Consider the following 144179-nt stretch of genomic DNA (forward strand, 5'->3'; position numbering starts at 1 on the left):
ACATACTCCAGAAAATTCTTTAAATATATTACTAGTTAAAAGGTCAGATCTACGCATGTAAGCCCTTTACAAGATAATTTTGAGATGGTGACTGTGTATACTAAGGAAAATGAGGGAGCTCAAGTCCATAATGGGGATAGTATTAACATGGCCCCAAAAGAACATCAATGGCTTAAAAAATATATGGTCCAAAAACATTGAGACAGAATAAAGGTATTAATAAAGATGAAAAAAGCACCTGCACCAGATGGCTTACACCCATGGGTGCTCAAATGTTGTTTCAAAGACATTTGTTTCTAATTATTAGACTCTTTAATGACTGTCTCGGTACCACTAGATTAGTGCAAGGTCAATTGGTGCCCATACAGTATAAAAAAAGGACCTAACTGATGAACCAGTTGAAATTTGACCCTGTTGTCACTCTGCTGCCAAACATCTTTCGATTTGAAAATCAATGGAGTCAGCTAGCTAATATTCTCCTCCGAATATTGACTACAGCAAATGCAGTCATTGTTTGGCAGCGCCCAATATATTCTGACAGCCATCCCACCCAGGAGCAGATGAACTGTTTGGCCACAGCCCTCAGGAATCATGCAATGAATGCGCACGCATGCTGCTGGTTTCTGGTACTGGAGCTTGTACAGACTCGCAACATGTGTGTGCATACGTGTACATAATTCGCACATGTGCAGATATGCCACTTATTAAAACACTTATCATATCACACAACCCAGGAGGCAGCAAGGTCCAACCCATGATTCTTGCCTAAACAAGGAAGGAGTAAGTGCGGTGATGCAGCACAAAGAAAGGTAATAAGCCTTTCTAAAAATGTATAAACATATCCAATTGTGTAGGGGGGAGGGGGGTTTGGAACAAGGAAATACATTTTTTTTTTCATAGGTGAAGGTTTGCTTTAAGAATATAGAAATGGGATATAATTTCTCAGAGGTCGCCTTCGCAGATAACTCTGGTCATAGGCCACCATAACATCCTCCCGGTATCACAAACCAGACCAGGAACGTATCTACACATGTTCTGGAGCTGTCCAGGTCTGAGGCTTTTTTGGTCACAGGTTTGTGACCTCGTGCTTAAACTTATAGATGTCCAGCTCCACTGTCATCCAAGCGCTAAAAGTGATTGCTGACAATCAGTTTACTGAATGCAGATTTATACCGGCAGCAGTCTATAGTACCCCTTTGAGTGTTTGGCTAGGCAGAATTGAATAAATATATACAGTGAAAGACATACTTGCCTCCTCCAACCATAAAGAGAAACATTTTTGTAAAAACTAGTTTTACTGGACTGACTACACCTTTTCTTCCAGCTACCCAGCAGATCTCAATACATGATATGAGCATGCGTCTTTTACCTAGCCTGTAAATAGACCTGTGCTGTGGCTCGCACCCTTCCAGTGGACAATTACAGCTCTTGCCCTTAGGGGGCTTGTGCAGTTCACAGCTGCCTTTTGGAGGCTTTGTGTAGTAGACCTCAGATTGCACTCCCTCTCTGTTTTTTCCTCCTCACTTTCCCCTTCCCCTTTTATTTTTTTTTGAAGGACCTACCCTAGTCAGTGGCTTCCTAAATCACCCAGGCATTAAAATGTGTTAGACAAACCCTTCCCATCCCATCTTTATAAGTGAGGTTATACCTGATTGAAGATGACATTACTGTTTTGTTCTGACTCCATCTAAGCCAGGGGTGCTCAACCTGTGGCCTTCGGAGCCCTCTGATGTGGCCCTCAACCTCAGAACAGCACATGCCCATGCTCTCCGATGATTGGTAGGAAAGTCCAGATCGCAATCAATGTGTTACCAATCCGCCATCCCAGAGCATCAAAGTGCATGGAGCTGGCATTGGCAGAGGAGGAAGCAGGACTCACATAAGCTGATAGTGCCGCCTCCTGTCCCAGGCAGAGTGATACTGAGTGCACTTCTTTTGTGACCTTTCTAGCAGCCTGGAGAGGGATGCTAGCAAAAGCTAGAAGAGGAAAAGATCAGTGTATTCAATATTGCATATGCTGCACTTTCGCAATTGGTGTATTTTCATTTATAAAAAAAAAGGGTTATTCGGCTGCTTTCACATTGATCCTCAGGTGCAGCGCAGTGCATCTGTGGCATTCCTGCGGGTTAGCTGCACTGAGCCCTTTCCTGCAGGTTAGCTGCACTGAGCCCTTTCCTGCAGGTTAGCTGCACTAAGCCATAGACTTCTCTTATATCCTGCAGGTTTGGTGCACTTTCTGAAGGTGCACCAAAACTCCTGAATGCAGGAGTTTTTGTGCGCTTTCAGAAAGTGCACCATACCAGCAAGATATAATGAAAAACAGGTGTGATCATGTGAAAAGCAGCCTTATAGGGGACTGAATGCAGGAGTTTTTGTGCGCTTTCAGAAAGTGCACCATACCAGCAAGATATAATGAAAAACAGGTGTGATCATGTGAAAAGCAGCCTTATAGGGGACTCAGGTGAGTAAGGGCTCATTTACATTTGCAGTTTTTGAGGGTGGTAAAACCTATAGTTCATTGTGGCCCGTGACCAGTTACCAAATCACTTAAGTGGCCCTTGTTCTTCAAAAGGTTGAGCACTCCTGATCTAAACCTACCTCCATAACATTGTATGGGTACCGTCATGTCTCTGAACACCTTTTTCTTGGTTTACCACACATCTCCCAGTTTTCTACACGTTGTGCTTATTTTTGTCTTACTCTGTATTTTAATATAATTTTAAATAAAGAAGTACAAAAAAAAAAGAATCTAAAAATACTTTAATGTACATTTTCTAGTCACTTTAAAGGATAAATTCACTTTTTAAAAAAAGCATTATAATTTTTTTGCACGTAACTTGTGCTTCTATTTTTTTGTGTTGCAGGATCCTGGAAAGCAGATCGCTGATGCCATGCAGGTCTCCTACACACTGTCAGTGTATCAGCTTACCTATACATCCCATACGAGTAAGCCGATAATCCCTGACAGGAAGACTCAATGAACTACCACAGCGATCCACAGCGAAGTGGTAGTTCATTAAGAGTTACAAGCCGACAGCTGCTAAGGATGTTGGGACTCATTCATTCAGACACACAGAGCTAAAATCAGGTGGAACATGTATCATGCGTGCTCAAAAGAGTGTAACCGGAAACCACACACAGAAAAGATCGATTGAATCGGACAAACAGAAAGGACCGCCCAAGAAAACAAACCAAAAACCCCACATGACCAAAACAAACTACCCACATTGCAGACACATCCAGCAAGGGGCCAAAATACCAAATACATCAAACTGCCAAAGCTGGACATAACTCTGAGATATAAAACTAGCCACACATATAGAGTAAACTGCCTATCATATATATATATATATATATATATATATATATAGCAAATAATAAAATAAACAGGTTAACAGTCCCGGATAACAAAAGAGAGGACAATGGCCGGGTCCAGCAGATGCCCCACACCCCCCCCCCCAAAAAAAAAAACGAGGGGGAAGTTACCAAACAAAATTAAATATTTTCCTAAACTATATCTACTATAACTACTTGGGGCATCTGCTGGACCCGGCCATTGTCACTAGTGCGAATTGGATGCGGGTTTCCCTGCATCCAATTTGCATGACAGGAGAGTGTGCCCGGCTTTCAATTGAGCCGGTTCACACATCTCTGTGGCGGCTGTGGAGCAGATTGCGCAGGGGTCCTGTGCGTCTTTGGCTCCATTTCAGGTACGAATTCAGGCTTGAGTCATCCCTGAAACAGAGAACAGGGAAGCACTGGACCCCTGTTGTGAGCTTCACCTGATGTAAGTGTCAACCCAGCCGAAATGTGAAAGTGGATGTAGGGGAGAGATCTGTGAATTTGTGAATGAATAAGCTACAAATCCTGTCTGCCACCACAGCAGACGGACTTATACTTTAATTCTCAATGAACCATGAGTGCTTTAATCAGAACTTGTGTCCTTTGACACTTCCTCTAGCTCAGTAACTGAAAGCCTGCACCCTGGTATGGCAGAGAGCTGGAAGAAGTATCTTCAGGAGCCTGACATTGCACCCATGATCCACTGATCACAGGTGCAATGCTTTGCAGACTACTGTGAAAAAAATAATACATTCACATTTTCCCCTGCAAAAATGTGTATTCATTATTTTTGTTCCTAAGGCTCGCTTCACACTGGGGCAGCGCGACTCCTTACTACTTCGGGGGCGACTTGTGCATTCCCATGCACCACGACTTCGGAGCGACTTGCATGGACTTCACATAATGGAAATCTACGCAAGTCGCTCCGAGGTCGCCCCAAAGTAGTACAGGACCCTTTTTCTAAGTCGGAGCGACTTGTGTCGCTCCTATTAGAACGGGTCCTGTAGCAGTTAATGGACTGCGAGGGACTGAGACTTGTCAGGCTGACAAGTTGCCTGACAAGTCGCGCTATGTGAATTTAGTCTTTATGAATTTGTAAATATTTGAGTGTAGACAGCCTGCCCACTGTTGTACTTCGAAGTTCAACATGAATAAAAATTGATATTTCAGATTTGAGTGGTTGCTGGCAAGCTGAGTTTTATGTTGGCTTCTTACATTCCCCAGGGGGATACAAGGAGAGAGACATTTCCCTTCTGATCTGATAGATTCTCCAGATGTTGAATATGTAAATAGCTGGGAAGCATGACACCTTTGTCCTGCCACTGTGGGAGAAAGCATACATCCAAGGCATTCTCTGGAGAAATCTCATTACTGGTGTCCCCAGCCAATATAAGAAGCATGCAGGCACTCAACTGCCAAAATTAAAATATCACTGGATTGGTTGAATTCGGCCTATAACATAAACTGGGGCACATAAAATATGGCTGTAAATAGTAACCTATCAACTTTTAGGTTGTATTGTCAAAGCCTAATTTAACTGAGCTGATGTTAGAAGCTGATTGGTTGCTATGCACAGCTGCACCAGATTCTGTGTGCACTACTAGTTTTAGTAAATCCCCCCCATATGGGTCGTAATGATGACAATGCCAGTGTCCTGAAGAACCATTACATCTATAGTGTAAAGCTACTGGTTTCCAGTGCAGCAGGAGTGCTGAAACTTCTGCTTGATCCACAGTGTCTAATGTAACTTGCTCTGGAAATGCATCCCAAATTCTTCAGCATGATCAAAATGTCTTTTCTGAATTTAGTTCCCACGAATGCAAAGAGAATTGGATTCATGCAGCATCGAGTGAATGCCAAGTTGCTGGTGATGAGGATGGCAATATCTTTATGCTTTCTTACTTCACAGCTCATCTGCTTGCTTCCTATGAAGTCAGTGGTCTCCATGAAAGTGACTAATGTATAAGGGAGTTGGAAGACCCAAAAGACTAGCACAATGGAGATAATGACCTTTATGGCTTTGTGCTTCTCAAAAATTCTACAAGAAAATAGGGTCCTGATAATGGAACTGTAGCATACAATCATCACACAGAAAGGTAAAATGAAGCCAAGGACAATTTGAAAAAAGTTACTCGTATTCTTCACTGTACTGGTGACCTTTTCTGGGAAGATCATTTTACAGATTTCATAACCATCCAGATTTTTTGACTTACTGTAGATGAATTCTGGAAGACTAAGGCAAATGGATACTATCCAGACAAATACAGAGGCGACTTTGCTGTAAAAAAAGGATTTTCGGCGCTTTGCGCGATCCTCAACAGCTCGGACAATTTCAAAATAACGGTCCAGACTGATGCAAGTTAGGAACAGGCTTCCACTAAAGAAGTTCATGGCAAACACACCTTGTACAACCCTACACATCTTATCACCAAACCACCAGCCTATAATAGTGCTGGTAGTCCAAAATGGAAGTGTCATCAGCTGAAGGAGGTCAGCCATCGCCAGGTTTATAAGATAGATGTCAGTCTTAGATTTAATCTTACGGGAGAATCCATATGTAAGGAGGACCAAGGTATTGCCAGATAGGCCAATCAAAAATACAAGCATCTGAATAAATGGTTGAAAGATTCTGCCAAATTCCATAATGCCACTGACTTCACAGATCTCCGGAATTTCATAGTCGGATGAAACATAATAATCTGTTGTAAACCGGGGGCTGTCAGAAAACTGTAAGAGAAAAAAGAAATTATACTTTATTTCAATCATATCCTGTTTTTCTATTATTGAGATTTTAATCACTCCAACCAATGTAACCCAGTTATACCTATCTTTGTCTTAGATTAATTTAAAGCAGACCCAAACCTTTAGGAGCACTTTTAATTAAAGAGGAAGTATGGACTTGCAAAAACCCCACACAGTAAGTCTGATGCTGCATCTGTACCCAGCCAGCTCTAAGCACAGGTTCGCACTGATGTGATTTCTAACACAAGTTGGAAGGCTTTGAATCACATCACAAGGGAGATAACATCAGTTTCTATAGAGCCCATTCACATACATGCAGTGCAAGTGTGGTGCAACGCAGTGCGATTTTGTGGTCCATAGACTTCAATGGATTTGAATCAAAATTGCATCTGCATTCCTTTTTGATCCATTTTACACTGCGATTTGTGATAGTTGTTAGGCGTTGGCACCTCTGACCGCAAAATGTAAAAAAAAGAGCCGGCATAAAGAAAAAACATATGGGGTCCCCCGTCAATCTAAACTAGGTCCTTCAGGTCTGGGATGGATTTTAAGGGGGACTCCACATGGTGTACCCCCAAAAATCCATACCACCCTCAACATGGGGGGTCGGCACGTTGCTAGGGGGGAAACCTCCCTTGGCAAAGCACCTTGTCCTCCTGGCCCAGTGGTTGTGGGGGTGCGGGGGTAGCTTATAAATATCTGGAAGCCCCTATGTGAATAAGTTTGGGGAACTCCTACTAATTTTCCAAAAGTAAATAAAAACAAAAACACACAAATATTAAAAACACAAACACAGCTTTTGTCTTCTATTAAAAAAAAAAAATTAAAACGTCAAATTTAAGATGAACGCCAGCCGCCGACCTGCCCAAAAAAAAAAAAGTTGCTTGCCGAATACGACTGCTATCCTATTTTATTAGGTAACTTTTTGGGGACCTTGCAACACTTTTATTGTTCACTGGCTATTATTTTTCTTTTTTTCGATATATCACTGCCTTTTTCTATTTTCACCACACTTACTACATTGATTCTAATTGTGGTTTTGGGTTCACAGGTGCATTTCCACACACACTCTTAACACTTTTTTCGTTTTCACCATCTCCACGGACTTTGGTTTTCATACTATCATTAATACTTGGGGAACTTTAATCCTACAATATGTAGGTGTTTCTACAGCAATATTCTTGACACCTGGCGGTGTTGTTTTTATTTATTTATCCAGTTCCCCATGGAGATTGCACCTCTATTTATTTCGGTAGGCGCTGGGGTTTGTGCGGATCCTTCCACCACAGTTCCCGGTACAGACTATACCATTGGCCCTGGTTTGGCATGATCGCATGATATGGCAAATTTGTGTAAGTAGATAGAATGGATCATTATTGTCCTTTCTATTTTAGTTTAATCCTCTTTTGATGCAGTAATGACTGTTTACACTGGTACCTCCATCTATTTTTAGATACAACGCTGCCTCTGCTCCTGAGGAAGTGGTCTTGGACCATGAAACGCGTAGAGATTTTTTGGACGCATCTGTTTCTTATCTTACAATGTTTTATAATTTCTGTCATCATCAATTACTACATTATATGTATCATGATTATGTATGGTTATTGTTAATAATTTTTTTGTACATACGTGAAATATCCTTATCCATGCACATATATGAATTATTATATTTATGCAGGTGTATGTAATTGCTACCATTTATGTTAATATTTAACAAATATTTCATAATAAAAATAAAAATGTATTATCTTAATTTTTATCTTTTCTATTATCGATCGCCTCATATAAAGTACCAACATCCTGCTTTACAGGAATTTAAATATTTTTATATGCATGTATTTTACTGCTGCCATTACCATGGCAATTATGTAATTAATTACCCCCTTTTTTACTTATTTATTTAGTTGCTATTACCATGGCAACTTTATATATTTAGTTGCTATTACCATGGCAACTTTGCATGAATATGTTATTTTTCCTTTTTATTATTTCCATAACCATTTTATCCCCCCCTTATATTTCATTTCACTCATTATATTTTTCCCCTTCCCCCTCCCCCATTTTTCTTGGACCTCAATAGGGATGGAGGTGTCCTTTTTATAAGCACCTCATTTAAAGTCCCAATATTTTTCTTTTTTTCTTCTATATATGAATAGGGATTGAGGCGGTTGATTTGTTCATGGCATGGTTATTGGTCATTCATGTGCTGTGTGTTTGCCAGACAGGTTTGATGGACCATTTCCCTTCCTTCCTTCCCCCCCCTGTGGTTTCCCCCCCACCTTCCCCTTCCTTTCCCCATCCTTTACCCATCCCTGTCCCCTCCCCCCCCTTTTTCTCCCCTTTTTTTCCCCCTACCCTGTTCTGTACTTGCAGGACATTCATCACAATATTTTTTCATTGGAATCTTTATCCGGGAGCTGCGAATCATTCTGGGCCCCCTCCCCCTTCCCTATATGCCAAGCGGGTAGGTTGGGTGGGCAAATCCCACGATGCATCGATGCCACGCTCGGCGTCACACACGTGGCGTCCAATGACGCCAAGACCCGTGCATGCCTATATCAACTCGACTGTTGTGAGGGTTCCTGACGCCATCGTGGGAGACGGCTACCTCCTTGACGGATGGGTCCCCCTTGTTACACCAGACCAGCGTGACATTGGAGGGGGGTGATCATGCACAGACTTGGTTGCCTTTACACATACCACCTTGGGCTAATTCTCTGGAATATATCTTGAATACCTTGCACTTCATATCACCTTGACTTATCCTATTTTATTAGGTAACTTTTTGGGCACCTTGCAACACCTTTATTGTTCACTGGCTATTATTTTTCTTTTTTCGATATATCACTGCCTTTTTCTATTTTCACCACACTTACTAATTGATTCTAATTGTGGTTTTGGGTTCACAGGTGCATTTCCTTGCACACACTCTTAACACTTTTTTCGTTTTCACCATCTCTGTCATGCCTTCAGCTTGGAAGTAATTAATTCCATTGGAACTTGTAATACCAATCTTGTCCACAAGATGCCACTGTGACATAGACTGTTATACAGCACTTTATGGTACTTCCTGTACTCTATTGCTGGATTAGTTCAACCTTTCTCTGAGGAGAATTTCCATTCTAGATTTACCTCATAGAGACATCCAGACAGCATATGAGGTTCCTGTGGGAAGATTCCTGAACCCCCTTTGTAGCATCGCTGGTATGCTCAGAACTGTCAGTTATATACTCAATGCATATGTTTGTTAATGTTTGTATACTGACTGTATGCTTTGTTATGTTTATTTACAGTTTCACCTATTCACAATCCTATTCGCATTTCCATCTGACTTGTAACCTGTTCATGTGACTACTATTCGTTCACTGGAATAAAGATTTAAGTTACAAAAGGACTGGTTATTGCAGGATTAAGGTTTAGCTGTATGTTAAGCTGCACACGTCTGGGGCATACGTGTAGTGAGAACAGAACAATCTCCATGGACTTTGGTTTTCATACTATCATTAATACTTGGGGAACTTTAATCCTAGAATCCTGAATCCTTTCTACAGCAATATTCTTGACACCTGGCAGTGTTTTTTTTATTTATTTATCCAGTTCCCCATGGAGATTGCACCTCTATTTATTTCGGTAGGCGCTGGGGTTTGTGCAGATCCTTCCACCACAGTTCCCGGTACAGACTATACCATTGGCCCTGGTTTGGCATGATCGCATGATATGGCAATTCTGTGTAAGTAGATAGAATGGATCATTATTGTCCTTTCTATTTTAGTTTAATCCTCTTTTGATGCAGTGGTCTTGGACCATGAAACGCGTAGAGATTTTTTAGACGCATCTGTTTCTTATCTTACAATGTTTTATAATTGCTGTCATCATCAATTACTACATTATATGTATCATGATTATGTATGGTTATTGTTAATAATTTTTTTGTACATACATGAAATGTCCTTATCCATGCACATATATGAATTATTATATTTATGCAGGTGTATGTAATTGCTACCATTTATGTTAATATTTAACAAATATTTCATAATAAAAATAAAAATAAAAATGTATCTTCATTTTTATCTTTTCTATTATCGATCGCCTCATATAAAGTACCAACATTGTGCTTTACAGGAATTTAACTATTTTTATATGCATGTATTTTACTGCTGCCATTACCATGGCAATTATGTAATTAATTACCCCCTTTTTTACTTATTTATTTAGTTGCTATTACCATGGCAACTTTATATATTTAGTTACTATTACCATGGCAACTTTGCATGAATATGTTATTTTTCCTTTTTATTATTTCCATACCCATTTTATCCCCCCCTTATATTTCATTTCACACATTATATTTTTTCCCCTTCCCCCTCCCCCATTTTTCTTGCACATCACAAGTGAGATAACATCAGTTTCTACAGAGCCCATTCACATACATGCAGTGCAAGTGTGGTGCAATGCAGTGCGATTTTGTGGTCCATAGACTTCAATGGATTTGAATCAAAATTGCATCTGCATTCCTTTTTAATACATTTTACACTGCGATTTGGGATAGTTGTTAGGAGTTGGCACCTCTAACCGCAAAATGTAAAAAAAAGAGCCGGCATAAAGAGAAAACATATGGGGATCCCCCGTCAATCTAGACTAGGCCCTTCAGGTCTGGGATGGATTTTAAGGGGGACTCCACATGGTGTCCCCCCAAAAATCCATACCACCCTCAACATGGGGGGTCAGCACTTTGCTAGGGGGGAAACCTCCCTTGGCAAAGCACCTTGTCCCCCTGGCCCAGTGGTTGTGGCGGTGCGGGGGTAGCTTATAAAAATCTGGAAGCTCCCTTTAAGAAGAGCGCCCCCATGTGGATGAGTTTGGGGCACCCCTTCTCATTTTCCAAAAGTAAATAAAAACACAAATACACAAATATTAAAAACACAAAAACAGCTTTTGTCTTTTATTAAAAAAAAATATTAAAACGTCAAATTTAAGATGAACGCCAGCCGCCAACCTGCTCCAAAAAAAAAAAGTTGCCTGCCGAATACGACTGCTTCTGTTCGCCGTCATTCAACGAGTATCTAGCAACTGGAGTGGGCGTGTTCGAGGGGCAGCGGATTTTTTTTTATGCGGGTTGGTGGCCAGCGTTCATCATAATTGACAATAGATTTATATAAGGGACATGCTTATTTTTTGTAACGACTTCCTGCCTGCCAACAGGCAATCTATTTGATTGCGATCTGAGGGATTAAATTGATAGTTGTTATTTGGCTTAATAGGGGTTAACTGCACAGGCAGACAAGTATGCTGTAACTGGGAACTGCCTGTGTTTGCGGATTGGTTACCCCCTTGTGGGAAGCTATGAGTTAATGCTGAAGAGAAGGAGGGTAGATAAGATCAGTTGCTGTGCTGTGTAGCCACCCCACGATGGAATAAAGAAACACATTAGGACGTGGGTATGCGGTGACCGGTGAGTAAGAACGGGTAATCATTCAGGTGGGGGGCCCTTCTTCAAGGACGCTTCCAGGATCCGGTAAGCTATTCCCTGCGGAGTATTCTGAAGCTGGTGAGGCTGCTGAGAGATCGCTGCTTATGTTTACCTTACACCATTTTAGCATCTGGATGAACGGGATTCATATTTTATTTTATGAGTGTCTTTTTCTCTCTTTAACCACCTCAATACTGGGCACTTTCACCCCCTTCCTTCCCAGACCAATTTTCAGCTTTCAGTGCTCTCGCACTTTGAATGACAATTACTCAGTCATGCTACACTGTACCCAAACAAAATCTTTATCATTTTGTTCACACAAATAGAGCTTTCCTGATAGACTCCATGGCAGCACACGTATGGGTAGGCTCCACCTCCTCTCCTACCCTATAGGACCCCACTCCCATAAATCTTTGCTCCATACCAGGAGCCGTGTTCCTTTTTTGTCCTCCTCCTGCAAGAAGGAAGTCTTACCTTATAGGATATCTATCGGTTTCAGGCGACCTGGTGGCGTGTGGACCTTCCTGTTGTCGTATCACATTTAGTGTAAATAACAATATAACACGGCAAGTGGGGAACATAAGAACCATAAACTTCAGAAGGGCAAACTTTCCAAAATTATACTCCTTGATGGAAAGGGTAAACTGGGACCAAACCCTGGGATCCCTGACCACACAGGAAAAATGGGAATGCTTTAGGAACATATTAGGCAAATGCATCTTGCAGTGCATTCCTATGGGAAATAAATTTAGGAGAGATAAAGCCAAACCTGGCTGGCTAAACCGTAGCGTTAAAAAACTTATTAGGGGAAAAAATTGGCCTTCAGGAAATATAAATCAGAGGGCACAGTATCGGCTTTCGACCAATACAAGGAGTCAAATAAGAAATGTAAACACGAAATCAAGATGGCTAAAATAAACTTTGAAAGAAAAATAGCGGAGGATAGTAAAAAAACCCCAAAGAAATTCTTTAAATATATCAACAGCAAAAAAAGTAGGGCAGAGCATATCGCACACATAATCAATGATGATGGTTACAGAGGACACTGAAAAAGCAACCGTGCTGAATGCTTTTTTCTTGTCAGTATTTACACAGAAACGGAGGGGTACACTGACCATGACTGTATGGTTAGTAGTAATACACAGGACTTGCCACTATGGCTTACAGAGGGTGAAATCAGGGAGATAAACTTAACACAAACAAATCACCAGGCCCGGATGGGGTACATCCGAGAGTACTTAAGGAACTCAGTAAGGTTATATCTAAACCCTTGTTCCTGATCTTTGCTGACAGTATTAGGACAGGAGATGTACCAGGGGAGTGGAGGAAAGCAAACGTGATTCCGATATTCAAAAAGGGTCAGAGGCATATACCGGGAAATTATAGGCCTGTCAGTTTGACATCAATAATATGTAAACTTCTGGAGGGGATGATAAGGGACTATATCGTAGAGTTTGCTAAAGACAACAACATCATCAGCAGTAACCAGCACGGGTTTACAAATGGGCGTTCTTGTCAAACCAATCTCCTAACATTCTATGAGGAGATGAGCTGTGAGCTAGATAGGGGCAGACCAGTAGATGTGGTGTACTTAGATTTCGCTAAGGCGTTTGATACAGCTCCCCATAAGTGCTTAATTTATAAAATAAGATCTGCAGGTATCGACAGCAGGGTTTGCTCTTGGATACGGAACTGGCTAAAAGGGCGTGTCCAAAGGGTGGTAATAAACAGCGCATACTCAGACTGGTCTGAGGTGGCAAGCGGGGTGCCCCAAGGCTCAGTCCTGGGACCAACCTTGTTCAATTTATTCATAAACAGCATTGAGGACGGGATCAGTAGTTCGATATCAGTTTTTGCAGATGACACAAAATTAGGCCGGGCAATAACTGGACAGCATGAAGCAGATATCCTACAGGATGACCTGGACAAAATAACGGAATGGGCAATGACTTGGCAAATGAGGTTTAATGTGGAGAAGTGTAAGGTTTTGCACTTGGGGACTGGAAACATAAAAGCACAATACACGTTAGGAGGGGAACCCTTGGGGGAATCAAAAATGGAGAAAGATCTGGGAGTCTTGGTTGATGATAGACTAGGCAACAGCATGCAATGTCAAGCGGCAGCTGCCAAAGCCGGCAGAATATTAGCATGCATAAAGAAAGGTATGAATTCCAGAGATAAGTCTATAATCCTTCCACTTTATAAAACTCTGGTCCGACCGCATCTGGAGTATTCTGTCCAGTTCTGCCTCCTGTTTTATGTCCAGCAATCTCGATATTTATTGGGTGGACCCGGGGAATAGTGTCTTGATACTGAAGATGCCGTAAATCCTGCATGAGAGGTGGGCTGCATTGTTGGCCAATACGTCCTTGCTATTAAGCGGATAGGCCCTGTATTTCCTGTTTGTAGCAGCTGGAGCGCTCCTGCGTTCCAGATCGCCACTTAGGCTCCTCCCTCTGCTTCTTCGGACCTCCGATTGGTCGTCCAGGATGAGGCTTGGCTCTGGCTTCGTTTGCGCATGCGCTCGCACCGTTCCCGATCTCCTATGACGCTATTGCGTTGATGGGGGCGTGGCTTCGCAGCTCCCGGGAGATTTAAGCAGCTGTCAAAGCTGTGTTCAGTGGGATGTCTGCGGGCATTGCGGTGGCTTCCCCGTGCTGTCTTTCTGCTCCTCAGCGGTGAGTCATGCTTTGAACCAGTGGCTATTGGGGGTTGGGGGGGATGGTGTGGAGACGAAAGTTAGTACATGTATGCTTACTTTCTTTCTGTTGCAGGCTGTGCTTCTATCTGCAATGGATGCTTCACCACCCCCGGTGGCCAGTCCCTGCGCAACAGGTAAGCTACTTACCTTAACCCTTACCTGCTTGCGTTGGCTGGTTGTGTGTGGAGCCTAAGTGTGTTTTCCCTGTTTTTTTCCTCTATTCAGCCCTTTTAGGTCTGACCAACGTCCCATTTCTGGATCAAAGGATCGATCTCCTTCAGTCCACCGACACTCTTCATCAAAATCTGGTCATAGGTCTAGCTCCAGGTCTAAACGTCATGAAGACACTACCAGTTCAGTCGCACCGCGACAATCCCGCCATTCTGACCGCGGTTCAGGGAAGTCATGCTGGGGCTGCCGAGCCCGTGTCCCTGAGGATAGATCCTTATGTGATGCCTGTTATTCCAAAGTACTAAAGGAGAAGCAAGACACTGTACAACCAGTGGAGTCTATGGTCAGGCGGATCGTACAGGAATCCCTCAGAAACTGGGATCCTGTAGGCTGTCTGGTCACTCTTCAGAGGCTCCTGGGCCCCCTCCAAGGGATGAATTGGAGCCAGGTACTTCTCAACCGAGTCGCTTTTCAGAAGATTCTACAGACAGCGAGGATGATTTGGAAGACCAGAATGTAGGTTTTGAACTTGCTATGGTCCCACCGCTAGTTACAGCGGTTAAGGAGGCACTAAAGTGGGAAGATCCAGCAGCTAAGCAAAAGAAATATATCAAACATCTTAAGAAAGAGTGTTCCCATTTTCTGCTTCTGGGGGAATTGGGAGAAATTATTACAGATGATTGGCAGGGAGTTGAAAAAAGAAACTCTTTGTCATCCAAGATCTCCAGGATGTATCCCTTTAAGAATGATAAACTGAAACATCTAGATTCTGCTCCCACGGTGGATGCGGCCTTGATGAGGTTGGTGAAAACTCAGTTTCCTTCAAAGACGCTCTTGACAGGCGGATCGACACAGATCTTGAAAAGATTTATCTCTCCGCAGGTATGGCTTGTAAGCCGGCCCTAGCATTGGCAGCCACATCCAAGGCGATGGAAGCCTGGGTGGACAACGTGGAGGCTACACTTCAGAGTGTCTCCGAAGAGGTGGCCAGGAGCTCGGCCATTCAAGAGTTGAGGCTGGCAATGGCTTTCTTGGGGGAGGCATCCATTGATATCATCCGCGGCACGGGTCATGTTGTCCTCTGTCATGGCCAAGCACGCCTTGTGGTTGCGTCCCTGGTTGGCTGACCCTGCCTCTAAACAGGCTTGGTGTAGAATCCCCTTTGAGGGTTCTTCTCTCTTTGGTAATAAACTGGACAGTGCTATTACCCGTGCCACTGGTGGTAAATCGGGGTTCCTTCCCCAGGATCGCCGGTTGATAGACCAGAGAAGACCTCAAAACAGGCAAAAACCCCATCGTGCAAGAGAGGCTGGTTTATACAGGCCTGGCCGTGAGTTTAGGAAGAACTGGAAGCGCCCTCAGTCTACGGGGCAAAAGTTCTCCAAAGGGAAATCTTCTGGAGGCCGAGAGGCAACTAAGTCCTTTTGATATCGAGCCAGTCCAGACAGTGCGGGTAGGCGCACGCTTACTTCAATTTGCGCACGTCTGGGCAGCCTCAGTCGAAGATCAGTGGACTGTCAGAACCGTATCAAACGGGCATGTGTGGATCTTCGACAAAAGTCCTATTCTTCGTTTCATTCCTACGGCCCTATCCCGTTCAGAAGAAAAAAAGTTGACTCTTCTATCATTTGTAGAATCCCTGGTTGCCCAGGCTGCGGCAGTGCCTGTCCCAACCGAGGAAAGGTTCCAAGGCATCTACCCTCCGCTCTTCATGGTCTTGAAGAAAAACGGCTCTTGGAGGCCGGTTATAGATCTAACACACCTAAACACCTTCATCAAGAAAGAGAGGTTCAGGATGGAGACACTTCACAATTCGTCAAGTGGTGCAGCCAGAGGCTTGGATGATATCCATAGATCTGAAAGATGCTTACTTTCACATCCCATTCGCAACAGAAATGCAGAAATGTCTTCGATTCGCAGTGGGTCAGGTGCATCTTCAGTTTACCTGTCTCCCTTTTGGGCTTACCACATCACCTTGAATCTTTTCAAAGATCTTACTGGCTGTGGTAGCCCTGATCAGAGCAAAAGGGATTCGTCTTTACCATTACTTGGACGATTTGCTTCTTCTGTCAAGACACCAAGATCAAATTCTGCATCACAAGGCTCAAGTAATTTCCACCCTTCAAGAGTTGGGGTGGCTCCTGAATTTGGAAAAAAAGCCATCTGGAACCCACAAAGTCGTTGGTCTTCCTAGGGGCCCTCTTCGACACTTCCAGAGGCACTATCTCCCTTCCATTGGAGAAGATTCCGATAATTCGCAGCAGGATTCGTCCGGCATTATCAGCCTCTCATCTCCGTGCGTCCCAGTGCATGAAGATAATTGGGACCATGCTCTCCACGGCTCCCAAGGTGAAGTGGGTACAGGGGAGGATGAGGCCCTTTCAGATGGGATTCCTCCAACAGTGGAGTTTCGAGAGTCCGGAAGTCCTCATTCGGATAACAGCGTCCATGAGGGGAAGCTTAACCTGGTGGCTTCAGCGGGAAAATCTCTTAAATTGCCATTCGATCATTTCAGCATCCTGGTTGGTCGTGACTTCAGATGCCAGCAGGACGGGATGGGGAGCGCACTGCCTGTCGGAGGTGGCCCAGGGCAGTTGGGATTTCCCTGCCCGCGGGGTGGTCTTGAATGTACTGGAGCTTCGGGCAGCGTTCTGTGCTCTCCAGACCTTTCAGCATCTGGCGACCGATGCCTCGGTCCTCCTAAGACTGGACAATACGACAGCTGTCGCCTACATCAAGAGACAAGGAGGCACCCGCAGTTCTTCTCTTCTGAAAGAAGTGAAACCAATTATGGATTGGGCTCAAAGACATCTGTCCAACCTGTCGGCCGCCTACCTTCCAGGTGTCCAGAACGTCCAGGCAGACTTCCTTTCGAGGTCTGTTCTGGACAACAACGAGTGGTCTCTTCATCCAGAGACCTTCAGGTGGGTCATGTCTCTAGGATCCCGTCCGGAGGTAGATCTATTCGCATCTCCAAGCAATGCCAAACTAGAGAAATTCTATACGAGGTGGCGTTATCCCCAGTCCTACGGGGTAGATGCCCTGACGGATCATTGGAGCTTTCACAGAGCTTACGCGTTTCCCCCAGTGCCAGTCATAATTACGTTTCTTCAGAGACTCAGGACGGAGAGAGTGGAGATCGTAGCGATTCTCCCCTTCTGGCCAAAGAGACCGTGGTTCCCTCTGTTGCTCCAGCTGGAGCTGTCTGGACCCGGTACCTCTGCCAGCCAGGCCGGACCTTCTGTCCCAAGGGCCTATTCTTCATCCCTGCCCAGCACAGCTTCATCTCATGGTATGGCTTTTGAGAGGGAAAGACAGAAAGCTCTTGGTTGTCCAAACGAGGGGATCTCTACAATGATGAGTGCCAGAAGACCCAGCACCAACAAAGTTTACGAAATAATCTGCTCCAAATTTAAGGATTATGTGGATAGCAGATCTGGTTCTGTTACTGACCCAGGAATCCAGGATATTTTAGGCTTCCTCCAGTCCGGGCTGGATCTGTCATTGGCAGTAAGTTCTCTTCGAGTCCAAATTTCAGCCATTTCGGCTTTTACTGAGACTGCATGGGCGAAACACTCTCTGGTTAGCCAGTTCTTCAGAGGTGCTACCAGGCTAAGACCTCCTAGAAAACCCAGGTTTCCTAAGTGGGATCTTCCTACGGTTCTTTCCTCAGTCACCTTGAATCAGGAGGTTCCATTCTTCCTTAAAAATATCTCAATGAAGACTGCCTTTCTAGTGGCTATTACATCAGCCAAACGGGTTTCCGAACTCAGTGCCTTGGGCTACAAGGAACTATTCCTTACGTTTTTTCCTGATCGGGTAGTATTGGTTCCGATGCTTGGCTCCAATCCAAAGGTAACGTCGGTCTTCCATGTCAACCAGGAGATTGTCCTGCCTACGTTCAAATCTCAGAATGAAAATTCTTTCCATCCTTTGGATGCCGGGGAAACTCTACGGCTATATCTGGAGACCACGGCTCCTTTTCGCCAGTCAGACCATCTTTTTGTCCTCGGGAAAAACAAAGGCAAACAAGCTTCCTCAAGATCTATAGCGAGTTGGATAGTTCAGACCAACCAGTGGGCATATAGAGCCAAGGAGAATATGGTTAAAAGCCTTGTAAGATCTGAGAACGATCAGCTACAGAGGAACTTCACATCACCAAATCCTTATCTATCCAGGGATCCTCCTTGTCAAACCAATGCAAGACACCAAACTCCTCCTCCAGCCCGGTGGAATACCACCCGTGAAAAAGAGAGGATAACAGATAGTGCAGATGGTTTTGGATGATTTATTAAATAACACAAGAAAATGTACTCACATAGTAGATGATAAAAAGCGCTTGTCAATAAAAAGATATGAATACAGGAAACACCGCCGCCGCCCGACTTCCGGATGCAGGATGATGCATCATCCGGATGTGTGCTGACGTCATCATCCTGCATCCGGAAGTCGGGCGGCGGCGGTGTTTCCTGTATTCATATCTTTTTATTGACAAGCACTTTTTATCATCTACTATGTGAGTACATTTTCTTGTGTTATTTAATAAATCATCCAAAACCATCTGCACTATCTGTTATCCTCTCTTTTTCACGGGTGGTATTCCACCGGGCTGGAGGAGGAGTTTGGTGTCTTGCATTGGTTTTACGAGGAGGATCCCTGGATAGATAAGGATTTGGTGATGTGAAGTTCCTCTGTAGCTGATCGTTCTCAGATCTTACAAGGCTTTTAACCATATTCTTTCTGGTAAGCTTACACCTAGCTTGCTTCACCGTGGTTTGTTTGGAGTGACCTATTGGTGGTGGATTCATCATCCCTATACCTGCACCTTGGAATCCTCTTTCTGTGGACTGTTCTAATACCATCATACATAATTTGTGTTGTTTTTGGACTGCAGTCTATGTTTTTTCTGTGTTATTGCCAAATCCACAGTGTATCATTTGTTTAGCGCAGCTTTCCCAATTTATTTTACATCTATAGTGATTCCCACTACAGCTGCTGCTTTTTTGTTTATTTAGCTTAGCGCAGTTATTTACATTTAATATAGAGCCAAGGGACTGGCTCCTCCAGAGGTGGTGACGGCTCATTCCACTAGAGGGATCTCTACGTCGTGGACAGCTTCTCTTCATGTAGCTCCTGAAGTGATTTGCAGAGCGGCTTCTTGGTCATCAATCAATACCTTCATGTCGCATTACTGTGTTGAACCGGCTTCTTTGTCTTCGGTTAATTTTGGTTTAAAAGTTTTGTCTGCTGACGGTGCAAATTAAACCTATTTTCTGTTAAGCCAGCAGTTACTCGCCCGGTGTGTATGGCTAGTTATTTCCCATACGTGTGCTGCCATGGAGTCTGTCAGGAAAACGGAAAATTTATATCAATACTTACCGTAGTTTTCCTTTCCTGATGGACTCCATGGCAGCAGGAGTCCCCTCCCATCTGCTGGAGTAGTCTATTTATGGAACACGGCTCCTGGTATGGAGCAAAGATTTATGGGAGTGGGGTCCTATAGGGTAGGAGAGGAGGCGGAGCCTACCCATACGTGTGCTGCCATGGAGTCCATCAGGAAAGGAACATTACTGTAAGTATTGATATAAATTTTCCGTTTTCTTTTGGTGGTATTTATTCACCAGTTGGTTTTTAATTTTTTTTGCGATATAAGCGAAAAAAAGAGCGAAAATTTTGAAAAAAAAACAACAATATTTTTTACTCGGTTTTATAAGAAATCCAATGAAATCAAATTTCGTCATAAATTTAGGCCAGAATGTATTCTGCTACATGTCTTTGGTAAAAAAAATCCTGATAAGTGTATGATAATAGGTTTGTGTGAAAGTCCAAGGTATTTAGTAAGAGGCATAGTGAGTTTTTTGAAGTTGCAATTTTGTGCCCTCAATAGTTTGGGTAATGAAGATTTTTGAAAAATTTTATTTTTATTGATACATGTCCCCCCCGGGGAGTACCCGGACCTCCATAACCATTGTATGCCCAATGACTTGCCTTGAAAATGGTCACTATAGAATGGGTTTAATTATTCAGTTCCGAATGTTTGTGGTGTTCGAAAGTTCTCACCCAAACCGAACAGGGGGTCGTTCAGCCAATCTCATAATCTAAAAGTCAGAAGTATATACCGCAGCGCTCACAGGTCAGGAGTCCATAGTGCAGCATTCACAGGTCAGGAGTATAGAGCGCAGTGTTCACAGGTCAGGAGTATACAGCTCAGTGTTCACAGGTCAGAAGTATATAGTTCAACACCCCACCAGGGCCTATATCTCTTTAAAATGAATGGTCCACAATCGCACCCTATTGGTCTTCCCGCAACCAGGGTACATATATATATATATAAGGAACACAACCAGCGTGCATTCCAAAAGAGCCGAATGTGACGTCGGCGGATGTGCCGTCGCCGGATAAACCAGAAAATGTCAGAAAGCATACAGACCACAATGCATTTCACAGATTTGCGTCTTCAGGAGGTCTCAGAATGCCACAGCAACGTTCACTGCAGGGTGACGAGTCAAGTGAGAAACAAAAAGGGAGACGGTTTATCTTTGTGACGGTTCTTACCAGTGCCGTGACTGGCACTTATTATTGTAAGCTGAACTATTTATTATCTTATGGGAAAATAGAAAAACTGAGTTAAACTATTATCCATTTCTGTGTTCCTCATATATATGTACCCTGGTTGCGGGAAGACAAATAGTGCGATTGTGGATGGAGCATCCATTCATATTTAAAGCGATATAGGTCCTGATGGCCTGAATCCTTTTGGTGAGAATTAATTGTTATCCATCTACCCACAGGGTGAATAAGGTTTCCATTTCTTTCCACGTGGTGTAGGTGCTTTGGCAGTCACTTATCTTCATCATACCATTGGATTTTAGACACTTTATTTGCTATGTTTTCTGAATTGGACTGATCCTCTATGCACATAGCACTTTCTTGTATTTATTTGGTAGCTATTTTTATCATGCACATGAATTGTGTTTATTGTATTTGTAATATATTTGCTACACGTATTTATTTATAATCAATTTGTTGGATGTATTTATAGATTGTTAGTGATGCTCAACACATATAGAGTTTACAGCATCTATCACGCATATGTAAATGTAGGTTATTCATTGATAAGATTTATTTTGATTATATTATTTACACTCATTTATTATTTACTTATTTGAGAACAATTGATAGAGATTGCCGGCACATATAAAGTTTCATACACAGCTCCACCTTTCACTATTCAGTTTTTCATTTCTGCATGTGTTCACTCACATTTAAAGGGGCAGCAGTTTATTTTGGGGATTTAGAATCTTTGGGGCTTGGCGCCCTCACAACATTTTGTAGTTTTACGTTTAATTTATTGAATAAAAACATGGTAAGTAGTATACAGTACTCACAAAGTTGCAGTTGATAAAAGCGTATCACAGATCTCAGCAATATCCATCCAATTGTATCAAGATATACAACAGAAACTAAAGACCCCATGGGCTGACATGTTTTAAGGGATTTCTCTTCTTCAGAGTGGCTGAGATCTGTGATACGCTTTTATCAACTGCAACTTTGTGAGTATAATACTTACCATGTTTTTATTCAATAAATTAATTGTCTCAGGATAATGAACTAGGTCAGTGCGCCCTCTGTGTGTTTTTATGGTTGCAGTGGTGTCGACTTCCCCAAGTCTTTGAGAGGGCAGCAAGACTGTGGTTATCCACTTCGAGGAATAATGGAGATCTAACTTCTTCCATCTGGAGGGGCCATTTTCCAAGCGCAGGAGACATTGTGTTTGTGACTGTAAATAGCGCAGTGTTCACAGGTCAGGAATGTGCAGCACAGTGTTCACAATAGACATGTGCAGAACAGAACAATTTGTTTTGTTTCGTTTCGGATTGAACAGAACAATTTGTTTTGTTTCGTTTTGGATTGATTCGTTATGTAACTAATTTAGTTTCATTTCATAATTCCTTTAGTTTGGTTTTGGAATTTGTTTAGTTTGGTTTTCATAAAATTTAGTTTTGTTTATTAATTTTCAACAACATTTTCGGAACAATTTCGAATTCGGATCAGTCGAAAAATGATTGACAACTTCAAAATCTGTATGAAGAATAGCTGATTGTTTTTTGATTATAAACTTTTATTGAAAAATATATTCAAGTACAAATAGAATAGTAAATGTAAAATTTACATAAAGGTGTTTCATCAATAAAGCATTTCAAGTAATAAGTATGTGAAAAAGCATACAAGCGATAAAAAAAAACAAAAATTAAACAAAATAGAGGATGTATATCCGTCCTTGATAGAAATATAACATTGTATGAATAATGAAATATCTAAGAGTTTGAGTGAGCAAGTTAACAGAATACGTGAGATATAATCAATAAGAAGGTTACCTCTTTCGCCTCAGTAAGAGGCGCCCAACTAGCTTAAAACCATGAATATGGTGTGATGGAAAACCGAGATATTATGTAATTGTAGAGACAACATACGTTGGTTGGTTAAGTTAATGCAATATTCATGAAGTTAAGGAACATTTGTATGTGTACCAAGGAGTCCATTTTTGGTCAAATTTGGTCTTAGTGTCTGTGATGGTATGATGGTATTGTTCCATTAGTCTTATATCTTCTATTCTACTGATGATCTGATCAAAGGGTATAAAAGCTTCTTTCCAGTGTTTGGAGATAACCCATAACATAGCAATGCAGATGGTGTGTGTTAGGCGTGTGAGATCTGTGGTGATTTCTGGAATATTTTTGAAAAGTAGACATTGCAGGTGCAAGAGTGGGAATTTACATCTTGTAACTCTCTCTATTAGATTGAATACTTCCTGCCAGACATCTTTAACTTTGGGGCATTCCCAGAAAATATGCAATATAGAGCCCACTTCATCACACCCTCTGAAACAATTTGGGGAGATCTCAGGGTAGAATTTATTCAATTTTTTGGGGGTATAATACCATCTTGTGAATATTTTAATAGCCGTTTCCCTCACACCTAGGGATTTGGTTGACTTACACATATTTATCCACATGTCTCGCCAGTCTGCTATCGATATAGCAGTTTGTAGTTCTGACTCCCATTTAACCATGTAACTAAGTTTTGTATCCGGATCCCAGTTGTTAAGTAAGGAATATATTGTAGATATATGTCCCGTACTTGAGAGATCTTTAAAACAAATACGTTCATATGTGCTGAGAGGAGATCCTGAAGGCTCAGGGTAGTGTGATTTAAAGAAGTTTTTAATAAGGTCATAGTTGGGCTTTTCTGATTGTGGGATCTTTTTGGTGTGTAGTAATACTTCAAAAGAGAGGAAAGTCCCACCATCATATAGGTCTAGTAATGAAGTCAAATTATTTTCGGACCACCACGCGAATCTCTCGGGGGTAATAAATGCTTCAGGAAATCTGGGGTCTCCTAAGAAGGAGGCACCGAGAGGGGGAAGAGATGCGAAGGGCCATTATTTGGTGACAAGTCTCCACATCCTGAGAGCATCAGAAATTATTTTATTACGGGAGGAAATTTTGCGTATAGGGACTGTGTGGTCCCATAGTAGCCCTGCTAAGTGATATGGGGCAATCGAGTTTTTCTCGAAGGTGATCCAAGGCAGATCTGAGGAACGATCATGCCAACGAGCTAATTGGGCCAGTCTACTGCTGATATAGTAAAACCATATATTAGGAAGGCCCAGACCTCCAGTATGTTGGTGATGATATAGTATGCTTGCTGCATATCTGGGTTTTTTGTTGCCCCAAACGAATTTATTGATTATAGATTGTAATTTGGTGATGTATGCTTTTGTAAGGTAAATGGGAAGCGCACGGAACAGGTATATAAATTTCGGAAGAATGGTCATTTTGATCGCTGTGATCTTACCTAAAAAAGATAGTTGATAAGAGGACCACATTTGGAGCATTCCTCGTATCTTGTCAAGCAACGGGGGATAGTTCGATTTAAAAATAGAGTTGTAGTTTTTATTAAGTTGAATTCCAAGATATGAAATCTTCTCAGAGGCCCAGACAAAGGGGAAAAGGGTCTTCAGATGTAGGGTGTCAGACTCTGAGAAGTTAATTGGTAAGGCTACCGATTTAGATAAATTAATAAGAATAGCTGATTGTTAAACAGCAGGACGGGAAGCTGGCCACTGCATCCTTAACATCCGCAGGCTCATCAGCTGTCAGCGGGCTTCTCCACTGACAGCTGAAATGTAAACAAAACAATTCCGGCAATAGGAAATTCCGTAAAAAAACTGTGTGGCCCCCTCCCCCCAAAATCCATACAAGACCCTTAGCCAGGAAAGAGGGGAGATGATTAAGAGCCCCCCCCCCCCCCCATGAACCATACCAGGCTAAATTTGTATTTGGACCAAAAAATATTGCATATTTATGTAGCACCCTCTAAGGTTCTAGAGAGAAAGTATAGTTTTGGTTCCTGTCTGCTTGCCAGAAACACTGTAGGTAAATCTATATTGTTCTCTGCTTAACAGAGAGCAGGATCTGATAGTGAGGTCTGCTGATTGTGCTCAGGTGCAACTGGGAGAGGAGACAGGCAGAAACTTCCCAGGTTCTCCCACTTTCAGTGCCTGGTACAGAAGAAGGTAACCCTGGAATATGGATATGACTATCCATACGCTCCTTGGGAGATAATGGAGGAGATCGAGAAAAAGAGAGGGGCTTGGTGTGATGAAGCTGTTTGGGACTTTCTTTATGTCCCTAAACCATACAGAAACCAGTCCAAGCCTCAACTATGGGAAACCTTCAAATCTGTTAAGGCAGGGAGGGCGTGGCGACCGCGACCGAGGATGGCCACACGTTAGAGGGCTCCGCCAGGCCCGAGCAAATCCACAGCCATCCGACCCGACGGACACTCCATCCACCCCACAAAACTCACCATCCACCACGGGAATGTCCGGGAAATGCCAAAATCCAAATTGGGGCAGCCAGCACCAGGAAACCTCAAGGATTTCTTCAGACAAGTAGGCCGCGATTCTGTCCAAAATGGTGGTGGCAGGGAGCCGCGGCCTATAAGCCCAGCACTGCATCTCTGGGCCTCTCACCCCTCCCTCTGCCCTCCCTCAACACCCCGGATCCCGCCAGAGCAGCAAAGAGTCCTCGGGCTCTCTCTCCTTTCTCCAGGAGCCCCGCCAAGTCCAAGCAGTGCATTACATCCCCAGAAAGGTCAACTGCCATTATTGAGGTGAGTGCTGTGGGGGGCATTTATTCATCTATCCCACCGCCCCAGCAGGACCCGTTCCTTTCATTCCCCACACAGGGACAGCCGGTGTCAGACACCACATTAAAGGAGATGCTGCTCTCCCTTAAGACCTCCCTGCAGCATGATATCCTTGCATGTGTGAATCAATGTAAAGCTGATATCCAGCAAGTAGGAGACAGGGTGGATAACATGGAAGATCTATTAGATAAACAAGCCTCCTCCATTAATGCTTTAGCTGGCACACAAACGTCTCAAGCTGAGGAGATAACCTGGCTGCAGGATAAAGTGGCGGATTTGGAGGACAGGTCAAGAAGAAACAACATTAAGATCAGAGGGATACCTGAATCTGTTGCACCTCTCAACTCCTACACTATGCTCAGGAACTGTTCTCTTCTATACTTCCTGACCTGTCTCCCCTGGATTTGTCCATCGACAGAATACACAGACTCCCAAAACCAGCATTTATTGCCCCCAGAGATGTTTTGCTAAGAATGCATTTTTATCAAGCCAAAGACAGGCTCATGATTGCTTTCTGCCAAGCCGCCAATATTCCTGAACGCTATGCTGCCCTCCAACTGCTGCCTGACCTATCTCGTCCTACCCTTCAGAGACGCAGAAATCTGGCAACCATCACCAAAGCCTTACGTAACCATAATGTACCCCATAAATGGAGGCACCCTGCGACTCTGCTTATAACACATAATGGCATGTCAAACTCTATCACCAAGCTGGAAGAAGGACTGCCGCTACTGCATCAGTGGGGTATTATCCCCGAATCTACACCACCACCCTCATCTGGCCACCCACCTGGCCCCTTGACCCAGGAGTGCCACCTTGTGTCTCGCAAGCGATTCCTCTAAAAAATCCTCTCATCCGCTGTCTGAAACCCATATCACAGCATTAAGCTCGGGGCCAGGGCAAGACCTTTACCCTGTGGTCCCCCCCAGAGAATGTCATCACAGCGCAGCTGTGGTCGTCTGGGTCACGTCTGGGTCTTTTTACTCTCTGTTTTTGTTTTTCTGATTTTGTTGGTTGTTTCATTTCTGAATTTTCCAAACTTTCAGTGCAGAAGCAAAGGGAACTTGAACTCTATTTCTGGCAGTCAAACACTAACCAGACCTCCATGTCCACATCACATGCCTTCTGGAGGGCACTTATAACCACCGCCCGCCACCTGGTGTGCGGGAAACTGTTACTTCATTCTCCCACATTCAGACTAGTTCACCATAACCGCAATGCCGATGAAGTGCATATCCCTTAATGTAAAGGGTCTCGACCATCCGGCAAAACGCTTCTCTCTCTGGAGGGAGGTGCAAACCACGAAGGCTGATATTGTCTGTGCCCAAGAGACACGCTTTCAGAGATCCGCTACCCCGCTGTGCAAAGACTTTCCTCATATATTTCTGGCTAGCGCCAACGTAAAGAAGATGGGAGTTCTGCTGGCCATCAGGAACTCCGTCAACTTTGTACTTAAGGAATCCCACTTGGACGAAGATGGCCGCTACGCCATTGTGACTGGAGACCTAAATGACCCCCCATACACTCTAGTCACGTTGTATGCTCCAAATTCTCATCAGATCCGGTTCCTGAAAAAACTTCTCAAAACTGTTCAACAGGTCAAGTATAGGCAAGTATTAATGTGTGGGGACTTTAATTTGACCGTAGATCCTACCATGGACATAAAATCTACGACTCGCAGACACCACCAGTTGCTGCAGGCCTTACTGCATGCGGATTACCTGTATGATGTCTGGAGGTGTCACCACGCCATGGAGAGAGACTATACTTTTTTCTCCCCTAGACATCGTACATATTCCCGAATCGATCTGTTCCTGGTGGACAAGTGGTTACCGCAGCGAACCTCCTCCTCCTCTATCAAGGATATTACGTGGCATGACCACACACCCATATCAGTGACAATAGAGGAGAAGGACAACACTACTAAATCCAGAATTTGGAGATGTAATGTCAGTATGTTACAGGAGCAGGGCTCTTTAGAGGTTATCCACCGCCACCTGACTGAATTCTTTACCATCAACCAGGGCACTGTGAGAGATGCCTCTATGCTCTGGAATGCCCATAAGGCATTCATACGGGGTATATGCATTCAGCAGATGGCCAGACTCAACAAAAGCTATCACTCCAAACTTGACTCCCTACTGTCCGAAATCCATACCTTGGAAACCCGAAACAAAACTGACCCTTCCCCCTCGTGCTGAGAACCCTTTTAATTGACAAATACGACCGACATGTAAGAAGGCTTAAAGTCACCCACTACTCAGGAGCCAACAGAACGGGAAAATATCTAGCATCTAAACCGAAAACATTCCAAGCAAATCTGTTAAGGCAAATTGGAATCTGGAGTGGTCCCTCTACATTGACCAAGTAGAAGTCAACCGCCCAGATGGAAAAGGAAAAGTCTGGGCTATCAGCATCCAAAATCCGGAGGGAAAGATCATCAGCATACCACATCCTGATCATTACTACTGAGGTGTGCAGAGTTCTTGTCCCTGTCAGGAAAATTAACTTACTAAAGGGGCTACCTAGCCCGAAGAGTGTAAAATGTTGATTGGCGAGAGAGAGTTACAAAGGGGCCAGTGTGCCAGAAGAGTTCTGTTGACATCAAAGTTGCTGTTAGGGTGGAGGCCCTGTTCCCGAATCCCATTCTCTTCTATCCTTGCAAAAGAAGATGGGATTCAGCAAAACTGCTAGTTTCTCCACCTGGAAGAAGGACTTCTGCCACAAAGAACTTCTGTTAAAGCCAGGGGCTGATACCTGGAGGGGGCAAACCCCCTACTTCACAGAGACTTCCTGTTTAAAGGACTTTGTGAAGATCTTCTTGGTCTTTGGACCAATGTTGTCGCAAGAAGAACTGTTGAAAGCGGACACTTTGCGAAGATCTTTTGGGCCAATGGGCCAGGATAACTAAGTGTTGAGAAAGGACACTTTGCGAAGATGCTTTGTTTAAAGCACACTTTGCGAAGATTCCTTGGGCCAGTGGGCCGGAGAAATGCTGAAGGAAACTTTGTGCGAGTTGCCAACTTGTGAGAAAAGGGTGGCGGCTCATTGCCTCTTCAGAGAAGGGGATGCCAGAGTGAAGGATCCCTTGAAGAGTTCTTTTAGGGACTCAAAAGTAAGGCAAGCTTTGCTCAGGCTCCAGCAAGAATAGCTTGCTGCCAGAAGACGTGTTGCCTCGGTATTACAAAAGGAAAGGACATTGTGAACAACAGTCGGGGGGGTTCTGCATTTCTTCATCCTAACTTGTGGGCCTGGGGTCTGACTAGAATACAAAAGAGTCAGTGCCTTGGTGTCTGAGAGAGACTGTACCTATTACTAGAAGCAATAATAAAAGTATACTGCACTGGACTTGGAATAATTAAATATAGGATGCAGCTGACACAAAATATTTGAATGTATACAAAGGATAAAAAGCAAATAAATAAAAAGTGCAGCGCTAAGTAGTCTCTCCAAACTCCTCATCAAAGGAAGGGAAAGCTCCTTGGGTCATGTGTAGAGGAAACCACCACCAACACCCGACTTTACAGCCTCTTACCAAATAGCATTGACCCCCATTACAAAGGTCAATGTAGAACGATCAACAGATGATTTATTCAATGTCAGCAGTGTCAGATCCCAACAGCCTCCAGTAAGAGTCTTTCCTCAATAACTCAGGCAGGTACCATCATGTGGGAATAAATCGGAGATTCCTCATAGTGGATACCATCAAAATCAACTTCAAAACACATAAGCATTTACAAGCAAGTAAAGAATGGACTGCGTCCTATTCTCAGCGTGGTGTAATGTTGTCAAACCATCAAGATGGCCACAGTTTCCTGGACTGCAAAGGCGCTGTGCGTCATTAGCTCCTCCCTACGCGTATCATCATTAGTTGCCGTAGTCAGGGGGCGTGGCCAAGGACGCTAATCGGAGAACTTATATACTGGCAGTCATTACGGACAGGCGGATTTTCCCGGTTGCGTTCCAGCAACTGGAAGGGGACGACATCTAAATGTAAGATCTAAATAGATCAATACACTTCCTATAAGAAATATTAATTTACCTAAAAAGGTTACACACATAAAAAATGTGTTAATTAACCATCTATCAACAATATTGGACTTAATCCTATTCAAAGGGGTATTAAAATATAAAAGTCCATTAAAATAACGTAGACCGAGAAACGGTGCCATCTTGTGGTCAGAGTTTAAAATGACATCCTATTAAAACACATATCAAAACATCACACCCACTTATGAAAAATAAATTAACAAACTAATAAATTAATAAGAGACAACAAGGAATATATTTAGTCACAAGGAAAATATTGTCATATACATAGTTAAACATCTCAAGCATTATTAATGAGCTTTTATCCTTCCTCTTCCCTCTCCCCCTCCTGTTATTGTTTTTCCCTATTTCCTTTCCTCATTTGAACCCCCCTTATACGTCAACTCTGGTCTAGGTCTCGCAGTGACGACATCCTCTTCCCATTTGGCCATAAAAAGATTGGCCATACTGGGCGAATTTCGCGCAGTATGGCCAATCTTTGATACTGTGGAGGAGGTACATCGACGACATCCTCCTCCTGTGGGATGGCCAAAAAGATTAGAATTGTGTCGATGCCCCAATATTTATGGACCTGACTGTATATTTTATGTTTGTAACCTTTTTAGGTAAATTCATTTTTCTATTAGTATTAATGAATCCATTCCTGTCAGTCTCTTTAAAGTGAGTGGTGGTGATTGTATCACCCTCACTCACCCTAATGTTCAAATCCAAAAAATGTAACTCTGTATTACTAAATACATACTGTATTGGATGCCTCTATTGTTCCTAGTTAGAGTAGCCATAAATTCTGCTAGGGAATCAGAGTCCCCATCCCACAGGAGAAGGATGTCGTCGATGTACCTCCTCCACAGTATCAACTCTGGTCTAGGTCTCGCAGCAACGACATTCTCCTCCCATTTGGCCATAAAAATATTGGCCATACTGGGCGCAAATTTCGCACAGTATGGCCAATCTTTGATACTGTGGAGGAGGTACATCGATGACATCCTCCTCCTGTGGGATGGGGACTCTGATTCCCTCGCAGAATTTATGGCTACTCTAACTAGGAACAATAGAGGCATCCAATACAGTATGTATTTAGTAATACAGAGTTACATTTTTTGGATTTGAACATTAGGGTGAGTGAGGGTGATATTATCACCACCACTCACTTTAAAGAGACTGACAGAAATGGATTCATTAATACTAATAGAAAAATGAATTTACCTAAAAAGGTTACAAACATAAAATATGCAGTCAGGTCCTTAAATATTGGGGCATCGACACAATTCTAATCTTTTTGGCCATCCCACAGGAGGAGAATGTTGTCGATGTACCTCCTTCACAGTATCAAAGATTGGCCATACTGTGCGAAATTTGCGCCCAGTATGGCCAATCTTTTTATGGCCAAATGGGAAGAGGATGTCGTCACTGCGAGACCTAGACCAGAGTTGACCTATAAGGGGGGTTCAAATGAGGAAAGGAAATAGGGAAAAACAATAACAGGAGGGGGGAGAGGGAAGAGGAAGGATAAGAGCTCAGAAGAAGAAAAAGAAGGAACAAACAAAATGGGGGAGTACTAAATTAATGGTCTTTCTCCGGGTACTGAGTGTTGGGGGTGCAGGAGACTTCCATCTTAGTAATTGCATTGAACAAGGCATAGGTAAGGAATAGTTTATTGTATCGATCTGCCTCTACATCCTCCATGTGGCCCAATAGGAGAAAAAGTGGTTCAGGGCACAAAGGGATATCACATAGTTGGCTGAGGGTCGGGGTCACCGATTCCCAGTAGGGGCTGAGTGCAGGACAGGACCATACTATATGCATAAACATTCCAGTGGATGTAGCACACCTCATACACATTGGTTCAGCTTTGAATAAATACTGGCTAGGCGCTGAGGAGTATAATAGACGCTATGTAGAAATTTAAGCTGAATGAATTGGTCCTTAGCTGAGATCATAGAAGTGATATAACACAGTCTTCCCAGTCCTCCTCCGAGAGCTCAGCGGTAGCTGAGTGCCAGTGCTGGAATGTACTGGTGGGATTGGTAAGTAACCTAGGGAGAGGTGGAGATAAGAAGAAGACAAGGGCTTCCCCATTGCCCGGGAGCAAGAAGGCATTCTATCTGGTCATAATCCAGGAGTATAGGCTTAGGAAATTGTGCCCTAAGTGCATGCTTTAATTATCCATAGACCGTGGAAAATTATATTCCTGTCTCAGAGTGGCAAAGGGTACCACCTGCCTGGCAGTTATAACGTGCATTAGTGTCATCACCCCTCGAAGTGCCCACAGTTGCGGATCCAAGATCGAATAAATATGAGGGAGCAAGGGATTACCCCACGGGGTAAATGCAGGGAGAATTTAGAAGGGTCTCTGTATATACTATGGACCTGACTCCACACACAGAGGCACCTGTATGGGCCCTGTAATGGAGGAGTGGGCTCGTGGGCTTCTAAAAACTAGATTACTCAAGGCTGCCTAAGAACCTAATATACACTCCTCAAACGTCACTGCTGGGTTGTGTCTAGGCTGGGAGAACCACCATCGAACTGTAACCAACACGGCAGCCTAATAGTATAATTGAAAGTTGGGAAATGCCAGGCGGCCCTACATTGAGGGTAACTGCGGGGTTTATCTTGCCAACCGTGGGGTTTGCCCTGCTCAGACAAGGTTACTACCAACCCATCCAACTTTAGAAATAGTGACTTAGGGACAGAGGGGTGCAACAGAAAACTACTGATTTATCTCAAATAATACGAATCACAGAGAAATGGCCAAAACGATCGATGACAGAGAGGGCCGCAAAAAGAGACAAAGATGCATCCGCCAGATACTACAGAGCATTGTCGGCATACAGAGAAAGCTTCTCCACTATGGAACCCACCTGGATACACCGCACCACAGTATTCGCGTGAAGTACGATAGCCAAGGATTCCTTCGCTAGGGCGAACAGTCCGGCGACAGAGGGCAACCCTGATGTGTTCCCCTACCCCACCGGGAAAAATTCAGAAAAGGTGCCATTTGTTCTAACTTTGGTTCTAGAATGGGCATGCAGTAATCTCAACCAGGACAGAAAACGGGGGCCAAACCGGTCAGAACTGCCCAGAGGAAATCCCACCTAACGGAGTCAAATTCTTTCTCAGCATCCAAGATGTCAAAACCCCCAGTCAGTCCAAATCAGCCGAAGCCATGTGCGTATGAAAGCTCCTAATATTAATATAGGCACCCCTACCGGGCATAAATCCCAACTGATTTAGGTGCACTAGTTCTGTATTCACTGTACTAAGACAATTGGCCAGGAAATTTGCGAGCAGCTTCGCATTCGCATTCAGCAGAGAGATGGGATGGTAGGATGAACATAGGTCTGGATTTTATCCCGACTTCAGGATCACCACAATCACCGCATCACTCATAGTATCTGGAAGCAAAGCCAACCCCTCCATTCCTGTGAATAACGAGTGTAGACGAAGAAGAAGTTCCTTAGTATAGTTCTTGTAGAATTCTACAGGAAGCCCATCAGGGCCAGGAGTCTTGCCTGACTGAAAAGTTCCCAGTGCCTTTTGCACCTCCTTCAAAGTGATAGGAGAGTCTAGTTTGTCTTGGTAGTTAGAGGTGAGGACAGGGAAGTCTATCTCAGCCAGATATGATTTAAGCATCGTAAGTCACCCGAGAATAATAGAGAGACTGAAAGAAATTCATAAAACATGCATTGATTTCTAAAGGATCAGTAAGCACAGTACCCGATGGGTCCCGGATTTGTGGAACACTGGCAATAGCTATATGTTCCTTGGCCAACCAGGCTAGAAGCTTCCCATCTCTCTCACCCCGCTCAAATATTCTTTGTGAAAGATTTAAGAATCCCTTTTTAGTCAGTGATGTGCGAAGTAAAAGCGCTTCCCTATTAAGGGTCTGTAGTTCCTGATAGTCTTGAGGGTCTCTAGTCAGTTCATGCCTCTGTTCCTGCTTAGTAGCAGCAGCTTCCACATGAACCAAGTCCACCTTCCTAGATTTTAGGGTTTTGCTAAGGGAACTGTCCCCTAGCAGAAGCCACACAATGGGGTCAGAAGCAGATTCTGGATTGCTGGTCCAAAAAACAGAAAGGTGCTCCCTAAACTCAGAGTCAACGATGGTGTCAGTAATCCAGAATCTTGAGAGCCTCCATAGGCCAACCGGGGAATGCTCCGCCACTTGCAGTTGTAGTAATAGGGGAGGGAATCAGAATCAGAGATTCCCTTGGCAGTATGGAGACCTCCCTAACCCTAGGCAGGACAGCCCCCCCCCCCCCACAAAGGCCAAATCTATACGAGAGAATGTCTAGTGGGAGGCTAAGTGACAGGTGTAGGCCCGGACATTGGGGTGTTTCCTGCTCTAAACGTCAGTCAACTCATGTGCCTCCGCCCACAATGATAAATCATCAGAGGGATGGCCTCCGGTGGACTGCCTATCCAAACCTGGGTCAGGGACCAAATTGAAGTCGTCCATAATGATATTAGTTATCTGTCGTGATATATTAGATAATATAAAGTTATCTGTCGTGAACTCAGCCTCAAATGCCAACATCTTATATACAGTGCCTTTGCGAAAGTATTCGGCCCCCTTTGAACTTTGCGACCTTTTGCCACATTTCAGGCTTCAAACATAAAGATGTAAAACTGTAATTTTTTGTGAAGAATCAACAAGTGGGACACAATCATGAAGTGGAACGAAATTTATTGGATATTTTGAACTTTGTTAACAAATAAAAAACTGAAAATTGGGCGTGCAAAATTATTCAGCCCCCTTACTTTCAGTGCAGTAAACTCTCTCCAGAAGTTCAGTGAGGATCTCTGAATGATCCAATGTTGACCTAAATGACTAATGATGATAAATAGAATCCACCTGTGTGTAATCAAGTTTCCGTATAAATGCACCTGCACTGTGATAGTCTCAGAGGTCCGTTTAAAGCGCAGAGAGCATAATGAAGAACAAGGAACACACCAGGCAGGTCCGAGATACTGTTGTGGAGAAGTTTAAAGCCGGATTTGGATACAAAATATTTCCCAAGCTTTAAACATCCCAAGGAGCACTGTGCAAGCGATAATATTGAAATGGAAGGAGTATCAGACCACTGTAAATCTACAAAGACCTGGCCGTCCCTCTAAACTTTCAGCTCATACAAGGAGAAGACTGATTAGAGATGCAGCCAAGAGGCCCATGATCACTCTGGATGAACTGCAGAGATCTACAGCTGATGTGGGAGACTCTGTTCATAGGACAACAATCAGTCGTATACTGCACAAATCTGGCCTTTATGGAAGAGTGGCAAGAAGAAAGCCATTTTTTAAGGATATCCATAAAAAGTGTTGTTTAAAGTTTGCCACAAGCCACCTGGGAGACACACCAAACATGTGGAAGAAGGTGCTCTGGTCAGATGAAACCAAAATCGAACTTTTTGGCAACAATGCAAAACTTTATGTTTGGCGTAAAAACAACACAGCTCATCACCCTGAACACACCATCCCCACTGTCAAACATGGTGGTGGCAGCATCATGGTTTGGGCCTGCTTTTCTTCAGCAGGGACAGGGAAGATGGTTAAAATTGATGGGAAGAGGGATGGAGCCAAATACAGGACCATTCTGGAAGAAAACCTGATGGAGTCTGCAAAAGACCTGAGACTGGGACAGAGATTTGTCTTCCAACAAGACAATGATCCAAAACATAAAGCAAAATCTACAATGGAATGGTTCACAAATAAACATATCCAGGTGTTAGAATGGCCAAGTCAAAGTCCAGACCTGAATCCAATCGAGAATCTGTGGAAAGAACTGAAAACTGCTGTTTGTAAAACGCTCTCCATCCAACCTCACTGAGCTCGAGCTGTTTTGCAAGGAGGAATGGGCAAAAATTTCAGTCTCTCGATGAGCAAAACTGATAGAGACATACCCCAAGCAACTTACAGCTGTAATTGCAGCAAAAGGTGGCGCTACAAAGTATTAACTTAAGGGGGCTGAATAATTTTGCACGCCCAATTCTTTAGTTTTTTATTTGTTAAAAAAGTTTGAAATATCCAATAAATTTCGTTCCACTTCATGATTGTGTCCCACTTGTTGTTGATTCTTCACAAAAAATTACAGTTTTATATCTTTATGTTTGAAGCCTGAAATGTGGCAAAAGGTCGCAAAGTTCAAGGGGGCCGAATACTTTCGCAAGGCACTGTAGCTTTCGAACCAAAGCCAGAGGAGGCAGATAGAGGCCCGCTATGGTGGTCTCAAAACACTAAATTTGTGCATGCATAATGACATATCGTCCATCCGGGTACAAGACAAGGTGCAATAATTTCAATGGTAGAAATTTCCTAACCAAGATTCTCACCCCCCTAGCAAAGTTGGAATACATGGAATGGTAATGATAGCCAACCCTTGGCCTTTTAAGGCTCAGAGTTTTTCTTCCAAGAAGATGTGTTTCTTGAAGTATGCATATATGTGGAGCATGAGCTTTTAAAAAGAGACACCAGGGATCATTTAACCAGAGACAATATTAAAATGGGACACGATAAACAGTGGGAGAATCAGTATATAAGGCCTTCACCCAGGAAAGGTAGCTAAGTGGACCCGGATAGACCAATGACAAGTTGCAAAAAACAGTAAATCAGTAAATACAAAAACAGCAATGTGCGTAAAGCAATATGATCCATACAGTAGATACACCATGAGACATACATGAGCAAACTTGTACCAAACATACCATTCCCGCCCAATCCCCCACCACGCCAATCCCCTAAAACTGAGGAAGGCTTCCATCCCAAACCAAATAGGCTCTCAAGCCACAAATAGGGGGTTCAGTGAGCAAGATGAGCAAGCAATAGGACACTGAAGACTATGAGTCATTACAGTCCTTCCTGGATATAAATGAGGTGCAGCTTATCTAGGAAAACCAGGGGTACATAACTCAAACTTTGCAGTTAAACATTATCCAAAACACAGAAAAATTCCAAACCAGGTAGAAAAAGAGTTGCAGGCAGACCCGACCAGTGACCTGCAAATATCCCACCACTGAGAAAGGGCATGACGCGTCTGGCCCTAAAAACAGATGGGAGGCCCACAACAAGAACTTTCCCAGAACTCCAAAAGGATCAGTTGGAAAGACCTCAGCGTAGGCACAGGATAACAGAAACAATCCAGCAGAGGGCAGGTAAGATAACGGTGCGCTGAACATATAGTGGGTCACAAATGGATTTCACAGAGCTTGCAAACAGGTGCATAGGTGAAAACAGGCAAAACAGCTTACAGGTAGAGGAGTACCAACAAACCGTCTTGATCCAGGAGCTGGCCTCTTCCGGAGAGGTGAAGTGTACCTGGCTCCCATCCTCCACTCTCAACTTGGTGGGAAACAGTGGCGGCCGGTTTATAGGGGGCACAGGGGCGCCACCCCCACAAATGAGCATCTGAAAAGAAAAAAAAAATGACAATTTGAAACCCCATTAGGGGCGCCGGTCCTATTACTGCCGATGGGGGGGGGGGCGGGGTTTGGCAGCCCACGTGCTGCCAGGCAGAAGCACCGATTGGCGTCCGATCTGGGTGTCACCGGGGCGCAGAGCAATGCGCCCCAACACTCCCCACTAGTCCTGTCCTGGCTGTGATTGGTCCAGACTCCAGCCTGGACCAATCATTCAGGACATCCCGGCTGACGTCGCGTGGGGGTGGTGCATGCGTCAGTCACTCACCGTCCTCACCTTCCCGCCCGCCGTCAGAGCGAGGAGGAGCAGCGGCGCACGACGTGTCTCCGTCTTCAACAGCCCACAACACAGCAGTTAAGTGACATGACTGTGACATCCCTGTACCATGACCTGTGCCATGCCTGTACCATGACCTGTGCCATGCCTGTACCATGACCTGTGCCATGACCTGTGACATGCCTGTACCATGACCTGTGACATGCCTGTACCATGACCTGTGCCATGCCTGTACCATGACCTGTGACATGCCTGTACCATGACCTGTGCCATGCCTATACCATCTCCTGTACCATGACCTGTGCCATGCCTGTACCATGACCTGTGCCATGCCTGTACCATGACCTCTGATATGCCTGTACCATGACCGGTGACATGCATGCCTGTACCATGACCTGTGCCATGCCTATACCATCTCTTGTACCATGACCTGTGACATGTCTGTACCATGACTTGTGACATGCCTGTACCATGACCTGTGACCTGCCTGTACCATGACCTGTGACATGCCTGTACCATGACCTGTGACATGCCTGTACCATGACTTGTGCCATGCCTGTACCATGACCTGTGACATGCCTGTACCATGACCTCATGACCTGTGCCATGCCTGTACCATGACCTGTGCCATGCCTGTACCATGACCTGTGACATGCCTGTACCATGACCTGTGACATGCCTGTACCATGACCTGTGCCATGCCTATACTATCTCCTGTACCATGACCTGTGACATGCCTGTACCATGACCTGTGCCATGCCTATACCATCTCCTGTACCATGACTTGTGACATGCCTGTACCATGACCTGTGACATGCCTGTACCATGACCTGTGACATGCCTGTACCATGACCTGTGACATGACTGTACCATGACCTGTGCCATGCCTGTACCATGACCTGTGCCATACCTGTACCATGACCTGTGCCATGCCTGTACCATGACCTGTGCCATGCCTGTACCATGAAATGTGACATGCCTGTGCCATGACCTGTGACATGCCTGTGCCATGACCTGTGACATGCCTGTACCATGACCTGTGCCATGCCTATACCATCACCTGTGCCATGCCTATACCATCACCTGTGCCATGCCTATACCATAATGTGTGCCATGCCTGTACCATCACCTGTGCCATGACCTGTGCCATGCCTATACCATCTCCTGTACCATGACCTGTGACATGCCTGTACCATGACCTGTGACATGCCTGTACCATGACCTGTGACATGCCTGTACCATCACCTGTGCCATGCCTATACCATCATCTGTGCCATGCCTGTGCCATGCCTGTACCATGACCTGTGCCATCCCTATACCATCACCTGTGCCATGCCTATGCCATCATCTGTGCCATGCCTGTGCCATGCCTGTACCATGACCTCAAAGTCACGCAATTTTTTACCGCTTTTTTTGCCGCAAAGCAATACCTATTACATTTTTCTTTTTGCGCCCCCCCCCCCCCAAGAATTTTGAGCACCAGCCGCCACTGGTGGGAAATAACATACCGTACTTCAATCTCTTTGCCCTGAGCTTGGTGCGGACATGGTTAATGGATTTCCTCTGGGGCTGTGTCTCCACAGAATAGTCCGGGAATATAAGGAGTTTGGTATTTTGATAAAGCAGTTCACCCTGCTTTTGTGGGCCTCAAAAAGGACCACATCCTGGTCCCTGAATTGCAGCAATTTAAAGATAAACGTGCAGGGTGGAGAGGCTTGTGGGCTGCAAGTTGCAAGCATGCGATGAGCTCTCTCCAATGAGAAGTACAGTGAGAACTTAACATGAGGAAGAAGTATTTGTAGCAGAGTTTCCGAACCCTCCAAGCCCTCTGGGAGCCCAATGATACGCAAGGTATTGCGGTGATTATGGTTCTCAGTTTCTCAAGCTCTTTCTTCAAGATGTTTGACCTTGATCTTTAAGATGTGCAGATCTGCACTGTAATCACGTTGAACATCCTCCAGGGAGGACACTCAGTGCTCGACCCCTGTGATGCACTCCCGAAAGCGGCCCAAATCTCTGAATGCCCACAATCTATTTTAGCAATCAGGGCTGTTTTTCAGCCGGTAATGACATGCATAAGAGAGTCCAGCTTGGCAGAGTCTGAGGAAGGAGTCTCAGGATTGTCTGTCTGGGTTGCCATATGGCGGGCCTCAGCTGCCGGCGGGATCACCGAGGTCTGGGAACTCACGGGATCGGCTGTGCATCGAGATGGAACGGCATTTCTTTCTCTGGTCATTGCTCGCAGGGTCAGGACTGATGGCGGAAGCTATTTATCAGAGAATCAGTCAGTCTGCATCAGTATATAAAGCAGGATCTAGGTGTAACGCTTCTGCGTTTCTTATATGGTGTGGATTTTCAGCTGCAGAAATAGTTCCACGTCAGTAGTCATGTAAGAGAGATGCTGAGATACCATTCCCAACCTCAATGACTCATCATGTGTGGAAGGTCTTATTTCAGCCAGTAAATACACACAATTAGCAAGCTGGTTCCTAGAGTGACTTTATGTATGTGGTAACACAATGATGAAGGTTGAGGGATAGGTTGAGTGGAGGTGGTAGGTGATAGACACTTGAAGGTGAGACAGTAGCAGATGGATGCAGGAAGGTTTAGCAATGTTGTATGATAGCAGATGATAGAATAGCAGGTGGACATACAAAAGAGATCAACCCAGTGCAGAAAAGTAGCAGTAGTCTCAAGAGCTAGCAAGAGCTAGCAATCTAGTTTGTGATAAACAGTCTTTACTATGCAGAGCTAGATAGTGTAAGCTTAGTATAAGTTTATAGAGAATTCCCCTGCGGGGTACTTAGCACTATTAGCGATACAGCCGAAGGGTGGTTCAGGAGAGGCGGATGATCCAGTAGCGGGATACAGGGATCATCGCAGCGAGGTTCCGTCAGCGAAGTAAGCTTGCAAGCATGGAAGCTTCAAGCAAGGTTAGCATCCAAGTCAGGGTGTTTGAACGAACACATGTGAGTGAGAGCCGACGCCTTAAATAGCCATCTAGTCTGGCGCTGAGTGATGACAGCTCCAGTCTTAAAGGTGTATGCGCACCTTTCCAAAAGTAAATGGTAGGGCGCATACACTTGTGGAAAGTGTAATTTAGGGTACCAAAGGTACCGGAACATTACAATACCCCCCCCTGAAGGCCTCTGGAGCTGGTTTGTCTGGGTATCTCGCATGAAAATTGCGGACTAATCTAGGGGCATGTATGTCAGAGGTGTTTAGCCAGGTGTCGTCTTGGGGCCCATAGTTCTTCCATCTAACCAAGTACTGAAGTTTTCTTCTGTAGATACGAGAATCCAGAATCTCTTTTATCTCGTATTCTTCTCCACCTTCAACTTGTACAGGAGGGGGAGGTGGAATATTAGGTCTTATTCCTTGGTCCGGAACATGGGGTTTTAGTAGTGACACATGGAAAATGGGATGGATTTTTAGGTCCATTGGCAATGTAAGCTGTACTGCAGCTTTTCCAATAAGTTTCTTGATTGGGAAAGGTCCCAAGAACAGAGGTCCAAGCTTTTTGCTAGGGATCTTCAGTCTCAAGTTTTTTGTTGAGAGCCAAACGAGGTCCCCGATAGTATACTGTGGAGAAGGTCTTCTACGAAGATCATAGTACTTCTTTTGTTGACTGTGAGCGTGTGCAATGGTAGTATTTAGTAAACCCAGAGAATACTTTATTTGGGAAAGATAGTCTGAGGCTACTGGGTTATTTGAAGGAAGGATGCGTGGAGGGAGAATAGATGGATGGAACCCATAGTTCAAGTAGAACGGACTCTGCTTGGTTGTACTGTGAGTTGCGTTGTTGTAGGCAAATTCTGCCAGGGGGAGAAGATCCAACCAATCATCCTGTTGGTAAGAAGTGTAACAACGTAAATACTGCTCGATGCATTGGTTGACTCTTTCAGTCTGTCCGTTGGTCTGCGGATGGTAAGGAGAAGTGAGCTTCTGCTCAATCCGTAGTATGTGACATAGTTCTTGCCAGAATTTAGAAATAAATTGGGATCCACGGTCAGACAAAAGAGTTTTTGGGATACCATGTAATCTGAAGACATGTTTCATCAGGAGTTCTGCCGTTTGTTTGGACGAAGGTAGTCTGCGAATAGCAATGAAATGTGCCATTTTTGTCAGATGGTCCACTGACACCAAGATGGTATTAAATCCTTTGGAAGGAGGCAATTCTACGATGAAGTCCAATGACAAAACCTCCCATGGAGTTTGGGGTATTGGTAGACTGCATAGTAGACCGGATGGTCTCGTAGTGTCAATTTTGGACCTGGCACAGACATTGCATGAAGAGACGAATTTTTGTATAGATGTTTTCATGTCAGGCCACCAGAATTGTCGAGAAATCAAATTGAAAGTCTTTGTCATACCCATATGTCCTGCCATAGGCACATCATGCGATAATTCCAAGATCTTGGTGCGTAGGGTAGGTGGTATGTAAAGTTTGTCGTTGTAGTAGAGGAAGCCTTCTGCATCAGTATTTAGTTGTGGTGGGGGTGAATCCAAACTTATACCATGCAGAACCTCTTCCTTTAAGGAACGGACAACTCCAATAATGCGTTTGTGAGGTATTATAGGAACGGAAGGGATTTCAAAGTAGTTTTCTTCAGTTAGTCGTGATAGTGCATCCGCCTTTTTGTTTTTATCTGCAGGTGTGTAGGTCACTAGGAAGTTAAACCTTAGAAAGAATAGTGACCATCGTACCTGTCGATGCGAGAGAGTTTTGCTAGTCTGAAGATATTGGAGGTTTTTATGGTCCGTGTATATAATTATTGGTAGTTGGGTGCCTTCGAGTAAATGTCGCCAATTCTCCAGAGCCAATTTTATAGCAAGCAGTTCCTTTTCACCCACGGGGTAATTTATCTCGGGACTGCTCAGGGATTTAGAAAAAAAGGCGACTGGATGAAGTGGTGAAGTGTGGGTTGGTCGTTGGGAGAGTATTGCTCCTACTGCCATGTTTGATGCATCTACCTCCAGAATGTATTGGAGGGATGGGTCTGGATGGCGTAATATGGGAGCGGAAGTAAACCTTGTCTTTAACAAGTGGAAAGCCTTATTTGCTTCTTCTGACCATTTAAATGGTATTTTTATGCTAGTGAGTAGGGTTGAGCGAACACCTAGATGTCCGTGTTCGACGGGTTCGGCCGAACTTTAAAAAAAAGTCCGGGTCCGTGTCCCGGACTTTTACCGAACTTTTCCCGGACACCGAACCCCATTGAAGTCAATGGGGACCCGAACTTTAAGGCACTAAAATGGCTCTAAAACACCAAAGGAAAGGGCTAGAGTGCTGCAAATGGCAGCAAAACGTAATTAAGAGCATGGCAAGTGCTCTGCAAACAAATGTGGATAGGGAAATAACTTAAAACAACAAAAAAAAAACAGAAAAATAAAACAATGTTCTTCTTCATCTCTGAAGGACGAGGCCCATATGGAGTAGGAGGGAGGTTGAGGTGGTGGTGGATGTGGCGGTGACATAGGCGTGCGCACAGGGTGTGCTGGGTGTGCCTGGGCACACCCTAATCACCTAGGGCACATAGCATTGCCAGTGAGGAGATGGGAAAGATCTCCCTGGGACCTGCTCTGCTCTATTTCTCCTTGCCTACAGGTACATGGCCCCGATACATTACTCTCCCTGCTGGCAAACACATGCATGTGTATTTCAACTTTGGGGTGCACACCTTAATGCAATAGGCTGCGCACACCTATGGGCGGTGTAGGTGGAAGCGGCGGTGGAGGAGGACCAGGGCCGGATTAACAGCATCATGGGCTTGGTGCTGAGGATTTTGAAGGGCCTTAAGGGCCGTGCCTTGCCATGCACCCAGAGGAGGAAGGGTGCAGCCATGCATGCCTAATTCAACATGGGATGCTGTCTCTGAAGCCCATAAACACATCCATGCATCGCCAACTGTCCCTCCTTGTCCGGCCTTCACGCTGTGTGGGGAGGTTCTGAGGGTGCTGCCTGGGGAAGCGAGCATAGAAGCCAGACTTCTGTGTTTACAAGTGACAGAAGAGCGGTAACAGTGAATATGGCCAACCCGGGGCCTATATAAAAGGTAGGGGCCTGGAGCTGCAGCTCCAATAGCCCCTACATTAATCTGGCCCTGAGGAGGAGGACGAGGTAGCCAACACTGCTTCTTTTCAAAAATTTTAAATGAGGGTACACCCCAAAAGAGTGAGAAAGAGCAAAAATGGAACAATGGGTGGGTAAGGTCGGTATCCATTGCTATTCTGCATAAGGTACGGAAAAGTCCCGTGGGATCCATGCCTGGTTCATTTTAATGAATGTGAGCTTGTCCACATTGTCTCTGGACAGGCGGCTGCGCTTGTCTGTTATAACGCCCCCAGCCGTGCTAAATACCCGTTCAGATAATACACTGGCTGCAGGGCACGCCAGCACCTCCAAGGCGTAAAGGGCAAGCTCAAGCCATGTGCCCAATTTGGAGACCCAGAAGTTGAAGGGGGCAGACCCGTCATTCACTACATGTAGGCGTGTGCACACATACTGCTCCACCATGTTGGTAAAATGCTGCCTCCTGCTAAGACGTTCCATCTGAGCTGCTGGTGCTGCTGTTTGTTGTGGCGTGCTGACAAAGCTTTTCCACATTTCGGCCATGCTAACCCTGCCTTCTGAGGTGCTGGCGGTGCCCTGGTTGCGTTGGCGACCTCCTCCTCCTCCTCCTCTGCCTTGTGCTTCCACTGTGGCCCCGCTGTCAGATGGGAATGCCAGCAGCATGGCGTCTACCAGCGTGCGCTTGTACTCGCGCATCTTGCGATCGCGCTCCAGTGAGTGAATTAAGGACGGTACGTTGTCCTTGTAACGGGGATCCAGCAGCGTGGCCACCCAGTAATCAGCACAAGTTAGAATGTGGGCAACTCGGCGGTCGTTGTGGAGACACTGCAGCATGTAATCGCTCATGTGTGCCAGGCTGCCCAGAGGCAACGAAAGGCTGTCCTCTGTGGGAGGTGTATCGTCCGTGTCCTCTGTATCCCCCCAGCCACGCACCAGTGATGGCCATGAGCTGGCCTGGGTGCCACCCTGCTGTGAACATGGTTCCATCTCCTCCTCCAGCTCCTCCTCCTCCTCATCCTCCTCATCCTCCAGAACTGTGCCCCTGCTGGACAATTGCGTCCCTGGCGTTTGCGTGTGCAGGAACCCACCCTCGGAGCCCCTTGCGAATGACTGCCCTGAAAGCCTTGGAAATGTTACCTCTTCATCCTCCTCCTCCTCCTCATCCTGTGCCACATCCTCTTCCATCATCGCCCGAATTGTTTTTTCAAGGAGGCATAGAAGTGGGATAGTTAAGCTGAGAACGGCGTCATTGCCACTGGCCATGTTGGTGGAGTACTCAAAACAGCACAACAAGGCACACAGGTCTCGCATGGAGGCCCAGTTAAATTAAATAGCGGAATAGAAAATATGATCCAAAAAAAGTGTATGTATATCACACGTACACAACCACACTGGGCCCCAATTACTATTGTTTGTACCCCTAAAAGGCTAGATGAGGAGTAGGGGGAGTATGGAACAGGCAGCACCCTCAAACCTTCAGAAGTATGAGATGAACCCCAACAACTTGGAAAGGTGGATCTCTCTCACACGTACCGACACAGACTATCCCGCAATTCAATTAATCCTCAAAGGTTTTTATTGAATAGCGGAATAGGAAATATGATCAAAAAAAGTGTATGTATCTCGCACGTACACAACCACACTAGGCCCCAATTACTATTGTTTGTACCCCTAAAAGGCTAGATGAGGAGTAGGGGGGGTATGGAACAGGCAGCACCCTCAAACCTTCAGAAGTATGAGATGAACCCCAACAACTTGGAAAGGTGGATCTCTCTCACACGTACCGACACAGACTATCCCCCAATTTAACTGATCCCCAAAGGTTTTTGATTAAATAGCGGAATAGAAAATATGATCCCAAAAAAGTGTATGTATATCACACGTACACAACCACACTGGGCCCCAATTACTATTGTTTGTACCCCTAAAAGGCTAGATGAGGAGTAGGGGGAGTATGGAACAGGCAGCACCCTCAAACCTTCAGAAGTATGAGATGAACCCCAACAACTTGGAAAGGTGGATCTCTCTCACACGTACCAACACAGACTATCCCCCAATTTAACTGATCCCCAAAGGTTTTTGATTAAATAGCGGAATAGAAAATATGATCCCAAAAAAGTGTATGTATATCACACGTACACAACCACACTAGGCCCCAATTACTATTGTTTGTACCCCTAAAAGGCTAGGAGTAGGGGGAGTATGGAACAGGCAGCACCCTCAAACCTTCAGAAGTATGAGATGAACCCCAACAACTTGGAAAGGTGGATCTCTCTCACACGTACCAACACAGACTATCCCCCAATTTAACTGATCCCCAAAGGTTTTTGATTAAATAGCGGAATAGAAAATATGATCCCAAAAAAGTGTATGTATATCACACGTACACAACCACACTAGGCCCCAATTACTATTGTTTGTACCCCTAAAAGGCTAGGAGTAGGGGGAGTATGGAACAGGCAGCACCCTCAAACCTTCAGAAGTATGAGATGAACCCCAACAACTTGGAAAGGTGGATCTCTCTCACACGTACCAACACAGACTATCCCCCAATTTAACTGATCCCCAAAGGTTTTTGATTAAATAGCGGAATAGAAAATATGATCCCAAAAAAGTGTATGTATATCACACGTACACAACCACACTAGGCCCCAATTACTATTGTTTGTACCCCTAAAAGGCTAGGAGTAGGGGGAGTATGGAACAGGCAGCACCCTCAAACCTTCAGAAGTATGAGATGAACCCCAACAACTTGGAAAGGTGGATCTCTCTCACACGTACCAACACAGACTATCCCCCAATTTAACTGATCCCCAAAGGTTTTTGATTAAATAGCGGAATAGAAAATATGATCCCAAAAAAGTGTATGTATATCACACGTACACAACCACACTAGGCCCCAATTACTATTGTTTGTACCCCTAAAAGGCTAGGAGTAGGGGGAGTATGGAACAGGCAGCACCCTCAAACCTTCAGAAGTATGAGATGAACCCCAACAACTTGGAAAGGTGGATCTCTCTCACACGTACCAACACAGACTATCCCCCAATTTAACTGATCCCCAAAGGTTTTTGATTAAATAGCGGAATAGAAAATATGATCCCAAAAAAGTGTATGTATATCACACGTACACAACCACACTAGGCCCCAATTACTATTGTTTGTACCCCTAAAAGGCTAGGAGTAGGGGGAGTATGGAACAGGCAGCACCCTCAAACCTTCAGAAGTATGAGATGAACCCCAACAACTTGGAAAGGTGGATCTCTCTCACACGTACCAACACAGACTATCCCCCAATTTAACTGATCCCCAAAGGTTTTTGATTAAATAGCGGAATAGAAAATATGATCCCAAAAAAGTGTATGTATATCACACGTACACAACCACACTAGGCCCCAATTACTATTGTTTGTACCCCTAAAAGGCTAGATGAGGAGTAGGGGGAGTATGGAACAGGCAGCACCCTCAAACCTTCAGAAGTATGAGATTGTGTTCACTGTACCCCACAAAGATTGAGTTCACTGCACCCCACAATGATTGTGTTCACTGCACCCCACAAAGATTGTGTTCACTGCACCTCACAAAGATTGTGTTCACTGTACCCCCCAAAGATTGTGTTCACTGCACCCCACAAAGATTCTGTTCACTGTACCCCACAAAGATTGTGTTCACTGCACCCCAAAAAGATTGTGTTCACTGCACCCCAAAAAGGATGTTGTTCACTGCACCCCAAAAAGGATGTTGTTCACTCCACCCCAAAAAGATTGTGTTCACTGCACCCCACAAAGATTGTGTTCACTGCACCCCAAAAAGATTGTGTTCACTGCACCCCAAAAATGATTTTGTTCACTGCACCCCAAAAAGGATTTTGTTCACTGCACCCCAAAAAGGATGTTGTTCACTCCACCCCAAAAAGATTGTGTTCACTGCACCCCAAAAAGATTGTGTTCACTGCACCCCACAAAGGATTTTGTTCACTGCACCCCAAAAAGATTGTGTTCACTGCACCCCAAAAAGGATGTTGTTCACTGCACCCCAAAAAGGATTTTGTTCACTGCACCCCAAAAAGATTGTGTTCACTGCACCCCACAAAGGATTTTGTTCACTGCACCCCACAAAGATTGTGTTCACTGCACACCAAAAAGGATTGTGTTCACTGCACCCCAAAAAGATTTTGTTCACTGCACCCCAAAAAGATTGTGTTCACTGCAGCCCAAAAAGATTGTGTTCACTGCAGCCCAAAAAGATTGTGTTCACTGCAGCCCAAAAAGATTGTGTTCACTGCAGCCCAAAAAGATTGTGTTCACTGCAGCCCAAAAAGATTGTGTTCACTGCAGCTCACACACAGAAAAATGGATGTGGATCACTGACACCTGCCTATCTCCAATCCCACACCACACAGCAATATCGATTGTAGTTTGTAGAACACAGTTTCCCTAAAATTCAGCAGACTCTGTCCCTAACAGGATTGAGAAGAGATCGTAGATCAGGATTGAGTGCAGACCCCACCCCCCACACAGCAATATCGATTGTAGTTTGTAGAAGACACTGACCCTATAATTCAGCAGACTCTATCCCTAAAATGCCTACAACTCGCCCTGCCTAAACACTCCGACCTGTCCCTCAATTCTATCCGGACACAAATGGTTTTTTCCTGCCTATCTTTCCCTAATCAGCAGCCAGCACGTTGATGTGTGCTCTGTCCCTGAATCTAAGCAGCATAATGACGCCGCTGCGGCTGCCTCGAACTTATAAAGACTTGGTCACATGCTTCAGACGGCCAATCACAGCTACTGAGACATTTGCAGGCATGGCTGGGATGGCTTAAGGCACACCAGTTAAACGATTGTTGATTGGCTGTTGAAAGCCCGCCATGAAAAGAGCGCCAAAGCATGCAAAACCCGGAAATAAAACGACCGAACACGGATTTTTACCCGAACATACAGTAAAGTGTCCGTGTCCGTGTTCGGGTACAAAAAATCCAATTATTCGGTACGAACACGAATAATACAGTCCGTGTTCGCTCAACACTACTAGTGAGCTGTGTGAGGGGTCTCACAATAGCAGAAAAGTTTTTTATGAACTTCCTGTAGAAATTTGAAAATCCCAGGAATCGCTGTAGCGCTTTGCGTGTAGTTGGTGTAGGCCAATCCTGAATGCAGGATATTTTACTCATGTCCATCTCGATTCCTGTTTTGGATACGATGTAGCCTAGAAAGAGTACCTCATCTTTATGGAACAAGCATTTCTTCAGCTTCACATAAAGATTATGTGCAAGCAATCTCGATAATACAAGTCTTACATGTCTTATGTGTTCAGACAGGGTCCGTGAATATATAAGTATATCGTCCAGATATACCACAACACAGACATCTAGTAAGTCTTTAAAAATATCGTTTATAAATCGTTGGAAAACTGCAGGGGCATTGCATAGGCCGAATGGCATCACAAGATATTCGAACAATCCGTATCTAGTTCTGAATGCAGTCTTCCACTCGTGTCCATCACGGATTCGAATGAGATTGTATGCTCCCTTCAGGTCTAATTTTGAAAAATAGGTAGCTCCACGCACCTGCTCAATGAGCTCAGGGATAAGCGGTAGAGGATAGCGATCTTTTATTGTGATAGCATTCAATTTCCTGTAGTCGATGATAGGTCTGAGACTTGAATCTTTATTGCGAACAAAAAAGAGTCCTGCTGCTGTGGAAGAAGTGGAAGGTCTAATAAAACCTTTTTCCAAGTTCTCATCCAAATAGGTTTTGAGATGGGCAAGTTCATCCTGTGAAAGAGGATAAACATGACCGAACGGCAATTTGCTATTTGGGAGTAGATCAATGCTACAATCATAGTCTCGATGAGGAGGTAATGCTTGAGCATTTTTCTCAAGAAAAACCTCAGAAAGATCCTGATAACATAGTGGTGCAATCTCATCTGTCACCATAGACAGAATCTTCCCGGAAAACGGGAGGTTACACGTTTTCTCGCAAAAACAAGAAAGGAAGGTCAAGGACCGTTTCTTCCAATCTAAGGTTGGTTGGTGTGTGTGTAACCAGGGAAGTCCCAACACAATGGGAAAGTGGGGTGATGGTATTAAATCGAAGGTAGAAGTCTCCCTATGAGACTCGTTAATAGTGACTAGAAGTGCTTGTGTCTGATCGGTGATCGGACCAGAGGATAACGGAACACCGGTAATAAGACTTACTGAGACAGGTTTGAGTTTAGAAATAATAGGAATTTTATTTAAAGCAGCAAAACATATATCCATATAATTTCCACAAGATCCTGTGTCAATCATGGCCTTAGTAGTAATCCTGTTCTGGTCCCACTGTAATGTCAAAAAAACAGAAATGTAGGGGTTAGTGAATGAAGTTGTCAATCCTCCTGGGGAGACATGTGAAGACTCACCCTTCTTTTTGTTGACTAGGGGACAGACGTTTATCTTGTGATCCGGGGATGCACAGTACAAGCAGAGATTTTCATTTCGTCTTTTGGCTTTTTCCATAGTTGATAGCGGTGGGCGTATGGTTCCTATCTCCATAGGAACGGGGTCAACGGCCAGACTCCGAGAGGAAACGGATAATGGCATTCCCATCTTTTCAGCCTTTCTTTCTCGTAGTCTTCTATCTATGGTAATACTGAGTTGTATTAGTGCATCCAGGGTTTTTGGCAGATCCGCTCGGGCGAGTTCGTCCTTAACGGTTTCTGATAGGCTAAGCCTAAATTGGGTTTTCAGAGATGCATCATTCCATTCTGAATCAAGGGTCCATCTCTTGAACTCTGCGACAAAGTCTTCTACAGGCCTCCTTCCTTGTTTCAAGGATCTTAACTGAAGATCAGCAGTACTCTGCCTATTGGGGTCATCATATAGGCTAGTGAGCTCTGCCAGGAACAAGGCATAGGAGTTGAGAAGCTGGTCCTTTTTCTCAAAAAGAGAATCTGCCCAGGCTCGAGGATCGTTTGATAGGTAAGAAATAATAGTATAAACCTTAATGTGATCAGTAAGGTAGGTACGAGGTTTTAGCAAAAAAAGTAACTCACATGCGTTTTTAAATTCGCAAAATTTTTTGCGATCGCCTGTAAATACCAAAGGGGGATTTATCTTGGGTTCAGGGGACTGAGCAGAGGTAAGTTGTGTCAGTCTAATTACCTGCTGCGACAGAGCCTGATTGTCTTCTTTTAATTCAGCAAGTGCGTGTATTAACGCAGATACTTGCTGTTTTAATTGTGTCACCTGAGTGGCTATTTCTGCTGAATCCATTTTTTGGTTCGTTCAATCTGTAACGCTTCTGCGTTTCTTATATGGTGTGGATTTTCAGCTGCAGAAATAGTTCCACGTCAGTAGTCATGTAAGAGAGATGCTGAGATACCATTCCCAACCTCAATGACTCATCATGTGTGGAAGGTCTTATTTCAGCCAGTAAATACACACAATTAGCAAGCTGGTTCCTAGAGTGACTTTATGTATGTGGTAACACAATGATGAAGGTTGAGGGATAGGTTGAGTGGAGGTGGTAGGTGATAGACACTTGAAGGTGAGACAGTAGCAGATGGATGCAGGAAGGTTTAGCAATGTTGTATGATAGCAGATGATAGAATAGCAGGTGGACATACAAAAGAGATCAACCCAGTGCAGAAAAGTAGCAGTAGTCTCAAGAGCTAGCAATCTAGTTATGCAGATGTGATAAACAGTCTTTACTATGCAGAGCTAGATAGTGTAAGCTTAGTATAAGTTTATAGAGAATTCCCCTGCGGGCTACTTAGCACTATTAGTGATACAGCCGAAGGGTGGTTCAGGAGAGGCGGATGATCCAGTAGCGGGATACAGGGATCAGCGCAGCGAGGTTCCGTCAGCGAAGTAAGCTTGCAAGCATGGAAGCTTCAAGCAAGGTTAGCATCCAAGTAAGGGTGTTTGAACGAACACATGTGAGTGAGAGCCGACGCCTTAAATAGCCATCTAGTCCGGCGCTGAGTGATGACAGCTCCAGTCTTAAAGGTGTATGCGCACCTTTCCAAAAGTAAATGGTAGGGCGCATACACTTGTGGAAAGTGTAATTTAGGGTACCAAAGGTACCGGAACATTACACTAGGATGGAATTGAGAGCTCCGGGATTATATGTCCGCTCTTGGTGCAATCTTGGACACACCCCCAATTTTAAAAGTACAGGCATTTACACACTTCCCTAAACTATTAGCCGTATTTCTAACAGACTGCCATTTCCCCGTTTTCAATATCTGTGCCTCAACCAACGATATCACTGCCTTCCAAGTTAACTGACCCTGGCCTGTTTGTCGACTATGCCTCTACCTGCCATCCGCATTGTTTATTCACCACGTTTCTGCCTTTCACGTGAACTGACCTTGGACTGTTCATCAACTCTGCCTCTGCCTACTGCCTGGATTACCAACCACATTTCTGCATTTTACCTGCATTGACCTCAGCCTTTTAATCGACCAAAATACCACCAAAAAAAGTCTCTATTTGTGTGAAAAAACTATAACAATTTTGTTTAGGTACAGTGTAGCATGACTGAGGAATTGTCATTTAACCACTTTACCACCGGAGGATTTTGCTGTCTTACGTCCAGGCCACTTTTTGCGATTCGGCGCTGTGTGACTTTAACTGACGCCGTACCCAAACGAAATCTACGTCCTTTTTTTCCCACAAACATTGCTTTCTTTTGGTGGTATTTGATCACCTGTGCGATTTCTACTTTTTGCGCTATAAACAAAAAAAGAGTGTTATTTTGAAAAAATAACAATATTTTTCACATTTTTGTATATGAAATTCCCCCCCAAAAAAATGTTTGGTAAAAAAAAATCATAATAAGCGTATTTTGATTGGTTTGCGCAAAAGTCATTGCGTTTACCAACTAAGGGAAAGATTTCTGTCATTTTTGGTGTTTTTTTTTTAACGAGTAATGGCGGCGATCTACGATTTCTTTTGCGGGACTGCGACATTGCGGCGGACAGATCGGACCCTTGACTGACATTTTTGACACTTTTGGGGGTACCAGTGACATTTCTACAGTAATCAGTGCTATACATATGCACTGTTACTGTAAAAATGACACTGGCAGGGAAGGGATTAATTTTATTGGAGAGGGAGGGGTTAATGTATGCCTGGTGCTTACTAACATGTGTGGGGGGAGGTGACTGAGTGACACAGGGACAGATCGCATGTTCAGCTATGCTGAACCCTGCAATCTGTCACTGTCTGTCACTTAGGAGATCCGCCCGCTCTGTTTACACAAGCGTGCAGATCTCCAAACTCGATTCCCCGACGATCGGGGAAGAGCAGCAGCGATCGCCGCCGCTCCTCCCCTGGCCCGACTCCTGCTGTGAATTAATACAGTGGGAGTGAGCCTCCGGCTGCGAACGAGCGCCGCCCACAAGGAGAGGAGTCCAGCGACGTAGTTCTACGTCGCTGGACGATAACTAACCACTTTGCCGCAGTAGAGCTCGAGTGAGCGGTCGGCAAGTGGTTAAAGTGTGAGAGCACTGAAAGCTGAAAATTGGTCTGGGCAGGAAGGGGGGGGGGTGTGCCCTGTATTGAAGTGGTTAATGATGCTTAAAGTGAAACAATAAAAATGAAAAATTCCTTTAAATATAGTGCCCAGGCAGGCCCTACCAGGATTGGGGCGCATCTGTACCGTATATAGAACCTTCTGCAGCAAAACTGACATACAGTATGTAAATAAAAAAAATGACATTGAAATTGATTTTCCCAGCTGCAAGGCAATGCTGCAATAGAACAAAATGAAAAAAAAAAAATGGCGTAAGGTTCCCTTCCCATACATCCCAGACCATTATTGGAGCACACAGAAAAGGGGGGGGGGCAAGCAAGCTTTTGTGGCAGGGGAACCCTGCTAAACAGCTAATGTCTTATAAGTTTTTAAGGATGCAGTGGCCACCTGCTCCTTAGCAACCATGTTGTTTACTGGTTTCAAAGTCTAATTTGTAACTTTCACACAAACTAAATAATATGCACTGATTTGTTTTGTTTTTTTTTACCACATAAAAATAGCAGATTACATTTTGGCCTAAATTTATGAAGAAAGATTATACCAGAAAGTAAGAAAAATGTGTGTGTGTGGTTCAAAATGTTTGGTATTGTTTTAATTTATATAGCAAAAATTTGAAAAAAATGATACAAATTTAATTTAGTGTTGCATGACCGGGCAATTGCCAGTTGAAGTAGAACAGTGCTGAAAAGCAAAAAATGCCCTGGTCATAAAGAGAGTAAAATCTTTCCGGAGGTCAAGTGGTTAAAGTAGGTAAATGGGTAAAGCAAAGATGGCAGAAAAGGGGATCCTCTTGATGAGGAAACATGTTGAGGATGTGACGTCAGATGCTGGAACAGGAAATAGTGAGTTCTCCATCTTTGTTTTACCTATATGCAAATTTTACCCTTCTGCTCATGTAAGTGCAATTTTATTTAAATAAAGTGGTGTACTGGTTTCCACACTATGAGGGTGCTTTTTTTATCATCTTTCCTGGAGATATTTTTACGCTACCTGGGTGACTGGAAGACAATCGAAGGAGGATAAAGTTTAATATTGAATGCTTGCTTAGACCTTATGCAGTATATGGATCGCTACATTTGGTAAGAGTCCATTCCTGTGGGAGGGGGATACAACAGCGGATTTTGATGGTGATGTTATACATGCACTTGTGGTGTTTAGGTGATTTGGGTGCCACACTTTTTTATTATATGTAAGCACAATTCTACAATTTTTTAAAATCCTTGTGGTGTTTGAGAATATTACACTATAGTTGTTTGCATTGTTTTTGGCTCATTATTCTTTCTGGGAGGATATATAGAATTGAAGATGTTCTGATCAGGAGAGTCAAGAAGAAGGAGAGTGACATCTGATGGCAAATAATATATATGCCTTTTAGGACTCATTTACACTAGAAAGTCTAAACACCACTCTAAACACCTAATTGCAATCAATAGGAAAATGGAGGACTTGGATAATAGGGGTAGAAGAAACAATCTTAGGGTAAGAGGGATACGTGAAACAGTAAACCCTGACCAGATTAAACCTGCCCTCAGATCCATTTTTAATAACCTACTGGACAGACCTAATGAGTCTCCTATTGATTTTGACAGGGCTCAAAGAGCTCTCAGACCCAGGGCACCTGATACAGCTCCCCCGAGGGATATAATATGTTGCCTGACCAGTTTCCCACTAAAGGAAGAGATTTTGCAAAAGCTAGTGTAGCACCCTCCTAGGTAGGTGCTAGGAAAAAGTATAGTTTGCTCTGCCTGCTTCACAGAGGAGCCTGATTAGTAGTTAGGCCTTTTGAATGTGTCTATGTGTGATTCATTTGGTCTGAGTCAGTGTCCCCACTGTATCCAATAGGGGAGCCTGTTGGACAGTGGAGGAAACCCAGCCAGTGACACACAGGCTTTTGTGACTATCCCAGTGGGTAGGCACAGCAGTGGTGCATCCTGGGATAGGTTATAAAAGCCATTGGCACAAGTGACAGGGGTCTTTGGGCGGGAAGCCAGGTCATGGCTGTCTCTCCTCCTGCTGCTGAGGAAGGTGGTCACAGGCGGTCGATGCTGACCACGGAGTTGGAGGCAGAGCAACCCAAGGGAAAAACAGTGTCCGTGAGTACTGGGAAGCTTGCCAGGGGTCTGCCCAGGACGGGTACCACTCCAGTAGAGTGTCAGTGGACAGAATGTCAGCGCACACAGTTGGTGAGAAAGGAGGTGCTAAATTAGACTCTGAAGAGTAATCTAAGCGAGAGTACATATTCTTTATCTTCACTTCTGTGGCAAGGTGAAGCAGCGGCCTAGCCGCATTCTGCAGTCAGTTGTCTTCAGGAATTGTGCATAGTTCAAGTTGGAGTATCCCACTCATCCCTTCTCCCATCCAAGTTCCAAATAAAGCACAAAAAACAAAATCCCCTGGACTGTTCATTGTCTGAGCCAAGAACTTTTAATGCCGTGTATCTGCTGTCAGTTGCTAATGGTAACCCAGGGGAACCCAAGAAGTGTAATTCTCAGCAGCTCCCTAGGGGGAAGTGCTACACTAGGCAAAATGAACAGATCCTCTTTAATGAGCAACCTATACAACTGTTCCAAGACCTATCTCCTATTACCTTGAAGAATAGGACAGCAGTCAAACCTATTCTTGAAATCCTCAAAATTAAAGGCATCACCTACAGATGGAAATTTCCATTTGCTGTTCAAGCTACCCACAGTGGCAAACACTATTATCTCCGCACACCTGAAGACCTGCCTGATATCTGTAAAAACCTACAGATTGATCTGGTAGATCTTCCTGACTGGTATCAGGAGTTCAAAATACCTCTAACAAATTGCTCAACATCTACCTCCTCCAGGACCTCTCCTAGCAAACCCGCTTACCAGAAGGGGAAGAAACAAAAAATTCTGGATCTCTCAAACCCCTCACCTCCTCCACACAAGAGCCCTAGACACAGAGAATATGACAAATACAGCTTGATTTCATCTTTACGGACCACACAAGTTTTTCCCAGTGTTAAAACCTGTTAGTGTCATCTGGATATGAGAACATTGTGGATAATTTTTCCTTTTTTTTTTTTGCTTACCTCTTGCTCTTTTTCTACACATCATATGCTTACTGAGTTACATGCAATGCAAAAAGCGGCCACTAGATAGCTGTGTTGCACAGCAAATTGCTAGCTTTACCACATCATGCGGAACCACACACTGCTTCAGCTGGATTTTACAGGCAATGGCTAAATTACGTTGTGCTTAATTTAGTTCAATGCTCACAGTTGTTCATACTCTCAAACGACACATTCAGAGGCTCTTATTTCTGCTTTCACCTCACTGAGGTCTGACAGAATTCCTACACCTGCTAGAACAAGGTTCTATGGGAAATAACACCACGATGCATACCAAGGGTCTGATTCCCAATGTTAAGTCACACCTTGTTTTTACACTGTTGTGCACCTAACTCTTGGAAAGCAAGTTGACAGAATTATAAAACAGCCGAGACTACTCTAAAGCCCCATACACATGATAAGAAATTCGGAAGGGAAAATTTGTCCGACGACCGATCTGCCGATTTTCGGATTGTTAGTATGGTGCTTTCGACAGTCGACTCAGACTTTTCGGCTGACAAAATCCTGATGTGCAGGCTATAAAATTTTTGTCCTCCGTCAACACACGTCCGATTTTCATCTCATTAGTATAGATTTAGATGGGGAAAAATCTTATGAGCAAGACTAGGCATGCTCAGAGAGAAAGAACACATACAAAGCAATCCAACACATGACATCACTTCTGAAGTAGAATTCTGTCGTACGGGAAAATTTGTGTGCAGTCTAGAGCACATTCCAACCAACGGACACGCACTCTGGACAAAAGACGGACGACCGGTCGGCGGAAATTTGTAGTGTGTGTACGATGCTTAACTTGGATCTATTTCTACAGACGCAACAAATAGCATCCAACGTTAAGGAACTTTTAAGGTTTTCTGGTAATGGGCACATTAAGTCCACTGTCTTTTTAACTTTTTTGCTTTCTTTTCCTGGCAATGCATAAACAACTTCTTACGAATTTATAGGTTATACATACAGCGGCCACTATATTGCAAGGTTATATGATTTCCTCACTTGTTTTATTGTTTCATGTAATTCTACTACTAATTCAACATGACTCTTTAGGCAGTGACACTACCTCGCAGCACTGAATTTCATGGCGGTCCTCACAGCGGACCCCCGCATCAAATGACTTCCCCAGCTGTGAGTGCCATATAATCGTCTGGGCGAGATACGACAGGACACCTACAATTTCTCAGATTGAACTACGCATATGCAACAGATTATGGGAAGTTACCACAGGTACTGTCATTCAATTTTGCACTCTTCCCAGCTGTTATACAGATACTTTCCCCTACCTGAGTTCATTAATTCTACTCCTTTTCATTCTAAAACGGGAAGTGGCAAAGATGCACAATTTTCAATCTCTATTAAAATGGAAACGTACAAAATGTATAAAACGGACCGGACCTAATTATTATACAACCTCACTTTCAAACAAGTCGCGTTTGCACTATGACAATCATCTGGCAGCACTGAAAAATATTAAACATATTTCCACACAAAGTAATCACTATATCTACTTATTAGGTGTTGTAGCACTAACCTCTGGTTACGGGTTCCCCTGGGTTACCATTAGCAACAACATGACAGTTTGACATTTTTCCCAAGTGTTTAGCTCAGTCAGGAAACAGTCCAGTAGCTTTGGTTTTTGTGTTTTTATTTGGAACTTGGATAGGAGAAGGGAATGAGTGGGATACTCCAACTTTATACACTACGCACAATAGACTGGGACGACTTGAAATGCTGAGTAACGCTAGTCGCGGCTAGGCTGCTGTATCACTTTTCCCTTAGCTGTGAAGTATATTTGAATGAGCTTTCTGAGGTACACTGTATCCTGAGGTAAACTGTATCCTGAGTTAAACTAGACTGTGCTGCAGAACAACTTCGGGGCCCTTCCTGGCACCCCCTTTGTTCCTAATCTTCAGGGTCAACTACACGGCACCCCCTTTACTGATACACTCCTTGTGTGAGCTAGCTCCCTGACTTCTCTGGAGTGGTCCCCTCTCCTAGGCAGACCCTTAGGCAGATCTCCTGGTACTCACAATACTGTTTTTCCCAAGATGATTCTGCCAGCAGCTCCACTTGTCAGCACTCTGGATCCTCTGCAGCTAGGCCGATTGCCCGAACCACCTTGCTCACACTTGCAGGAGGAGAAACAGCCATCCACTTCCTCCTGGGACTTTGCTCCCGCCAAAAGACACCCTGTCACATGCTCCCTCAAGATTTATTGCCCATCCCAGGATGCATCGCGGCAATGCCCACCCACTGGGACAGCCATAAACCCTGGTGTGCTACTGGTCAGGTTTCCTCCACTGTCCAACAAGCTCCCTTATTGGATACAGTGGGGAGACTCCCTTAGACACAATAAATCACACCTGGAGACATGTGACAGACCAAACTAACAGATCAGGCTCTCCTGAGAAGCAGAAAGAGCCACCAAATGCTTTTTCCTAGCACCTACCTAGGAGGGTGCTACATCGTTTTTCAAATACGACGAACCCCACCAAATCTACATATGACACCTTCTGGCATAACTCACACCAATAAGGAATTTAAAATATAACATCCATATTTTGCCTACTTATAAAATATTCACCATAGATTATCAGAATCATAAAGAATAAACATACCTACCAATAAGGAAAGCTGCCAGATGATTGTCAGTTTTGTGTATTGTTGATGGAGCCTGTCTACATTTGTGTTCTATATGTTCATAGGTATTTAATTTTCTCCAGTGTATGATGTAGTTTGGCATGTCTTCATGCCTTGCTGCGTCTGATTACCTTAATATAAGTTTTATAAGCTGAAAGTTTCTCTTGTCAGCATGTAACATTATCTCAGACATTTACTCAAATATCATTACCCTTTATCCATGTTGCACTATCGAAGATCTTTGATGCCAATTATCGACATCTACCGCTCTTATCAAATACGTAAAGGTGATACCAATTTTTTCTGAATGGTTTAAATCAGCACATATTGCCCACAATTAAATAGAGATCACTGGTTATCACATAATTGACCACTGCTGTTAAATTCAGATATCACACTTTCTTCCCCATATAATGTCATTAGACGACCCCGCTGTTATCATCCCTGGCCGTGAGTTATTTTTCTTTCCTCTTCTCACAGGCGCGTTTACATATCTCCCAAATAGGACACTACTTAATTCTCATACTTCGTAATTCATACTACTCTTCTATATACTCCTAATAATATCAACATATGGACTCTCACTGGAGAGAATGCAGGCTAAGAATTTCAACCCCTCTATAATACTCTCTCTGTTTTTTTCTTAACTTCCCCCTTTACCTTTTTCTACTTATTTCCCCTTTCTCTGGTCCTACCTACTTTCTCCTTCCACTTTTCATCCTTCCCTCCCCAATCCTTTTTTATTTTTTGCCATTATGGCTTACGCACACCTAGGAAAGGCTCCATTAATTATTTACCACAACATTAACGGACTTAATATACCTGAAAAAAAGAATAAACTACTGTACGAACTTAAAAAAGCAAAACCCCAAATTCTTATGCTACAAGAAACACATTTTAAAGGGTCTAAGATACCTAAACTTAATACCAACACATACTTCATAAAGGCATACCAAGCGACCAATCCCCTTGCAAAAACAAAAGGATTCTCCATTCTTCTAAGTAAAAACTCTTCCTTTTCGGTGGAAGATATGTTTTTGGACCCTCAAGGGAAGATATATATTCCTGAGGGGTCTTCTAAATAGCAAACCAAGGACGCTTGCAAATGTATTTTTCCCAAATAAGGGTCAAACCACTTTCTGCCAACATTTGATGGACAAGCTGAAGTCTTTTTCCAGAAGTTGTATTATTCTAGGTGATGATTTTAACATGCCTTTAAATCCTATTATGAACACTTCCTAAAAGACAACATGTGTATCATACAAGATCCTCAAGAAAATTAAGGCTCTCTTGAGCTCTTTAAGATTAATAGATGCATGGAGATCCTTACATCCTTCTGAAAGAGACTTTACTTTTTATTCCAATACACACAAAAGATATACCAGAATAGACGACATCTATATCACCCAGAGAGATTTACTAGACCTACTAATGGCCAATATAGGGGTTATTTCGTCCTCAGACCACGCACCCACATCATTATCTCTTAAAATTCACGATCATAAGCCACGAAACTTTAAGTGGAGACTTAATGCCTCTTTATTTCCTTATGGAAGAAAAATATATTTCTAATATATTTGGGAAAAATTAATTAAAAAAGTTTTTTTTAAATATATTTTAAATATATTTTTCTTCCATGTGGGTTAATAGATCTTGAAACGCAAAAGCATATTCAAAATTCACTACTAGACTATTTCCAAATCAACAATGCACTTAATATATCACCCATGACAGTATGGGAGGCACACAAATGTGTTATCAGAGGCGAACTGATAAAAATTGGGGCTAGAAAGAAAAAAGAAAGAGAAAAACATCTAAACGACTTAGCTAACAAATTTGCCTCACTGGAATCTACCCACAAACAATCCTTAGCCCTATATCTAGAGAAAGAACTCCTGGATGCCAGGAGATCATTAAAAAACGTAATAGATACTAAAATGAAAAGAAATTTATTCTTCAAAAAATCCATATACTATGAATTCCGCGATAAAAGTAGTAAATGGCGAAAGCACTGAAGGAATGAAATCTAACAGGCAACATTCAGGGCGTTCGTAACCCAGCTGGCAGAATAGAACATGACTCTTTCAAAATTGTAGAAATTTTTCAGCAGTATTTGAGAAAAATTGTATAATATTCCAATGCAGGCCAAACCACCCGATCTTAAAACTCCTAGGCAACAACCTATTGAAGATTACTTACTGAATAGCAAGCTCCCTAGATTAAAACAAAATTATATAACTTAACTTGAAGAAGACATTTCTGAGGAAGAAATCAACCACTTCAAGACTGAGCCTATTTTTGACACTTTATGTTTACAAGTTAAAATCAGTATTTTTTGCTAGAAAACTACTTAGAACCCCCAAACATTATATATATTTTTTTAGCAAAAAATCTGGAGAATAAAGTTGCGGTCATTGCAATATTTTTTGTCACGCGGTTTTTGGGCAGCGGTATTTCAAACGCCATTTTTTTTTTAAATTACGGAAAATCACATTTCACTGCATTTAAAAAAATAAACAGTTAAGTTAGCCCATTTTTTTTTTTTTGCATATTGTGAAAGATGATGTCATGCCAAGTAAATAGATACCCAACATGTTATGGTTTAAAATTGTGCACACCCGTGGAATGGCGACAAACCACAGTCAATAAAAATCTCCATAGGTGACACTTTAAAATATTTTAACGGTTACCAGTTTAGAGTGTAGCTCTTTTTTTAAAATTATTGCTCACGCTCTGGCGATCGCGGCGATACCTCACATGTGTGGTTTGAACAGCGATTTCACTAGCAACGCGACTTCCATATACGTTCTCTTTCGTAGGCGAGCTCACGGCGACGGGGGGCGGCTAAAATATTTTTTTTCTCCTATTTATTTTATTTTTTTTAAATTTTTGAATACATTCACTTTCTGAAACTGCCGCCTTTAGCAGCTGAGTAACCCGGATGTGACGTCATGGACGCCGCCTCCGGGTTACATCATCGGAGACCCGATCAAAGCCGCATCCGGCTTAGATCGGGACTCCATCCAGTCGGCGGACGCGCCGGGTGGTTGCTCGGGTCTCCCAGTGGGACGGGAGACCCGGGCAGAGCCACGGAAGTCGGCGGGAGGGGGGGTGTCCCCTCCCGCTCGTCGGGGTAACGATCGAGCGGCTCCCGAGCCGCATCGGTCATTACCGCCGGAAAGCCAACCGCTGGCTCTAAACAACGGTACCAGATGATGCCTCTAGCTAGAGGCATTATCCCGGTACAACCACTTAAAGTCAGCTGACGTGGGCCTACATCAGTTTGCGTTAAGTGGTTAAAAACGCTATACTAGAATTAAAACCAGGCAATAACCCAAGTCCTGATGGGTTCTCCTCTCAATACTACAAAATGTTTGAACACATAATTACCCCACCTCCTACTCGAGCACTGAACCACATTACCAAAAACACCAATTCTTCTAAGGATTTCCTAATGGCACATATATAACGGTCATACCAAAACCTGACAAAGATCACACTGCTTGTTCCAACTACAGACCAATTTCTTTACTCAACCTAGATTTGATAAAGTAATCACTAATAGACTCAAGCCACTTCTACACAAAATTATCGGACCTGAACAAGTAGGTTTTATAAGAAAACAACAAGAGAAGGGCGCACCGACCTTGTGCATTACCACTTAAAAGTTTATTAAAATCAAAGAAGGGTAGCGTACAATATACTTACAAACGTAGCATATGAACAAGCATATAGGAAATAGGCACCGCTCGCTTCCAGGACACTTCTCTACTGCTGGATAGCGTGATGGCGTCCTCAAAACCTGGTGTGGCTTACGCGTTTCGAGGGAGGACCCTCTTCCTCAGAGCCAAAATCTTTTCTTGTAGTGCATTTTGGATACCCTTGGTCCTGAGGGGGGCAGCAAGACCACTTCATTTGTGTCATAAAACCGCCTAGAAGATCCACCTTCCCGCATACCACTTGAGTGCAGGAGAGATATTGTTGTTTTTTGCAAGTAGGTTTTATGCCAGGTAGAGAAGCAAAAGAAAATATAATTAAGACTCTCAACCTAATACATGTAGCAACAGATGCAGAGAAGGACAGAGTCGCATGGGACTATCTGTTTGCTACCTGCACACATGTTGGTTTTCGGCGACAACCTAATGTCCTGGATTAAGTCCCTCTATCTAGATCCGGGCGCCCAAATCAAAATCAATGGCCTCCTATCGGATACTGTCATTATTCAGAATGGCACCAGACAGGGGTGCCCATTATCCCAGTTACTCATTATCTTAGCACTAGAAGCAATAATTAGAACCATTAATGCTATTCACAGATTTGACTTCAACGACAAAAAATGTAAAGTGGCAGCTTACGCTGATGATTTACTATTCTACATTTTACAACCCCGCATTACAATCCCGAACCAAAGAAACAGAGGAAATGGATACATAGCTAAAATATATAGGTATCAATCTAACCGCTAACATAGACGCTCTTTTTGAAGAGAACTTCACACCAGCTTTGAAAAAAATTAAAACAGATTTGACACAATGGAACTCAAAACATTTCTCCTGGTTTGGTAGGGCCGCTATCTTGAAAATGACTATCCTTCTCAGATTACTATACTTATTTCATGCTCTCCCTTTAGAGCTACCAACTAGGTTTTTTTAAGAAAATCACTACCTTTACAAAGGGATTTTGTCTGGGCCAATAAAAAAGCATGTATAAAACTGAACTATTTACAATTACCTAAAGGCAAAGGACTTTCGGAAATATTATTTTGTTACCCATATCACTAGAATTTTGGATTGGCATTGCCCTAACACCATTAAAGACACATTCCCTCTTGTGGACTAAGCCTAGTAGTCTTCCTGCCTCTGTTAAAACGCATCCACTTATCAACACCACCATAAAAAATGTTAATACAATAGTTCACACTTACAAGTTATCCTCCAATCCCAGTGCTTTATCTTCACTGGCTAATAACCCAGACTTTCCACCCAGCCTAGATAATTCACTTTTTATGCAAAAAGATCAGGAAACTATCAAGCCCCTCCTCATTACGCAATGTACTGCTAGGTCAACAGTAAAAACAGTTATTAACAGTGAAATACCAAACAAAAGGAATCTCTCTGTATACCCCTTACCGACTTTGAAAAAATATGCCTTAACCACTTGCCGACCAGTCACTGGGACTGTACTGCGGCAAAGTGGCTCGATTCCGTCTACGTCGCTGGACTCCTCCCCTTGTGGGAGGTGCTCGCGCGCCGCCGGAGGCTCGCTCCCGCTGTTTTCAGTCACAGCGGGAGTCGGGCCAGGGGAGGAGCAGCAGCAATCGCCGACGCTCTTCCCCGATCGTCGGGGAATCGAGTCTGGAGATCCGCCCGCTTGTGTAAACAGAGCGGGCGGATCTCCTAAGTGACAAACAGTGACAGATTGCAGGGTTCAGCATAGCTGAACATGCGATCTGTCCCTGTGTCACTCAGTCACCTCCCCCCACACACGTCAGTAAGCACCAGGCATACATTAACCCCTCCCTCTCCAATAAAATTAACCCCTTCCCTGCCAGTGTCATTTTTACAGTAACAGTGCATATTTATAGCACTGATTACTGTAGAAATGTCACTGGTACCCCCAAAAGTGTCAAAAATGTAAGTCAAAGGTCCGATCTGTCCGTCGCAATGTCGCAGTCCCACAAAAAGAAATCTCCGATCGCCGCCATTACTCGTTAAAAAAAAAAAACACCAAAAATGACACAAATCTTTCCCTTAGTTAGTAAACCCAATAACTTTTGCGCAAACCAATCAAAATACGCTTATTGTGATTTTTTTTACCAAACATAGGTAGCAGAAAACAAAAATTTTAAAAAATTTTGATTTTTACATTTTTTTGGGGGGGAATTTCATATAAAAAATTTGAAAAATATTGTTATTTTTTAAAAATTTACGCTCTTTTTTTGTTTATAGCGCAAAAAGTAAAAATCGCACAGGTGATCAAATACCATCAAAAAAAAGCTCTGTTTGTGGGAAAAAAAGGACGTATATTTCGTTTGGGTATGGCGTCGCACGACCGCGCAATTGTCAGTTAAAGTCGCACAGTGCCAAATCGCAAAAAGTGGCCTGGACGTAAGACAGCAAAATCCTCCGGTGGTAAAGTGGTTATGAAAGGATGTACTTCTTTGGCTTACAGCATACTTGCACAACCAACAACTGAATCCACAGATAAATATAAGCTTGCTTGGGAACATGATCTAGCAAGAAAACTATTACAAAGTCAGAACACAGTGGTATATTACCCCTGTTAAACTGAAATCCTGGCCAAAACTCAGATTTATGTTGGAGGTGCAACAAAGATAAGGGCACAGTTCTTCATATATAGTGGGAGTGTGATGAAATTCAAAAATTCTGGAACGAATAACCTTTGGAGCACATGGCAATATTCATAATGACCGCTTCTTACAATTCCCTTGTGAATCCCAAAAATCTCTGAAAGAACCTCACCCTTAATTTAAACAGGTAAATAAGTTAAGAAATAAAAGTGACAACGAATTATTCCTTTTTTTTTTTTCCTCACCTCCTTGTCACTTCTTTCTAGTCTCACTCTACCTCCTCCTCCATATCCTACATTCTTAAATGTCTTAAATATTCCTCTCTCTTAACAACCCTCCAGTCTCTAATCGTTGAAGCCATGCACCACGTTTATTCTCACTTAAGGTTCGATACTTAATGGCTTGTTAGACTCAAATGTTTAATTGTTTGAATTTAAGATACTGTGTTTGAAACCTCTCTGTTTGCTTTAGAGATTGGATTTAGTGTTTATGTATGTTAACAATATTTTCAATTGATAATGATTGTTTTTAATTTGCTCTTTTGTATAATAAACTTTTATTGTGGGAAAAAAAAAAAGAATAAGGACATATATTGTTAGAGTAATCTATACCTGGTAATCGGCAAAACAGCATTAGACAATAGTGCAGATAACATTAACAGCAATGGTAATCAGTTATGTAATTGCTTTTTTTGCAACCACTATACTATACTGCTCAGATTGCACTCTGTATGAATAACTATGCTATGACACAGACCTTCCTGCAGAGGTACTTCTATCTATTGGGAGCAAGTGGAGCTATCTGAGGAGAGAGTCCTTTGCCCTAGTTCTTCAGCTAGCTAGCATTTTGGACCTAGTCTTTATGGTGGGGCACATCAGTACAATCCTAGTAAAGTCTGCATGCAGTGGTAAAGGCTGCTAGCCAGATGTCCATTCCTATGTGCTCAGTCTCTACCAGCAGCAACAAGTCAATGTCAGTAATGCCCTCCCAGCAATACAGCCTCTTCATTTCCACTGTCCAGGAATTGGTCTGCTTCTGTGTCCACCCAGGGTCATTCTGGTCTTCAAGCACAATGGAGATTCTCCCTTCCATTCTCTGGCTCAGGCTGCAGGCTTGTGCCACACCCAGTTGGATATATGTATATAAAGGAAGTTACCCTGTCTGCAGCCCATGAAAATACAGATCTTCCAGCTTTTTATAGCTGTCTCTCCCTAGGAACTGTACACACTATGACTTCTCTTCTGAACTTTAACCCCCACAGTTCAAGGCAGCCAGCATTTAATTCTCTTGAGCTCCTTCTGCTTGTCAGCTCCCCCTGGTGGACAGAGGCGAGGCAGTGGTAATCAATTTGGCCTGGTAAACCATATAAACAATTGGCACAAATGGGCTCTGGGGCTAAGTCTGGGGCTTATAGAAATGAGTTACAATATAATCCATATAAATGGAGAAGTCCATAAAAGTCCACGGAAGGCTCACTAAAGAGGCAGCTCTGTGTGGGAGCAAAAAGCAGTTCAGGGTGAAGGCACAAGGAAAGAACAGGGCGCATGCAGGGCCGGTGCAAGACTATTTTACGCCCTAGGCAAGACCAGCTACTTGCGCCCCCCCCAAAAAAAAGAAAAAAAATAGGGAAATGGTTAAAAACTCCCCTATGTCATACCCAGTGACCCTGATCTGATGCTTCCTCCATGTTATGCTCTTATACCTAGTGACCCTCATATTCCTCCATGTCAAACCCAGGGACTCTGATGTTTTTCCATGTCACACCCTGGTACCCCAATATTCCTTCATGTCATGCTGTCATATCCACTGACCCCAATGTTCCTCCATGTCACACCCAGGGACCCCGTGTTCCTCCAATGTCATGCTGTCATACCCAGTGACCCCAATGTTCCTCTATGTCAGACCCTGATGTTCCTCCATGTCACACCTGGGGACCCTGATATTCCTCCATGTCGCACCTGGGGACCCTAATGTTTCTCTGTGTCACATCTGGGGACCCCATTCCCCCATGGCACACCAAGGGAACCCAATTCCTCATGGCTCACCTGGTGACCACGAACCCCTGTTACACCCGGTGACCCCTATCCCCTATGTCACACCTGGTGACTCCGATTCCCCATGGCACACCTGATGACCCCGATTCCCTTTCATACCAGGGATGCTCCATGTAACATCCAGGGACCCCGATCCCCTTTTCTGGGCACACTCACTGGGCGGTATGAAGAGAGTGGCCCGCACCCTGCCCTCTGCTGATTCCTTCTCCCAGTACACTCCTCTCCTGGACCACAGTGCTCACCACAGCTCCAACTGTCTCCTGGTGGAGGGAAAAGCAGCAGTCAGAGAGCTTCACACTTATTTCATCGCCAACCTCCTCAGACCCTTCCGGTGCCTCGTCGCTTCTGCTCCAGTAAAGGTTCAGCCCTCCGGTGCCAAGCTCTGGCTCAGGTTCAGCTCTCCTCAGCTCCCTGCTTAATACCGACCCAGGGAAATGAACGGCTGCCCATCAGCTCAGTGCAGAGAGTCACTTCCTGCCCAGGGTTAAGGCCGCTCAGCTCCAGCTGAAGAGGATCATCATTCAGGCAGCATGCTGGTGGACTCACTTCCTGCTTCTTTGGGCCCCCGACAAGTAGTGGAAAGCCAGGGCCTGGTAGTTCCGCACTGCCCAAGACACCTGGCATCTTCCACTGCCCCTTCTTCCTCCCCCACGGCCGCCCCTCCCCTCAGCTCACAAGGATCATTCATGATGGAGAGAGAGTGCCGACTCATGGATGCGCCCCTAGGTGGCAATGCGCCATAGGCGGTTGCCTAGTTTGCCTAGTGGAAGCACCGGCCCTGGGCGCATGTGTTCTTTCCTTATCCATTTGGCCTGAAGTCTGGTGGGGACAAAGAAAGCGCTGCAGCAATGTGTCCTAAATCGCTCTCTGTATTTAGGCAAGAACCTGGCTATGTGTACTATTAAAAACATCCATGAGCCACATCATTGGATAGTCTATGTCATGTAGGATATCTGCCTGTTGACTATTTACAGATTCTTCTATAGAGTATGTGAAATTTTATGTTAACCCCCTGATCGCCCCTGAGCTTAAAAAGATGTATGTTTACAAGAATATACAGTATAAACATTGTATTTTCACTTCCATGTCTCCAGCAATGGTACTGTAGATGTATTAGCTCTTATATTTTCAACTAAAATTATGCTCTACCATAGGCAGTGCTTTACCCCACTTGATGTATTTTTTTATTTCTTGTAGTGTACTGCATTTGATTATTTTTTGTAGTATGCTGCCATCTTGTGGTGGTTTAAGGCCATTGCAAATAGTTTACTAATGCGATTTTGGTATCTTCCTCTGCTCTCCCCTCCTATTTAATGTTAGTTGATTTAGTCCTTGTTAGACCAGCCCCACTTCTTCCATGTTTTATCAGTCAGTGTTAGGTATTCACAGAGGCAGAACTCAGAAAGTCATGGTCTTTTTAAACTTCAAGAGACTGGAAAATTATCCTCTGTACTGCAATGATCTGAAGTAAGATTGCGTTGGATTCATATTCTGTGTCTTATTTAGAAGTTAGGCTGCCTGTGAATGATTCCAAGTCAGCAGGTGACCATACTGTCCAGACAAACTGGACCTAAGAAGGCATGTCAATGCATAAAGCCTCATTTAAACAGGGGCAGGCCTCAGAAGCCTGGAGTGGGGGTAGATTGGCTTGCACGCTTTGAATGAGTGAGGATGCCAGATTAACTCAAAATCTATGGTCTATAAGAATGCCCACTGGGAGGGGCGAAACGTGTCAATGAAGTTCCGGTTTCCTCAGGAGTGTCAACGTCACTTCCGGGGCAGTGGAATGCAAGTGGAAGTGCGCTGGAATGCACGCTGCTTTTCCCTGCATGGTATACTGGCCGCATTTCGGTTAGTCGTCCTACTTGCCTCCAGGAACTCTTTGTATGCTTACTAGATGAACCCATGGAAATCTACTATATTGTAAGTGTACATCCACATGTTTCTTTTTAAATAATAAAGTTATTGGAACGTATTACACTATCTGGGGTCTTTTCTTCCTTATATTGTATTGGAGAGCATTGGAGACCAGAGATTATCCAAAGGGCCCCATCTACACCTACTTACCAGTATTAAGCCTGCTAGACCCTTAGGCAATACTGCCTAGAGGTCCACACCATCTGGTAAATGGATTCACTTTGGGGGGAGGGGGTGTGGACACAGGATGCACAGTTCACAGGAATCACCTGGATGTTTCAACTTTGAGCACTTTCACATTCTTTCACTGGACACTTGATTATTTATCATTGAAAAACGTTTTTTCCGATTCGTTTGATTTTTATAGTGTCTTGGCACTGGTACTTTATATTCACTTATCCACTAAAAGAAGACACATATTTTTGGATTGTTTATATTTATTTATATATTTTTTTATGATTTTATATACATTATATATGGTTTAGTCACGTTAATCATTAGGTCGTGCACTGTCTATAGCGCTGTGTTTTAGTTGTTTATCAAAATACTAAATTTCTTTACACCTTGAAAAGGAACTATATAACCACACATCAACACCTACCAGATTGAAAATCATTTTAACTTTACAGGCTTTTCTTAAAACCACAAATTGTGTAACAATCTGAAAAACATCCAAACTTTAGAAGACATTGCTGCAAAATCCAGTCAAAACATGACTACTCAGAAAGCTTCAATCAAGTATTTCTTCCACTGTTTTGCAAGTACAGCAATCTCTCAACTCTATATATTTTTTTTTTTATCCTAGATTGGTGCCAACTGCTTGACAAAACTGCTTGTAATCACAATGGAAGAAATAGCATTAAAAGCAAAGTTCACCTTTCTGAACATGCTAAACTTTACACCCGTATTTAGGGTATAACATGTTTGGCATCCCCTCCCCCCCGATTCCCTGTGGTAGTGGGTGGGGGGAGCGTCTCCCCACCCCCACTGTCACTGTCCGCCCACACGGCCTCATCATTCATTCACAGTTTCCTGTGAATGAATAAACTACAAGTACCATCACCCATTGTGGCTGATAAGTTGTAGTTCTCAATGAACTGCAAGGGCGCTGGTAAGTGCTCTCATAGTTCATTAATCATTCTGCTCTCAAGTAACTGCCTTCCTGTATCGAAGGTATGGGCAGACAACTATCCTTAGAGTATGAAATCGCCTGGCATTGCACCCATGATCAATGCTTTTCAGGCTCCTTAGAACAAATAATAAATGCACATTTTTTACCTGCAAAAAAATTTGTATTTTTTTTTTCTTCAAAAAGTGAACTTATCCTTTAAAGGTCCAGCTCACTTCTGGTCCAATCAGATTATTTTCAATCAAGCCCTGATTAGGGGGGCGTTTTTGGACCATGTTTTTAAAGGATACGTTTTTAAAGGATAAGTTCACTTTTTAAAAAAAATAAAAAAATGCACATTTAGATCCCTGGCCATCGAGGCTAGGAAAGAATGTAATGCAGTGTGATCTGCACTGCATTACATTCAGTGGAGCTCAGGGGAGACATCCAGGAAGACCCTGGATGTCTCATTAAAGAGAACATGTCCTGAAAATAATCATCACATGTGATTAACAAAAAAAAGTTAAGTAAAAAAAAAATGTTTTTTCATTGTAAAAAATGTAAGTTACACCCAAGCACATAAAAGCTTCTCCTGAACAAAATGTTCGGCCCCCATCTTTAAAGGTCCGGTTTACTTCTGGTCCGATCACATCATTTTCAATCAAGCCCTGATGAGGGGGGCGTATTTGGACCATGTTTTTAACCACTTGTTGACCAACCGCCGTAGTTATACGGCAGCAGGTTGGCTCTGTTACATGAAACAACGTACATGTACGTCGCTTCATGTAGCAGTCAGTGTGGGCGTGCGCCTGCGCCGATTGGCTAGAGGGGGAGCCAATCAGCGGGTCTAGTGACCTTGATGCCGCCTGGCACCCGCGATCACTCCCCATGGAGACAGAACGGTGCCGATGTAAACATGGCAGACCGCTGTTCTGTCAGTAATAGACACAGGGATCCTGTGTTCCTTCTATTTAACAATGTGAGCCCACCCCCCACACAGTTAGAAAGCATCCCCTAAGCACACATTTAACCCTTTGATCGCCCCTGGTGTTAACCCCTTCTTTGCCGTGTCATTATTACAGTAACAGTGCATATTTTTAGCACTGATTACTGTAGTAATGTCACTGGTCCCCCCAAAAGTGTCCAATCTGTCCTCCGCAGTGTCGCAGTCCCGCAAAAATTGCTGATCCCCGCCGCTACTAGTAAAATTTAAATAAATAAAAATGATAAATCTTTCCCCAAGTTTATAGGCGCAAACCAATCAATATATACTTATTGGGATTTTTTTCACCAAAAATATGTAGCAGAATACATATCGGCCTAAAATGATGAAAACATTTGATTTTTTAATTTTTTTTTATTGGGAATGTTTCTTTAGCAGAAAGTATGAAATATTGTTTTTTTTTCAGAATTGTCACTCTTTTTTTGTTTATAGTGCAAAAAATAAAAATCGCAGAGGTGATCAAATACCACCAAAAGAAAGCTTTTATGGCAAAAGAAAGGACATCAATTTTATTTGGGTACAGAGTCGCACGACCATGCAATTGTCAGTTAAAATAACGCAGTTCCTTATCGCAAAAAATGGCCTGGTCATTAAGGAGGTAAAACCTTCCGGACATTAAGTGGTTAAAGGATACGTTTTTGAAGGATAAGTTCAAATAAATTCACATTTATGAGGCCTAAAAAGATAAAAAATCATCACATGTGATAAAAAAAAAAGGTTAGGTAAAAATTACTTTTTTAATTTTAAAAAATGTAATTTGCCCCTTAGCAAATAAAAGCTCCCCCTGAAAAAAATTTGAGGCCCCCCCACCCCTATATAAATGCATGTACAAACGTAAACGCATGCTTCGCAGCACCTACGCATGAAAATGTTGATTGCGTTACACATGTTACATATTGCCACGCATGCTGGTCTGAGAGCAATAATCCCAACCTGCTTAGGATCCTTAAGAACTTACTACATTTAAAACTGTAATAGCAGTGAGGGATAGTCATAGACTGGAGATTATTGCTCACAAATTTTAATTTACATTTTTGAAAATTTTAAATGTACTATGTTAGGGATCCTAAGAAGGTTAATAGGCAAAGGCTGAGAGGCATAACTGTGTAAACCTGTGTCCTGCATTTCTAAAGATACATATTGGGGCTTCATAAGAGAAGGGGTTTTGTCGTTGAAAATAAAGCTTTGTTAGTTAAAAAAAAACTCCTAACTTTTTTAGCTGGCTCCTAGATTCAAAGCAAAATTTTCATGATGTTTTAGATATTGTTATGTTTGTTTTTGTTTTAATATGATTTAGGGACATAATATTATTGTATGTTACTATTTCAAATAGTGATAATGATCTGATCGCGACATCAGTCGGATGTGATTTTTTTTTTTTTCGTAAAAGATTTTTTTTGAGAATAACAGGAAAAGCGTACATTACATTGGTTGTACAGAAACATAGAACATTTAATGATGGCGCAGGAGTTAACAATGTAAGAAAAGAATCCATATAGTCGATAACATAAGTATTATATAATAACATTTTGCATAGTAGAGCATCCAGTTGATATATTGCAGTGGGGGTGCATTGATATTATTTTTCATGTTATTTTTATTTTATTTTTTTCATTGCAAGGTGTTGTGATCCTTTGGTAATTTAGTGAGTACGTTTTTATGATGAAAATCGTTTGCTGGTGCGTAGGATTAGGTTTTGAATGCTTTAAATTCTGATTTATTTAGTTGTTCGTATGTTTATATTATAATTATATTTATGTTGTGGAGAAGTGTTTCTAGAATATAGTGCCTCTTGCGTGGATCATATAGTGGTGAATTAGGTTTGGGTGTTTACCCTGTTGTGTGAATTGAGTGTGAGTCAAATGATATGTGTGGTAATGGGTTGGGAGTTTGGAATTAAGAGTAGCAATGGGTAAGTGGGGAAGGAGAAGACATAGGCGTTGTGAGGATTTGGTGGTGGGTAGGTATAGGGCTAATGAAACGGAGGGGGTGGTTGTCCATCTCTCTCTCCCTCCGCCGGCAATAAGGAAAAGGATTGTAGAAGGTGGTGGTTTGGGTTTTAAACTCTAAAAGTGAGTGAAGGAATCATGACGTAGACAACAGGTGTGGAGGGATTATGTCTTGTTGGTTGAAATAATGTCATGGAATTCTGGCGTCGTTTGAAAATAGGTCCAACAAGCCGAAGTGAGGTAAAACTTTTGTATTGTCGTGTGCCACGCTTATGAGACAGATGTGTTTTTATATAACAATTTATATCAGGTATGTTGCCGCGCTAACACAGTGATAATAATGTGCTATATTCAAAAGTCCATATCAAGGTGAAGCAAAATAAAAAAGTGTAAAAACATCAAAAGTCCAAATTTGTGTCTTGAAATGAAATACCACAGATGATATTAAGCGATATTAGGCAGAAGTTGTGCTAATCCATTGTTGTAGTCATCATGTGAGCCATCACCATTTTGTAAAATGCACTCCTACCAGACTGAAATGACCCCACTACAGAGTCTAATTCGCTTGTTGTAAACCCTTCCCACTGGGAACATTCAGTTCACACCAATTGGCTCCAATATATCAGATTGACTCTTTCTCCAAGGAAAGTGAAGTCAGTGGTGACCATATATTACGAATATCCACATGGAATCAGAGCAAAGGAAACCATGTAGTGTAAATTGGCTAAAAACTTAATGGAAATGCATGATACAGATTCTACTCACATGGTAAAAGACGAAAATCACAATTTCCAGCTGTACAGCAAAAGTTCCAACTCCAAGAAAGAGTAGCAGTGTCGAGTTCGTAGGCTCCGCTAAATATGATTTTATATACTCTGTGAGATTTCAGTCATGTAACTGTGAAGTTTTTATTTTTTTATTAAAATTATCTGTTGTTGTTTCACTATTGTGAGTTTTTTGTTTTCTCCTTGGATATGATGTGGATGTGATCTGTGAAATTTGGTTGTGGTTGCTCTGCTGAGTCGCTATGTGACCATATTAGAGGTCGAAATTAAGGCTTAGCTGATGTCCTTGGGGTGTGTAGCATGAGGTATAACAAAAACATTGTGAAACAACTCAAGTCCATTCCATGTGAAAAAATTGAATTGAATTCAATAAATAACAATAATAACAAAATAAATTAATTAAATTACATCTTTTTCCACCACCTGAAAATCCAATATATCAGATTGACTCTCTCTCCAAGGTATGTGTGAAGTCAGTGGTGACCATATACGAATATACACATGGAATCAAAGCAAAGGAAACCACATACCTTGGAGAGAGTCAATCTGATATATTGGATTTTTGGGTGGTGTAAAAAGTCGTAATTTAATTAATTAATTTAGTTATTAATGTTATTTATTGAATTCAATTTGATTTTTTTCACATGGAATGGACTTGAGCTGTTTCACAATGTTTTTGTTATACTTATTGTCCACATATATTTAATGCACTTTTTTTAGTGATCAAATATATTGAATGCATATTTATGAATGTATATTTATATATTAATAATTAGCACTTATTTTAATTTTTTTTTAGCTTTCTATGCATTGGAAGGGAGCAGTTTTTAAATTATTTTTTGGATAGTTATTATTTTTATAGTTATTTATTGCTCATTTAAAAAATGTGCTAGGCTCAATACATTGTCTTTCAAGTGGTTCTAAAGCCTAAACATTTATTTTTACCTTAAAGCAATATTAAAACCTTGTTTTTTTTTTTTTTAATAACAAACATGTTATACTTACCTGCTTTGTGCAGTTGGTTTTGCAGAGAGCAGCCTGGATCATCCTCTTCTTGGGTCCCATGGCGGCGCTCCTGGCTCCTCCCTCCTGCTGGGTGCCCCCACAGCAAACAGCTTGCTCAAGGGAAACCAAGCAGGCTCACAGAGCTGCGGCTTGGCTCCATCTCCATCCCCTCCGTCTCCTGATTGGCTCACTGGCTTATGGCTCTGAAGCCAATCAGGAGTGCGAGACCCCGGAGAGACAAGGCTCTCGTGGACATCGCTGGATCGCAGGGGACTCAAGTAAGTATTAGGGGGGGCTGTTGGACATGAATGCATGAAGCTAAAAAAACGTGTGCATTTACAACCACTTTAATGAATTACTTTAATGAAAAAAAAGGTAAAAAATGTTTAGGCATCAATTTTGGTCCCTCTCCCCCATACTTACTTGAGCCCTCATTTGATCCAGACCTGTGCACGTCTGCAGCTTTTCTCTCCCTCACTTTTGTGTCTCACTAGCTTTTCTGGGGCATGGGGAGCCATTGGCAATCAAAGCCAGTGAGGAGGGAACAGGGGGTGGGGCCAAGACCAAGCATGCACGATTGCCCCCATGGGAAGCGGCTTCCTGTGGGGCCACTGGACAGAAAGGAGGAGCCAGGAGCGCCAGCAGGGGACCCGAGAAAAGCAAGTAAGTATAGAGGTAGATAGAGATTTGATTTCACAACCTCAGTTTGCAAAATCAGTTAAAGCAGATGTTTATCCTAAAGTAAATGTCATGCTGACCTGCCTCCTCCTCCTCCGTCGCTTACAATTAGCCATATTGATTGATGCCTTTTATTTGTGCTACAAAGCAGCACTTTCCCCTTAGGTGGGAATTACATTTTTGTTCCCCGCCCCCCTGTGCATACGCAGATGTGTTTCAGGCCTTAAGATCCCAAGTGAGCCTTGCATTACATCTGCGCATGCACAGGTTTCCTCTCACCATCTGCTCACAAGGGGGGTTCCCACACGTGCTCAAAGACAGGCAATTTACCCTGCATGCACAAAGAGAGAAATAGTTTGCTGCTTCCCTAATAGCTGTGTATGATCAAATATGCGCAAAGACTCTGCCAAGACCACATCTGCGCATGCGCCATAATGGTGGCAACGGACAAAGCCATTACAGAAACAACTGAAATTCTTCTCTAACGAGCTTAATAAAATATTATTTCCAGTAGACATTTGCAAGACGTCAATTGAGCTATTGTGAAAAACAGACTTTATTAACCCACATATAAGTTTCTGGATATTGATGCTTAAAGCAGAACTTCACCCCTAAAGGGAAGTTTTGCTTTTTTGCCCTCCCCTCCCCCCTTCAACTTTTGGACACTTTTTTTTTTGGGGGCGGGGGCAGATACCTAGTTTATGTGAGCAGAAGTTCGCCTCCTATGCCCACAGCCTCATGGGGCACGTCACAGGTCCCAGGAGACTGTGGGACCATTCACAGGATGCAGAGCGATTTGCGCATGCACAGTCTAGATCCGGCTGTAAAGCCACAAAGAAAATCACAGCTGCCTTCCCACATTTAGCATGATGCCACTGGACCTGAGAATGTCCATAATGTTTGGCACTGGTTGCCAGGCTGAGAATGCAAGTGCCCTTAAAGATAACCACCTCACATGACTGGCTTTTCACTTTAACTCCGCCTCTCCCTCCTCTCTCACTTTTGTTTTTGTTTTTTAAGGAGCGGTTACCTAGTTTTGACAAGTACCCAACCTTCTGGGACCTGTAATGTGTCCCAGGAGGTTGTGTGCAATTTTACCCTCCCCCCCCGCCTGCAACTTCTTGGGACACATCACAGGTCCCAGGAGGCAGCGGATCCATTTACAAACTGCAGCAAGCGCAGTGGGGAGCCAAATAAGAAGCTGTAAGGAGTCACAGCTGGCTTTCCAAAATAAACATGGTGGTGCTGGGGACCTAAAGACTGGAGAAGAACCAGCCTGGTTAAGGACAGCGCTTGATACCTGGATAGATAAGTATCCTTTTATTGAAAGTCAGCAACTACAGTATTTGTAGCTGATGACTTTTAATTTTTTTTTGGGGGGGGGGGGGACTGAATAACCTCCTAAAGTATTTAATGCAGTGTAAGTACCACATTCCTGTAGAAAGTAAATAACACTAATTTGCTTTTCATCCATCATTGGATTGATTGATTGATTGAGATTGATTGTCTGAGTCAGTTTATGGTTCCACAAGCTGTGGATTTGATCGTTTCCCCTGCCTCTGTGTAGAACCTTCCAGAGCTTAGGGCAGAAGTGCCCAGTCTGAATATTTACCATGCTTTGGCCAATCCCTGGGAAAGTGTGCCTTGTAGGTGGGCAGAGAGGTGAAAAATAGGCTGGAGCCTGTGTAGATTTGTTTTCCCTGAGATTGAACTGATCTGCATGCTTCAGGGGGCTGTTTGCTCCTTGAGTGCTCCTGGACTGACTGCTGGCCTGCTCTCCCATGGATGGGGCCTGTGGATTGGTCCTGCTCTGGGATCTGTGAGTGAGTCTTATCCCCCTGCTGCAGTCTGTTCATGGTCCTCAGCCGTGGATGTGTGTGACTGATCCAGTTTATCTACTTGTTCTAAAAATTAAAGGGATTTTAAAGGCAGAAGTTTTTTTTAATCTTATTGCATTCTGTGTGCAGCAGCCCCCCTCAGCCCCCCTTATACTTACCTGAACCCATCTTTATCCAGTGATGTTGCAGGAGTCTCTCAGCTCCTCTCCTCATTGGCTGAGACAGCAGCGTGCAGCGATCCCGCTGCTGTTATTCAAAGTCAGCCAATTAGGAGAGAGAGGGGGTGGGGCCTGGTCACAGCTCCATGTCTGAATGGACACATGGAGCTGTGAGTCAGCTTGGGCACCTCCATAGCAAGCTGCTTGCTTTGGGGGCACTCAACAGGAGGAAGGGGCCAGGAGAGCCGAAGAGAGACCTGAGAAGAAGAGGATCCGGGCCACTCAAAACTGTGCAAAACCAACTGCACAGAGCAGGTAAGTATTACATGTTTGTTACTTAAAAAAAAAAAAAAATACGAGACTTTACAATCACTTTAACCTTATGATCCCCAGCTCTAAGGCTTGGACTGTGCCAGTCTGCTTATTTGTGCCACCCATTTACTTTGTGTACCCCAGCTGTAAGAACTCAGACTGTTGCAGTTTTGGGGTATCCGATTCCCTATTGTCCTCCTCCTGTTACTAGTTTTTTTCAGTATTAAATACTAAAAAGACATTCCCTAGACTATTTACTGAGCCAGAATGAACGGACTTTTGCTGTATGCCCGGCTGCCTCTGCACTGTTTTGGGAAATAACCTGTTAAATCTACAACGTCCCCTTCGAGGGTAGCGCTACATAGATAATAGATAAATGAGAACTGCACTCTGATCTCCAATCATCCAAGTACTTTTTTTCAAGCATCAACAGTATAACGGTGTAGCAGAATGGACACTAAGAGTGTGTTTTGTGTTGGAAGAGTGAGGGAGCAGTGTCCCTCAGGAGATGGGTAGGGGTTTGTTATTGTTAAATACCTGCATTCCATTGTTCCTGTCTGGCTAGAGCAGGTTATTATGGGATGTTCAGCTTTGTGTGTGGGATGGCTCGAAGAGGGAGGGGTTTTCCTAGATTGTAGTTCCCTTGTGTTTGTGTTTTCAATAAATAAACTTAGTCTAGTTTGACTCCCAGAACTGTGTGTCGTCCAGTTACTGGGGGGGTTTTGCCTTGGATATTTTAGCACTTCCTCAGCTTCAAGGATGATACAGCGTAGATCACAGATTAGCTTCAGACCAAACCCCAGACCACTGAACAATAACCCAGGGTCACCAGCACCACAAAGATCAGGACTAATCCCTAAGCGCCCAGAAAATCGATACCACGGGCACAACTGAGAGCAATGCCATTTGTGCAAGAAATTCGGGCACTATCAGAGAGACTGCACTCAGAATCAGAACCACGCTTCATGGATTCGAAAAGGACCCCTACTACCACAGAGGGGGCGAATCTCCTCCAAACACCAGACACCCAGATACCCGTCCCGCAGTGGGGTAGAGTGCCACAGGTGCAAGCAGTTTGGGCACTATCAACGAAACTGTACCCAGAGCAGGAACCAAGCTGCAGGGATCCGACCAGGGTCACCCCCTTCAGCACGGACAACGGTCCCCTACTATGCCGCAGAGGTTCCCCCAGTCGTACCCAGGTTCAAACCCACAAGGAGCAATTGGGTACCCTTCACGAAGCTAACCTGGTGCAAGCCACTACGGAGAACAGACAGCACCATCTACAATCCGTCCAGTTAAATGGAAAGCCCGCGCAAGGTCTCCGAGACACGGGAGCCACTCTCACCTTGGTCAAGCAACACCTGGTCCCAGATGCCGCCCGAACCAGAGGCTCAGTAGTGGTACGGATGGCAGGGGGAGCAGTACACTGGCTACCCACTGCAAGGGTCCACTTGAATTGGGGTGACAGGTCAGGTCTGATTGATGTGGGGTTGATACGGGAGCTCCCCACCGACATCTTACTGGGGAACGACCTAGGCCAGTTGCCCTCAGCATTCCTGCCAGTCCAGATCCCAGGCCCACATCATGGAGACCTACTGGCCTTCTGAGGTCCAGACACTTTAATGTTTGGATTGGGAGCAGTATTGAGCCAGGTTGGAGAAGATGGCAGAGAACAACCCGTAACCTACTTGAGCAGAAAGCTTCTGCCCAGGGAAAAGAAGCTTCAGCCCTACTTGTATGGACAACAGAATGGCAATGCTGACGGGTTATCGCGACAAACTGAACTGGAAAAATAATCTGTGAGTACTCCCCGGACATCCCCAAGCCGATCCGTTATGGATCAGACTGTGTATGCCGGCTTGTGGTTAAGGGGGAGCAGTGTAGCAGAATGGACATTGTTCCTGTCTGGCTAGAGTAGGTTATTATGGGATGTTCAGCTTTGTGTGTGGGATGGCTCGAAGAGGGAGGGGTTTTCCTAGATTGTAGTTCCCTTGTGTTTGTGTTTTTAATAAATAAACTTAGTCTAGTTTGACTCCCAGAACTGTGTGTCGTCCAGTTACTGGGGGGGTTTTGCCTTGGATATTTTAGCACTTCCTCAGCTTCAAGGATGATACAGCGGAGATGCCTAGGCTGGGTATTGGAGCTCCGTTACAAGCGGCAATCGTAGTTTCTTCACCCAAATGAAACCACCACCTCCTTAATGTGTTTCATCACAAGAATAGTTTTGATCAAGCCATTTGTAGTGAAACGCATTAAGGACTTTTTTTGAGTGGAGACACTATGATTGCACCTATATTGTTGATGCTTGCATAAAAGTACTTGGAAGATTGGAGATCGGAGTGTGACTCTTATTCATCTATATGCCATAAAATAGAGGACTTCTTTGAGCCAGCACTCCATTGACAGGTGTGAGGAGCTGGTCTGTGATGGTGTTGAGAGCTTGGGATATTTCATCTTCTGTTACTAAAATCAACCAAAATGGTGGCCAATTACATCATCACTAAATGACCAGTCCATCCAGTCTCCTGTGGAAGAATATGTACTCCAGAAATACTCTCCTGTGCTTTACAAGTCTCAACATTCAGTGCACCTGAAAATCAAACCCACCCTCTCCTATTTATCCTGCCCACTCGTTTGCTGGACATGTTGTGGAGATTTAGTAGCATTCATGCCCTCAGCATTCTGCCCAGCAGCACTGAATGGAAGACTGACCATCTCTGGCAATACCCATAACCAAGCTAATTGTTAATGTTCAAGTTTCAATCAATAGACTAACAGGTGGATGGTTTAAAACGAAGGAGAAGCCAATTGGCTGAAACTTGAGCATTCACAAAATCTTGTTTGCTTACTGGATAATGTGCCAGTGTCATGTCAGATTACAGGATAATGTGTCAGTGTCATGCCAGAGAGAGGTGTATCACTCAATACTGCTAAGGTGGAGTGGTGAGCACAGGGCTGGCACAAGAGATGGGCAGGAGGGACGGTTGCCCTGGGTGCAATGGTTTATTGCAGGGATGGGGGGGGGCACCTTGACCCTAACCCTAAGGGAAGGGGGGGGGGCGCAGTCTGGCATCCTTGCCCTGGGCGCTGGATGACCTTGTCCCAGCACTGGGTGAGCATGTGAATCTGCTAAATCTCCCTAGCATGTTTACCAATTGCCTGACAGGTAGGTGGAATGAAGAGGGGGGGGGGAGTATACTACTAAAGGTGACATGCCCTCTGCTCTGGAGCTATCATTGGATTTGTAAAAGCGACCAATCACTAACCCTGTGGAAAAAGATTAGAAATTATTCAGTGCCCTCTGTGCCCCTTTCCCTGCATGTCTGCTTAGGACAACAGTGACCCACCGCTGCAGATCAAACAAGTAAACTGAATAATAACATTTATAGGTAATAACACCAGGTGTAGTTGATCCAGGGAATGTCTGATTGCCTCTTGGAGGATCAGGAAGGAATTTTTAACCCTTTGCTGGAGCAAATAGGACCATGCTTTTCTTTTTTTTCTTTTTTTTTGCCTTGCTCAGGATCAACTATGGGTATAAAATAGTGTATATTCATCTGATCAATGCAGCCAGATCCCTCATACCCGTGCATTGGAAATCCGCCAATATTCCATCGACCTCAGATTGGCTTAGGAAGGTTTCAGAAATCTGTGAAATGGAAAGAGTAAGCGCACTTGCCAACGACAGAATTCCTGGGTTTCTCTCTTGTTGGGACCCTTGGCTTAAATTCCAGTCTTCTCAACAACCCGATCAGCCTTCCCGGGCGCCTCCCTGAGTCGGCCGAACCCCCCCCACCCCCTCTTTCCTCTTACTCTTCCGGATCTCTTTCTTATCCATCTGCTACTACTTTATTTCCAACTACTATTCTCCTCTAGTATCTCATCTCTGATGTATCTCCTCAGCCCAGCTTCTAGCTGGTCTGGTGCTGCTCCTCGATCTTTGCGTACGAGGATTTCTCCGTCTGCTAATCCGCTGACCTAACATGATTATCTGACGAAGAACTTGTGTCCTGAGGATAATTATTCTTGAGAAATTGTTTTCTATTAGTAAGTTTTTTACTCGTGTTCCAGGTCCGATGTCACAAGAACCTATACTAGATACTCTGTCCGCCCATAGGATCTCTTGACCTATATGTGAAGTTTTTCTAATTTGCTGATGCACTATTTTGTTATGTCATTAAGTTGTACATTTGTTTATTGATTGCTCTATCTCTAAGCATCGTTAGCATATCCAAGCTGTATGTTGCAATAATTCCTGCACTATCTTGACATGTGTGTCCCTCAATTTCAGTATGTTTTCTTCATTGTTATGTACCACATGTTTTCAATAAACTTGATTGTTAAAAAAAAAATAAAATAGTGTATATGGAGGTTTTCTATTTTTTTGTTTTCTCTCTGTTGGTTGGATTGGATGCACGTGTGTCCTTTTTCAACCTAACTATGTACAGTAAGTAAACCGTACATTTTGTCCTTTTTATAACCTGCTGGCCTCTGTTTAACTCTTACGTTTTCATAGCAGAAGATGCACTTAGCTGTTAAACCAAAAACATCAGTGGTGCTTACTGTGTACCCCTCCCTCACCTTGTTTAAATAGTAACCACACAAAAAAACAGGTCCTCGCCTTGGTTTTTGGTGTCACGTCCTTTTGTCCCTTGGTTCTAAAGGCAGAACTTCCTCCCAGCAATAAATATCACTGTTGTAAATATCACATTGTGGTTAGTAGGCTGTGCTTTCAACCCTTAAGTCCTTCTATATTCTTTGAGGGGTCATATGTGAACTCATTTTCACTTTTCAATCTATACAAAATATTTTATCATGGATCTGCGGGCAGTAAAAATCGTTGAAGACCGTAACACAGCATGTGACCCCCTAATCACTACTAAAGTGCATAATTTGAATATGCTGGTTTTATAGGAAAAAAAAGCTTTAAAATAGTCATCTTTTTTTTTTTTAAATCAGAAATAAAAAAATTACTTTTTACCAATTAATACAAGTACAACCAACATATATGGGTCAGTAATGTAATAGAGTCATCTTTAAAGCTGAACTTTCCTTTAAAAGAACCTTGGGTGTATACAATAAACACTACCAATCTGTTCAGGATTCCGTTTTTATTCAGTTGTAGTCACCGGTCCACCCCAGTTTTTTCTCATTAAGCTGACAATCTAGGACCCTTTTTCCTTCCTTCCTACACTTGATTTCAGGTGGACCATGATAAATATGGAATATATAATACCACCATACATTTTCTTTGGGTTACTTCAGGGGCCTTTTTGATTTATGCTCCTTTCACGCGAGCAGCGGTCTCTACCACCCTCTGAAAAGGGATTGCTTTTCAGAGTGTGTTAAAGCAGCAACTTTTAGGCATTCAAGAGGCAATCTTCATGCTGAATGCATGCTTTTTTTTTTGGGCTATTTTTTTTTTTTTTCCAGTCCCAAGGAGGATTTTGTATTGAAACAAAAGTTTGGCTCGTGGTTACGGTGTGGTCCTATTGACCTCAATGGACAGTTTGAAAAGTGGTGCCGCCTGTCAAACTTGACAAGCCAATTTAAAATTGCAGCTGCCATGAAGCAAGCTATTTGGCTAGACTTGCTTCTGTTGAACAGATGGCAGTACACAGAGACTGAAACGAGCCGACTTTCAATACGTGTGTACCCAGCTTTACACAATGCCTAGCTGAACTTTCTGTTAGCACTTGACCATATCAATTTAAGGTGTACCTAAACTCATAAAACTGAAGATTTACTATCTCTTAGTTCAATCTTATTATAAGGTAAGTTACACAAGGGAAACATATAACATAGCTCATAGACGGAAAAGTACAGCAAATAAATGGTATCACTTCTGTGAAATGTACATTGTATATTGTACCTGTATATAACAGAACAATAAATCTACAGGAGACAACCCTTGAGCCATATGTAAACAACGTGAAATTTCGGAACTCAACAGATCGTCTCAAAAATTGCAAAGAGCCCCTCACAAAGAGAGCACAGTACTGTAAATGGGGTATTGACAGTATAAGTATTGGTTTGTAATGGTAAATATCAGAGAGAGTGTCAAAGGTGTATACAAGGTAAGGGATGATATGCCATTCTCAATTATCTGCAACTATGGTATAATATGATGCATAAAGGGAAGAAGAAGAGAGAGCGAGGGACAGCAAGGAAAGCAGAAAAGGGAGGCAGTAATGCACACCCCCTGCTACAACCCACCGGCTCCTGGGGTTAGAGGTCCCCCAGTCCAGGATAAGATTTACCATCTTATCCGAAAACATCTAGAAATGTTGATTGCCTAAGAAGGATCCTTAAATGGTACTTCATACTTGCCAATTGTCCCGTTTTTGCCGGGACAGTTCCTTCAAATAGGAGCCTGTCCCGGGTAATTTACATTGTCCCGGCAAGCGCCCGTTAATCGGTTGCCCATAAATGCCCGTCACGGGCAGCCGGTGCCCGTACCTGAGCGTGCACGGTTTCGACGCCTGCCGGGCTTGGGAAAGCTCGTACAAGCTCGGCCGGGCGGGCGCATGCACAGTTACGTAATGGCGCCGTCTGGCGTCATTTTTAAATCAAAGGCGTTTGTTTTGGGCAGCGCCTCGCCGGTGCGTGCCGCCACAGCAGAGCAGAGTAGGACCCCTGGAGAGTGAAGACACATTCACAGACATGAAGGTAGGTAGGATGAAAGCAACAATCTTATGTGCAAAAATATCTGGTAACATGACATGTGAATAAAGTGTCAAATGTGCTCGAGTGTGACCATACACTTTATTTATATTTATATATTACATTTTTTTGTATGGTCACACCTGAGCACATTTGACACTTTAGAATTGCAGGGAGTTGTGATGAGAATTTTAAACTTTAGGCAGAAGTAGTGCAGCTGAATGGGAGAATTATTCCAACTCTGCTACTTTGGCCTTAAGTTTGAAATTCCCTTTTCAATTTCCTGTAATTCTTTCTTTATTGAGTAGACCCTATAATCTGATGATAAGTAGGCGGAGATTAATGATGTGGAGTTGGCGGAGCTTCACGGAAGTGGGTTTTGCTGTGCTGCAAAGTGTCCCTGGAAATTTTTTTCAAATGTTGGCAACTATGGTACTTTGTGTCTTGAATTACTCTAGAAATATAGCAGTGCTTCTCATGATATTTCATAAAATAAGTAAATAAGAGTGTGTTTTAAAAATTTCTCTGATAGAGGCTATCCTAGATTGTAAAATCTTTTGATAAAGGTAAAGAAAGGTTTAAAGAATAGCTGCTATCATCTAATTAGAATGTCAGGATTCTGTTAGATAGAGGGTTTGGGAGGAAATATAAGCAAGTTCGTGTTCATGCAGATATTATCCTTTTCTTGGATCTGAAACAAGGACTCCACTGCTGCAATGCACATGTGCTAACTAAGCCACTCTAGCTAAGCCACTAAGCTACTAAGCTTTTCCAGGTATGACAGTTTTACCTAGTTACTTTGCTCCAGCTTGGAATAATGTAAGTATGTATTTGCCATACCTGTGGGATTCCCATGGAAACTGGCAAACACTGTAGTAGGCACTTCTAGTAGGCTCTATGAACACAGGCGGTTGCCTGTTCAGCACGGGTACCATTCAGGGAACACTTTGCATTTTCTCAATGCATACAAAGTGATCTCTGATTAGATGAGGTGGAGGTTGGTGATGTCACCACAGCCTTGTCCAATCACAGAAAGCTTTGCATTTATTGATGAAATCTAAAGTGTTCCCAAATTGGTGCCTATGCTAAGTGTGTGTCCTCCTTGTGTTCCCAATGTGGCAGGGCAGGCACTAAGCACAGGATCCAGAAGTTAGTGGAGAACACAGTAAAAGTAGTGCCTACTACAGTAATTTCCAGCTTCCACAGGTATGGCACATACATACTTATATTGGTTGAAGCTGGACCAATGTAACTAGGTAAACCTTTGTTATACTTGGAATTAATCTATAAATCAATTAGGCAGTTTGGTAATTTCAGAAACTGCATACATGTCTTGCTTCTCTGTAGCAGCCCATAGCCATGCCAGTTAGAAATGCACCCCTTGTATTGGGACCTGGTTGACTCATCTTTTGCCGATGTTTACCATTGGTAAGCAAAGCTGTGGCTGAGAAGGTGTTTTCACATCTTGTTTCGTATGTTTGCCTCCCATTGCTAGTTGAGAACATATTTCAAAAGTAGCTTAAGTTATTTGTAAAGTACATCTTTATCTTTATGCCAAATAATGTATTAAGCTACACAGCTACATTACCCATTTTGTTTTAATAGTAAACAATTAATGCCTTGTCCCATTTTAAGCACTGTGCAAAACTGTTGCACTATATTAATCCTGTATAAGAATAATAATAATAATAATAATAATAATAATTTTGATGGGACAGGCTTGTGAAATTTAGACTTGATTTACTAACGCTTATGCTGAAGCATGGAGAAAGCAAATTGTATTCTCACATCATTTATATAAAAGGTGAATTTAAAGAGTAATGTTTGCTATGAACTTATGCCAACTAAGACGTTTTTGCCTAAAATATAATTTTATATGTGCATATAGTGCGTACAAAGAAAGAACGGTTGTAAGCAAACTGTAAAAGAAAAATGGCATAGTGTACACGGTGCTGGCATAGTCCACATATGGCTGCCATGGTCTTAGCTGTACGCATACATGATTTCATATGACGGTACTCCTGAAAAGGTTTTCCAGTTATAATTACCTGTACATATGTTGGCTCTTTTACTGTGGCAATTCACCTCAGGTTTTTTCACCTGCTATTTTACACTTAGGGTCCTTTCACACGGTCCGCATCCGCCGACGGACTCGGTTCTGCTCAGCGGGGTATCGATCCGCCGATCCCTGCTGAGCAGGCGGATGGCAGCTCCGTCTCCGCTCTGTGTGCAGAGATTGAGCTGTCAGATCCCCGCTGTCCTCTATGGGGGAATGGGATGAGAACAGTTTGATGTGGAATAAATTTTACTCCAATTTTTGATTTATATCGGAGTGCGGTCATCTCTTTTTTGCTTCATGAGAACAGACCGTCTGTCCGTTCTCATCCGATCCGCTGGACGGATGGAACATAGGGTTTCCATCCGTCCTGATTTCACTGATAAGATTGGAAGTGAATAGCAGCGGGTGTCAGTGGAGATGTCACCGCTGACATCCGCTGCCTCAAAGGGATGCATGGGGCATCCGATCAGGTCCGCCTGAAAAACTGACAGGCGGATCTGATTGGATCGTTCATGTGAAAGGACCCTTACAAATTTCATTGCTCAGCAAGCTTCTTTTTTATTTTTAAATTGTATTCCATTTTCAAGTTAAAAGTTGATGTGCATTCCTTTGTGCACCTTACCAGAACAAAAGGTACAACACAAGATTATTTGGATGTTTGATGCTCATTGTACAAGGCTATACTGAACTATGAGCTGGTTGCTAAGGAGTAAGCCTGGAAGCCATCCGCCATGTCCTTAACAACCAAGGAATCTTCAGCTGTCAATCAGCTTGTAAAAAAAAACGGCAAAAAAATTAATGGTGCCCCCCCCCCCAAATTCATACCAGGCTCTTCGGATTTGGTATAGATTTGGAGCGAAACCCCATGCCAAAATGTAAAAAAAAAACTGTATGGGGTCACGCATAAACATCATTCATATCAGACCCTTATCTGAGCATACAGCACGGCAGGTCAGTAAAGAGAGGGACGAGCGAGCCTCCTCCCCCGAACCATACCAGGCCACATGCCCTCAACATGGGGGGGGGGGGTGCTATGGGGGGTGGTGGGGCCCTGACCCTGGGCTGTGATTATGGGGGTCTGCGGGCAGGGGGCTTATCGAAATCTGGAATCCCCTTTAACAAGGTGACCACCAGATCCTGCCCCCCTCCATGTGAATGAGTATGTGGTTAAAAAAAAAAACAAAGCCTGCCCCTTTCCTATTAAAGAAATGTGACGCGGCTGAGAAGGCAGACCAAGAGAGCGTTCGTCGTGAGCGCAGCTTTTTTTTCCTTCTTCTATTTTCAGGTCCCGCGTTGATGGTGGGCATCGCGATTGAAGATGGCTCTACATGGGATGACATTTTTTTTTTTTATAATAAAGGACTTGTCAAAAACTCTTGTACTGTCTGTTTCACTTTTACACTTTTTTGGTGAATAGGTAGGGGTACTGTGTACATTACATTGGGGGGGCGGGGATCTGGGGGCCCCCTTGTTAAAGGGGATTCCATATTCTGACAAGCCCCCACCCGCAGACCCCCACAACCACAGCACAGGGTTGTGGGGAAGACGCCCTTGCCCCAAAGCACCCTCTCCATGTTGTCGGTATGTGGCCTGGTATGGTTCAGGAGGGTGGGCACTCGCTCATCCCCTGCCTTTCCTGACCTGCTGTGCTGCATGCTCAGATAAGAGTCTGGTATGGATTTTGAGGGGGACCCCACACCATTTTAAAAAAGAAAGTTGGCGTGCAGTTTTCCTCCAAATCAGTACCAGACCTGAAGGGCCTAATATGGATTTGGGGGGTGTCCCCACATTGTTTTTTTCCCAAATTTTTTTTTGCCACCAATTCTTTTTTTACATTCAGCTGTCAGTGGAGAACCCCACTGACAGATGATAACTCATTGATTTTTAAGTAGGTGGTGGCCTGCTCCTTAGCAATCAGCTATACACAATGTGTTAAAATGAAAAACAAAAAAAAGCAAAACGCATCAAAAACACTTAGCCCCGGTTCACACTTATGCGATGCGGGAAGGCTGCGAATCCGCAGCCTGTTCCCTCATCGCAAACGCACCCCCCGCAGTTCACACTGCCATATGCGATACGCTGGGGGTGTCAATATAATCTTAACGACACCCCCAGTTTGATCGCATATCGCAGTGCGATCTTGCAGTTCGCACAGGATCGGATCGCACAAGTGTGAACCGCTGTGTGATCCGATCCTGATGCGGCTGCCAAAAAGGGTCCTGTGCGTGTTTGCTGCGGGTGCGGTGCGAATTTAGCCATACAAAGTGTATGGCTAAACTCGCACCGCACAGCCGATCGCATGTAATGAAGGAGCAGTGCGCTCCGACATTACATGCAAACGCCGCAGCCGCACAAATGTGAACCGGCTCTCAGTTACATAGTAACACAACACTTGCATTCCTGATGTGGTTCCATTTAAGTCCATTACACTCAAAATGCAATCTGCTGTGGGAAAAAAAGTCCTTAACCCTTTCCAAAAACGCTCCGGCTAAAAAACGCATAGATGTGAATACCGTGGAAACCGCGTTAAATGGACTGTAGTGCGTTTCTGAAAACTGCAAAACGCACTAAAAAAACGCATAGGTGTGAACGTAGGGAGAGTCAGACACAGCCAAACAACTAGTATTTTCTTCAGCAGGTCAACAGTGCCAGTCTTGATGCTTCTCCCATGACAGAGTCACTTTAGGAATGTGTAAATACTCAAATGTCTATAGCTTGGTCACATGTTCACTTTAAAGTGGACCTGAACTCAAAAAGTAGCAATTTGCTATGTCATAAGGAAGATTTGCAAATGTTCATTGTATTTTACAACTCTTAAGCCCCGTACACACGTACGGATCGTCGTCATACAAACGTTCGTCTTTTCTCCCCGGGATGTCGGTGTCTGTTGAAAAGTGCAAAGACAGCACAAGGACAGCACAAGAATTTTGTCCGCAGACTTCAGCTGACTGCAGAAGTGATGTCATGTAATGGTTAACTTTCCCTGTGTTTTTTATTTTCTGAGCATGCCCAGTCTTGCAAATCTGCGGTCTGTCGGCTGATTTCTGTACTGACAGGCGAACAATCGTCCGTTCTGGTGTCCGCAGACAAAAATTTTCATGTTTGCAAGAAAGACTCTTGTCCGTGGATTGTGCGCAGACAGCTGTCGGAGGCACCATACTAACACGCGTACAATCGGCAGATCTTTCGTCCGCCGACGTTTGTATGACGATGATCCGTACGTGTGTACGGGCCTTTAGGCTCCGTTCACATCTAGGCATCCCAAATCACGTGCAGAATCGCCGCAATTCTGCCTGCGATCCAGATTCACGGCAAATCGCGGGAAGCCCGTGCGATCGACGTCACTTCCTATGGCACCTCGATCGCGCTGCGATTTTGCTGTGAGCGTCGCCTGACGAATCACTGTAAAATCAGACATACAGAATTGTGGGATGCCTGTCACCAGAAAGAAGTATAAGAACTTCTTTTGGGCGATAGGCGTTCCACGATTCTGTTTGCACGATTTGTCAGGCGTCAATCGCAGCAATATCGCGCCACGATCGAGGTGCCATTGGAAGTGACTGGGATTGCATGGGCATCCCACCATTTTCCGTGATTCTGGATTCTGTCACTATTCTATTCCCAGCCTCATAGCTGTATATCTGCAGTGTGAGGTCTGAGGCGAATGAGAAGATGTCAGTACTGTGCTGCTTTGCTGAATAGAAATCTGCACTTTATGCATCTCTCAGTTTCATTGATTCTGTTGGCATGTGGTTTGTGAACCTCTCCTGCTACATTTGAATATTCCCCCACCAGTTTTCTAATGACCGGTCAGCAGGGGACAACTCTAATCATGAGGAAGCAAAGCTCCACCACCCCTATACAAATATAGAACAAGTTATGGTAAATCAGCAATTATTGAAATAACAGCTCCAGTGAGACTACAGGCAATACTGATACCTTGTCCTTTAGACTTTGGTTGACATTTCCAGAGTTCAGGTTCTCGTTAGGTAGAAAATAAACTGAGTGATTGTCATTAATGATGCACATACTGTATGCGTGATACCTGCCATAAATTCATCTTTTCAGAATCTGTTTCTGTCAGGATACCTCTTGGTGCCTACAACGTATTGTACGTCCAAGCCCATCTTTTTATTTTTTCTGGTTACTTCTTGCTATTTACTACCCTATTTGCTCCAACAGTATCCTTTATTAACTACCCTTATGTGGTTTTCCCATCTACCCGACCTGCCACTTTGTCTTTTTAAGTCCCTATTCCAGCTTTCGCGCCTGTATAACATTTAGAAACTACAACTATTTTTACATGTCTGCTATGAACCAGTTCATTTGGTAGATACTTAGTAATTTCCTAACATGGTTTTGGTTTTCTTTCGGGGATACTGTCTTGCAGAACTATTTTATTTTATATACACATAAGCAGAGGCAGCGCCAATAATTGGAATGTTAATCACAGTCCATGAAATGAAGTATTGATCACAGTCCAAAAAAATGTCATAATAGAGGTTAAAATGAGAAGAGTCATCCGACACCAGTGGAAAGGATGGAAATTGGTTCATCAATCACCACGTGGTAAATCAAAACTGCTTACCAGATAAATTTGACCCTCACATTATAGAGTGGTCACCAAGAGCAGATTTCAATCAAAAACAACACTGGATGTGCATGGAAGGATAGGGCTGCCCACTTCTCACAAGATGATAACACCTCAGAACAAAGGAGACTTTGATGGTGCAGTATGTTCAAATAAAAAAATGTATTGAATTACATTGCACTTACATAGAAAGAGGTAAAACGGTATGTGTATATCATAGGAATAATCTGCGACTATCGAGCGTGCTGTCGTCCGACGTAGGGCTCCGCTTACGTGTTTCGTCATATGTTGACGTCATCAGAGGCGTAGGCATATCATGAAATGCCTAAGACGGAGCCCTACGCCTCTAATGACGTCAACATATGATGAAACGCATAAGAAGGAGCCCTACGTTGGACGACAGCACGCTCGATAGTCGTGGATTATTCGTATGATGTACACATACCGTTTTACTTCTTCCTATGTAATTGCAATGTAATTCAATAAATTGTTTTATTTGAACATACTGCACCATCAAAGTCTCCTTTGTTCTGAGGTGTTATCTTGTGAGAAGTGGGCAGCCCTATCCTTCCATCCACAGTTTTTTTTTATTGAAATCTGCTCTTGGTGACCACTCTATAATGTGAGGGTCAAATTTATCTGGTAAGCAGTTTTGATTTACCACGTGGTGATTGATGAACCAATTTTCATCCTTTTCACTGGTGTTGGATGACTCTTCTCGTTTTAACATTTACTATGGACTTTTTTGGACTGTGATCAATATTTCATTTCATGGACTGTGATTAACATTCCAATTATTGGCGCGGCCTCTGCTTATGAATATATATATATATGTATATATATATATATATCTATATATATTCATAAGCAGATATATTCATATATATATATATATATATATATATATATATATATATATATATATATATATATATCTGGTGTGTAATCTTACCTTTAGGGCTGGCTGCCTTTTGTGTATACATTTTTGTTCTCGGTGCAGATATATTCTTTTGGTTTTATTTTATTTTTTATGCAGCCTATTGACAGAATAATGTAAAAAATGCACTTTACTCTACTTTGATCAGTTCTAAAAAAATGGTGTCACAGAAGATAGAAAAATATTATTTTTAATTATAGTTTGTCTTATTGTTGAAAGACTATAGGAAACAATTACAGTATTGGTGACGATAAGCGTTCCTCCCTTTGGGAATGAACTGTTTCATTGTTTGATGTTTAATGTTAATGGATATTTCATGCTAAGAATTTGTGTTGTATTGTTGGATCCATATACTTTTAATCATATTATCAAAAAAAATATGTATTTATTTTATTTCAATAATTTGTGTCTCTTTTGCTACCTTTAAAGTGATTGTAAAGTCTCATTTTTTTTTTTTAAATAAAAAACATGTTATACTTATCCTGTCTATGCAGTTGGTTTTGCAAAGGGCAGCCCAGATCCTCCTCTTCTGTACTCCTGGCCCCTCCCTCCTGTTGAGTGCCCTCACAGCAAGTAACTTGCTATTGGGGCACCCATGCCGAGTCACAGCTCCCGGTGTCCATTCCGACATGGAGCCGTAACCCGCCCCCTCTATTTCCTGATTGGCTGACTGACTTTGATTGAAGCAGCGGGAGCCAATGGCGCCACTGCGGAGCCTCAGCCAATCAGGAGGGAGCGTTTTGGATTGCTGAGACATTCGTGGACATCGCTGGAGAGAGATGGGCTCAGGTAAGTATTAGGGGGTGCTGGGGAGGCTGCTACACACAGAAGACTTTTTATCTTAATGCATAGAATGCATTAAGATAAAAAAACCTTCTGACTTTAAAACTCCTTTAAGATAAAAAAAAGCCTTCTGCCTTTATAATCCCTTTAAAGTCTCCATTTTTCTGTTCTGATTTGGAATTTCTTCCTGCAAAAGATATCTAAAATATTTAGAGGTGTCACCACTATCTAATAAATGTCCAGGTACAAAGCATTGTGAAGTTGTTTTTCAATGCAAAAAAATAGAATTATAAATCAGTACAGAAAAACACAGCTAGGGGCAAAAGGGTTGGGGGTAGTTTATTAGGTCTAATGCCCTAATTAGACCTAATAAATTAACCCAAACCCCTAAAATGGAATAAAGTGGCAAAATACAAGCACTTTTTTTTTACCTTATATGCAGATCAAAGGTCTCTCCTTTAGGTTTGCATTCAAATGAAACAGAGCAAAATACAAAGTAATAATAATTTTACCTTTTATTTTTCAGTTGAGGTTCTGAAGTGTTCTTATTATATATCAGCAGCTGTAGCTGTTGCTGCAATACACAGAAAGTCCTGGCTGTCATTTTAACAGCGACGAACAGCTGCCAAAACCAGCAAGGGGAGTAGCAGAAGGGGCAGAGGTTTCCTTAAAATGCTAGTTGCCTGGCTATCGTGCTGACCCTCTCGCTTCAATACTTCAACTTGTAATTATGCATTTTTGATTTTTCTTAATATTTCCTTCTTTGAATACAAGTTACAGTAGAATAATAGAGCAATACATTTAGCAGTTCAGAATAAGAACCAATCCGCTAGTATTTTTAGAAAATAAATTACTGCACTCCAGGCAGTGATTCATTTTTAACACGTTTAACACTGAAAAATACTTTACATTGACTTGAAAAAAAAAAAAAAAAAACATTTTTAGCATGAAACTTGTCAGAGGTAACATTGGTTTCTAGACCAAACAAGAAAAGTTGCCCGCAACCTAGAATATATGAGTAATATTTTCCTAAATGATTCACAGGAGTGCAGAGGGCCACTTACCTTGAGCAGCTTCTTGTAGTATTTTCAGAAAAAAATGCAGCAATTTACTTTAAACATACTTAATAGTTCAAATGTTAGGGTTGAAATTTTGTACAGAACTTTTAAATATTTATAAAATCTCAAATATTTATAAGTGATCTGATTACATCCTGCATTTTTATGTGATTTATTATGTGATGTTGAAAATGATAGGTTGTAATAATCCTTACCTCCTCGAATAGCTGATTAGGTACCATAATGGATCAAATACAGGCTATATAAAGAGTTTCAGTGATTCTCATCTGTCAAGAGGTCTGTTAGCAATATCCATCCACGTAAGTATATACTCACTTTACACAACAGAACCTGAACTCCCCTCCCCCCAGGAAATAACCACAGGTTGGAGACACAAGTGCCAACCTAATCTGCATTAGTGTTTTATTAGTAATAGTTGTAGACCAGCCTCTTTCTAACCACAATAATGACCAACATTTTGTGTTTAGCAGCAGCAGGATCTGTATTCCTTTAACCTGTATTGCAGTCCCAAGCACAGGTATAGACCACACTGGTACTCACATTGCAGGATCCGGTGTGAATGTTAAGGGCATATATTGCTGCTATGCTTGCAGAAGATTGGGTTGACCACTTGCTAAAGTCATCTTAAAGCAGTACTAAACCCAAAAGCAAACATTTATTATATAACAGCTTACCAATTCTTAGATGTGATGCCTGCATTTGTTTTCTTTAGATTTTTTCCCTCTGTTTTCACCTGCTGATCTGGTCAGTAAGATTACTTTTTAAAAGAACAAGCTCTCTTCCAGATGTATATCTGCTACTACATTTACCACTACCCTCCATCTCCCCCTGTGCTCATTCATCCAGAGTGGGGCACTCTAATACTGGTGGAATGTTACTGGCCAGATCAGCAGGTGAAAAACAGAGGGAAAAAGAGCCTAATAAAAGCTTAATGCAGCCATCACATCTAATGATTGGTAAGCTGCAATATATTTAATTTCTGGTTTTGGGTTTAATACCACTTTAAATCTTCACTCCATTGTAATAGTAAGCATAACATCATAATACTGATGCCACAACATTGTCATAATATTGGAGTCCGACATACACTCCTGTTAATTGAAATGCCTTGTGAAAAAAGGTAAATATTAAACATATGACATCTGGGATGACCCAAATATTATGGTAATCTTCATACAGTGTGAAAAAACATATGTGAAAATTCTTTATGCAAAAACATATAATTTATAGCAATCGTGAAAAAATATATATAAAGTCCTCCAATTGATCCAGATAATCACAAATAGCCAAAGATCAAGCTTCCATCAATAGTGGATCTTCAATCTTGCTAATCTTAGACCGATAATGTGAGGGTGAAATAGAAGAAATAGCCTCTTACCAGATAACACTAAACAGTGAGCCTTATTGGTGAATAGGCACTTTCCATACGTGAACAAAGGAAATCAAGTGAGGTGACACCTCGGTGGTAGTGCAAACTTCATACCAGAAGTATTATTATATTATTATTATTGTTAAACAATTGTCACCATGGGAATGTTTGTTCTAATGTCTAGTTCTAGTGACAACTGGAAAATATTACATTTCTTTCTTTCTTTTTTGGTCAAAATGACAAATAGAGAGAGTGAATTTACATATAAGGACACAGACAGCAGTAGAAAATAAGTTTAACCATGCTTACACTAAGGCTCCTTTCACACGGTCCGCCTCCGCAGGCGGATCCGTGTTGCTCAGCGGGGATCGATCCGCGATCCCCGCTGAGCCGGGCGGATGACAGCTCCGTCTCCACTTGCAGAGCGGAGAGGGAGGTGTCTCAGCACCCGCTGCCCTCTATGGGGGATCGGAGGAGAGCGGACCGCTTGTCCGCTCTCTTCAGATCCGATCCGCTCCGATTACTGAACGGATGGAAAAATAGGGTTTCCATCCGTCCAGATTTCAGCACAGGATCGGATGCGGATGGCAGCGGGTGTCAGCGGAGGTGTCTCTGCTGACATCCGCTGCCCCATAGAGCTGCATGGTGGATCCGATCAGATCCGCCTAAAAAACTGACAGGCGGATCTGATCGGACCGCCCGTGTGAAAGAGCCCTTAGGGCTCTGATCGGATCCACCATGCAGCTCTATGGGGCAGCGGGTGTCAGCGGAGGTCACCTCCGCTGACACCCGCTGCCATCCGCATCCGATCCTGTGCTGAAATCTGGACGGATGGAAACCCTATTTTTCCATCCGTTCAGTAATCGGAGCGGATCGGATCTGAAGAGAGCGGACAAGCGGTCCGCTCTCCTCCGATCCCCCATAGAGGGCAGCGGGTGCTGAGACACCTCCCTCTCCGCTCTGCAAGCGGAGACGGAGCTGTCATCCGCCCGGCTCAGCGGGGATCGCGGATCGATCCCCGCTGAGCAACACGGATCCGCCTGCGGAGGCGGACCGTGTGAAAGGAGCCTTAAGGTCACATCATGATCAAAATCTGCCCCTAATTTCCTGATCTTAAAAAGTCTGAATTAATTTGACAATCTTAAAATAAAGTCAGAATTGTTGTTAATTCTCTAATAGAGTACATTATTTGGGACACAGTACTAGCCAGAGATAAAAAAAAAAAAAAGATTTGGAGGTGCTCATTTAACCACTTCAATACAGGGCACTTTCACCCCCTTCCTGCCCAGGGCAATTTTCAGCTTTTAGCGCTGTTGCATTTTGAATGACAATTGCGTGGTACCTAAACTAAATGTATGTCATTTTTTCCCCACAGATAGAGCTTTCTTTTGGTGGTATTTGATCACCGCAAGGTTTTTTCTTTTTTGCTAAACAAATAAAAAAAAGACCGAAAAGTTTGAAAAAAAAAAGTTTTTTTGTTTATGTTATACAATTTTTGTAAATAGATAAATTTTTTTCCTGCACTGATGAGCACTGATGAGGCTCCACTGACAGGCACTGATGAGGAGGCACTGATGGTGTGGCACTGATGGGGTGGCACTGATGGGGTGCCACTAATATGCGGCACTGATAGGCAGCACTGATGGGCACTGATATGTGACACTGCTAGGTAGCACTGATATGCAGCATTGGTGGGCACTGATAGGCGGCACTGCTGGGCACTGATAGATGGCATTGATGGGCACTGGTAGGTGGCACTGATGGGCACTGATGGGCGGCACTGATGGGCACTGATAGGTGGCACTGATGGGCACTAATATGTGGCACTGATCGGTGGCACTGATGGGCACTAATGGGCACTGATAGGTGGCACTGGTGGGCAATAATGGGCACTGGTGGGCGGCACTGATAGATGGCAATGATGGGCACTGGTGGGCAGCACTGATGGGGAGGACACTGGTGGGCAGCACTGATGGAGAGGGCACTGACGGGCTCCCTGAGCCCTGATTGCCATCCCTGGTGCCCATGGTGGGCATCCCTGGGGTCATGGGTGGGCATCCCTGGTGGTTCTAGTGGCACCCCCCCCCCCAAGGGTCTGCACTGGTAATCAATGATCTGATTACCAGTGCAGACCCCCCTGTCAGGAGAGCTGCAGATAGGCTCTCCACTACTCGTGCCTCTTAGGCACGAACTAAGGAAAGCTGATCAACGGCTCTTCCTGTGTACTATGTGATTGGTCACAGCTGGTCACATGGTTAAGAGCCTATGTCAGTTGGCTCTTTACCGAGATCGCAGATGCGGTGTGTCAGAGTGGGGGCGCGCAGAGCACATTATCCTGCCGCCGTCATATGACGTCCGGTCAGGATAATGCAACCACTTTCCCGCCGTCAATCAGCTATAGGGCGGGCGGGAAGTGGTTAAGATGATTTCAATGCTCCCTATATGGATCTTTAGTTAGATCCATTTAGATTACTGGGTCCAGTTCTTGTGACCTCACTTACAAAAAGATATTGATAAGGTAGAAAGAGTCCAGAGATAGGCAACAAAAATGGTTAAAGTTCTAAGGGACAAAACATATTATGTAAGACTGCAGAAAGGTAGCATGTACAACCTTGTGGAAAGAAGCGAAAGGGGAACATGACCGAAACCAATAAAGTGGAACTAAAGTTGAAAAATAAAACAAATTCAAACAGGCATGCTGTTTACTGCAATGCAAAAACAAAGGAGAGGAGAAAAGAAATTCCCCTCAAAAAAGGTCAACATGAGGGTATTCTGAAAAAAATAGCCTTATTCAAATACATGGATGCACATTGACTCCCAAGACAAAAGACACAAACTCATATAAAAAACAAGAACAAGGGGTTGCTGCAAAGACCAAACAACATTTTCCTGGGCTTGTGAGGGTATGGACCAGGTGTAATTAGATTGGGCCCCAGTAATGGAGATTGAACACAGTCCCTGGTAAATGCTTCACTTCACAAACATTAATAGTTGAACAGAACAGGATCCATAGAGCTTCCAGGATCAGTCCAGCGAAAGATAACACAGTCCAAAGAACTGTATAAAGGAATTCCTCCTATTATCGGCTGGACACATCAAATTCAGAAGCCTGGAGCGGCAGTCCAGTGTAAGTGGAAACTTTTACAGTCCAGTAAGGTGGAGGCTATGTTTGTCAGTTTAGCACAAGATTAGCAATAAGCTTGGTACAGTTCTTATAAGTGACAGATACCTCCTATTTTTATGGCCCATTGGGAACAAGAGCACATTTTAAGAGATCGTCCACCAGAATTAATCTGTTATAGAAGATTCATTGGCGATCTCCTGATCGTTTGGAGAGGGGATCAGAGGTCTTTTAACGGATTTAAAGAGAGAATGGATAGGAACGACAAAAATATACAGCTGACCTGGAATATCAATAACGAAAGCACAGTGTTTTTAGATTTAGAAATGTTTAAACATCAAGGACGTCTTTTTACTAAAAATTATTTTAAACCTACTGATAAGAACTCCTATCTTCCTATGGACAGCTGTCATCACAAAATGTGGCTCTGCAATATACCCAAGGGACAATTCGTAAGACTATGGAGGAATTGCACTAAAGAAACTGACTTCGTAGTCCAGTCAGAAACGCTGGGTAAAAGATTTGTTGAAAAAGGCTATCGAACTGAAGATATACAAATAGCCAGAACACAAGTCCAACAAATGGACAGAGATGCCTTAATAGGAAGAAATAATGTTCAAAGAAGAGAAAATCGGACCAATTGGGAATTCAGGATTATACTTGATTTCAATGTGCAATATAAGCAAGTAGAGAAGATCGTGAGGAAACATTGGAACATTTTGAGAAAGGATAGGATACTAGGACCAGTACTACCAGAAAGACCAAGATTTGTGTACAAAAAAGCTCCAATTCTCAAGGATATGATTGCCCCAGGGGCCATAGACCCACCCATTCAGAAGAAGGAGGGACTGTTCTCATTTATTACAGGCTTTCACGCATGTGGAAAATGTCCCGCATGCAGACACACGGTATCTAGAAAAAAAGAAAAAAGAGTTTAGGTCAAACAGTACGAACAAAATGTACCCCATAAAAGATCTCATTACGTGCGGTACCATAGGAGTGGTCTACATGCTAGAATGTGGATGCAGTCTTCAATACATAGGGCGTACCTCCAGAAGTTTAAGTGTTAGGATGGGAGAACATGTCAAAAATATCAAAAAAGTTTCCGTTAACCATAATGTATCCAAACATTTCCGAATGGTCCATAACCGTGACCCTAAATCCCTCAAATTTTGGGGGATTGTACGGGTGGTAAAACACTGGAGAGGTGGGAATTTCATTAGACAATTGAGCAAACGAGAATCCTACTGGATCTATGAGACCAAGGTCCTTGTCCCCAGGGGTTTGAACGTTGAGTTCGACCTAAATTGTTTTATTAGTGATAAATAGATTTCCTTCTGTCTTATTCCCTGATTGATACATTTTAATTATTTTTTTATATATTTTAAATTGGAATTAAATGTAAAAAATTATATTTTAGTGATTGGAATATTTTAATATCTAACATCTTAATATTTTAAAATAATTTTCAAATAATTTTAATGTTATCCTGTAAAATAATATACATATCAATATATTTATTTACGACTATTAGTTTTACATAGAATTTAGCATTGGGTATCATTGGGATGGTACATTTCCAGTATTGGGATAGAACTGGATTGGAGTTATGTGAGTTGTTTGCCTACATGGCCCTACATGGCCCTGGGCTTTGCAGGGATTTCATCTATTTAGAGTTTTTGTTGTTTTTGCTTAACTATGCAATCATTAAAGTTCATTATTCTATGTATATTAGGTTATTGAACCACTTATAGTTTATGATTGATTGCCACATTGGTGGAGGTCTGCAGACTCACGGTGAGGAATTAATCATAAATTTTTTTGAAAGTTGTTGTTTTTTTCTGCAGCGGAACATATATGTATAAAGTATTTGAACACTGCGGAATGTGGAATGTGCATATGCTAACGCCATGCCTCCGGGAACAGGATGCGAGCAGGCTCCTATTGAAAGTAATTTCAAAAATGCAAATTTACGATTAGGGGATTGGACGGTCTATGCAGGCCGTTTTGGATAATTTGAGATATAGGCAGGGCTCTTGTATATTATCGGAAACGAATATGGGCAAGGTCCTGATATGGCGCCGCGCTGTAGAGTCTCCCCGCGAGGAGTGGGGCGTGACCGCGGCAGCATTTGCAATATATAAGACGATTGGCCCCACCCTGCTGATGAAGTCTATGATGCAACGCGTACGGGGGAGGAGCCTGCACGTCATCACATCGATTCCCGGAGACCACAGGCAGCGTTTGATGCTATGATAAGTCTGCACTGCTGAAGTGCTTTGAAATGTAAGTGCGATTTCACCATTTATGATTTAATAAATAGCCTTAAAATCAGAGAGCACTAGATCTTGCTTTTATTTTTTCCACACCGATGCCATATAAACCTGGAGGGACTATCAGGAGGCGGTGATGGGAAGGCAAACCAGACTGCAGTGATTATTCCAGAGTGTGTATTGACTCTCAGGAGTCTGTTCCTAAGGTGAACTGCTAATCTGTCACTAGTCACTAGGAGCACCTGGAGTGAAGCATGCAGCACTTTTGATCACGTTTGTGGATGAAGATTTTTTGATTTTCTTTCAGTCACTATTTTCACTGAGGATTGGGACAATTAATATTATTGATTTTATAATCACGGCTCAGAAATTGATTTATCACTTTAGTTGATGGACTGATTTAGAGTTATTGTGATAACATTTTGTACACCAAACATATTTATTTATTTATTTATCTCCAATGAAAGATTTGGCGCAGCAATATTATTTTCTTTAAGATACCTCCTCTTGTTGTGGGACAATTCCGTCCTTCTGGCACTGCTTTTACAGGATCCAAATGTTCTGCATTGGTCAGCAGTATTCCGGCGTGCTTTTCCTGCTTGGAGGCTCCCTTCCACCTCCCTTGCTCAGCTGAGCTAATGCGCTGTTTACTGCAGAAGAGACATGCAGTGACTATAGTGCAATAAAGGGGAAAATTTCCTTTCCTGATGCAAAAGCATGACAGCATACACATATGGGTATAGGCTCCGCCCCTTGCCCAATCAGAACTGTTTATACTATATAAATGAGTCGCCTCCCTCAAGGCGGCATTCTCGTAACTAGATTTAAATGCAAAGTCCCTAAGGGAGGGACCTGTATGCTGACATGTCTATGCATCAGGAAAGGAAAATTACTGTCAAGTAAGTATAACATTTTCAGTTTTCCTGACACAAGCATGACAGCATACACGTATGGGATGTAGCATTGTCAAAAAAAAGCCACAAGGGAGGGTATGCTGAAGTATTTTTTTTGTTCATTGTTACTCCGGTCAGTACAGAACAACCAAACTCTACAGTAGTTAAGGCTGCCAGATCTACTTTGTAGTGAGTCAAAAATGTAGACCATATTTCGGCTCTACATATTATTTCTGGGGATACACCCTTGAATTCTGCCCAGGATGCAGCTAGGCTTCTCATCGAGTGAGGCCTCACGTCAGTTGGAGGTTCTAAACTTCTTGCCTCATAAGCCCTCTTGATGGTCTTGACCAGCCACAACGCCGGTGTTCTGGTACATGCTGCTTGCCCTTTTCTTGTCCCACCTGGGATTTCAAACAGGTTTTCTGTTCTTCTGAAAGGAGCTGTTCTCTATATGTATACTTCCAAGATAGACCCGACATCTAACTTGTGCGTCTGGTAAGATGTGTGGTTTGCATTGTTGGGAGAAGGATGTCTTTTTTTGATGAAATGGTTTGTTTACCTTCGGTAGATGTTCCTAATATCACTCTATCCGGTAAGTGGCAACAATAAGGAGGTTTGTATCCTAATGCCTGAATATCCGATATTCTTCTCCCTGATGTAATGGCAGTGAGGAGAACTGCTTTCATCGTTATATTCCACAACAAGATTGCTTGGTCACCTGAAAAAGGAGGTTGGGACAACATTTGTAATACCACCTGTAAGTCCCATGGAGGAACAAACAACCTTCTTTGAGGATGAAATCTACTGAAAGCTTTCAGGAATTAGCGTACTAACTGCTTGGTAGCCCATCTTATCCCTGACAAGGCCGAAAGGGCTGAGACTTGGACTCTGAGTGTGTTTGCCTATAGGCCTACTTCAAGGCCTGTTTTTTTAAAAGGCGTTTATTTAAATTTTTTTTGTAAAACAATAACAAAAAACACAAGGGCAGACAGTGCCCAGAAAACAAGTATAGAACAAGCATGTAAATTACATCAGGGCATCAAAAGACAACTTCAAGGCCTGTTTGAAGGAATTCTAGCACCTGTGATTCCCGTGGCACTAATGGGTCCAATCCTCTGGACTTGGCGAAGGTGGCAAACTTTTCCCATATCCTCGAGTAGGTACTGTTCGTGGTTGCCGCTCTTGCTTTCAGCAAGGTTTCGATAACTGAGGCCGAGCAACCTGCCTCCCCTAGCCTTCTCCTCTCAATCTCCATGCCGCAATATGAAGCCTGGTAGGATTTGCGTGACACAACTGCCCTCGCTGGAGGAGATCTGGTATCCCCGGTAGTAGGATTGGGGGTTTCAATGCTAGAGACTGTAGTAGTAGGAACCACGGCCTGCGGGGCCAACAAGGAATGATTGCTATAACTACCAAGGTGGCCGATATTTCGGAAAGTGTTTGTACGGGAGTGATGCCTACAGCTAGAGGTATCACCCCGGTATCAGCGTCCATAGCCTATGGTCGGCTGTCTTGTAATGACAACAGATGCAACTGAGAAGCCACTCGGCTGTCATTACAAGGAGCCGGAGGGGACGTCCCCCCCGTCCCACGGGCAACCAGCATTCGGCTCTGATCGGGTCTCCATGCAAAAACCCGGAAGTGATGTCATGGCATGCTTTTAAGTGCAGAGTAGGGGTTTGGGGTCTTTTAGACCCCCAGATCCCTCCACAAGAGTACCTGTCAAGTAAAAAAAAAAAAACATTTTTTTAAACGTACGAAAAAATCGGCGCATATTGGCCCATATCGGCAGATACCGATACGCGATGACCAAAATATCGGTATCGGCAATGAAAAAACATTATCGGTCGATCCCTACTGTAGAGTAACCTGGGAATTATAGGTGTTGGTGGGAATACGTATGCTAGGGTACAGATCCACTTGGAGCTGAGTGCATCCACCGCTTCCACCTTTGGAAATTTTGCCCTGGCTAAGAAACGCCTGCATTTCCTGTTGGCTGGGGATGCCATTAAGTCGAAGTCTGGATGACCACACTGACTGCAAATCCACTAGAAGAATGACTGGTTCAGTGCCTATTTGTTGTTGTCTAACGTTTTCCAACTCAGTGCAGTGTAATTCTGTTGAGCTGGGATGTAAGGGGCTGATAGACTTGACACATTCTGTTGAGCCCAGTTCATAATAGGTGTGATCTCCAGTAGGAGTGCTTGACTCCTGGAGTATTACACTGGTCCATCTGACTTGATCTTAAAATGCTTTTAGAGCTTGAAAGGCTGCATTCAGTTCTAATACATTAGAGACTTCCTCCCGTCTGCTTCTCCACCGGCCCTGGGCTAGATGCCAGTTGCAATGTGCTCCCCAGCCTACTGTTGATGCATTCAATGTGATTACTGCTGGTGTCGGCGGGTGAGTTGGTGGCACATTGACAAATTGGCTGGTTTCTGCCACCAATCGAGAGAACGCTTCATCGCTGGTGACAGTCTGATCCGTTGACGTGTGGAGCGGCTCTTCCATTGTCCCAGGAATTCCACCTGGAAGGTCCTCATCTGCCAGTGGGCCCACTTTACCATGAGTATTGTAGCCACTAGCAATCTTAACAGCCTGAGACATTGCTAGGCTGTGAGGTATGAAAGTGTTGCTATCTTTTCTAGTTGAGAGACAAGCGCCGTTGCCTTCTCTGGAGGGAGTTCTACTGTGTTCCTGCAGGTATCTAGGATTGTCTCCAGAAACAGCATTCTCTGCGTGGGCACTGGTTGACTCGTTTGCTAGTTGATTATCCATCCTAGGCTCAGTAGAGTTTGGACCAGAATCTACCGATGTTCTGTCAGAATTTGTAGGTTTCGGGCTACTAGGAGGACATCGTTCAAATAGTGGAACACTTGTAGTCACTGTCTGCGCAACATGGCTATGACCGGGAGAAGCATCTTGGAGAATATCCTTGATGACGTTGTCAGGCCAAATGGTAGCGCACCATGGCAAAATGTGGGTGTAGCCAAACTCTTAATAGTGGGAGGGGCTTAAGAAGTGTGGCTAAACAAAACTTGGGCTTACTTGTAATTATACAGGGGTTAGCAGGGCAGGGCCCAGGGATCAGTATGGCAGAGAAGAAGGAAGGGTCACAAGGACAGAGGACAGGGATCAGCAGGAGTCAATAGGGCAGAGTACAGGGGTTCAAATCCCCCCATTCTTCCTCCTAACCAAAATCCCCCCACCCCTTCCAAGCACAAATCCCCCCACCCATTCATCCTCCTAGCAAAAATACCCCCCCCCCCCAAAATTACCATTCCCTGTGCAAATAGCCCCCCTCCACAAACCTCTCCCCCCTACTCTCATACCAGCGCTCTTCTATACAGCACTTAACACTGTTGCATCCATAGATTAGATTGTACAATGTATGATTACCCCCTCCATCCCATCCACATTTCCTGATGCCGGAAGATGAGCAGCTTTTGGAGGACATAGGGGGCGCTAATCATACTGTGTACAGTCCAATCTATGGATCCCGTATCATCTACCATATGGAGGATCGCTGGAATGACAGAAGAGGGAGAGCACAGCTGCTGTCAGTTCTCTCAGCGGCTATGTAAGCTATCCAAGGGGGGGCAGACCTAGGGGGGCACAGGTGAAATCTGGGGGGAGGGCACTGGTGAATTCTGAAAAGGGGGGCGCCACCACCAAAGATCCAGGCATGACATGACTCCTCCCTGCCTCCCCCTTCCTGTCTGCATCACAGCCAAGGAGGAGGAGGAGCCACAAGCAGCTCTGCAGTGCAATTTGTATGTGTTTGTCAGCCGGCATCTCTCACCACCCGAAAACAAGCCACAGGGCGGGTGTTACTGGTGTCTGCGCTAGTGTGTACTTGCGGGCAAGCCACTGGAGCCAAATGCTGAATCTTGTTCCAGCACTTGGCTCCACTTTGGGACAAAGCCTTGATTTGGCGGGAAGCCGGGACTTAGATCCAATCCTGGGACAGTCCCGGCGAATCTGGGACTGTTGGGAGGTATGTATAATGATTATAGTGCTAAAATTCAGAATAACTAATTACAATATTCTTGTCATTTTGAATCAGCTAATGTCAGCATAGCATTAGTCTGAGAAGGGGCAAATGTTCCTGTCCAAAATTATACAAAAATTATAGAGGCTATACAAATTTCCGAAACTACTTCCTGTCCAGAAGCTACTTGCAAATTTACCAAACCTAAACATGTAATGAAACAAAGTGCGTTTGCCCACTGTAAATGTTAAAACAACTGGAAATAAATAGTGCAGTACATGACATAGACATAGTCATAGACAACTGAGTTATATGTAGCTACCTTCAGGTTATTGAACATTGGCAAATCAGAGCTGTAAAGACCCCCCAATATAAATCCTCCCACTCCCAGCATTTCTCAGTTTTTTTGCTAGTGTACTTAGGTGATGGATGTCTCTCTCTCTGCTGAGGGAGATAACTGATTTCTTCTAGTTCTGAGTAGCTTCTCTTTTCCAGTAATAGTTGTGCATCAGTGGCTTGGTCAAATGGTGCAGCTTCTGAATCAGTACCCTAGACACACCATTAGGCCTGTTCCACCTCACTGGATAGAAAATTTTGGACCAGCCTTTATTGTCACTTCAGGCACTACACCTCACCTTTGGAGCTTCTCCTCAGCACATAGTGCAACATGTGGAATTAGCTACAGGGTGCTAAACATTTCCAGGGAAGTGGTGATCTGCACATGGTGTTTGGTGTAGGTGGTGCGATAGAAACATATTTTATGTATCATTAATTTTTGCATTTAATAAACTTTACCTTAGTCACACTACGTGGACCTACAAGTGCCATCTTTTTGTATGGTTCCTTCCACACTATTTTTCTCAATGTGATCTGCACAGGTACCTGAAGATCCTTTGCCCATCTGAAGAGGGTGAAGTAAGGATGGGATAACATCTTGCCACTGGATGAAGTCTGCTGCTGTCTTCTAGCCCCTCCTTTAGCCTTGTGTGCTTTGCTCTATCCTCCTGGGTTTTACTGGAGCGCAAGCTGCAATACCTTTGCAGCTATAGGCATTGGTACCAACTTGGGTGTATTTTCGGTTTGTATTTGATGCCATTTGTTTTCTGAGTTATTGTCTCCCTGCAGGTCTTTTTGGTCACCACTAGAGGCCACTGTAGTGCAACACCATGGCCTACATCTGCTATCAAGGGGTTACCAGAAGCCATGCTGTTCAAAAGAGGCATACATGATTCTGGAACGGGAATAGCACATTTTGTCCCTGACTGCTGTGCACATTACCAGAGTTGAATGTTGGCAGACAGACTTCCTCAGCTGACAACAGCTGGACTCAGGGATTTTCAGGCCCTCTGTTGCAGGGGGGGGGGGTACAATATGTGGACCTTCTAATGACCAGGTTATATATGAAACTTGACAATTTTGGTAAGAGGTCTAGTAATCCTAGGGCCTTCCCTATGGATGTTGTGTATGGTGTGTGGGATCAGCTCTACCCGATCTACACCTTTTTCTTAAATAAAGGTTCACCTTTAGCTGCTCCACAGGATTAAGGCTGAGGGTATTGTGGTGATCCTCATGGTTCCAAATTGGTCAAGTTCTGTTATTTCAAGGACTGGTTCTCTATCCTGCTTTTTAATCACACTTGTTGGCATGGCTGTTGAAGATCAGGTCTTGAGGGGCAGAGGAACATTGAATTTGATCATTCCTAAGTTTCTCCATACTAAGAAGTTGACTTTTCACAAAATCTACCATGGCACCTTGTCAACTTTCTTTGCCTGGTGTGAACAAAGGAACTTCCATCCTAGACAGTATTTCATAGGTTGAATCCTGCCTTCCCTTAGTCTGGTCTGAATTTGCATTTGGCCTTGAGCATCCTCAAGACGCAAATCTCGGTCTTGGCTTTTGTTTCCAGTGGCCACTGGCCTCTCACTCCTCAGTGAAGGCTTTTGTGTAAGGGGTCGTTAATTATTTAATAAATATATATACTTTTGCACAAAATTGTATTCCTCTTATCTTCAGGTTTGTGCCACTAAAACGATCTCCTATTTTTGTTGATTTATGGAAATAAGTTAAGAATCTCCTTACTTACAGATATTTGCTTATTTGCATAAATAGACACTGTTTATCAGAGCAGTATAAACTTTCTGACAGAGGCGACTAGCAGTCCCTGGACATTTTGTGAGTACAGGCTGCTGAGAGATCTTGGAAACCTTTGGGCTGCTGCTACCACTATTGTGCTAGAGTCAGCTGTTTGTTGATAGGGGGTATCAGCTGGTGTCCTCAAGAGCTTAGTTTACCTAATTCTATTTGAAGGGACTCTGCTCTAGTCGCTTTAAAAAAAGAAATCTGCATTTAACTGTTTCTACTACAAGCTACAGTATCTCACAAAAGTGAGTACACCCCTCACATTTTTGTAAATATTTTATTATATCTTTTCGTGTGGCAACACTAAACAAATGACACTTTGCTACAATGTAAAGTAGTGAGTTTACAGCTTGTATAACAGTGGTAAATTTGCAGTCCCCTCAAAATAACTCAACACACAGCCTTTAATGTCTAAACCACTGGCAACAAAAGTGAGTACACCCCTAAGTCAAAAAGTTAAAATTGGGCCCAAAGTGTCAATATTTTGTGTGGCCACCATTATTTTCCAGCACTGCCTTAACCCTCTTGGGCATGGAGTTCACCAGAGCTTCACAGGTTGCCACTGGAGTCCTCTTCCACTCGTTCATAATGACATCACGGAACTGGTGGATGTTAGAGACCTTGAGCTCCTCCATCTTCCATTTGAGGATACCCCACAGATGCTCAATAGGGTTTAGGTCAAGAGACATGCTTGGCCAGTCCATCACCTTTACCCTCAACTTCTTTAGCACGGCAGGGGTCGTCTTGGAGGTGTGTTTGGGGTCGTTATCATGTTGGAATACTGCCCTGTGGCCCAGTGTCCGAAGCGAGGGGATCATGCTCTGCTTCAGTATGTCACAGTACATGTTGCCATTCATGGTTCCCTCAATGAACTGTAGCTCCCCAGTGCCGGCAGCACTCATGCAGCCCAAGACCATGACACTCCCTCCACCATGCTTGACTGTAGGCAAGACACACTTGTCTTTGTACTCCTCACCTGGTTGCCGCCAAACATGCTTGACACCATCTGAACCAAATAAGTTTATCTTGGTCTCTTTAGACTACAGGACATGGTTCCAGTAATCCATGTCCTTAGTCTGTTTATCTTCAGCAAACTGTTTGCGGGCTTTCTTGTGCATCATCTTTAGAAGAGGCTTCCTTCTGGGACGACAGCCTTGCAGACCAATTTGATGCACTGTGTGACGTATGGTCTGAGCACTTACAGGCTGAATCTCGACCCCTTCAACCTCAGCAGCAATGCTGGCAGCAATCATATGTCTATTTGCCCAAAGACAACCTCTGGATATGACGCTGAGCATGTGCACTCAATTTCTTTGGTCGACCATGGCAAAGCCTTTTCTGAGTGGAACCTGTCCTGTTAAACCGTTGTATGGTCTATGCCGCCATGCTGCAGCTCAGTTTCAGGGTCTTGGCAATCTTCTTATACCCTAGGCCAGGGGTCCTCAAACTATGGCCTGCGGGACGCATCTGGCCCGCCAGGGTCTTGAGCCTGGCCTGCCGGCCCATCAGCATTTGCAGAACCCGCCGCTGTCTTGCACCTGCAACAATGTGCCGAGTGCGCTCCTGCACACCCAACACAACTTGTCTCCCTTGCCTGTGTCAGCAGAGAGATTCTCCCCCTGACAGGCGCTCTGTAGTCCCGACCTAGCCGGTCATTTTATGTAATTTTTCAAATATGCAGCATGGGGCTCTGTGTTTATCACTGGTGTTTGACTCAAATTGTAAAATGCAGCATGAAGGGGTTAATGTATTGCCACTGGTCACTGATACATTAGTGACCAGTGGCAGTTAATTAACCCCTTTGTGCTGCATTAGTGGCACCAGTGTCAGTGTTGGTACCACTAATGCAGCACAAAAAGGTAATTAATGCCACTGATCACTAATGTATCAGTGACCAGTGGCAATACATTAACCAGTGATAAACACAAAGTCCCAATGTGCTAAAAAAGGTTCTTTGGTAACATCTGCACCTGAAATTAATTGTTTACCAGAGCAAGCAGGTATTTAATGTGCATATATGGTGTAAATAACAGAGCGAGCAGGTCATTTAAAGTGCATATCTGGTGTATTTAACAGAGTGAGCAGGTATTTAATGTGCATATATGGTGTAAATAACAGAGCGAGCAGGTCATTTAAAGTGCATATCTGGTGTATTTAACAGAGTGAGCAGGTATTTAATGTGCATATATGGTGTAAATAACAGAGCGAGCAGGTATTTAAAGTGCATATCTGGTGTAAATAACAGAGCGAGCAGGTCATTTAAAGTTCATATCTGGTGTATTTAACAGAGTGAGCAGGTATTTAATGTGCATATCTGGTGTAAATAACAGAGCGAGTAGGTAATTTAAAGTGCATATCTGGTGTATTTAACAGAGTGAGCAGGTATTTAATGTGCATCTTCACTATTATCACTAACATTGCAAGATATATTCTGGAAATAGATCAATCATATTTAAAATAATGAAAAAATAAAAACACGGGATGGCTTATTAGCACCTTCTTCACCTACTACTTAGCGCTGACCATTTGCGCTACTGCTGAATGCTGACCATTTGCATTACTGCTGAGCACTGACCATTTGCACTATTGCTGAGTGCTGACATTTTTTATTTTAGTTTAGTCATTATTCTTCGTATATTGTTTTTGTAGCTCTGTATTTATTGGTATTTTACTAATTTTCAATCCCTAGAAAATCATTATGTCAAAAAAAAAAGAAAAATTGAGTGCAGGGTATTCAAAGAACAGTGGATTTACGATTACTTTTTCACGCAGTACAAAGAAAGAGCTGTTTGTCTGATATGCCAGAATATAGTGTCTGTGTTCAAGAAATACAATTTGTGTTGACACTACGAAACTCAACATAAAGATAAAAATGATTGTTTGGTCGGACAAGTGAGAAAAGATAAAATATTAAAACTGAAAAATGGATTGACAATTCACCAAAATACTTTTATGAAGCAAAAGCAGCTAAATATATCATCATTGCGAGCAAGTTTTTAAGTTGCCAAGCTCATAGCGTGCATTGGCAGACCTTTCGTAGAGGGAGAATTTGTTAAAGAATGCCTTCTTTCTGTTGCCAAAGAGATGTGTCCAGAGAAGGCTGATTTATTTAGTATAGTGAGTCTTTCAGGACCTACAATTACATGTAGGATTGGAGAAATGGGGGAAAATTTGCGTCTGCATTTGCAAAACTCCTCAAAAAAAACATGCTATATTTCATTGGCACTCGACGAAAGCAATGATATTCGTGACTCTGCACAACTTCTAATTTTCATTCGTGGGACAAATGAATATTTCAAAGTCACAGAGGGGCTTGCTACACTGAACGCATCAAAGGAACAACAACAGGAGAGGATATCTATGGAAAAGTTTGCCAAACGATGAATGATTTGGAGCTGGACTGGGCTAAATTAGCCAGTGTGACAAATGATGGTCCTCCTTGCATGGTGGGGTCTATGAAAGGAGTGGTTGCACACATTAAAAAAGAGATGGACAAACACAACCATTCACATCCAATAGCCATACACTGCCTCATCTCATCATCACCTCATTGGCTGAACTACAGAATTGTGAAAACTCTGAAAGATGCATTCAAATCAAGCAGCCTTACTAATTTCTATGCATGTCTCCCCTCTGAGACATATCTTAATCTCAGGAACCATGCACTCAAAATTGCAACCATCTATAGCAGCACCTATGTCTGTGAACAGACTTTTTCCCAAATGAAACATCTGAAATCTCCAACCCGATCCAGACTAATTGATGAACACTTGCATCACTTGCTACGACTAGCAGTGACAAATATGGAACCGGATATTGACCATCTCATTAGCCAAAAGCAGGCCCATACTTCCCATTGAAATACTTATGTTTATGTTGTTTAAAATCATTCTTCATTTTAAATATTGTATTGTTTTTCCTGTTTTTGTGTGCACTACAAATAAAATATGTGCATAGGAAATTCCTTCATATTTTTTTCAAACTATAGTCCGGCCCCCAACAGTGTCTGAGGAACAGTGAACTGGCCCCCTGTTTAAAAAGTTTGAGGACCCCTGCCCTAGGCCATCTTTATGTAGAGCAACAATTCTTTTTTTTCAGATCCTCAGAGAATTCTTTGCCATGAGGTGCCATGTTGAACTTCCAGTGACCAGTATGAGAGAGTGAAAGCGCTAACACCAAATTTAACACACTTGCTCTGCATTCACACCTGAGACCTTGTAACACTAACAATTCACGTGACACAGAGGAGGGAAAATGGCTAATTGGGCCCAATTTGGACATTTTTCACTTAGGGGTGTACTCGCTTTTGTTGCCAGCGGTTTAGACATTAATGGCTGTGTGTTGAGTTAGTTTGAGGAGACAGCAAAGTTACACTGTTCTACAAGCTGTACACTCACTTTACATTGTAGCAAAGTGTAATTTCCTCAGTGTTGTCACATGAAAACATAAAATAAAATATTTACAAAAATGTGAGGGGTGTACCTACTTTTGTGAGATACTGTAACTCCACAGTCTGCTGAATGCAAGGATTTCTGCTTCAGCTATACAGTAAGGAGTTTACTGTCCACAACCTGTACAACCTATTTTTGGGGTATCCTACTCACTTTCCTCAACCCTATCCCAGTTCTCCAAAAACAACAAAAAGAACACCCCTAGACTTGTTATTGAGCCAAAGAGTGACTGTGAACATGTGCCTGGTTGGGGGCAATCCGCTGAGGAAGAACATGAGGAAATTTCAGTTGCTTCTACGGGAATAAACACTACACATCATGAAAGACATCAACTGTTGTTGGTATAATTTTTTTGGAAGTAGATCAGAAGTTCTTCACAGTTTGATATACTGTAGAAGGTCTGTGACAGATTTAGCACTGAAGATTAGACAGATGCGCAATTTTTAAGTGGTCATGGGCAGGTTGTATTGTGCTGAAGTACTGCTTGAGGGAGGAATTTACAAATAATGATAAACTGTTAGGCCACTTTCACACTGTCCGCTCCGTCGGCGGACTCTGTTTTTCTCAGCGGGGGATCGATCCGCCGATCCCTTGTTGAGCAGGCAGATGGCAGCTCCGTCTCCACTCTGTGTGCGGAGATGGAGCTGTCAGGTCCCCGCTGTCCTCTATGGGGGAATCGGATGAGAACGGACCGCCTGCCTGTTCTCATTCGATCCAATCCGATCCGCCAGACGGATGAAAAATAGGGTTTCCATCTGTCCGGAATTGACGGACAGGATCGGATCAGATGGCAGCGGGTGTCAGCGGACATGACTCAGCTAACACCTGCTGCCCCCTAGAGATGCATGGGGCATCCGTTCAGATCCGCCTGAAAAGCTGACAGGCGGATCTGAACGGTGTGTGAAAGGGGCCTTATGCTGATTATATTTCTTTTGTTTCCATCTTACAGGGACACTTATTTTGACTTTTCCATTTATATATTTTGTGAAGCTAAAGCTTAATTTTGGTCACCCCAATTCATAATACAGGAAATAGCAATCGACCAGAAAAGAATGAGAGTGAGGACCGTCAGCAGAGGTCCCTGTAGTCGAAGAAAGAAAATGTTCTGTTAACCGCTTGCGGCGGTCAGCCCCTCACAGGCAAAGCGACGTAGTACTACGTCGCTAGCCTGTGAGGGTCTCAGGAGCGAGAGCGCACCGCCGGAGGCGCTCTCCCGCTTCTGCGCAGTCACGGACCCCCCCGCGTGTGTGACCGGTGGAGCCGATCGTCCGCCGGTCACTCGCGATCGTCGGTGGAGAGGGAGAAAGGCAGGCGGCTAATGTAAACAAGCCGCCTGTCATTCTCCCCTGTGTAGGAATAGTGATCATACGGTTCTACTATGTAGGACCATTGATCACTGTTCCTACACCTCAAGCCACAGCCAATCACAGTTAGAATCACGCCCCTAGGGACACACATAACCCCTCCCTCTCAAAAAAAGTTAACCCCTTCACTGCCAGTGTAATTTTACAGTAACAGTGCATATTTATAGCACTGATTACTGTAGTAATGTCACTGGTAACCCCAAAAGTGTCAAAAATGTCAGTCAAGGGTCCGATTTGTCCGCCGCAATGTCGCAGTACCGCAAAAAAAATCGCAGATCACCGCCATTACGCGTTAAAAAAAAACAACAAAAATGACAAAAATCTTTCCCTTTGTTAGTAAACGCGATAACTTTTGCGCAAACCAATCAAAATACGCTTTTTGCGTTTTTTTTACCAAACATATGTAGCATAAAACAAATTGGCCGAAAATGTTAAAAAATTTACATTTTTACATTTTTTTTTTTGGGGAATTTCATATAAAAAATGTTAAATATTGTTATTTTTGCAAAAATGGACGCTCTTTTTTTGTTTATAGCGCATGATCAAAAAATCGCACAAGTGATCAAATACCACCAAAAGAAAGCTCTGTTTGTGGGAAAAAAAGGACGTCAAATTTGTTTAGATACAGCGTCGCACAACCGCGAAATTGTCCGTGAAAATCACGCAGTGCCGAATCGTAAAATAGGCCCTGGTCAGGAAGGGGGTAAAATCTTCCGGGGCTTAAGTGGTTAATAAAATACACCATCTATGCTTTTTGTGGCATTAACGAGACCACTTCATTGGTGCTGATTTAGAATGGTATAACAATATCAAAAATAGCATTTTAATGTTCCAAATAAATAGATCTATGTTTATATTTTTGGCATGTATAGCATATAAAATGTAATATGTACATAGAAGAGTTTATTTACAACCCTTAACATAATACACATTTTAAATGCATCAAAGTAAATCTTTACGCAAAGCTTTTTTGTTTTTATTTTGGATAGGACAAAGAAGAGTTTTAACCCGCCAGGTTTATTTTTGCCATTTTTGTCCCATTGAGAAGATTTTCCTTCTCTTCCTGTCCCATACCCAAACTGAAATGGAGAAGAAACCCCTGAAAATTAGGGGAATCCTTTAGGGACCCCCCAGGTCACCAAAACAAGTGTCCCCATTGGAATAGTTCCCTCTATTACTTTTCTGGGGACAACCCAAAATTGGGAATTTTCTTTTACTTTCACTTTCAATGATAACGGAAAACCGGACAAAAAGAAAGGGAGAATCTCCATTACAGGGGCACAGATAGCAATAAAAACTGACAAGCATCATTCCCTCTCCACTCTATCCTAAACTAAAAAAAAAAATGTTTTGCCTATATTTGTACTTTAACCGGTTATGGACTGCCCCACACAGAAATAGTGCGGCAGGGCTGCACTCCTGCGCAAAATCACATACCGATACGTGATTTCATGCACTGGGTCTGGGGCGTGCACGTGTGGCCAGCAACCCATTCCTGCCGGAAACCCACTCCCGCTTTGATTGGGCACAGCGAGAGCCAATCAGCAGGTCCGGCAGACTCAATGTCTGCCGCAACGCGCCGATCATCGTCAGGAGAGGCAGAGCGGTGGTCTGCCTATGTAAACAAGGCAGACTGTCGTTCTGTGAGAGGGGAAGATGGAGATCTTGTGTTTCTGCTAAGCAGGAACACGGATCTATGTCTTCCCCAAGTCAAACCATCCCCCACACCGTTAGAAAGCACTCCCTAGGAGCAAATTTAACCCTTTGATTGCTCCTGATGTTAATCCCTTCCCTGCAAGTGTTACACAAAATGTACAGTTACAGTACATTTTTTTTTTAGTACTGATCACTGTATTGGTGTCACTGGTCCCCAAAAATGTCACTTAGGGATTTATTTACTAAAGCTAGAGAGGGCAAAACTAGTTACAATTCTTCAGAGAAACCAATCAGCTTCCAGGTTTTATTGCTAAAGCTAAATTAAACAAGCTGATGTTAGAAGCTGATTGGTTTCTCTGCAGAATTTTAACTAATTTTGCCCTCTCTAGCTTTAGTAAATAAATCCCTTAGTGTCAGACAATGTCGCAGCTAAAAAAATAAAAATAAATAAAAATTCAATAAATATATCCCATAGTAGTAGTCGCTATAACTTTTGCGCAAACCAATTATATTCTAAGCTTATTGGGATTTTTTTTACTGAAAATATGTAGCAGAATGCATATTGCCCTAAATTGATGAAGAAATTAGATTTTTTTCTATTTTTTTTGGATATGTTTTATAGCGTAAATTAAAAAATATCGTTTTTTTTTTTTTTCAAGCACACACTTGCTCCTGTTCAGCTAAGATCTCACTCCGAGTGCCGGCGGGCGGATGGTTTAAACATGTGGGTGGGCGAGTGGGCAGTTCAGGCATATGGGCAGGCAAGCAGGCCCTTCAGGCAGGCGGGATTTTTAAAGCTGGCCACATTTCCATCCCGCCCACACAACAAGAGACTGGTAGCCAAAGGAGATCCAGTCCCGCAGCTGGAGAAAGGAGGGGAGCAAAATCCTCCCTCCAGCAGCCATTTCAGCCTGCATTCTGCTTTGTTCAGAATGACAGGAAGTCCCCTTTCCTTCTCAGGCTGTCCCTAACCTGCACAGCGAGCCAATGAGGAGGAGGCACCTCCGGCGCCCCTGACTGATGTGCGCTCTAGGCAGGTGCCTACCTTGCCTAAAGGTAGCGCCGACCTTGTTTACAGGTAAGTGATGTGACTGCAGCATTCCTAAATGCACTAGAGAAAAATAGATATTACCATTTATAGGTAAAAACACCAAGGATTGTTGATCCATGAAATATCTCATGTAAAATGCCCGAAAGACTTGTTTGTTTAACCACTTCAGCTCAGGAAGGTTTACCCGCCTTCATGACCAGGCCATTTTTTGCGATACGGCACTGTGTTACTTTAATTGACAATGGTGCAACGCTGTATCCAAATAAAATGGATGTCCTCTTTTTCCACTAATAGAGCTTTCTTTTGGTGGCATTTGATCACCTCTGTGGTTTTTATTTTTTGTGCTAGAAACAAAAATAAAATCTTCAAGACTCATTGTGCCTCTTACAAAATATCTTCAGGTGCTTGCTTTCCAAAATGTCCTGCGCTGCAGGGCCTCCAAAAATGCGGTAGGTCATTAGGAAATTAGATACATAATACCCCTTGAAAGCATGACAGAGCTCCCTGGGTTTTGGACTCTTCTATGCATCTACTGTAGGTATGTATCCTGTACTCGGCAGGAGTAGCATAATGCACTCTGCAGCAGTCTTATCTATATAAAATTTCAGTAACTTCAAGTATGGCAGATACTCAACTTCTGGCATAGTGAAGCGTTAATAGCTTTGGGTCTTTGGGCAGAACTACATACAAGACAGCCTGGCAGGGACCCACCCCCTTCTTCCCTTTCATCTATTGAAAAAGTCTATGATATGTTTACACTGAATGTAACAATCTCTGAATGGGGATGAGTTGGATGAATAACAGGATTCTCTCCCCTATTCAGGAATCATTCATACTTTACAGGTTTACAGACAGGGCTGCTGCACGGATTTTTGACACCCTAGGCAAAAAAAATAGTTTTGCCACCCCCTTTGGCTCCGCCCCTGACTCCACCCCTTTGCCCTGCCCATATAGGTATCAGTGGATGCAGTAATAACCCTCAGCATTCATGACAGTGGAAGCATTATTAACCCCCAACAAGGCTATCAGTGAAAGCATTAACAACCCCCAGCATTGATGTCAGAAGATGCATTAATACCCCCAACACAGGTAGCAGTGGACGCATTAATAACCCCTCAGTATTGATGATCACACAATTAATAAATAGTGACCAAATGGATGAAAAAAACTACTAATCACAATGATGTGTATAACAAAGAAAAGAGTGTCCAAATGAATGAGTCCCAATATAAAAAATAAAATCATAAGTCCACGTGCACAAAATTGCAAGAAGTGATTCAACCCGTGACACCCAGGGTATGTGGAGGAAGGGAACACCTCGGTGGTGGGATATAATAAGCAGCTTACCAGATTTCCTTGGCTGCTCAACTTAATGAGTCAGCCTCTCCCAGCTATTAATCAAGACCGCTGAAGATCTGATGTTAAATAAATACTTAATCGATCTTAATCCATCATTACGAGGCGCTCTTGATTGGTCAACGCCACTTCCGTCGATTGCGGATTGGTGGGCGTTCGGCACCATTACAAGGTGCTAGTCGCGCCTGATTGGCTGACGAGCGTCTCCTCCGCTGATCGTGAATTGGTGGACGTCGGGTACCATTGAAAATTACATACATGCTACGGCGGGGTTCCGGACCAATGAGCGGAGACATGGGGCTACTTTAGGCGTGTGAGTTGCGTCCACACGCCCCCTGGAAAATAGCCGGCCTTCATTATCCTTTGCTACTTGGGATTGTTCGCGGGACGCCGCATCTCCATCCCTGGTTCTAGTGATTTGACAAGCCTATTTTTTTCATGAGATAATGTGAGTAATATTTTTTAATAAAGTGGAATATTATTTTTAAACGGGATTACGCTATGGGCTTCGCTTTCTTTTCTTCCCACATATTCATTTATGCTGGAGAAAAATATTAAGGAGCACGAACCCTACACTGATCTGCTACATGCTTCTTGAGAGGTGGTCTACTTGCATCGATTAAGTATTTATTTAACATCAGATCTTCAGCGGTCTTGATTAATAGCTGGGAGAGGCTGACTCATTAAGTTGAGCAGCCAAGGAAATCTGGTAAGCTGCTTATTATATCCCACCACCGAGGTGTTCCCTTCCTCCACATACCCTGGGTGTCACGGGTTGAATCACTTCTTGCAATTTTGTGCACGTGGACTTATGATTTTATTTTTTATATTGGGACTCATTCATTTGGACACTCTTTTCTTTGTTATACACATCATTGTGATTAGTAGTTTTTTTCATCCATTTGGTCACTATTTATTAATTGTGTGATCATCAATATTCTTAGCGCTACACTTTTATGTTTTCATTGTTAATTTGAATCACTGTTGGTTGATTTTGTGTTGGCTGCTGACATATGTTTATTAATTATTTATCACATTAGCGCGGAAATTTTTTCTATTTTTTATACCTCAGTATTGATATCAGTGGACGTATTAAAAACCCTCAGCATTTATGTCAGTGGATGCATTAATACAAAATACAAACACTGGTATCAGAGGGTGCATTAAAACCACCCAGCACTGGTATCAGTATTATTAACCCTCTCCCCCACACTGGTGGTCAGTGGCACTGAAATGTAACCACTCCCATGAAAACCAGTGAGGGGAGGAGGTTAACCTCCCTGGCAGTATGATTCTGTCAGGAATTCTGTTCCAAAAGCGGTACAATTCTTTTCATGGAAATTTGGCGTTATGTATTATAGGCCTACAATTCTTAGTAATTACTGACTTAAACCTGACCAAAACAAGTCTCTAGTAGACATCCCAGATGTGATAAATTTGAAACACAAACAAGTCAATTATAATCGAATCAATAATATTATTTTATTATTTAATATATAATATATATATAATAAAATTATATTATTGATTAGATTATAATTCATGCGTTATATATTATATATATATGTGTGTATATATATATATATATATATATATATATATATATATATATATATATGTGTGTATATAGATATATATATGTGTGTATATAGATATATATATATATGTGTGTGTGTGTATATATATATATATATATATATATATATATATATATATATATATATATATGTGTGTGTATATGGGTATATATATATATACATATGCATATATATATATATATATATATATATATATATATATATATATATATATATATATATATATATATATATATATGCATATATATATATATATATATATATATATATATATATATATATATATATATATATATATATATATATGCATATATATATATATATATATGCATATATATAATATAAAATGTGTTATGTGTTTTGTGCAACGTTTTTTTTTTTTTGAATTTCCCTCTCTAGTTCCGCTCCCATGCAGCATTGCTGCTGCAGGGAACGGAACTAGGAAGTCCTCCTACCGACAGACGAGCGGCGGAGATCTCGGCTGGCGGTCACAGCAATGAGAGCTCATCGCTGGATCGCCAGGATAAGGTAAGAGAACACCGCTGCGCTGTTTGCATAGCTCTGCCATTCACCCCGAGCGTGACTCGGGGATACCGCTAATAGCAGAAAATTCCTACCCCGAGTCACGCTCGGGGATACCGCTAGCGAGGTTAATAATACTGACATTACCACAAATGCAGAAGGGGGGAGTTGGGTTAAAATGTCACTGCCATGAGAAAATGCTAGGTGGGGGATGGGGCGGGGGGTAACTTTCACTGCACCTGACTCCCCCCATCAGTGGACATGGCAATGTTAACCCCTTCCTCCCTTCCAGCCTGCTCTAGTCCCATTCCCCTACTTTTCTGGCAATTAGGTACAGTCAGCTAAGCTTACCTAAGCACACACTTGTGGAAGTGATACAAGCTGCTGTGGAGCTGCTGATCACTTCCACAACTGCCACAATGCTCCCTCCCCCCCACCATGTTTATGGGGCTTCACTGTCCCACTTGCGGGTCCAGTGCGGTCATGGCAGGTGGGGTGGCAGGAGCTCAACGGACAAGTAAGTGCCGTGTATGAAGTTACTTCCTGATCTTGAGCTATCAATCACCGGGATTAGTGCCTGATGAACCCGCTAATAGAACACAGATAGTGTTCTGTCAGCTACAGTGGTGTACAGAGGAGACATCCTGGGTCTACTAGACCCAGAATGTCTCATAAAGAACCTGTCACCTATATGATTTCACGAAGGGCACTATTGGTCGCCTATGTGATAGCAGTTAAGTAATGTAAAAAAAATATATAGATTAAAAAAGTTTTAAACATTTAAATAGACACATAAAATTTTTAAAAAAAAATGTAGAGCCCCTAACACACAGCAAAATGCACCTTCGCCTAGGTAGACAATAAACCCTTGCACTGGCCCTAATGCTGTGTGTTAGAAATATCTTATCAATTGAGAACGTTGTATAAAAGATGCATTTACTTTTTCTTTCCACATTTTCTAACATTTGTTGCAGAAAAAGGTATTTTCCAAAAGACTCACCATGCCACTTATAAAATGGCAATTGTTGACCACATGACATGTAATAATGTTGTTGAGCGGATGGAAACCCTATTATCCATCCGTCCAGGGGATTGAAGCGGATGGGATCTGGCGGTCCGCTCTCATCCGATTCCCCATAGAGATGCATGGGGCTCTGACATCTCCCTCTCCGCACACAGAGCGGAGAGGGAGATGTCACCTTCCTGCTCAACGGGGATCTGTGTTTACGATCCCCTGCTGAGTAGCACGGATCCGCCTACGGAGGCAGACCGTGTGAAAGAGCCCTAACAAAATGTGTTTTACATTGTAATTCCAAGTTTGCTTATACCGTATATTAGAAATGTCTTATTATTGACAACTTTGTCTAAAAAAAAAAATAAAAAAATGTCTAATTTCAATATGTTGTGTAATATTTTTCAGCTATTGAGTCAAAATTCAAATGAGACAGTGGGGGTTATTTACTAAAACTGGAGAATGCTAAATCTGGTGCAACTCTGCATAGAAACCTATCAGGTTTCAGGTTTTATTGTCAAATCTTAATAATACAAGCTGAAGTTAGAAGCTGATTGGCTACCATGCACAGCGAACCAGATTTTGAGTGCACCAGTTTTAGTAAATCAACTCAAATTTTATTTAAAACCGTTTTTTTCCCTTGCCCTTTTTGGTGCCTTTTGGGTTTCCGAGCAGTGTTAATTTCGTCGACTAAAACCGACTAAAACGTTTTCGTCGACTAACACAATTCAGATGACTAAAATACGACTAAAACTAAAATGGCATTTTAGTCTTAAGACTAAAATACGACTAAAACTAAAATGGCATTTTAGTCAAAAGACTATAACTAAAACTAAATCGAAATTTGCTGCCAAAAATTAACACTGGTGCATGCTCAAAGCATAAATAATAACATATTAGATTTTTCACTCCAGGACCAGCGGTAGTATATAATGAGTTTTGAAATTGTAGAGAAATGCTTAAATAATGCATTACAAATTACAATTGAACTACACCCATTTGATTATAGATGACTAAAATTAGTTTTAGTCGACTAAAATGTAGGGCGTTTTAGTCGACTAAAATATACTGGAGTTTTAGTCGACTAAACACGACTAAAACTAAAACACTTGCAGAAGACTAAAATAGGACTAAAACTAAAATGCCATTTTAGTCCTAAGACTAAGACTAAAACTAAATTGAAATTTGCTGCCAAAATTAACACTGTTTCCGAGTTGGTTTCTAGCTCTCGTTCAGTTCAATCAGATTAATTACAGGAAGAGGTTAAATTGCAGGATGGATATGGTTAAATTTTCTTTAGAAGGTCAAAAACAGATCAAAAAGGTAGGTGGCTAACCCTTAACCACTTACCGCAAAGTGACGTAGGACTACGACGGCAAACTTTGCGGTAGTATACCGGGATGATGCCTCCATCCCGCTACCGCACCATCCCGATACCGTGGTTTAGAGCCGACGGTTGGCTTTCCGTCGGTAATGACCGATGCGGCTCGGGAGCCGCTCGATCGTTACCCGGGTGAGCGGGAGGGGACGCCCTCCCCCCTCCGGCCGCCTTCCGTGACTTTGCTCGGGGCTTCGGTTCCACCGGGAGCCCCAAGCACCCAGCCGGCACGTCCGCCGGCTGGATGGAATCCCGATAAAAGCCGGATACGGCTTCGATCGGGTCTCCGATGACATAACCCGGAGGCGGCGTCCATGACGTCACTTCCGGGTTACTGTGCTACAAAAAGCGGCAAATTTAAAAAATGGCTGTATGCAAAAACGCAGTTTTCGGCGTTTTGCATACATGGAAGTGTAGTGGAGGGGTTTAGGGTCTTTTAGACCCTCGATCCCTCCATAAAGATTACCTGTCACTGCATATTGGTGTCACAAGGGATGTTTACATTGCTTGTGACATCGATAAAAGTGATCAGATTTTTTTTTTTTTAAAAAAACCTGTAATAAAGTTAAAAAAAAATAAATAGAAAAAAAAAAAAAATTAGCCGCCCTGTCACCGTTAGCTCGCGCACAAAAAAAAAACGTATGCGGAAGTCGAGCCGCGAATGAAATCGCTGTTCAAACCACACATGTGAGGTATCGCCGCGATCGCCAGAGCGTGGGCAATAATTAAAAAAAAAAGAGCTACACTCTAACTCTAAACTGGTAACCGTTAAAAAAAATTAAAGCGTCGCCTATTGAGATCTCTATTGACCGTAGTTTGTCGCCATCCCAGGGGGGGCGCAATTTTAAACCGTAACATGTTGGGTATCTATTTACTCGGCGTGACATCATCTTTCACAATATACAAAATGGGCTAACTTTACTGTTTAGTATTTTTTAAATGCAGTGAAATGTGATTTTTCAAATTTTTTCCAAAAAAATGGCGTTTTAAAGACCGCTGTGCAAATACCGCGTGACAAAAAATATTGAAATGACCGACATTTTATTCTCCAGAGTCTTTGCTAAAAAAATATATATAATGTTTGGGGGTTCTTAGTAGTTTTCTAGGAAAAAATACTGGTTTTAACCTGTAAACAAACAGTGTCCGAAATAGGGCTGGGGATTAAAGAGGAAGTAAACCCTCCTCTGTAACTTGTACCTATAGGTAAGCCTTATCATAGGTACTGTAAATATCTCCTAAACATGTACGGTTTAGGAGATATTTACCTTACATGCAGCCAGTGATGTCACTGGCGCATGCGCTCTGAAGGAATGGCCGCTCGTGCCGTTCCTTCAGAGCCCCGTGCCGTGACCGTCGGCTCCCACGCGCGTGCGCGGGAGTGACGTCACCGCGGCTCCGGCCAATCAGATGGCCGGATGCTGCGATCCCGGAAGACGGGTGACTGGACATGTCGCCCGTCATACAGGTAAGTGGACGGCACGGCGGGAGCTCGTTCTAAGTTAAGTTTTTCATGATGAGCTAGTATGCGATGCATACTAGCTCATTATGTGTTTCTCCTGCAGGTTGCAAAAAGAAAAAAATATTTTTTTGGGGGGTTTACAACCTCTTTAAGTGGTTAATTCCCCGGGCCACCCACCTTGCTTAGGTTCCAATTAATCATCATTTTTTAACTATTCACAAAACATTCCCTTCTTTTTTGTCACTTGCCCATGGCTCAACTTTATCAACATTTCATTTAAATCACTCCTAAAAGTAATACTAAAACTAATAAAGCAAAAAAAAAAAAAAAGATTTTGCTTACCTGCTCTGTGCAATAATATTGCACAGAGTGGTCCGTTATCTCTTCTTTGGCAGTCTTCTGCCAGTGTTGTCCGCTTCTCCTCTCCTCTGAGTGCCCCCTTAGCAAGTCAGGTGCTATGGGGACACTCATGAGCGTGCGTTCTTGCTCCAGGCTGTGTGCGTCCATAGATACACATCGTGCTGGTAAGTCATGCCTTTCACTCCTCACAGAAGTTTGACTAGTTATGGGTAGTGGTGCTGCAGCTGGGACAGCTCTGGATTGGTGAAAGGAATCAGGTAAGTGTTTAGGGACAGAAAGGAGTAGTATAGGTAGTGGAGAGTTTTTTACCTTTAGGTATTACTAAACCAAACAACAGCCTGTATATGCAGTAAAGCATGTTTGTTATACTCACTGTGGAACCTGAGGGGTCAATCCTCTGCATTGTGTAAAAAGATCCTTCATCCTGAGAGGACAGCCAGTGCAGTATGAAAACTCCTCCAACAAGCTTTAACTAGGCACTGATGGAAGTCACAAGACTGCTATATACAGTATTTCTGATGAGAAAAGGCCTTTAGCAGTTTATATTTACTAAAATGATTGTATTTCCATGTTCTGTGTACTGTGGGAGACCAGATATAGCGAATGTAGGGTCCTGGGTTTAGTAACACTTTACCGGGGTATGCGAAGGGAGCAGCTAGTTAGTCAGTTAACCTATTTAATGCTATAGCCGCAGCAACACTGTTGCCTTTTTTTTCCCTACCCTGTTTTTTTACTTCAGTTTTGTTCAGTGCGTATCCACTGCCTCCAAAAAAGCCATGTAAAGAAAAAGAGTAGACCCTTCGAGGTGCAATCAGTTCTGCCAAAATTACTACATTCATCCTTACTTCTGATATATTTTCTCTTTTGAAAGTTCACTTGCTACATAACAGCAGAAGTGTGACATTCTGAGACTGACATTTCTTTTCTTACCAGTGGCTGGCCCTTGCAGCATGCTTAAACTCTGCCTAATTTCTGCAAATGTAACTGAGCAACCCCTCCTTCTTCTTGGTATCTAACACTCTAGACAGCCGCATCGAACATCTGCAAAGTTTTACAAAAAACTGTTGTCAAATACCACAATAATCACAGCAAAATCTCAGAAAGGAAATCAGAACAGCTCACTGCCACTGCAGACTCATATCTTTATTAGAAATATGAAACTGAGAATATGTCTTTGGAGACCTCATCAAGATGAAGAATACCAGAAAGGTGCTTACTCAGTCATTCAGATCATTGAATTTGCTTTACCTATTAAAACCCTACAGATTAAAGAGGTTGTAAACCCTCATTTTTAAAAAATAATGTAGCCCTGCTCCCAGGGGAGTGGCTTAGTGCAAGTATATCCTCTTCCCTTCGTTTGCCCTGAGCCTGCTCCGACCCAACTGACACTATTGGTTCTGTCATGCTAAATGATTAAGACCACGAGTATTGCAGTGAAGAAACAAATTTACTGCTTTTAAATTTGAAGTAAAAGAATATACAAACAAAATCAGAGATAATGCAAAATCGCCAACAATAATATAGATCCCGAGTCCCCAACCAAGAATTTGAGTAAAGTTCAGCACTCAGGATCTGGAACACAAACCACACATATATAATGTATATGCATACATATATATGCTAGAGGATTGCATTCAGCAACAATACAAACACACCAAGGCTTTTAGTAAGTGGAGAGTGATCACAAATTAAAGAGGAAGTAAACCCTCCTCTGCAAGTTGTACCTATAGGTAAGCCTATGATAAGGCTTACCTATAGGTACTGCAAATATCTCCTAAACATGTACCGTTTATTTACCTTACATGCAGCCAGTGACGTCACTGGCGCATGCGCTCTGAAGGAACAGCCGCTGGTGCCGTTCCTTCAGAGCCCCGTGCCGTGACCGTCGGCTCCCGCACGTGCGCGGGAGTGACGTCACCGCGGCTCCGGCCAATCAGATGGCCGGATGCCGCGATCCCGGAAGACGGGCGACTGAACATGTCGCCCGTCATAGAGGTAAGCGGGCGGCACGGCGGGGGCTCGTTCTAAGGTAAGTATTTCATAATGAGCTAGTATGCGATGCATACTAGCTCATTAGGTGTTTCTCTTTCAAGGTGTAAAAAAAAAATCAGGTTTACAACCTCTTTAAGGTTAATCACACTTAGAGAATAAATGTAGAATGAGCAGTATAACAACAGACTGAATTGCAAGAGTCTCCTGGAGAGTGAGGCCTCATGGTCTTCACCGGCAAGGAATGCTCAATCAATCCAAGGAAAGTAATTGTAATCCAAATAAAGGTGATTATTAGCTGTAATCCCCAAAGTAGTAAGCAATTGTAATCCACAAAGATGAATGTGAAACAGATCTTGATGCTTCTTAATAGGCAAACAGCCTATCACTGGAAAAGGGCTTAAGGCCTGGTTCACCCACTTCGCAGCAGTGTAACGGCAGTGTCCGGTGGTAATACTATAATTCAGGTTGGCCTTCTTATGCAAACAGTTTGGCAATCCCGCCCTGGCTCAGTCTAAGTATATGATAGATGTAGATGTTGGATGTTTCTCACCCAATACCGGGAACTCCCGCTGCGCACTGAAACCAGGCCCCGCTCTGCTCAGCGACTCTCTCGGCCTGTCAGACGTCCTTCCGCTCGGTCACGCTACCGAGATTCCTCTGCACACGCACACCGACCGCCTCAGCTCCGGTGTCCGCTACTAGGCCTCTGGCCTACTCCTCTGCGATCCGCAGCAGCTCTTCCCCTTCTCCACAGCACGCTGTCCTTGAGGCAAGAGAGCAAAAGTGGGTCCCACCCCCTTTCTAAAGACACTCCCAGCAGGCTCCGCGAGTCACATTGCTCCCTGGGAGAAGAGTCCCTTCACATAGCAGTCTATGTTCCTGGCTCCTCCTGGAACTACATCTCCCATAATTCAAAGTCACTGTCTGCAGAACTTTAATAACAAATAACAGTTTAAACAAGACCAGCCGTGCGACCAGGCTACAATAAAAATAACAAACATTCCTATACTAACCTGCTCCGTGCAATTGTTTTGTACAGAGCACCCCCAATCCTCTTTTTCTGGGGTGCCTTGCCAGTGCTTAAGGCCCTCCTCTCTTCATCAGGTGCCCCCACGAAAAAGTCGCTCTCCCTGGGGACAGCCATGCTCGCTCCTGAGTCTCATTGCTGTGTCCGTTGACACAGACAGCAGGACTCGGTCACGCCAGCCCCCCCCCCCCCCCAATGTCACTGGATTTGATTGACATCAGCGGGAGCCAATGGCTCCTGCTGCTATCAAACTGTCTAATGAGGAGAGAGACAGGGGAACATCGCTGGATCAGATCGGGCTTAGGTAAGAAAAAGGGGGGGGGGCTGCAGCACAGAAGATTTTTCACCTTAATGCATAATTGTAATGTCTTTAATTGTAATGTCTACTTTTCCAGATCTTTCTGTTACCAGATACATCTCCATGCAATAGGGTCTTAGGTGTGGCCGTCAACCATTGGTCCAAGGGTTTAATCCTAAAAAGCTGGTCAGGAGTCTCTGGTAAGGCTCGGGGTGTCCACCAGAAAAGAAAAGAGGGAGGTGGGAGAGTTCTCATTGTTCAGTGAATTGCTTCAAAATGATAAATTGCGTCAAAGGTAGATAATTAGGAGAGGGATTCCACAATGGAAAGAAAATAGTTAAAAAATGACTTACAGCTGCTAAGGCTATGGTCTGATAACCACCCAGCATCCTACACTTTGTGATACAGCTTTCCAATACCATCTATCCTCCTTCACGAAGGGATACAGTCTCCCATTGCCACACAACCTCCTACACTTTGTGATACAGGCTCCTAATACCATCTAACCTCCTTCACCTAGGAACATGGGCATCCGCAGGTAGGGGCAAGGGGGTAGCAAATGCCCCCCCCCCCCCCGGAATCTCAAGTTCCACTTTCAAATGATTGTTAAAGCGGAGTTCCACCCAAAAATGGAACTTCCGCTTTAGGTAGTCTTAACCCCCTGACATGCCACATTTGGCATGTAATTTTTTTTTTGGGGGGGGGGTACCTAGTTTTGACAAATACCCGCTCCCACTTCCGCTCGGAGCGCTGCGGCGCCCTGAGGGGAAGTTCTCCTCTCCCCCCTCCCTCCCTGCAATCTTCTGGGACATGTCAGAGGTCCCAGAAGATTGCCGGCCAATCAAGACACGCAGCGCAACTCGCGCATGCGCAGTGCGTACCCGGCTGTGAAGCTGCAAACTGTCACAGCCGGGTGCCCACACCAGTGATACCGGCGCCGCTGAGACCAGAGGGAGAGGATCGAGGCTTCGGGCGGCCGCATTGCTGGACCGGGGGACAGGTGAGTGTGTGTTTATTAAAAGTCAGCAGCTACACTTTTTGTAGCTGCTGACTTTTAATAAACACAGAAAAGGCTGGAACTCCACTTTAAGCCACTTTATACCATCCTGTCTGGTCTGTTTATTAATCCTGTCTGCCCCGGTGTCTGTGTTTTAAAAAAATAAGCCGCTCTTTACCAGTTTTCAGAGGGTCAGGTGCCTCTCTCGTTACCCGTCAGCTCTCTCCTCTCCCCGTCTGACAGCTGCCTGCAGTGGGCTGGGCCAAGGATTCCTCACTGATGTCAGTCGGGAGGAGGGGGACAGAGGTGTTGGGTCACGTGAGCGGCGAGTGGCGTTCTGAAAATTTGTAAAGAATGGCTTATTTTTAGAAAACACAGGGGCACACAGGATGACGGAGGCACGTAAACTGACCACAGTGTCAGGGCTCAGAGGGTAGGACATAGCCAGGCAGGATCAGCCAGGTATTTTAGGTGATAGAAAGGGCCAAATTATACAGCAATGCACTGTATACCATGCTTTAAAGGAACAGAATCAATTTGTTTTTTAGGTTAACAAATGCTTTAAAAATAAATGCTGCTGTTTGCTCTTTAAAAATAAATGCTCAAAATAAGTTGAAAAAGGATGGAGCATGGGTGACCTTAAAATGTTGCCCCCCCCTGAAAAAAGTTCTTTGGACGCCCATGCCTAGGAATATAGCTTCCCAAAACCACCCAAACTCCTTCACCCAGGGATACAGTCCCCACAACTACCCAACCTCCTAAACTTTATGATACAGCATCTCAAACCACCCAACCTCCTTCACCTACAGATGCAGCCTCTCAATACCACCCTACCTCTTTAACACAGATAAATCCATTAACACGCAACCTTCTTCACTGAGCCTCCTTTCACCACCCTACCTCGTTCACTAAGGCATATAGTCTCCTTTTACCACCCAACGTACTTCCCTAAAGGATACAATCTTCCCTTACCACCTAACCTCTGACAATTGTGATACAGTCTCCCATAACCACCCAACCTCCTTCAACCAGGGATACAGTCTCCCATTACAACTCAACCTCCTTCACACAGGGATAGTCTCCCCAAACCACTCATCCTCCTTTACACAGATATACAGCCTCTCAATAATAGCCAGCCTTCTTTACACAGAGATACAGCCTCCCAGTACTACCTAACCTCATTCACCCAAAGATACTGCCTCCCATAACCATCCAACCTCTTTTACTAAGGCATACAGCGTCCCAATAACATTCAAACCTCCTTTACACAGATACAGTGGATTTAAAAAATGTCTACACACCCCTGTTAAAATGTCAGGTTTCTGTGATGTAAAAAAAAAAAATGAGACAAAGATATATAATTTCAGAACTTTATCCACCTTTAATGTGACCTATAAACTGTACAACTCAATTTAAAAAACAACTGGAATATTTTAGGGGGGAAGTAAAAATAAAAAACTAAAATAATGTGGCTACGTAAGTGTAGCACCCTACAAGGTAGGTGCTAGGTAAAAGTATAGTGGGCCTTGGCTGCCTAACAGCAGGGCCATGATTTTCAGATGGGCTGTCATGTCTCCCAGGTGTGGCTGCTGAGAGGGGAGTCTCCCCACTGGCTCCATGAGAGGATTCTCATTGGGTAGTGAAGGAAACCCAATCAGAGGCACATTCAGGCCTGTATCTACCCCAGAAGGCAGATTCTGCCACAGAGGAGTCTGGGAGTGGGTATAAGTTTGAAGGGAGCGCATGACTCAGCGTCTTTGGCGGGAAGCAGTGTCCCAGGGCGGAGAGTACGGCCGTCTCTCCTCCTGTCAGAAGGATCGGGTGTCTCGGGTGGTTTGCCTGAGAATCCAGAGACAGAGAGAGAACTGAGCTGAGCTGCAGAGAGGATCTGGTGTGCCAAGGACCAGCGGAGAAAGAGGGATTCAGTTCCAGAAAAGCATTCCAAGTTTGTGAGTACTGTGAACTGCCCCTAGGGGTCTGCCCAGCTTAAAGGGGACCACTCTGGTGAGGGTCCCTGGGATCCAGGAGCTAGCTAGCGGTAAAGAAGGTGCCTAGTGAGAGGACCCTGAAGTGTCAGAGGGGGTGCCTAGTGAGAGGACCCTGAAGTGTCAGAGGGGGTGCCTAGTGAGAGGACCCTGAAGTGTCAGAGGGGGTGCCTAGTGAGAGGACCCTAAAGTGTCAGAGGGGGCGCCAGCGGTTGGGCCCTGAAGAGTTAATGTGTACAGCGTGCAGTGTGCAGTGTACAGTGTTGAGAGTTGCAGCAGCACAAGCAGTTACAGGTAGCTACCTCAGTCAGTTAAGGGCTGGAGGGAGCTGTTCACCGGACTTTTGAGCTAAGCAGAGAGTCAAGTGTCACTACAGTCCTGGATATTCTGAGTTAACCAGAGTGTTAAAGTCAAAATTCTAGCACAGTTCAGCAAAACAGTTTCTCCAAGCGCCAGGAAGCGATGGTCAGCATTCAGCTGGCGTCAAAACAGCGCCAACAGGCATTTTTCTATCAAGTGTCCCAGTTTAACCTAGTTGAGCCAGAGGAGTATCCCACTCATTCCCTTCTCCCATCCCCATTACAAAATAAACAAAACAAACCAAAGATGCCGGAATGGTCATTGTCTCCAATCTCACACTTGGGTATTCAACTTAACCACTTGCCTACAGTGCACTTTCACCCCCTTCCTGCCCAGACTGATTTTCAGCTTTCAGCGCTCTCACACTTTGAATGACAATTACTCAGTCATGCAACACTGTACCCATAAAAAATTTGTGTCCTTTTTTTAACACAAATAGAGCTTTCTTTTGATGGTATTTAATCACTACTGGGTTTTTTATTTTTTGTGCTATAAATAAAAAAAGACTGAAAATATTGTGAAAAAACACATTTTTCTTTGTTTCTATCATAAAATTTAGCAAATGAGTCATTTTTCTTCACAAATTTTGGAAAAATTTTATACTGCTACTTATCTTTGGTAAAAATAACCCAAATAATTATATATTATTTGGTCTTTGTGAAAGTTATAGAGTCCACAAGTTATGGTGCTAATCATTGAAAATGTATCACACTTGATCACACCTGATGTACTGAAGGCCTATCTCATTTCTTGAGACACTAAAAAGTCAGGAAATTACAAATACCCCCCAAATGACCCAATTTTGGAAAGTAGATATTCCAATGTATTTAATAAGGGGCATGGTGAGTTTTTTTGAAGTTGTAATTTTTTCCCACAACTCTTTGCAAAATTAAGATTTTTTTTTTTTTTTTTTTTACAAATTGACGTATTAGCAGGTTATTTCTCTCACACAGCATATGTATAATTGCAACTACACCCCAAAACACATTCTACTATCCTCCTGAGTATGGCGATACCACATGTGTGAGACTTTTTCGGCATTCTAGGAGCATAAATTACACATATAATTTCCTTACAACCTATCGCACTTTTGAAGGCCCTGGAGCACCAGGACAATGGAAACCCCCATAAAATGACCCCATTTTGGAAAGCAAACAGCCCAACGTATAATTTTTGAGGCATAATGAGTCTTTTGAATATGTCATTTTTTTCCACAAGTTTTTGGAAAATGTGGAAAGAAAATGAAAACGCATTTTTTTCACACAAAGCTTTCCATTTATGCAATATTTCTAACACATAGCATGTACATAGCAAAAATTGCACCCCAAAATACATTCTGCTATTCCTCCTGAGTATGGCGATACCACATGTGTAACACTTTTACACAGCCTAGCCACACAGAGGCCTAACATCCAAGTAGCACTTTACACAAAGTTGTCCATTTATCCACTTTAAGACTGGGCCTATTTTTGACACTTGGTGTTTACAAGTTAAAATCATTTTTTTTGCTAGAAAACTACTTCGAACCCCCAAACATTATATATTTATTTTTAGCAGAGACCCTAGAGAATAAAATGGAGATCGTTGCAATATTTTTTATCACACCATATTTGCGCAGCAGTCTTCCAAATGCAATTGTTTTGAAAAAAATTCACTTTTTTGAACTAAAAAATAAGAAAACAGTAAATTTAGCCCAATTTTTCCATAATGTGAAAGATAATGTTACGCCGAGTAATTAGATACCCAACATGTCATGTTTGAAAATTGCGCATGCTCACAGAATGGCGCCAAACATTGGTACTTAAAAATCCCCATAGGCAACATTTTAAAAATTTCTGCAGGTTACCAGCTTAGAGTTACAGAGGAGGTCTAGGGCTCAAATTATTGCTCTCGCTCTAACGATCGCGGAGATACCTCACATGTATGGTTTGAACACCGTTTACATATGTGGGCGGGACTTGCGTATGCGTTTGCTTCTGCGCGCGAGCTAACGGGGACAGGGCGCTTTCATTTTTTTTTTCCTATTTATTTTATTTATTATTTTTTTATTTTTACACAGTTTAAAAAAAAAATGTTTTGATCATTTTTATTCCTATTACAAGGAATGTAAACATCCCTTGTAATAGAAATAGGCATGACAGGTCCTCTTTATTGTGAGATCTGGGGTCAAAAAGACCTCACACCTCACAACTACACTAAAAAAGAAAAAATAAATTGTTGAAAAAGGAAAAAAAAAAAAAAAGCGGCCCTTTAAACCGGTTGCTAGGCAACGACTTTTGACGTAGCTCCGGTCCTCCAAGACCATAGAGTCGAGTGAGGGCCATCTTGCCCTCACTCGACTTCCTGTCTCTGAGGATCCGGGACCGGATAGTTTTCCCCGCTGCCGGCGGGTCCGGTAAGCTGGGAAAACGCCTGGGACGCGGCGGGAGGAGGGAGGGCACCTCTTCCCCTGCGCCGTAAGGGTAATTCTGCGGTGAATACGCCACTGGGACCACCCTTATCTGAAAGCCGACCGCCCGCCGTTTAAAAAAATACCGGGGTTATGGCAGCTATCTGCTGCCATAACCCCAGTATTTAGCTTTTAATGGCCGACGTATATAGTCGTTAGGCGATCGGTAAGTGGTTGCATGTATATAGCAAACAGGTGACGATGACTGATGGGGTGACAGGTGACGATGACTGATGGGGTGACAAGTGACGATGACTGATGGGGTGACAGGTGGCGATGACTGATGGGGTGACAGGTGACAATGACTGATGGGGTGACAGGTGACGATGACTGATGGGGTGACAGGTGACGACGATTGATGGGGTGACAGATGACGATGATTGATGAGGTGACAAGTGACGATGATTGATGGGGTGACAAGTGACGATCACTGATGGGGTGACAAGTGACGATGATTGATAGGGTGACAGATGACGATGACTGATGGGGTGACAGGTGACGGTGATTGATGGGGTGACAGGTGACGGGCGATGGTCACCGATGGGTGACAAGTGACGGGCGATGGTGCACGGCGGTACTGATGGCAGTCTATGGTGACAGGTGCACTTTAGGCTATGTTCACATGTGAGCGTAGCGATCGCGGGCAGAATCACTGCGATTCTGCCCGCGATCTGGAAATCATTGCATATCGCGGGACGCCTGTGCGTTGCCCGTGATTTGCAATGGCACCCCAAACGCTGTGCGATGTTGCAGCGATTTCCGCCTGCCGAATCGCGGTAACATTGCGCAAACAACGCATGACGCCCCAAAGAAACTCTTGTACCTTTTTTGGGCGTCATGCGTTGTTTGCGCAATGTTACCGCGATTCGGCAGGTGGAAATCGCGGCAACATCGCACAGCGTTTGGGGTGCTATTGCGTTGCCCGTGATTTGCAATGATTTCCGGATCGCGGGCAGAATCGCGGTGATTCTACCTGCGATCGCTACGCTCACATGTGAACGTAGCCTTATTGGTGTCAATTTCTGGGCACTGATGAGATGACTGTTGGGTGACAGGTGCAATTGGGGGGGGGGGGGGCTGAGGACTGTGTGGGGACATTTATTGCTGTGATTTTACATTTGATAGGTGTACAGAGCAGTAACTCACTGTTTCTGGCTCTGCTCTCCTCACACTGGAAACTGTGTGAGGGGAGAAGAGCTAGTAACAGTGAGTTACTGCTCTGTGTTTACATTTTGTGATCGGCTGTGAATGGATTCACAGCCGATCACATAGTAAACAGTCACTGTCAGTGACTGTTTACTACTGCCGGTGACTAGCTGTGTTCCTAGGGAACACAGAGCCACCGACATGACCACGCTGCGCGCTCCCGATCGTGCATGCGCGGCCTTCTTCCGGGCTTTCCCATTGTGATCGGCTGTGTCATTGGAACACAGCCGATCACGTGGGAAACAGCCATGCCCATTGGCTGTTTCCCCCCTGCCGGTGACCGGCTGTGTCCCGGGGACACGGCGACACCGGCAGTGCAGTACACGATCGCGCGCCTGCCCTGCATGAATGGGATCACGTCCTATGACGTCCGCCCAGAACAATGGCCGCACCGTCCCGCCGTCATTTGACGGCGGGCGGGCGGCAAGTGGTTAAATGTATTGGAAGTGTTACCGGTAACAATGGCAGACCCATATCAGGCCCAATGCCTGGAAATATTGCTACAAAAGTGGGAACACCCTCTTATAACTGGGGATGTAGCTGTGTTAGGGAATTAAGCAATCACATTCAGACTCATGTTAACCTCCATGGCAGTATGATTATGTCTAGATTTCTGTGCTAAAAGCGTTACATTGTTTTGCACGGAAATCTGTTTTACATTTTAAAACTCACCTTCCCCTGCGATCCCCTGCCATCCTCCCCCGATGTCCTCCCTCGCCATCCTCCCACTGTGTGCTTGGCTGATGCTGGCACCTGTCTTCCGGTACCCTTCCCTGCAAGCGTTGCAACGCAGGGGGGTGGAACCGGCAGCAATTTCAAAAATGTAAATACACTAAATGACATGATATAAAGTTGTGATCCTAACGGATTACACTGTATCATGCCATTTCACCAAAGGATTGCAGCTGGTGACTTTTCCAGTGCCCTGCCTGTGCTTTTCCAGTTCTTTGTGCCTGGAAAATTGAGAATGACCATGGCGTCCAAAAAGTGTTCTTTTTGCGCAAAAGCGCTTTTAGACTAACTGGAAAACAGCGACAGCGAAACTGAGTTACTTGAAGAACTGAGTGATAGCGATTTGTAGGAAAATTCATCATCAGGTACGGAAAGTGACGACAGCGACGATTCTGATGTCTCTTTCTGGCACATAGCTCCGTTGGAAATTCTGAAGAATCATTTGATATACTTCCCAAATTCCAAAAGCTATGTGCCAGAAAGAGACTTCAGAATCGTCGCTGTCGTCACTTTCCGTATCTGATGATGAATTTTCCCATGAATTGCTATTGCTAAGTTCTTCAAGTAACTCAGTTTCGCTGTCGCTAATTTTTAATTCGTCTAAAAGCGCTTTTGCGAAAAAAAAAACGCTTTTTGGACGCCATGGTCGTTCAAAATTTTCCAGGCACAAAGCACTAGAAAAGCACAGGCAGGGCACTGGAAAAGTATCCAGGTGCAATCCTGTGCTAAAATGGCATGATACAAGGCACGATATAGGATCACAACTTTGTATCATGTCATTTAGTGTATTTACACTTTTGAATTTGCCGCTGGTTCCACCCCCCTGCGTCGCAACGCTCGCAGGAGGGAACTGGAAGGCAAGTGCCAGCATTCGGCAATGCACAGAGCAGGGAGAGACTGTCAGGATGCCGGGGAGGATGGCGGGGAGGACGGCAGGGGATCACAGGGAAGGTGAGTAACATTACGGGGTAATCCCGAGTGTGGCCCGGGGTTACTGCTTTTGGTACTGAAAATTAACCCCGAGCCACACTCCGGAATACCGCCAGGGAGGTTAAATAGGAGTCAGTACACAACTGCCATCATTCAAAGTGCCTCTAATTAACCCCAAATAAAGTTCAGCTGTTCTAGTAGGTCTTTTCTTGACATTTTCTTAGTCGCATCCTACAGCAAAAGCCATGGTCCACAGAGAGCTTCCAAACCATCAGATGGATCTCATTGTTAAAAGGTAAATTTTTGCACAAAACCTTTAAGCTTTTAACAGGGGTGTGTATACTTTTTATATCCACTGTATACAGCCTTCCATTAACACCCAACCTTCTTTGCTGAGCCTCCATTCACCACCAAAACTACTTCACTCAGGGATACTACCCAACCTCCTTCACCCAAAGATACAGCCTTCCAGTGCCATCCAACTTCTTTTACACAGATACGCAGTCTCTGATAAACACCCTACCTCCCTCTCCAAGTTTCCTTTTACCACCCACCCTCCTTCACCAAGGGATACAACATCCTCCACCTGGGGATAGAGCCTCCTTTCACCACCCAACCTCCATCACCAAGGGATACAGCCTCCCAAAACCACCCAACCTCCTTCAAATAAATATACAGCCTCCCATTATCACCCAGCCCCCTATCTTCAGCTAACCTCCATCATACACCTATGTATCCTGCCATCATTACTTGTCCTCCATCAGCCAGGTCTCCATATCATGTCCCTAGACAACAATTTAGTAGTACACTCAGGTTCCTCTATCACCTGTCCGCTTCTCATGCCGGTCACTTCCAGAATGCATGTGTGCTGATGGGAGTTGTAGTCTGTGTGATGGTGCGCAGTGGAATGTGAGTATCCCATACAAATACTGTATCAGTCCCTTCTACGCCTCACTGAAGCCATTGACAGGAAACACGCAACCTTCCAAGTGCGCAGTTGGAGAAAACCTGTCTCCACGCAGCATAAGGATGGTTGCTCTCTATGCCTCAGAGGTTCCCATCCTTGGTCCGCTACAGGCAGGCCCCGACTGGGACAAAAATAGGCCCGGGCATTTTAGACTGAGCAGCCAATTTTTTTAGGGACCGGGGGCGGGGGGAATTTGAAGCGGCGGTGGGTGACGGGATATTCAGAGTAGGTCCACTAATGTACAGGGGACACTGTGATATAAAGGGATCTGCACTGTAAAGGGGCAATGTAATGATTACAGTGCCCCTAGGAATCATGTCCCCCCTTTTAATCTCTGCTTACTGTGCAGGTCTCCATCAACTCCCGCCCCTGCTCCTTTACATCATAATCAGCACAGAGGCCCGCTTACATCAGAGTCAGCACAGAGGCCCCCATTACTTTAACCACTTCAGCAGGAGGGATGTGTTGGAGCTGGAGAAAGTCCAGAGAAGGGCAACTAAACTGATTAGGGGGTTGGAGGACCTTACCTATGAAGAGCGGCTGCAATCGCTCGATTTATTTTCCCTGGAGAAAAGACGTCTGAGAGGGGACATGATAGCAATTTATAAATATCTTAATGGGGATCTCAGCTTAGAAGAAAAGCTGTTCATTCGAAGGAATTGCATGAGGACTCGAGGACATACAATGCGATTAGAGGAGAAGCGTTTTAACCTCAGGCAACGTGGGGGGTTCTTTACTGTTAGGGCTACAAGATTGTGGAATTGTCTACCACAAGAGGTGGTTTCTGCGGGTAGTATGGTGACTTTCAAAAGACTCTTAGACTTACATCTCAAGGATCAGGAGATTGAGGGCTATGTTAGATGATTACAGTCACACACACCTACACAGGTTGAACTGGATGGACTATTGTCTTTATTCAACCTCACCTACTATGTAACTATGTAACTATGTAACCCCCTTAATGACCAGGCCATTTTTTGCAACTCGGCACTGCGTTACTTTAATGATACCCAAATACAATTGCTGTCCTTTTTTTACCACAAATATAGTTTTTTTTTTGTGGTATTTGATCACCTCTGCAGTTTTTAGATTTTGCGCAATAAACAAAAAAAGAGCGACAATTTTGCAAAGAACACAATATTTTTTACTTCCTGCTATAAAACATTCCCAATAAAAAAAATTTAAAAAATCAGTTTAGGCCAATTTGTATTCTGCTACATATTTTTGGTAAAAAAAAAATCCCAAAAAGCGTATTTTAATTGGTTTGCGCAAAAGTTATAGCATTTACAAACTACTGGATAGATTTTTGGACTTTTATTTTTTTTTGTTTTTATTAGTAGGCAGGGAAGGGGTTAACACCGGGGGTGATGAAAGGGGTTAATGTATGCTTAACAATGCTTACTGACTGTGTGGGGGAAGGGCTCTGTGACAGGCACACAGAGATCAGGGTTTCAGCTTAGCTGAAACACCTGATCTTTCCCTGCTTGTGTGACAGAAGAGCCGCCTGCTTTGTTTACATAAGCAGGTGGGTCTTCTGTCAGTTTCTCTGATGATCGCGGGAGGCCGACGGCGATCACCACCACTCCTCCCGCTGCCTGACTCCCGCTGTGTCTAATCACAGCGGGAGCACGGTCGCTTTACATAGTGAGGAAGGAGAGAGGGTGAACCTACTCACCCCAGGATGGAGGCTCAGACGCAGGCTGTCTGCAGCTTTTCTCCTCTGGGTTTAAACTTCCCGCCCACACATACCCGTGAAGTGTGGGCGGAGCAAACCCAGGAGGAGAGAGTGTTAACTCTGTCCAGGCCGCGGTCGCTGCTAACCTCCGGCTGTGTGGCCTGATCATCAACGGGCCATGGAGCAGGTGGCCCCGTCTCACCGAGCAAATGCCTGGTCTGCCCGATGGCCAGTCTGGGCCTGGCTACAGGTTTCTTAGGCAGGTGTAAGAAATACATATTGGTGTTCTGATCGGCAAAGGCGCCAGAATTACGTGTCTAAGAATAGGTAGGAGTCATCTGCTTTCCTAGAGATCCATCCTTACTGGATGACATCACCTCTTTATGTGCTACATCAGTGTTATCACCCTGAAATGAGCAAGTGCCAATTTAAAGTGGAACTTCACTCTCTGAATTAACATTGACTACTTAAATCCTTATGGTGCTAGCAATAGTAAATAGATAGGAACGTATATCATATTTACTTGTTGTCAAGGTCTTACCTTGCTCTCCTGTTGGCAGCCATCTTGGACATGTGAAGACTGCTGCCTCTTATAACCTCTGATTGCATCATCACTTGCCTGCTGCCTGGGTGTTGCACAGTGATGATGCTGCACACCTGACTATATCTGTCCCCTGGTGGGTTGCAGTCCTTGCTCTTGTGTTTGTGCTCCAAGGTGCATCTCTGCTAGCAGTCTTCTGGTCTCTTCCTCCGTGTATGACCTGTCTTGGCTGACGACTCTCTTGGCTCTCGACCCTGCTTCGTCAGGTGACCTGGCATCGACAGACTACCCACTTCTGGACTCGATCCCAGCTTGGGTAACTACCCGATTCTGGACTTGACCCCGGCCGGTTCCTGCTCTTACTTCCTCACTCTTGCTGTGCGTTTATTGTTGTTTTCTCCAATAAACTGCTTTATTTTACCTGCATCCCTGTGTGGTCTGGTTTCCTGGCACCCTGACAGTACACAAGGGCCATGAATTCTGATGATGAAGGTGCTCCTATGCTCTCCATGCTAATTACCAGGCTTGATCAATAAGATCACCTTTTGGGTCAGTTTGCTCAGGCGTTGCAGACGTTGCTTGCACGCACAGCGCTCCTTGCTCCTGGTGCTGCTAGACCGGTGGTACCTCCTGTTGTTGCACCTGCTGCTGCTCCTGTTGCCACTCCTGCTCCTGTAGTTGCAGCTGGAGTTGCTGTTACCAGAGGGATGACTGGTTCAGCCCCCCTCCCGTAGCGCTATGGGTGTGACTCAGTGTCTTGGCTTTCTAAACCAAGTGGGCATGTATTATGAGATGATTCCTCAGGCAATTTCTTCTGACAGGTCTTAGGTGGGCTTCCTAATCTCATTGCTCTCCCTATTCTCGTTGCTCTCAGACGAGGCCTTGGCCTGGGCGAATCGCTTATGGGAGAAAGATAATCCTATAATACTCGATTACCCGAGTTTTGTTGCCTCCTTTCTTAGGGTATTCGATGTGCCTGCTCGCTCTGCTGCCAAGCTGCTCCTGTCCATTCACCAGGGTACACAAACCATTGCCGAGTATGCCATTTAATTTCGTACCCTGGCAGCAGCGGTGGGCTGGAATGATGAGGCTCTGGTGGCTGTCTTCTCTCGTGGTCTCTCCGATGCATTGAAGGATGAGATTGCTGTCAAGGATCTCCCTGATGAGCTTGAGGCTCTCATTTCCTTCCTGATTTTAATTGATACCAGGCTCAGGGAGAAACCATCATTTAAGGAGTGCCTCCGGAGACTTCCTACCAGTTTTCTTTCCCACCGATTCCTCCCTCACCTTCCAAACCTCCTGGGAATGGTGCATCTGACTGTGAACCCATGCAGCTGGGGTTCCATCCTTCCATTCATTCAGAGTTTGACCCTCCCTGATGGGGAACAGCGTTCTTTGACTCTCTGAAGAAACAGTCAAAGCTGGAGGTGAGCTGTTAGGAATCATGGGTGGGGGAGTCTTTATGAGCACCTGTTTTTGAGTTGATTATATCACACAGAGGTGGTAGGATTTTTTAATGCAGACTTACCTGTAAAATCCATTTCTTAAAAGTACATCACAAGACACAGAGCCATAAATCATAATGTATGGGTTATATAGCCACATTTAGGTAAAAGACACTGGCAACCAATCAGAATTGATGCCCCCCTATATAACCCCTCCCACACAGGACGTACCTCAGTTTTGTAGCAAGCAATAAAGACCCATAAAAGAGGGGAGGCACCTTTGTGTCCCGTGATGTACTTCAAGAAATGGATTTTACAGGTAAGTCTGTATTAAGAAATCCATTTATTAATAATAAATTGCCGCCTGTATTAAAAAGCCCATTTTCTTTTCGTACATCACGGGACACAAAGCCATAAATCATAATGTATGGGATGTCCCAAAGCTATGCATCTAAGGGGAGGGGGACACCAAAAAATACCACCATCTGACCCCAAAAAAAGGATTACACCACTGCCTGTAGAACACTGCGGCCAAATGCAGATTCCTCCTGGGTCCCAACATCCACTCGATAGAAATGAGTGAACGTGTGCACCAACAACCAGGTCACGGCCTTGCAAATCTGAGCCATAGAGGCTTTATGGCGATGTGCCCAAGAGGCACCTACTCCTCTGGTAGAATGTGCCTTTACAGGAAAAGGTGGAACTTTCCCTGCTAGATCATATGCCTGGGTAATAACCTGGAGAATCCAAAAAGAAATCATAGATTTAGATGCTGCCAACCCCTTTCTGGGGCCTTCCGGCAGCACAAACAAGCTCTCGGTCGTACGAATCTGAGCTGTTTCCTGTAAGTAAAACTTAAGTGCACGTATTACATCAAGAGAATGCAATAACTTTTCCTCCTCTGAGTGAGGATCTGTAAAAAAAGGAAGGTAGTATAATGTCCTGATTCAAATGAAAGGCGGACACCACCTTGGGCAAAAAACCTGGGTGTGGACGTAAAATCACCCTATCTTGATGAAATATCAAGAATGGCTCTTAACAAGAAAGAACTGCTAGTTCCGATACCCTTCTAGCTGAAGTTATCGCAATCAAAAAGACCAGTTTTCTGGTCAAAAGAACCAGGGGAACTTGCCCCAGAGACTCAAAAGGCTGTTATTGCAAAACTGCCAACACCAATTTTAAGTCCCAGGGACATTGTCAGGGTCCGGACTGGCGGCCGATGAAGACACTAGGGGAGGATCCTCTGTGTCAGTGAGGGAATGGCGTGGACCTTACCAGGGGACCGGTTCTAAGTTGCTACTGGTTTTCACCAGAGCCCGCCGCAAGGCGGGATGGACTTGCTGCGGCGGTAGCAACCAGGTCGTATCCTCCGGTAGCGGCTCAACCTCACGGTCAGCTGATACAGGCGTGGTACAGTAGGACAAGGCAAAGGCAAGGTCAGACGTAGCAGAAGGTCAGGGCAGGCGGCAAAGATTCGAAGTCAGGGGCAACGGCAGAAGGTCAGATACACAGGCAGGGAAAATACACAAAACGCTTTCTCAGGGCACTAAGGCAACAAGATCCGGCAAGGACAGGAAGGGGAAGTAGGTTTATATAAGAAACAGGAAACAGGTCACAGGAAACAGGAAACAGGTCACAGGAAACAGGAAGGGAGGTTTGGACCAGGCACCAATTACTGGTGCACAGGCCCCTTAAATCTCAAACAACCGGCGCGCGTGTGCCCTATGGTGCAGGGGCGCACGCGCTGGGAACCACGTGAGCGGGGAGCGGAGGAGGGAGCCGGAGTGGGCACAGGTGAGTGGATCTGGAACGAACGCTGCGAGCGCTCCGGTCCAGAAGCAGGGACCGGAGCGCTTAGCGTTACAGACATAATGGTGGCTTCACAGGCGGAAGAAAATGTAACATTCCCCAGACGAAGGATATCCCTCGGGACCTTAGAACAGCCAATACTGGAGCTCGGATCTTTGTGAAAACTCTTAGAGCCACAAACTGAAAATGAGGGTTCTCTATTGCAAAGCGTAGGAACCTTTAATGAGCCTGGAATATAGGCACGTGAAGATATGCATGCTTGATGTCTATGGATGCTAGAAATTCCTCTCCTTGCAGGGAGGCTATGACTGAACGAATTGACTCCATCCGGAAACTACGAACGTTCAGAAACTGGTTTAAAGCTTTGAGATCCAGAATAGGTCTCACATCCCCATTTGGATTGGGGACTACGAACAAGTTTGAGTAAAAACCCTTGAACTTTTCGTCCTCTGGTCCAATGCCAGAAAATGAGACCTTCTTATTAGGGGATCTGATAGTAAACTTCACCTTATAAACCGGGGATACGGGAACACCTGAAATTCCAGTTTGTACCCCCTGTGAAATGGTGGAGATAACCCAGTAGTCTTGAATTGATTCCCCCTAAACCATTGAGAACTGCCGCAACCTTCCCCCCACCCATGTGAGTGGGGGTGTCTCTTTACAGAGAGGGCTTAGTAGAAGACTTGGCTGATTTCTGGGCAAAGGGCTTTTTCTGACCCTGCCCTGAAGGCTTGATTCCGGATCCAGATGGTTGAGGCCGTCGGTTCTGGAAGTAGAAGCACTGGTATTATGAGTGCTGGAGATTTTGAAAGAAGGATGCTTGCTCTTCCTCTTTACTAGGGATGATCGAACGGTTCGGGTCCACCATCGGTTCGGCCCGAACATTGGGTGTTCGAGGTTCGGCCGAATTTAGAACTTTTTGCCCAAAAAGTTTGGAATTCGGCAACCAGAACCGACCAAAATGCAATGCTTCAGGAAATGGGCTTTAAAAGCCCGTGATTGGACCAGAACCATTAGCAAAAGCCAATTGAGGGGGCAGGAGAATGCTAGGAATGTGATTGGAGTGACTAGGGGGTCCCTAGACCAATCATTAGTGAATACGCCCCCCAGTATATAAGATCGCCCCCGCCATATTCCTAGCATTGTTATACTGGACATGGAAGAGAGTGGAAGCAGTTCTGTTAATTTTACTTTAAAAGTGTCATTTAGCTATTTATTAGTGTGAGGAAAGGGATATCTAGTGTAGTTAGAGTGCTCCTTTACACTTAAGTTAGCTTCAAAAATTTAGTTTCTGTCGGGAAAGTGTTAAGTGTAAGGGGACCGTAGTGTAGTGTAGGGTTAACTGGCAGTGACTGCTATGGCAGGGTGACAAAACCCTTCCATAGCAGGGTGACCGCTATAGAGAAATGATCATTTCTCTGAATTGCTTCGGGACAGGCATATGGCTTCTCACCAGCCAAGCATTTTTTATGCTGCAGGGGCTGCCACTGCCAGTGCTTTTTTGAGGACATGTTTGATGTCAGACATGACATCTGAACATGTGTATAGGGGGTATATATACACATATATGTCTGTATATATACCCCTAGACATATATAGGTGTGATAGTAGCAGAAATAAATGCTTGCGCTAATGAAATCATTTACTGTAATATATTTCTGCTACTATCACACCTATATATGGCTAGGTGTCTATATACATATAATTATGTGTGTATATATACCACTATACATAAGTTCAGATGTTTTGCCTGCCTCAAAAGAACCCAAAAAAATGCCAAAAAAACGCTAGCGTCCAAAAAAAAAAATGCCCAGGTGTGTTTTTG

At 43.5% G+C, this 144179-nt stretch overlaps 1 protein-coding gene across 1 annotated transcript; it reads right to left on the reverse strand.

Annotated features, from left to right (window-relative positions):
• Positions 1-4980: 4980 nt before the first annotated feature.
• LOC309567570 (C-C chemokine receptor type 10-like) lies at positions 4981-94238 on the reverse strand. The gene is made up of 2 exons (XM_082272964.1): positions 94140-94238; positions 4981-6069 (listed from the first exon to the last, which is right to left on the reverse strand). Exons 1-2 carry the CDS (start codon positions 94164-94166, stop codon positions 5014-5016), a joined length of 1083 nt encoding a protein of 360 aa, XP_082129090.1. The 5' UTR covers positions 94167-94238; the 3' UTR covers positions 4981-5013.
• Positions 94239-144179: the final 49941 nt, after the last annotated feature.

The sequence above is a fragment of the Pelophylax lessonae genome, assembly GCF_965119305.1.
Source record: "Pelophylax lessonae genome assembly, chromosome: 11".
Taxonomy (NCBI): domain Eukaryota; kingdom Metazoa; phylum Chordata; class Amphibia; order Anura; family Ranidae; genus Pelophylax; species Pelophylax lessonae.

Excerpts from the sequence above, each read along its gene's own strand:
- LOC309567570 (XM_082272964.1), bottom strand. The coding sequence starts at position 94,166 with ATGGTACCTAATCAGCTATTCGAGGAG. Across the intron at positions 6,070-94,139 it reads CTAATCAGCTATTCGAGGAG|TTTTCTGACAGCCCCCGGTT; the intron begins GTAAGGATTATT and ends TTTCTCTTACAG.